This window comes from Bombus affinis, chromosome 2, assembly GCF_024516045.1.
Source record: "Bombus affinis isolate iyBomAffi1 chromosome 2, iyBomAffi1.2, whole genome shotgun sequence".
NCBI lineage: Eukaryota > Metazoa > Arthropoda > Insecta > Hymenoptera > Apidae > Bombus > Bombus affinis.
Genome location: NC_066345.1, coordinates 8,217,817 through 8,361,995, shown reverse-complemented (window position 1 = coordinate 8,361,995; position 144,179 = coordinate 8,217,817). Strand labels below are relative to the sequence as shown.

Here is a 144,179-nt window from a genome sequence, read left to right as displayed (position 1 = left end):
TTCATGCAATGCAGGATATAACAATTCAGTAATACATGAAATTATTAAATATGTAAGTTCTTGCAATCCTTTGTACATTTATTTCGCGTGTAGTACAATCTGTGTTAGTAAATCTAAGTTGAGCTTGGGTTTAATTATATAAATTAAATTTATATTAATTAATTATATAAATGAAATATACTTTTGGAAATCAAAGTCTAAAGGTAACGTTCTACGAACATCTGAAAACATACTACGAACGTCTTGCAAACTAGGACGAGGTTATTCTACAACAAACTTTTCCAACTACACGTACTCTGACATACTTACCTATTTTGTTAAACCAGAAAAATAAATATATCCTAATAACATAATTATTGCACCAAGAATTATTCATAAAAAATCTTTAGGTCGAAATTCATAACATCGTTCACCATAACATTTACCAGGCTTTTCTAAGATATCCAGATCGGGTCACATGATATTCGAACTCAAAATGAACATATAATAAAATATCTTTAACACGCCATATGCTTTTTAAAAATAGGATCATACAATATTCCATTTATGAAAGTGTACTCTACACCTATCACGAGTACACCACATTCATCTCCATAAGAATAAAGCCCATTTTATGCAAAGAGATCCACCCTAAGAATTCAAAAAACCGTGCCGTGAAGGTTTCATGGATAAAATTCACTCGAGTCACAGCGAAGCTCGACTACGAGAGTCTCGCGTAATAATGCTCGATACATCCTCTTTAATATCCTGCGTCAACCTCAAACATCGATATTTTCCATGGAAAATCTAATCCTTCCTCCTGTACGATTCGCTTTCCCAGTCGAATCTCGTCGAATACGAAACGTTCAGGATGAAATCCGCTTTGACGAGGGGCGAAGGAAGGTCAGAGTTCTTTTCAATGGAACACCAAACTGGCTGTGTGTCGTTGGCGATACTATCCGTCCACGGAAGTCGTCTATCGGCCATTCCGTGGGTCGCCTAGCTCGTAAGGATTTCCGTCTCGGTTACGGGATCGATCGATCGGACATACTGCGAGGAGAACGTACGGTCAACGGGCATCGTCTGCACTTTCACTCGCGGGTCAACCAAGGGTTAAGGAGGAAAACTGTATCGTGCCATGATGCGCCGTGCTGCATTAGCATAGAGGCCGATCCTATCCGGTAGAAAGTCACGGGATCGTCACGCTCTCGGTTCTGCTGTGTGACAAACGTTCCTGGTAATCCGCTGGTACGTTCGAACATAATCGAAGGGAAGGTGAAATTGAGAGCATGGGTCGAGAGAAATACGAATTTTTGGAAGATCTTTAATTTACTAGTGTCTGAAATAAAGAGATAATATAGGTATTTAATAGTCAGCATTCTTTTAGAATATATTTGAAATAGTAATTTCATAAATTATGATGAACAGATATAGCGATCCAATAATGACTATTCTTTCTCGATATGTAACGATTCTATGTATATTCTGCGAATTAATAAATTTATCGTAGCGTACATCGACACATTCTTCCTCCAAAATCACCTAAGACCAATTACCCCAAACAACATTAAATAATTCAAATCGTCCCATACCAGCAACAATACTCAATAATACGTTCATCGATAAAACAAGCACGCTTAGATAACAGCGTACAATACTCCCAAAACAATATCTTATTCCCATTGTCCCAAGAGCAGCCATCCTACCATAGAACACCCATTCCATTCACCTGTTCATACTGGGGTATACTCACTAGCAAACATGAATTATATAACGTATTATATGTTGTAAATTATTCTGAATGATTTCACTTATACATGTAGCTGTCCTTCGACTTTGATCTCCTTCCGAGATACACGGAAAGGTACTTTTGAAGGGCTTAGGTTGGTGTCATATAGCAGGCTTGGTTAGGTAATAAATAAAAAGAAAAATTACAATTTATGTGGAATCTCGTGAGAAAAATTTCGATATACAATGTATCAAATATAGGGACTTCTGATATTTTGGAAACTAAAACCGCGTAGTGGTTATATAAATGAATTTAAAGGGACTGAAGTACGAAGATAAATAAATGAAATCGATGATGTCTTTCTCTGTATAATTACGAAACTTTGGCGTAAGAAAGACATTTTTCACGAACACCATTCATAGACTGGGATCGTACGAGCATCGAAATGACGTCCGTTGCATGACGTCCGGTGTAGAAATATACCGACGTATATCGGAGCCTATACGTTAGAGACGTGCGTCACTCCAATATAATACGACGATATATTTCTACAACGGACGTCGCTGCAACGCCCATGTGACTGCAGCCTTACACGTCGATTCCTGTTCTCGAGGATCGACATCGTGACCAGGAAGATTCCATCGTGAGAAGCCAGATCGACAGTCACGGTTCCAGACATCAAAAGATCGCGGCTGATCAAATTCTCGCGCGCCTTACGATCGCGCGTATGCTGCATACCAATGAGCCGGTCTCGCGACACGTGGCGAATGGCCCTGGCAACGCGTCTGGTGTCCTGCACGGTCCGATCGCGTACCGGGATACCTGAAACGTGTCGGCAGATGCGGAGAGAGAACACAGGGACGATCGGCCCTCTCCGTGGCTCGTAAGAGAACGTTGACGTTTCTCAGTGCATGCACTGTAGCATCGAGTCGCAGGCGGAGCTTTCGTGCTGGAAAGACCGCCTGCAGACCGCCCCTGTGTGCTTCGTTTCATCGCCGTCAATGTTGCGTGCACTGGGCTACACGCGAATAAACGCGTGCCTTCTGGATACCACACGACGACTCGTCCGCCGTTGTCTAATCGCCAGGAATCGGTCCAACGCGAGTCTCTGGAGCTGGCACAGGTGGGAGATTGTAGTCTGTTCGGCGGAATGAGATTGGAAAGGTTCGTGCAGCTTGCTTGAAGTAATAGTAACTTCTTTGGGATAATTATGCAGATAGGATGTAGGAATTTTTGTTATTGATTGAGAATATCGTACGTATAAAAATTGGAGCATATATCGTTGCCTAGTAAGAAGAATGAAAGATAATCGAGATTAATAAGGGCAAGACATTGTTGAAACAAATTTAATAATTTAGCAATATGTATTTATAGAGTACAGCAAGACTCTAGTAGGGTTTCTCGCAGTGAATTTTCGTTTTTTAGATACGTGTGTTTAAAGTATTACGCGCGTAATGGTACGTAGAATAAACCGATAACGACAGACACGATGAACTTGAAAGCGTCGAGATGTATCCGTAAAATAATTTAAAGAATAAATAACGGAACAAATGAAAATAAATGGTTTGGTGCTAGTACACTGGTAATAATAAAATGAAGTAGTGAAATAGTAATAGACGAAGAAAATAAAGTTCGAAAGGAATGAACACACGTGCCTCGTAACGTAAAATATCAAATACCGTGAAATTTGTTAGAATTCTTCAATAAATACAACGGGTAAATGTTTTAATATGTGACTTCTATGTTACGTGGTATTATAAGTGGTCAGTATAAAATAAAAGTATATCTCCAAAACTGTAAAAGTATGAAACACGTCGATTTGCCAGCTCTGACATAATACCAAGGACCGTGGATTTTGAAGAAATTCTAAATTCCTGAACGAATCGAGTGTCGAAAATTCCAAAGGATGTCGTCGAAATATTTTCGAATCGCTTGCCTCTAAATTGGCCGGGCATCGTGAGAACTTGTTGGAACAGCCTCGTCTGTTACATCGACGTTTTCGCTAACGAGCCAGTATTTATTCGACACGGATCGTTTCACCAGGTCGAACTTAGGGTTCCACCAGGCCGCTCCTAAAAGTCTACCAGGAACCAAACACGAGAATCGAGAATATTTCTCGGCAGGACAAATATTTAGGCTACCAGATGAACCAGAAAGAGAGGGAGAAGATTCGATCGTTGGGATGTTATTTAGGTGCAGGTTCGACAGAACTTGTACATGGGTAAGGTAGCGTCTAATTCGCGTGGAAAGCCATGAATTTCCCTAGCAGCGAGCCGATCGAATTCCCGGCGTCGTTCATGGATCACGCGAAGCCCGGGATATCCGGGGAGTTTCGGTGTAATTTCGTGAATACTTGGGACGCCCGGAGGTAAATATCTATCGGCTATTCCGAAGCTATTCGACACAGAAGTTCGTCCGGCAACGAGCGAACTCGATCGACTTCGACTTCGTAACGTAACTTGCCAAGGTTTATCGAAGACGTATACCCTAAACGCTCACTGAGCGTTCCCTAAACTCTTCTCTTCGATGTTCAACCAAGAATCTACGTACAGTTGCTTATGAAGTCATTCGAGCAGTTGTACAAGCTTTTTGTGAAAATATTCTGAAATTTCATTGCCACAGTAACGAGATTTCGCTATCATGATCGCATTGGCACGATTTAAAACAGGCCTGAAAATGTACATAGAAGCTACGAGATATTTAGTACAGGTATATATTTCACGGAAATCATTACAGTATTTGAGCAATCGGTTATTCGTTGTACCAATAAACCTCGATATTTTTAGTGACGTTATCTTTAAGCATTTATGCGTTTAAAACAGCTATTCATGTTGTGCACTAATTTCTTACTAAAGTATGTTTGCAGTAAATATCCTGTAACTTCTCCGTATATTCTCAGATTGGGTGTAATTTTTACCAATATAATTACCACAATCGTGTCTCGTTGTAGCGGAACTTGAAAATGTTTTATACAACCGACACAATATATGTGTATATACAGATTTTCTATGGTAACTGTTCAAATACATTCACGAGCTGAATATAAACTTTTGTTAACATGACTGAAACGTATCGCATCTTCCATAACCTTCTCGAACTTTATACAGCTTTCTGAAGGTTTGTCGAACGAATAAAACGTGCATATCTGTCTGGTGTATTGAGGAGATCGGCCATTTTACGGTTACGTGGCTTTGAACGAGGAAATCGAAGGAAACAGGCGTCAGGGAGAGGCGTTTTCTTGGCGAGAATTTCGGTGGACCCTTTTCGACAATGAGTCGCCTTAAATCTCTCTCTCACTCTCTCTCTCTCTCTTTCTCTCTCTCTTTCTATTTCTCTCTTCGCCAATATACATTTGTAGGTACACGCGCGTGGATTTACATTGGATCGTTCCCGACGGGGTGTAGCACGAAGGGATCGGTGTCCACGAATCAAAACGGAGGCCGATATTTCCGGGGGCGCACAGACATTGTTGCACCCCGTCGAGATACCATTAATCCGACACTCGGCGAATCCTCGCAATCTGCAATGTCAACGGGAATGTTATACTACTGATTCGTATCTTTGGAGAAGATTCTTTAGAGGAGATTCAGTCAGTGACGAGAACGGTAAGATAAAAGAATATCTAGAGATGGTTTATAGGAGAAGTTATCGTTGAAGATAACGTTTTGAAACAAACGGGGGTCCAGTCACGTGAATAATGGATGATAAAGTAAATGGAGAGAAATATGAAGTCTTTATTGCACTGATAACGTATCGATCCTTGTGCTTGGCAGTCGCGTTTGTTGAATTTTTATTATGAAAATTTCCATTTCTGCGGTGCATACACATATATAGATATACGTCAGCAGCAACGAATTCGTCAATGCTTTACGTACATCCACTTTCGAATCTCTAACGGCAATTAAATTAATTGTATCGCGTCGGATAAAACGCGATCTCACTGTTATTTCATAAACACATATTTGTATCAAAGGTTTCCGCATTAAACGCGCAGCTCGCTTAAAATAATTAAACTTGCGTTTCACAGAGTTTATCGCGAGGTTATTTTCGATCGGGTAACAAACACTATCGGAAAACGTATACTGGGAATCGCGATAACTACCGGGCGAGACGTCGATGAAATTCATTAGAACGACTCTCCCGGTAATCTACTCACCGACTGGACATTGTGTAATGAACGATAAAACAGCTCTGAACGCGGTTACATCGATAATGCGACGTAATATTTCCTAGTGGTTTATCTGAACCACTCCCAGTACGTAATAAAGTAGATTCATCGTTATACGGGCACGATGCACGTGTTTCCAACAGCTAAACTACGCGATACCATCGCTAATTACTTCATCATCGTGAAATTGTTTCCGATCTTTCGTGGGAAAAAATGCAACAACGAGGGAGAAAGCGACCACAAATTTTTAAGTACCGTTTACAACTACGTAAAGCCATATACGTGACGCCTTGCCTATATTTTTTCGCGCTTGATTAATTCTTTTAATAAGAATCCAAAGTTTACTCATTTTTGAACATACATTTTCTACGTTTGATCTTGCTACGTTCTTTCAATTTTGTTTTATTCAATTCAAGCGTGCTTTTATTATTGAAAAAATTTTCTTGTGTTTGACGTTTCTCATTTCAATTTTATTATCCTTTTAACTACAATAATAGTGTGAGGATTTTAAAATATCCTTCAAAAATTTCTTTTAACACATAAATAGCCAAAACAAGGGTTTAAATCCTAAAAAAAATTTCTGACATTTAATAACTTTCCATAATATTTTTCTCCGTTAAAACAATACTTACGTTCACGCGACGTTTCACCTTAAACCGAAACGAATTGCATGACCCCTGACCTTAAATACGGCAAGCTAATTAATCCTTCTACGCATTCAAAAAGTTTGCACCCGCGTTCGTTTCGATCGAACAAAATAACGCGACCTTTAAACATCGAAAAACACGATCCTCGTCGAAACTTGCTTCTCGGAGCAAATTATGTAAGTACACCCCCGTTTATAAGTATTTGGACTCATGTGAAACGATTAGATAAAAGTAAAACATTATTAAAAAATTATCGAAACCTTCTACGTATGATTTTTTTTCGAAATCATAGATTACAAAGAACTCGTGGTTAATTACCAAAATTATTCAAGTAGTAAAATTATCTTTATATTTAGTTTCGCAGCTAAACATGTATTTTCTCATCCCCTTCAAAATTGCCATTACGACACTGAAGATATTAAAATATTCTCAGCCTTAATAATTACATGCATCTTCGTATTCGATAAAATTTCGTCGATTAATCAACTATTTTTAAAAGACTTATACCTTCGTCCCTAATAGGATACCTTCGTTCTTAATTGCGTCATATTAAAATTCTCCTGATTAATCATAAAGTGACATTGGAATCAGCAGATCAGCAAAAATGTAGCTATCACGTTTTCCTCCTGTGATCGTCGCTTATGAACAACATCGTAATGCATCTGCATAAAGTGGAACGAAGTGCACGAACCTTTTTCTCCCTCCCGAGTTTTTACATTGATCGATCGACTCGACATAGAGACTCGATAAGGATCGAAGAAGTCCCAGAGATCGTTCGCGTTTTTTCGTTATTCGCATAAATCCAATCCATCACGCGGCGCGAAATGCGACTCGAGGCCTGAAAGTTCTTTTGGATGGCGGTACAGGACAGTTTTAAAGTGTTTCCAAGTGTTTCGATTGAAAGAGCCGCGGGACGTCGATGTACCGCTGCGAGCTACACGACATCCCGCGGTTCTTTAAGGCGAAACTCACTGACAACAGCGCCGGGGAACGTGTCAAAGTAGTTATAGAACAAGCCCCGTGCCTTTCGTCCTTATAGGCAACCCTGACAAGAGGCTTAGGCCCACCCTGCCGTCCCCTTTCCAACCCAACTACCTGGGAGAAACGCTATTTTATCCGCGGATGCGTGTCAACCAGATACCCAAACGATTTATGCGACGTATCAATGATTCCTTTAAGCCTCAAGGGTTGTTTGAGACCATATTTAACGCGCCTTTTAACTGTTCTCTTGCAGTCTCCAACGCTGGATATGACACGGATATTGTCTTTTTCTGTGAAAGTTAATTTTGTCGATGAAATATTTTATAATAATTTTTATGAATTGGAAATACGTTTAAAAGATTATTAGGTTATAATTAGATAGTGAATATTTTTGCAATTGGAGAAATTTAAAGGTGCAAACATCAGCAAGATAAACATAATGTCTAGACAGTATCATAAAATATTCAGGTCGATAATCTTTGATGCGATGGAAACAAAAAAGGTTCGACCTCGTTATATTTATTATTAACAAATAATAATTCCCTTACGAATCTCACTGAGAATAGATCTGATCACGAAATATTCAGTGCAATAATTAATTCCGATAGAATGTCTAGGTTCTACATAGAGAAAACGAACTCCATTGCTTTTGTATAAAAGTAACGTGACTTAATCCACTTTTCCCACACAATGGCGTTCCTTTTATCATTTGGCAATTCCATATTCGTGGATAATTTCAAATCAAAAAAGTTATTTTTGACGAGCATTTTTTATTTGTCGTTTTTCATTATATCAATTTGTCTCTGTTTTCCATTCTATCCATTTCCGCGTACGATCTACAATGAAAAGAATTATCCTCAACAATAACGAACTTGGCTAATAAAAAATAGCACAAAACATTTGAAAACTAAAATATACTACTCATCGGAGAGCTACATTTTATCAACTAATAGTAACAAACAACATCCACTCACTGCGTGCTTCACGAAAGAGAGCCAAAAATCCGGCTTCGTGTATCCATCTGTATAGCAAACAACGTAACAAACCATCATGTTCCTATCCATTAAGGGGTTAAAACGCAACAAGGGCTCCGCTTTCAACTTGATTCCCGGCCAGGCAATCGAACGCCTCCAATCTGACGTGCACACGTGAACTTTGAGGGCACGTGCACGCGAGTGTTCAAGTTTCTCGAAATTGCATATGCCGAAGGTTGCACGCCGAACAGAGAGCAAAAAAGGAAACAAGAAAAAGGGGGAAGAAAGAAGCGATCCACCAGTCACGAGAGTAACACAGTCTACATGTAACGCATGATCATGTATAGGCACTATATCTTCGCTATAAGTATAATTCGTTTCGTCTAAAATTTGACATAAATGAAAAGCAGTTTTAACATGCAGCGGCTCATCAAAGTATTTGAAGATTTCCACGGACGGATGAAAGAAAGTTTATAGCGTAAGAAATATAGAAAGACTCCATAATTTTACAAAATGAATTTATATTTAATAGAATAGATGATTATTAATATTATGTTACAAAAATGTTTGGTGCAAGAATTACTAAAATTCATACTGTATCCATTTTATATTTTCTTCTATCTGCTATTACATCATAAAACATTTTTATAAATATATTTTATAAATATTATACAAATATTTTATAAATATTATACAAATATAACATAAATAACAAAAAATAAAAAAGTAATGATAATAATATCAATATAGTTCTTGGGAAGGATGCTACTAATTTTCTACTATTTATATTTAACAATAAAAAACGATACTCCAAGCATGAAATGTTGCTTGCCGCGCAAAATAGTTCCTTCTATTTCAAATCATGCGCGGACATGGAATTATCAAAAGATAAAAAAGAATTATTAGAACGAAGAACGGTGCCCCGAGTACGAAAATTCGATCATCATTGTGATCCCATATAGATCCGCAACGCCCGTGAAAGAGCTTAACGAGTACGATTATGAGATCGATTTAATTCACGATTGAATATTGAATATGATAGAATGCATCAGTCAAAATCGACCAGTCCATCGGTTTTACCCGTGGCAGCTAACAATAATGATAATGATGAAGATGACTATGGCAGTTGCGATGATTAACGACCGACGCCTGACGCTCGATTCGCTTCGATTTGTCTTCGTATCGATCTCGGGTAAACTATCCTTTAATCGCTTCGCCACTTTCGATCGCGATAATGAATTTACCATGGCAATCGGAAAGAGTTTTTCGAAGAGAATCGCCTCTAACTGGATCCTGATAGATGATATCCCACCTTATAAAGACGTCAACCAGGAAAAATCGATCAGCCTGAAAAATATGTATATGGAATTTGATTCTATTGTATTTTTTATAACAATAATTTTTCGGAATTATAATTTTCATTGTGGAGAATATCCATTTTAGGGCATCGTTACGCTAAAAAATACTTATACCAGACATTAAAACTTTGTTCTTCTTATTCTTTCCAATACAACCTATCAATTACAATTAAAGCGTTTCGCAAAGAGCTATTGGATTTCATTATACTTCTTAAAATACTAGTTCGTCGAAGCAGCGATTCTCTCGTCGTTCTAGTTGATCGATAAATGAAATATTCTAAGCTTCGTGAAACTTCACCTCTTTCCTTTTTATTTCCAACTCAGTCACTATTTTTAATTTTTTCCTTTTTCCCGTATAACCACGAAATAAATCATTTCTTTCTTAAAGTTTATCATAGGCAACAGTATTTCAACCATAAGAAAACGACTATAAAATATTTCAAATCCATGTAATTTTCCATCGAACTACAGCCGATAGCGTCGAAGAACGTTAAAAAATGGTCCTCGTCCTGGCATCGGTTGTAAACCGCGTTTACATTGACCGCGCAAGATGATATCGATCATTTCGAACTAGCAGCCAGTTTCTATTGTGAGTATCAATCAGTCACCGCGCGGACGTTTATTGTAACATTAAGACGCAACGACCGCTGAGGAAAAAAAGCAGCGTAATTTATTTTACAAGTGCCGTGTCCTCCATTGCGGCCATTAAATTTGATGGGACAGAGTTCCGGAATGCCGTCCATGCTAGATCCCAGTAGAGAAACCTTTGAAAGAACTATTCGTGTACAGCTATATACCCATGGTTAAAATATTCCAAATAGAAGAAAAGAACTTGTACCGATTATGCAACCGACAGTTCCACGTGTCACGCTGTGCGAACAATTTTTATTTAAGCGAAGGATTCTGCGGCTGAACGTGAGATATTTGCAGTAACAATGACGACGAAATTTGTATGTATATTGACATCGATGTGTGGGTATTTCGCTGTGAATATTTCATGTTCTCCTGGATCTGTTGGATCAAGTATTCATCTATCGGAAATTTTTCGCGGCGTGGCGAAGAAAACGCGGTAAAATCCACTGTTGGAAAAATGTTAAAAATTCCAAGTCTTAGACATGGCGCGAAGTATCGAAGAAAGTTGCAACTTTACAGAGATCGCTTGTAATTTTCCAGGTTTATATCTCTAGGTTTCGGTGCAAACAAGCAATGTAATATTGTTGCAATTTTGTAGCGTAGACCCTGCACAGTTCGATCTTCTGACGGCGACTTTTATCTGTACATTTTGAAATATCGAGTTCGCACGCTCGTACATATTGTATTATTAAAAATATAATCCTGTAGAATTACGTAACGTTATCGCTGAGAAATCACTCGTCTGCATCGGCCCCATTAATAATACAATATATACGAAATATGTAAAAGATGAAAAGACACAACTCTAAATCGAGCTTTAATAAAATTTTGTCACGTCGCGTCCATACCAACCAACGTAAAATCCACTACATTAATTATATTATAATTTATCATGGCCAGAATTTATCACCACAAAATATTCATTGTCATTACAAATATTTTCCGATAACGTATAAAATCGCTAAATTAAACGTTTGAAGACAGATCTTTCATTTTACATAATACCCTCATTCAACCATTATTCTTCCCAATAAATTCGAAGCTCGTAACATCGCAATGACCGAAAACGCTGCGAAAGTGCTTGAAATGAAATTACATTGTAACCATTTTTCGCTGCTCGATAAAATGGCCAAACAACCTCTCTCTCTCTCCATCGTGTTACAACGATTAACTAAAGGGCGTATTTCCAGTTATTAAAATATAACCAAACGACGACACGAGAGCCGTATTGGAACAACACTTGTCAGTCGCTTTCAATATATTATATATGATAAAATAAACATTTGCAATTTTTAAAACCGGACGCGTGTCACCGTATATGAGGTGGAAAAACGCGCGATGAACTCTCTGACAAATTTTAGTCACGCGACACTGCATGGGGTGGGTAAATGGCACTAATGCAACGACAAAGAAGGCACAAGAGTGCATATGGCGGTTTCGATGTTTATTCACGGTGGTGATAGCACGCTAGACAAAAAGGATGAAGGAGGAACAAGTGAGGAAGAGGAGCAGGGAGGAGAGACTGACGAAACGATCCACACTGAGTGTGCCGTTAATAATAACCAGTACACGGTACAATGGCCACCATGTGGCAGGTTGTTTCGCGGTAGACTGAATGAGGCTGATTAAATTGAAGGGCCAGGGGGAGAAAAGGGACAGCAGACTAGGGCGTGCTTCATCGTGAAGGGTTGTTACTTGTTTAACATTTGTGAACGCTGCTTGAGATGCAGCAGCATAACGCGTTGTGCTTCAACCATTAGGGACAATTATCTGCTGATGCTGCCAGATAAAAGTCTCCTACATAAGCAACCTATGAGACCGTTTTATACTCCTGAGAACGATTGATCTCGTTTGTTACGGCACAATATTTGTAATGTATAAACTTCTACAATTTTTTCCTTCAGAGACACGTAATAAATATCTTATTACGCAGAATGTAAAGCCCAGATCTATTTTCGTAAGCGTAGAAAAGTATGTAGAACGTGTGATAAAGAATTGCGCTGAAAATGTTTGATAATGGCTAACAAGAATGAAAGATAAACGGTATAGGTAAGTATGTGGGTCATCGATGAGTCAGACGGCCTGTAACTGAAACGTAGTAAAAAACAATCGAGAAAGTGGTACCACGATGCACGTAATATTTAATAAATATTGTATTGTCTCATAATAAACATTTGTTTCGTCAATGATCTCAATATAATACCGCAAATTTTACATCATAAATTTAATTTTTAATATTTCTTTTCCATGAAATGTTGCGAAAGTGTTCGTTTTTTGTATCTGATATCAGAAATGCAAAAAATCTTGACGAAAAAGGAACAACCATTTGCTGAATCCTATTTTGAATTCTGCCTATTCTTCTTATCGTTTATTTTATGCTATGAATCTTCGTTATTCGACGTGGATCACGAACTTTAAATTGAATACGTTCTTTAGTAAAATTGATAATACACTTTACATGTCATTTAACTGTGCCCAGTCTTCAACTATCCTAAAACTTTCGAACAAGGATATACGTAATGGAAAATTTGGAAGACTCAGCCGACGATTTGGACGACTATTTTAAAGTAGGGACTAGAAAGTAGCGCAGGAAGGATCCTTAGTTCATTGTTAATTTAAAAAGTACACAGTACGAACGAGTTGGAAGAAATGCCTGAACGCTGACTGGAGTCCAGTTAATGTTTGCTTTGACTCCGGGAATTCTCGTGCATTTCATTAAGCTCGATCGTGTTCACCAATTGAACTCGTTACTAACGTTTCAAGGCAGAAGAAAAATACCGAAGAAAGGATGGCGTTATTCGTGGGACAACAAACGTTTCGTAACGGCACATTCTTCACCGGCTATTTAACCACGCGATTCCCACGTGTGTTCCTATGGAACACTCGAAACCTCATTTCTATACATTCGTTCCAGAACGGAAGGGGATGGAAGTTATGCTAAGCTAGGGTTATTTGAGTTTGTTTGTGCAATGTTTCAACATCTAAAAATTCAATCCTGAACTTTGCTTTGCTTTTGCGATAATCAAATTTGTTATATGTTACGATACGTCATTAATATGTAACGTGATAACGAAAGACCGCGAAATATCGTGATACTTAATAAATTAATGCATACACGCCATTGAATTATGCTAATTGGAACTGAGAATATCAACAATGAAGAAACATATTTTCTCTTGATAAGCAGGAATTATATCTTCGTGGAAAACTATCATCGTCGCTGTACACGACATATTTAGATGTCTATCATATATATCACGTTGCTAACCACAAACTAAATAGACTATTCTCAAATATAGATCGCTTTCCCAAAAATTCATTAAACGATATTTGTAGAATTAAAAAGAAGATGATATACCTAGCGTGATTCAAATATCCTTCTGACTCAAATAATCTTACCTTGCCTCGCACAGGGACAGTGAGGAAATGGGTTTGAAATGGGTTAAAATATTACCAGCGACAATGAGGCTCATCGAGCCAAAAGACGCTCCCCCTCCACTATTTGTTTCTTTCCTCTCTTTCTCTTTCTCTCATCTCATTTTTCTGTGAAGTGTAGCTTTGGCACACGATGTGATGGATGCGAGAATATTTCTTTGGTAAACGTCGCGTTCGTACAGCATGGTGGCGTATTCCGCGGCACCGTGGTACCCTTTTGTTCGTCAAGGGATACGTATGAAGCGTGACAAAACGCGCGGACTTAAGAAAGTCTCCGCGTTTTGTCACGCGGCAACATTTGGACGACATTCGTGGCAAACGAGTCGTGACGACGACGCCGGGGCCAATTCCCGCCTGAAAAGAATATTCACAATGCCCATTCCGCGGCTCATCCTTTATTTTTAAGGTGTCTTCTCTATGCGCTGTGCCCGTGGATATCCCCCTTCGCTCTACTTACAGCGGCGACAAGCGATAATGAATAACCGTGCGACGAACAAACGCGAGCTAACGGTCGACCAAGACGATCGCGCTTTCGTCACCTGGAACCACGATGCTGCATACAAGACGTTTTGGATTTGTATGGCGACCAGCCATGGATCTGTAATCGTTCGCCTTTGTACGGTGCTTGAAATTGGAGAATGAATATCGTCCAGGGTTTTTGTTGCTATTGTGCTGCGGTGAAATATTTGTCGCGTGGAATTCTTTTTGGTTGGGACCGTGTATTGGGTTGGTTATTGTGTAACAAAGGTGGTTTTCGTAGTGAAAGTTCGGATAAATAAGTAATAAGTGGGATAAGAGTAAAGCTAATAATAATGGTATTGTGATGCGATGAGATATTTGTCGTGTGGAATTCCTTCTTGGTGAAATCATGCAGTAGGTTGCTGTATCATAAACCAAAAGTACAGGTTCGGACCTTAGACCTTGGACAGACGTAAATATTCTTCTGTGTTTCAGAAAATTATTTTCGATATGGTAGGAAAGTCCTTCTTTTGGAATATTTGTACAGGTATCAGAAAAATATATCTGTCTGATGAAATCAAGCCGAACACTAATATTTATAATATTCTAATATTTTCAGTGTAAAAGTGAAGATTCTTAAAACAATGTCCGAAGATGTAAGAGAAATCCAAATTCCACGCTCTCGCAGCAGAAGCAAGCGCAACATACATATTTTGATACAGCTACCATATAACTGGCAACGGTAAGCATTGATCGGAAAAATTCCAAAGAATCGGTTCGAATTCGCAAACTTGCACAAGAATGAGGTTAAAAAAGGTGGCGCACGTGCCACGAGCGGCGTGCAGATTGTCTCATAACGTTCGTGCGGAATATCGTCTTCTAGTGTGCAAGCGGACGTTCCCGAAATCCGATGCGAAGCAAAGAGAGGGCGCATGGAATTCCGGAATGCGGACGATGGGTCGTCTACGGCCCTGATCTTGGATGCAGCCAGCTCGTGATCGAGAGGCGTTTAAGGGATGGCAACAGCGGCGGATGGCAAAAAGTATGGCAGATGGGGTGGCAATCGGTTCGATCGGCCGTATGTCAGATGTTCATGCAAATGAGACCCTACGAGGCCGCGTATAATACGGCTAATACTCGCAGCAAATAGCGTGAATCGTTTAGGGAAACCGCTTACCGCTGGGGACAGTCCATTATTGGCATAAAGAGGTTTCACTCGCGAAAGGGGAAAAAGGGCGTAAAGAGTAATATTAATCCATTAAGAATCAAAATCTTGCCATTACACTGCCGGTGTTTATGCACTTGTTGAAAATTGAAAGCTGCAGAACTGCACAGAGTATACGTAATATACAGAAATACATAGAACGTTCAAAATATAATCATTCTATTTCTTCAGTTGTATTTACGAAAATTTGACTTTGCATTAATATTCACGATCTAGTAGTCATAATATTCAAACACCTCTATTTCTTTAGATTGTAGAATCCAGGTGGAAAAAACAGCGATAAGAAAGAAAGTAATATGAAAAGAATTCTTGATATTCCCTTTTATACACACAATGTCGATGAATAAAAATCGATAGCAATAAATTAACTGAAAAAAATTGCAAATGAAATATTGCGTTAATGCAACTTTAATGCTTAATGGGTTAATAAGTATAAATGTAAAGTACGCACGATACTTTGGGAATGTGATGGCTTTCAAAGCCAATTAGTCGCCTCCTGGCTCATTAATAGTCCGCGAGGAACGTCCGCGTCGCGTGCGGTGTATTAATTGTAATTAAAGCTCTTCTCCCAAAATGAATCGCGATGAACGCCTGATGGTCACTTTAACGACGTACTTATTGCACCCGTGCATCGAATGTTTGATGATGCACGATTTTATTTCAGGAACGGGTTCGTCTTTGACTTCGCTCGTGAGGCTTCAAGTGGCGAAGAAAAAAATGAAACTTGTACTTTTAAAAGCTTCGGAAAGTTATTGGTACAGGAATTTATCTGACGTTTTTGTAAATTGCGCGTTGAAAAGACTTAAGAATTAAGATTTCATCGAAGGACGACCTGAATCTTCCTTTAATTTTCACTTTTAATTATATAACATTTGTTTAATTCAACATTGGATTAGCGCGTTTAATTTGTATTATTTTTTCAATCAATTCCGCGATTTAACACTGAGGGTATGAAAAATAGATCCTACGATCTTACGAAGTTTAAAGAAATTGAAAAATCCACAGCTATAGCATAAGCAATCTTTTTAAATGGTGAAAATTTTCTTTATGCCCCTGTCTTCTTCACCGTTATAGTCAAATGTTATTTTAATGCAGTACTTTAAGAAAACAATATATTCGTATCTTTCCTTGAAAAAACATTATATTTATCTTTTGTATCTTGACAAAATCAATACACGTATTTTACATCACATTCAACCCACTTAATAGATTAAGAAAAATAAAGATAAATTCGGTAAACATCTAGCTACCAACTTTCTTCATAGAAGCACCAATAACAAGGGAAAGATGGTCGTTTATGGTAATTGATATTTGTTGTAACGTGTTGTGTACGCAAGAAACGTCAACAGTAGCCAGTGTACGCTCGGTTTCGCGTCTACCTTTCGCAAAACTGTTCCAACCGCGTCGCGGTTATGGCCGGCAGTTTGCGGTCTGCCGGGGGACGTTCGTAAACGATGAACGATAAGGCGATTTCTATGGAGTCCCTTTTTACCGTCGTTCCCGTCTTTTTGAATTCCTAGGAGACGATGGAACGGCCGTCAGAGAAAAAACGAACGCGATAACGTCTTATTGCCCGCGGCTGCGACTTTTCCCATTTGCCGACAACGAAAATTAATTATTGCACATTCTTCTTTGAATATCATCGTCGTTTATCTTCCCTCTCGCAGTTTCTATGCACAGTTTCCTGTAAATGTGCGGTAGTCGTTTACTCCTAAATTGTTTAGTTGAGTGTAATACAAGAAGTCTGTAGTTAATGCGCTTTTATATTTTTGTAGAGCTTCATGGAAAAAAGACCGACACGAAAAAACGACGAATCGAATCTTTCTTCTTTTTATTAGAAAGTATGTTTGAATTTATGATTAAACAATCTCAGTTTGTCGTTTGTATATAAATTTTTTATTTACAACAATGTTATCTTGAGGATATGCTATAATAATATGCTATATAATAAAGTAAGTTGTAACTTAAACTGTAATAATATGTTGCAACAACTGTATTTATAATCTTTTATGAGTTATAAATATCAAGTTCAACGAAGCTCGGTATTATAACTCGGTTAAAAATAATTTAGCAGAATAGATTCGTTTTTTAGAAAGTTCGACAATTTTTATTTCCCCTTTTTCAAATTACCTCCCACGTTATATTACCCTCGACATTTATTAATCCATTCGAGGCTTTTGTTCTTAACTATAAATTTGTTACGTCTTTTCATCCTATCTTCCTGTATAATAACGTCAATTATAACCCTCGTAACATCGATAGTACCTCTTCGTAAGGAGATGACAGTCATTCTATCGCTGTCAGTCATTCTGTCGCTGTCAGTACGCGTAGTCAGTATATTGAAAATTATTGGAACGTTGCACAAATGTAACAAACCATTAACGTGAGTATACACGTAACGTGCTCTTGCTCCATCAAGTGTATTAGAAACAATGGGCACCGTATGAACGACTGAATATGATGCGCGTATCTGAGCTACTGGGCCACGGTGTAAGTTTGATCGATTATTTAAAACAGAGAACAACAGCAAATCTATCGCAGTTGCACGTGTAACATATCGAAATTTAATAAATTTCAATCGACGAAGAATGGTAGTGGCAATTTTTCCACGAAATTCGAGCCCCGATTCTGTTGGTTTCATTTCGATTGGTTGTCTCTGTCTTTTTTTTTCGTTTGAAATCTTCTTTTATTTCATTATAGTGGTCCGATATTGAAACAGACCCGGCAAGACACGAGCCATTGCGAAACGTCCGAAATAAAATTAGCTCAACAGCTTTTTCCCCGAATCGCGATCGACAGCACGCTAAACCGAATTTCGCGAACGTGCTTTGACGCGAGCGCGTGTATCGAGTTTCCTGTGTGAAAAGAGAAGCGAAATACCAGGTAGAAGCGAGTATTTAAAAGCGGGGAAAACGGAAGTGCTTCGCGCGCCATTTATCTTCTTCGCACGATTCACCATGGTCCAACGTGGTTTCTCCTCGTTACTTCGACAATGACCCTTCTTTCGAAAGCGCAAATCCCTCGCTTGAGGCGACGTCTCAAGCTCAAAGATCTCGGCGTCTTCGACTTCTCTGTAGATCCACGTGGATTTTGGCATCTCGTGTCGATCGTTTTTCGGGACAAAAGGTCTCACACATCCACGAAAGAGAACGAATAAACTATGTTTCAAAGTTCAATAGTATCCGGACGTTCGCTTATTTCTGACAAGATTTATTTTACGCTAAAATCACCAGAGCATAATTCATATTTATATGTAATTCGCTTAAATTCATCTTGAATTTAACAATTTTATAGGTTTTGCACGATGCATTTTTGGTGACGATTTTGTAAATTCTTCATTTTGATATCGATCAACTCGGCAAATTAAAAAGTACAGAACGACGATGTTAAAAACATTGTTTTTCAAATCCACTTTAAAATCCACCATTATCTACGTCATCCTCTCGTGTCATCAATTCACGAACATATCAGGTCATTTGTGTTCTTTAATCCACAACGATGAGATTCGGAGATTAATAAAAAATAATCGATTCAGCTTCTACGAGCTCGATTCATCAAACTCGAGCACTATCGTTATATACAAATCAATCAAAATATCCAGAGATACTTACGAGCGATAGCGTTGCAGCGCGTGGCTATATGAATCCATGAAATAGGAAGAAGAGGAAGATTCTCTAACTTTCGCACACGATCGCGCGTTTCTACGTAGACCGTCGTAAATAGGGTGGGGAAGAAGTCTTTCAGAAAATCGTGGGGTGGCTTTAGAAAAAGTCAGCTTGGGGCATGAGGCTATGCACAAAGGCTCACACGATCCGATCGACGCCAATATTTTGACAATGCACCGGCCATCGACACTAGGGGTGGAGAGAAGAACGCGTCTAACCGTGGAATTCCCTCGTGGGGTGGCGATGGCGATGGCGATGGCGCCCCTATAGAAAGCAGCGGCGTGTCGCTACTTGAATGAAACCGCTTGGCGAAGGGTAGGTGACTAAGGCGACGACGACACCACGGTGTCGTTGTTGCACGGTGGTTGTGGTTGTGAGGTGTGGTGTTTTTATTGTACGAAATCCACAAAGTATCGAGCTCAATACCGGCAAATGTCTGCCTGGCCAACTGCACCTTCACCAGCTACCTCTGCAACTCTCTATCTACCTACCATCCCGCCACAATGCCTTGTTGCCGTTGTTTATGTAATCCTATTATTCCATACTGCGCCTTTTAAGAAACTTCAGCGATGCTCATCTTGCTGAAATCAAGCAACAGGAGTTTTTCGGAGATTTACAGCATTTTAGAGTAAACATAGGTACACGATTGTTCACTTTTGAATTTTTAGTTGAGCACGGTATTGTTGAGTAGAGTGAATGGTTTGTTCTCTCTTCTCGAATAAAACGACTTTCGTCTGAATCCTAGGTGGGGAAAAATTATTGATCATTCTTTTAGAATAATAAATATCATGTATATCTTTAACAAGAAATAAAACTATAAGAACACCTGTTTCAACATTAATATCATTACTTCGAGCGTTAACAATGTTGCGAAGTGAATAATTTTTCTTTTTTTCGTAGTTTAGCAAGAAAAATCACGGATGAAAAAGTTTTACTCGATGTTTTCTTATATATCTCGTTATATTATATTATATATATATGTTATGTATCTTTTTTTTAATTATATCTTGATGTTTTCTATGCTTGCAGTTATTTTTCGTTTGTTAAATATACTGTTATTGGAATTCCAATGTTGAAATTGCTTGTATATTCTAGTTAGAGCCAGTAAGAAAACTAGACGGTAATTCTGTGCTTTGGTCTCTTAATATTAATATAACTTTAATTAGGTGAAAACCTTTAGAGAAAGCTAAACTCGAACTAAAGTTTAAAGGGAAAATGCAATTAATTAATCAGGCGAGCTTCTTCGAGTTTTGCAGCTTTACCTGATAATTTAAACACCTGGTTTACTTAGCTCTCAGCCAAGTAAGACATAATTTGTTTTAATCCTACGAATATTACATTATTAGCACCTAAACGAACAGTGTTAATATTTTAAAAGGTCGCACTATTACTTCCATAAGTTTTATATACGAGACTACACTTATCGATGTAAACAGAAGGTAACTGTAAATACAGAAAACGTCAAGACTCATCCATGTAACGCTGTATTTAACAAACAACAGATATCTATAAATACGGAAAACACGAACATCCACGCAACACTTATCTATCAATAATTTTTCCATTCAAGCATATAATTACATCTCGAGGAACGTCCCTGATGGTGTTAACGACAATCCATGCTTGTCTCGGTATTAAATTATAGATTTCTGTCACGGTCGAGCGATCAGGAAAGCTTGAGAAACTCTGGCCACACGGGGTCAGGTATGTCAGGGAAATATATAAATAGGGTTCCCACAAAAACGCACAAGTCCATCGGTTGACTGGCAACAGGGTGAGCATCGGTTCGTTCTTGCCTCATTGTTGCCGATTCCTTCTCCTTTATGCGCCCGTATCTCTCACTATCTCTCCTCCAAGGTCTTCGAATATCACGAAGAAAGAAAAGGATAGAAAATGACTCCTGAGAATGGAAAGACGTCGAATTTAGTTCTCATTGTGAGCAACTGAACACCCCCACTGCGATGGAAATTCTCTCGACGTAAATAACAAATAAAAAAGAGAATAGAAGAAGGAGAAAAAGGGGGAGAAGAAGCGACACGGAAGGCAAGGATCGAGATAAAGGGGAGAAAAAAAGAGTTGTATCAAGAGTTGTATCCCTTCCGTTCGTTGAAACGACGTATCTCGAAAGGGAGCATCGTGGCTGAGACGAATCGTTCGCCTCGACATCCCCGATGTTCTACAGATGAAACGGTTATGTCTACTATTAGACGACCACGTGTACCGGCATCACCTACTGTGACACCAAGAACACAGTGATGATGAGTGCTCTGGAGGAGCCACGTACGAAAGTCAACCCTTAATCGCCGGCAGATTGCAGGATAACGAAAGAAGGAGCTTCTTTGGTGATAGAGAAAAACTAAGGAACTGTAGGTAGTCCTTTTGTGAACAGCTTTGAAGTGAGATTAGACTCGTAGAAGATAATCTTCTCTCGAGCGGATGTTCTTAGAATGAAGAGGATGAGTTGGGTTAAAAATGATCTCTTCAATGATGGGACTATACTTTAATATTGGAATTATCAATTTTTAGTTTTCTAGCTGGTAGAGAAAGAATGAAGAATTGAAGCTAGTCCTTTTGCGAATGGCTTTGCGGTCAGAGTAGACGAGTGGAAGATAATATTCTCTTGATTGAATGAAATTTCTTGAGTGAAAAAAATACATTTCGGTAATGACAGTATACTTTATTATTAGAATTGTCAATTTTTAACTTGTATTTAATTGTGCTAGATATAAAGTAATTAAAGCTGTTAGCTCGTAAAGTGACACATAAGTGACATAAAGTGACAGATTGAAATGATCAATTTCCTGTCGATATTTTCTCAAAGATCGTTTCGAAGAATATTCACATTCGAATAAATACTCTCGCTTTAACTTTCACAGTATATTTTACGGAGGATATGCAGTTGCCGTGTAGCATTACGACGTTTTTCCAGAGTAGTCGGCGCCTCGCGACATCGTGATACTTTCATGAAAGAGAATTTCGGAAGAACGCGGGGAAAAAGGGAATACCGAAACGCGTTCGACATCATGCCGCTGTATCTTGGCCCGTTTGTCTGTGAATTTGAGTAAGTGTCTATCGTTCAATATTTCAACCTTTCAAGACCACCGTAGAACGTTTCTAAGGTAGTATTGAGTGTCAGTGTCATCCTAGAACCTGGCATAGCTAGCTACCTGCAATGTTGGCTCGAACCTCGACAAGAAAGGGCATTGTTTACACTTGGAAGCTTTAAAATTCATAGATACGATAAAATATTAAAAGAATCCATTATAATCACCGCCTTTCTTTTACTGAAAAAAAAAGTTTATTTTCTTGGGCTTGGAAGAATGGAAATTTTAATTCTTTTCCTTTGAAGTAATTTCAAACGTTTACATTATATTGTTTGAACAAGAATATGTAAGATATTTCTTATAAATGCATCGTTGAGTTTCTCCATTAATTATTATCTGTAGCATCGCAGCAAGTTAATTGCCTATTCTTAATGACATCGGGGAAAAGCATCTACATTAGTCACTGTATTTCTGAGAATAAACAATCAACTTGTTATCTTGAAATACGGATTACGTTATAAGGATGCTAATAGAATAGTTGGAACACAAAATGTTTCCTCTACTTTCAAGTAGAAACATTGCATTGAAGTACAATTACACAAGATTTCGAAGAAGAATCACACAAAATTCAAGTTCGATTATTTCAAATCATCCCATTCCTAATTTCCAATCCTGTTCCAATTTTACAAGCAATTTTTCTACGTTAATGTCAAGCTTTCCTTTTGGACGAAGCAACGCGAACGTTTCCGCACCGGAAGTATTGTCCCTTAGGACCGTTTAAGATCGTTTCGCGATCCCACGAGGCCACAAAGCGAGTCTCGTCCCTTGAACAGTTTTACAGCATCGATCCCGACCGGCGGAAATATTTATTCGCCGTTAGAAAATCTTGGGGACAGTTTGTGGCGAGGTCTGTTGGTACACAACCATGGAGTTTGTTGTGACGTACAATATTCCCTTTTCCTTTCTTCTCTTCACGCATCTGTGGGCCCACCCAAGGGATCCGGAGCGCCTATAGAGCACCTATACACCATGGACGCAAAGTCGTTCCTGTGACATAGGTTCTATGGTTACCGAAAAAGCTTGTTACTTAAGCCGGTAGCAAAGTGCTAAGAAAAAACTACCTAGCTGTTCCAGTGAACTTCGTGTTACGGTATACTATGGCGTTGAGTAATCTGTTTAATAAAGAGATTTAAATTTCTTGATCTTGTAGATAGTGAGGATTTTGAAATTGATAAATTTGGTATTAAGTTTCCTTACTTTAACCTATCAATTTTCATTGAGATCTACAGATTAGTATAATACAACTGTGTATACAACAGTTACAATACAACCTATTACATAAACAATTTGCTTATGTAATAGGTTTGTAACGCACTCTCTATCTAACGACTGGTTTAATGAAAGCAACGTCTGAAGAATATAATAAGTAATATTTTGAGATTTTTATGGAAGAGCAATTTTAAAATTTAATATGTCTTTAATTTTTAATGCTACGTCGAAACTATCTTTCCATTTAATATTAGCAGTTAATATTACAAAACGCATTATCTAGCATGACTCGAATGTCCTTCTGACCTTCGACTAACTCTACCTTAATTCACGATGATATGATAAAGACCTTAATATAGCATCAGTAATTTGAATAAGAGGAGGAAACATTTTCCACCGAGGAAAAGATTCACCGTGAAATTTATCTCAGTTAGCCACCATAATGTACAATTCTAGGAATAACCGTGCAGAGATTTCTCGACGCGTTTCGCTTCATCAAGCAAGAATCAGGACCGGAAATAAATACGAGAAGCTCTTACTCTACAATTGCTTAGCTTAATTGCAATATTCGTTACTCACGCGTACATAGTCATTACCGCGCGTTCTCACTTTTTAATGCCCGATTATCGAATACAATATCAGCCGGATAAATCATACAATAAACCGTGGCTTCGCATTAATACGAATACACCGTATCGAAAGTACTGTATTCATGTTTGATTTTCGCGTTGCTTTCCAAACAATATTTGGATTACACGCAATAATAACAAAAACAAATCCACGTGTATTATTTCACGAATATTGTTAATATATCTTTTCTATTTATATTTTTTATTTATTTTGAATATAGTACAAAGAAATATGTTTAAAAAAGTTTGTCAAAGAAGTAAACTATTTACTTTCACAATTTTATTAATTGTAAGAAGATAACATAGATAAGCGTAAATTGTAGTTCTCTATATTTTTCCATATTACGTATACTTCGTTACATTTAAATATTTCCTAAATGCATAAAAATCCGCAGTCTAATAGCGACACACATAAACCTTTAAAATTGATTTTTGCGGGTATTTCAAGATGCGTCAGTCTTTTAGCAAGCTCACGATACAAAAACGATACGTGTTTTTATTTCTCCCGTCACAAATCCACGAATCAACGGGATATCCAAAGTTGCGCGTGCAAGAAATCATCGCGAAGACCGAGCCAGTTCAACGAAAGCCACCCACGGCTTTATTGAAGTGGAGGAAGCGAAAAAGAGGTCCGATACGAATCGTATCAGGCATGGAGAAGACGGAAACAGTTAATTATCCGACAGGTACGCGTCAAAGTTGAAAACCTGTCGGCCACACGTCCTCTCCAAATCAATCGTGCGAAAAGCATCACGGAAACGAATGAACAGTTAAGCAAAAAAAAAAAAAAAGAGAGAAGAGGAGGACACAGCTCGATAAAAACCGGTTTCCGGCGCAAATCAAACTATTCAGCGTGTTTCCATGGCGGAGGGCCATGGCGAAATGACTGGCCAACGGGTTGGTTGATCACCAGAAACCGACGCACCATCGTCGAACGATGGCGTTTTATCTCGGTGCCGATCTGACGCGTTTCCAAACCTGTTTACGACATTGGTGTTTCTTTCTTTTTCTTCTTTTTTGGTACCCACCTTCCGGCGACCATAAATATTCCGTTTCCTCAAACGAAAGGTTATCGCGGGCTTGTTAGATTTCAAAAGTCTAATTTATTCACGGAATCAGCACGATCGGTGTCGCACAAAATGGTCATGATCAGTGATGAATACGACGACGCGTAGGGTTCTGGAACGATTGTCTAATCGGGAAAAAAAGAAATGGAATTTTGATCGTTTCCGATCATTGAATTTTTGGTGTCATTATATTTACAACAGTTGTGTAATACGATGGATATGTTGTTAAAAAAAACGTTGAAATTCATTGAACGCGATTTAAAGATTGTAGCGTAATGTTTTGTTTCCATGGGAAAAGGCAAACATGGACAAGGCTCATTTTGATCATGAGCCTTTCAATCTCTTCAGTTACGGATTCTCGTAAAACGACGTCTGCATTAGAAAATTGTACAAATAAAACGGAAAGTGTCTTTAATACTACTGTGAAGTTATTGGCATTTAAATTATCATCAAGCAAATCTTTAACACCATCGTCAATTTTCGTTTCGTTCACACGATCCTGTTATCTTGATAATTTTATCTCTATAGATAGATTTAGTTCTTTCATAAGAAGATCGTGTCATATCCTTGTTGGCAGTAACGAAAAAAGATGGTATTCGTAACGAGTAATCGATATTTTTGTTATCACGAATGATTTATTTTTGGAAATTCTTGGAACCTCGTCGACATCATTTGGTATTTGGAAAATAAACGTGAATGGTTTTACGAAACGAGATTATGCACGTTAATTAGGAAAAATATAAAATATGGAATATAATATTTTATTGGTTCGTTTTACCGAATTAGAATCATAAAATATCCAGATGAAGAGTTCGGCCCGATTCCCATCGAGCTAATGACATCGTGTAACCAAAGGGATTATAGAAATTCCAATAGCTCTTCCGTTACTTTATAATCAGATTATCGCGTCCTTATCCCTGTCATCGTGGCTCAAAACCGTACGAACGAACGATCTCATATACTTGGTATCCAATTTACGCTGAAACTTCGTAAGCCGACGAGATGAAAACGAGCAGGAAAAAGAAGCTATCAACGTCGTGGTTCAATAAAAGAATTTCTCGTAATATTTTACACGATACAATCCTATCCTGCTCACCTCATTTTCCATTTTCAACAAATTATCGAATTCTTGCATAATAAATATTGTTGATTATTTTTAAATCTTCAAACGCTTCATTTATTCTTTAATTGAAACAAATTACCCATTTATAAACCTGTTATTTATTCTTTAATACCATTTATCCTATAACTAAATTGGTATCTTTTTCGTTCATAAAGAAATGCGTTATAAATATTGCATATTTGCATACTATGCTTTAAAATAAAATATAGGTTCTTCAGTTTAAATCGCTTTAAGGATATCATTAAACCATAAGAGAGAACAGTGGGTTGAATGTTTCTGAAAAACAATTATCGAATGTTCGATGATTTCAAATTGATTGGAACATTTCCACCCTCTTTGGGAAGCGTCTTATTCCGCGCGAACCTAACATTTATGAATCGAAATAAAATCAAATAATTCCCTCTCGGTTCACAATCCAGCCAACCGCATTGCCTCACGCATTTACATTTAATATTCGCGAGATTCGAATGAAGTTCGCCAAGGTATGCGTAGACGAAGAAGAAAAGCTATTCAGATCTTTAGAAGTCGACCATCCGCGCTCGTAAAAACGTTCAGACGCAAAGAATTCGGGATAAATTTCTCGAACATGTAGCCAAATAATCGGGTAAACACTTAGTGGTCCGGTTTGGATTTGATATTTATGCGCATAACCCGTGCATTTTTGTGGTAATTTATTCGGTGCACGTTAAGCAAGTAACACACGAACTCATTTTCTCTCTCTCGCGATCTCATGCTCTCTCTTTCTCTTTCGATAAACAAAAATCGTTGAATAAACGTTGAAATCTGAAACAAACGGCTCCCTCGGCGCAGAGAATTTACCTCTCCATCCCTTTTCGTTCCTCTGAACGATTCAGCGCGTCGCGGTTTTGCCCCGGAACCATGCAAAAATAATGCGCAAAGATTCGAGGCTCGTTTTCACGATATAATTAAATACGACGAGTCAGCGTTCTTCTCTTTCAACACTGTTTCCATTATAATTTTCGCCGCGTATTTGTCCTACTTTGTTTAACGTGGTGACGTTCAACTACGAGGAAACGCTTATTCCTATTGAGTCATCTTCTCCGATGTGCCGGTTTCTTATCATATATCCTGTGTAATTAATCGTTTTCGAAAATGAAGATTCGCCTAGGCTGACGTTCCTCTTGTTATTATTTTAATAAGGATATAGACGCGAAATGGCATTTTTATAAACAACGCTGAAGAGATAGAAATATCATTTGTGTATTAAAAATTGACACGAGTACTCCACTTTGTCGACATACATTTTATGATCTGTACATTACAAATTTTGTCTAAATATATGAAGATTACCAGCTTATTTATAATATATGTTCGTACGAAAAATTAGACAAACCTGAAGAGTCCTTGAAAAATGATCACAACCGTTAAGAATTTTTATGGAACCGTACGTTTCAAAAATTGATATATTTAATGTCGTAATAATAATCTCATCGGTTTGATTATAATCCCATTATCTACAATAGGATTGATTTCCTTTCGTATCGATAACAGTCGCGAGTTTCGATTACTCTTCTGAATTAATTAATATTCGCGAAAACATATTATTAATTATTCATATTATTGTTCTTGTGCGAATGTTCATGAACGATAATATATATATTAAAATTCAGATTTTGTTTGGCAGAAAAGTTACGGAATGCGTAGATTTCGTGTGGATCGAAAGCTGTTTGTATTCGGTCTATTCGATTTCGGATCACGTACTTTTAGTACAAGACTTTGTCGGAGGCCCCGCTATTGAATGATTCATCTGTAGTAAGATTCAACGAATCTTCGCTTATCCTTTCGCGAATCTTAGTTTATCCTTTGCTCAAAAGAAATAGGATTTGTTCAAAACAAACCACGGAGCCTTGTTCAAATTCCACGGGGGCCACTTTATGATATAATTTTTTGCATCTCGAGTAACAAAATCCTGAGCACCTCGTTTGTAAGATATTCCAACGCTGGTCTCCGCTTCCTTTTTTTTTTCTATTTTCTCTCCTAATTAAGGAAGATAAATCGCGCGAGACATGAAACAGGGGCAACAAAAATACTGTACAGAGTCTGCTCGGCAGAGAACCAGAAATGGAAATGTACTTTTTCAATGAGGATACTTCTAACTGCAATTCTCCACAAGTTATTTAAGAAATATGTCCGACCTGACGTTTGTTCAGTTTGGTATAAAATACGGAAACCAAGAAACCACTATCTTTACATTTTATTTATTTCAATCGATATTTGTGTTCGATTCGTCTACCTATAACAATAAGCGACCATTTTATCTTCGTCCTCATCACTCTCAGCATTCTTAAGTTGCCTTCGACCATTTATTTTATTTCCGCGTAAAGCAAACAATTTTTTACCAAACAGTTTCGAAAGAATAGTTTCTGTTTTTCAAGAAGAAAATGAAAATCGAGTACATCAATTACGAGACACATGTATATTTAATACATAAAGTGTGATATTTTAATATATAAGCTCGAGTTCATAATAAAAAATGAAATCATATTAAAAGAAACTATAGACGAAAAACTATACAATTATTAATCATAATGAAAACCACTAACGCTTGATTTTTCCCGGTACATTATGAATCGTATAAATATCGAACATCGCATTTGAAAAGAAAAAAAGGCAGAAATATAAAAACTCTCATAAATCTAAACGTCAACACCGAGAGACACCATCCATCGCAGTGCCCCTTTTTTTCTTTTTTTTATCCCAGAATAATCCATTGCGCTCCGATCTCTCGATCGCGTCATCGTTGAATAATCAAAAGTGCATTACTCTGTAAGCGAACGTATGTAGGAAAGATTCATTTCCGTCGGCTCTTCGTGCCATTATATCGCGTAGGAAGAGTTTCAACCCTCTCTGTTCTATCTCTCTCACCACCCCCGGCCAACCTCGCCGTCCCTCTCTGCAAAGCGATTCCGAGCACTGGGATTGCGGGTCAGCTGTCATTTCCCAGGCAGAACAAACACCCGTGGCGGCCGTCATGACCTCCCCTAAACCCATTCACCGATGGTTAATTTCGGGCCCCTGGAATATTTACTTGGTTACTATTTGCTGATTTATTTGCGATCGTTTCCCGTGCCTGCCAGTTGGCCCTGTCGTCATCGGTAAATCGTTAATCGGTGCCGATCGACGCATCCCAGAATCGTATTGGACACCGTTCACCTGCGATCGACCATCCTCTTAACTGAGGCTGATTGGTATTTTCTCTACCGGCGGACGTGTTGTCGCGAAACGATGGGCGGTTCTCTTTTCAATATGCAAATTAAAGGGAACGGTGCTTCCGGTTTTGATGGACACGCTTCGAAATACAGGCTGGACTCGAGAATCGAAAGAATCAGGGGCGCGTGACGTCAGAGAAGAAAAGAACAGAATGGTCAGTTACTATAGGTGGACAAATTAGGGACAAAAATTGATTGAAGTACGATATAAAAGCAAAGATATTCCGGTTTTTGTATATTACATTGAAATGACGTAAGATCGAAGATGTTTAAATCGATGTTTAGAAATTGTACAATTTCTTCAACGAGATAAAAAATGTTTTAGTTTATTGGTAGAAAAAGATCTGAAATGATCAAATTCATAAATTCCTTAGTAGTCTGTATAGCATCGTGCGTATTGTAGAGGATTTTCTGTTAATGATTAATCAAAAAGCTTCAAATTCATAGAAAGCTTAATAAACGTAAAAGTATTATATCGTATAATAAACTTGCATTCGAAATCTGTAATATAAATGTATTGCACAAAGCTTCAAGTAAATTATTAAAAATCATTAAAACACAGCAATTTACTTCCAGATAATCTGATATTTCTCCAAGAAATTCTTCGTTGAAAAACATCGTGTAAGAAAACCACCAGTATGTTGTTAAGAAAACACTGAAGAAAACTTAGGAAAAGAAGTACCTACATCACACGATATCAATACACAGTCTCCTCTGTGAACGTTATCTGAAGCATGGCTGTCCCATTTTTCAATCGATTAACCCTCTAATGAAAAGCTGCGATTAACGATCATTAATTCATGACGCAGCTATACAGACGACGCTTGAGTAGACACGATCGATGAAGGAAGAAAGAGGAGCAATTACAAAGCTGATTACTCGGAACAATCGGGAGAACAATTTAATCGCCTAAAGTATACCTTTTTCATCTCGAAAAGAACTCTCCTTTCGTACCTTCGATACCATCTCGCCAACAAGAAATCCACCTCACCGCCCTCCTCGCTAAGTAATCAGCTACTACGAATCGTTTCGCATTCCGGACAAATTCTTTCGAAAACGATGCACTTCGGTACGACTCTCGATTTAGTTACATAAGAACATTTCGTGATAGCTTCATCGGTCGCGTGTACATATTCCGAGTCGCCGTGTCTCCAGTATATTCGTTGCATGTACATAATAGTCGTCCAAATGCACGCGCCACCGCAAGACCACTTTAGAGAATATACGGATTTCACGAAGGAATTCTTACATGTCTAACTGAGACTGGCTCTTCGAGCTTCGTTTCTTCATCATCCTATTGGATATTTGCTCGAGTTAACTTACTCGTCGCATGACTAAGTAGATGTAAATGAACGTTCGGTAATGGCGATTGGAAACTTAGGCACGTTACAACATGATAATGTTACATTGGATCGTAAGCGATCTGATGATGACGTTACAGTTACGGTATTCAGAAATTATAATCATCTTCTCTCTACTGCAACAATGTTCTACAAGATCGCGAATTAGTATACACCGTACTTTAGAATTTCAGCGACACAATGATATAAACCACACCGTACTTAATTACACTGGATCATTCTTAATGATTGCATTAACCTTGCGCAACGTTGTAAACCAAAACACACCACGATGTAAGAAACTCGTAAACATCGCCAATTGCCTCTTGCGTATTCAACAAAATTGCAAGTGATTAATGTACCATATTTTACATTTCCATGCTATAAGAATGCACGATAGCCTCCACAATAACTTTGCATAAATTGTTACACACGGTTACACGCAGTTCTATCTCGGAATCATCCAACGATGCGAAATATCAACCACATTGTCACAAAGCTTTCGGCAACAATGTTGGACAAAATCGGTAACCATTGAATGTAATCCGGCATACCTAATTGCTATTCAACAGATATATCGCGAGTCGTAACTTCCCTAACTATTATCAAGACGTTCATTCATCCTCGATAATACATCTCCGACAATAACCGCTGTTACCTTTAACTAACTCGTTCCACGCAAAGGGAAGTAACAAAATTTCACCCTAAACCACCCCTTTCTCCGTTTTAACGATGTAGATTGTTGACCTTCCTGCATGAAGTCCCCCTTAAAACGGAAACGAGACGCTGTTGGTACTTTTCAACGACAAACAGGAGCGATTATGGAAATTCGTGGAACGTTTGAAATATTCGACGAGAGGGTGGTTTAAGGCAGGGTGAGAGAGATCCAATTAAACACAGCGTGCCGTGGCGAACGTATTTACCGCCGCATAAATCTCGACAGTTGTAATATTTCAGTTGTTTTTTTCTCCTTTTTTTTCGGTATGTTCTCGTCTGTATTATGCAGCGTGTGTTCCGTGACTTCCCCTTCTCGGTGTGTTTCCTTTTTTCCCGCCACCACCCACATCTCCTTCCATCGCCACTCTTCTTTCCACTGAAACGATGCGCCACATATTGCACATAAATTTTGCACGCACCGCCATAAAAACTCCCAGCCGTCTCTGTATATTATATCGCTATAATAGTGACCAGGAAGGCGTGGCGGTTCTCCCCCGTGGCTCCGCTATTAGACGGAAAATAAGATTCGTTTTTGCATAATGCCACCGTGACGACGCGCCAAATGGACTTTATCCGAGCCACGTAGCCGGCCAACGAGCGCCTTAGAATTTTTAACAGGCTCGTCACGCGGAATCGCCACTTGCTTGTGTTTCGAACGTGTTCATTAATTTCATACTTTTTCTAAAAATCCCTCATGTAATGTACAGTCGATCAAAAAAGTTCACTCATAGCGAATTGAATTTCATGTAGCTATAACTAGCGTATCTACGCTTTTGTGGTAGTACAATTCCCGGCTTGCTGCTTTTTCTTCCTAATAAAAATATAATGGGATGTATCCGATATTGAATATATGCCTTAGTTTAATTAATAGAAAATTCGATACAGCTGGAAAATTGCTGGAACCAAGACTTTTGTGACTGACTGTAAGCCTCACTGATATCAATCGATTATTACAACATATAATTACATACTAAATTACAGACCAACAACGGTAGCTATAGAAACTCTTTTCATTTCGCGTTTGATACGAAGAGGATAAAGCTACTTAGTATGAAATTGATAGCTATCTAAATTCCAGAAACCAAAATCAATCGTAACCCCTTCGTATTGTGTTAAATTGACGTAAGATGAGAGAAATAAAATCTTGAACAATATTATAGTATCCACTTATAAACTTCTTTGATCAAAACAGAGACTCATTCTTTAAATTAAACTAAAATCTCATCTTCTCATTAACGAAAACACTAGATAGAGCTACCAATTAAAGATCAAACAAAGGAAACCGAACGATACATCCACGAGAAGAATAACCAAGCTATAAAGCTCCTAATCGCGTAACTCTCTAGATGCATCTGCTTTCCCACACAAAAGGGACCGGGTTCTCTTGTTTTCTATTTCCTCTGGCCACCTTATCAGGCCGCGATCGTTGAAATCCAGCAAGCATCTGTTCCAACACGCTAAGAAGAGGAGCCAGAACGGTGAAAGGAAGCGAAGGAAGATCCTAGTGGGAGAGGGAATAGTCCATGGGATCTCGAGGCACGCACGCTTCCTCTGAGTGTAATCTTGCGGTCCAATCGCGGCCACAGCTTTTTCCAAGCGTGTGTGTCAGAAGAAACGGTGTATCAAGGTGTTCCGGTTGAATCGAGGAAATTCGGCGAAGAAACAGACGCGTTATCGTCGTACAAATCGCTCGAATCCGCTGGCAATCGATCTGGCCGATCGTGGATTTCAGGCGTAGCCGATACTCGAGCCAAGCTGGGGATAAAAGACGCTGTGGTCGGATATTCGTTGATAAAAAAATGTATTAAGGATTAACCGTTCTCCAGCCTCATCTTCTCATCTTCTTCTAACAGCCGTTGATCGAAGGTTTTGTCGAATAGTAAATTAAGAATTCGACAAATGAAGAGATTCATAAAGAAAGAAAAAACATCGTAGCATTGAAGATAAGAAAATGTATCGCGATTGAACTCCTCGCTTTCTTCCAGTTACGATATTCGAAAGTTTCGTGAAGTAGTAAATTGAGAATTCAACGAACGAATAGCGATGGCTATGATGAATTTTACGTTAGGCTGAGGAACCGACGTTCTTTTATCGTCTCGTCGTCCGTATGAATTTATATCCGTGGCGTGCACTCTTCGCCGGTAGATCTCCTGCAGAGAGAGAAACGGCAAGGAAACCGGGATAGGAATAGCCGTAAGCGCGGTTCTGGCTGGAACTTTGCCGCATTATCTGGCTCGGGACGCTTGTACGGTAAATGGAATGGTAATTCCGGAAGGGGAATCTTCCTGGATGGAGATTAAAATATATTCTTTTAACGTAATGCCCGCTTTCGAGCAAACTTGGACACCGTTCGGATAATTTGAAATAAATATTTGTAGAAGACACGAGTTATCCCGGTGAAGTTCCTTTGAGACTTTCATTACACTATTCGTTTGCATATTGTACATATAACAACCTCTTTCTTTTTTTCTTTTTTATGATAAACGCTTTATAAATTCGAATAATATTTCATATAAAATCGTATTGTTTTATTCAAACGATACTCTCAATAATAAGAGAAGCGAGAAATGTTATTTAGATACCATTTTGAGCGATATTCAACGTGTTATTGATACGATATTACGATGCATATATTTTTCGACAGGCCTTTCAAAAAAATGAGTGATTGAAAGAGTTTCACGAACGATTAATACTAATCCCGTGAATTATATAAATATAAAATTCTAAGAACAATAGAAGATATAGGTAACATATGACGCAACATTTCAATATAATCGCGTGGTATGTTTCGATAACGTATAAATATTTATCCGTCCTTCTAGGCTATACAAATAAATTTTTATTCAATTGAAAAGCTATAGGTGAACGGCCGACGAGAGTCAATCAGAGTTTTTGATATTCGAGAGCGGCTATACGTGAAAACCGCGTTTAATAATCGACTCGCGGTGGACAAATCTCGATAGCGAGAAATTTGATATGATTTCATTTCTAACCGTGAAACCGATGGGACAGACAGGAGAAGAATTTAATTTATTTACCAGCCAGCTTATTTCACGCTCCGAGATGTCTCTTCGAGTTCACTTAATTTGAAGAATCTCTTTCACACAACCCCAAGTACCGGGATCTGCATGACCTGCATTTATATTTAATCATGATTTAAGGGGGACGCTGTGGAAACCCTATATGAGACGATTATTTATTAAGTAACCGAGCTTTGAGGTTGGTTTACACATGAAAACATAAATATCGTAGAAATACGAGGGATCTCTGTTTTTGATTAAAAGGAAATGCAATGTTTATCTCGTTTCGTACCCGACCGGACTGCTAAAATTCCTAGATCCTTTCAACTTTGAACCGTTGAAAACATCATAGTAAATTTTCATTGCATCTTCATCGAAATATGCTCCTGCCTTGCACAATCATCTTGTGCTATTGGACTAATATATTTCATTTATGACTTGAAAATTGTAGAAACGATTCAACACAAACATACAACCTACAACCCGTAATTTTCTAATACTGGTCGGTAAATGATTACACAAAAAGATTGAAAAGTATATAAGCATCGATAACAAAGCACCCGAACATTCCCAAAAACCCGATTCCCATTTCTTCTGAAAACTGCCCATTCTCAAGCCCACCGAACCATCTCATTCTACCAAAATCACCCTGCTGTACCCACCGCCAATTATCATCCCCTTCTCACAAATATCCACTATCGAGCACCATCTACGAGCAAGATTACTCCGATTCACCAATAAATAATGCACCGTTCGATTGGTCTTCGTACCCGGAAGAGAACCGGGAATAGTCGCGGAATCGTAGGGGGTAGTTGGTCCCGCTGTGGCATGTATCATCGCATAGCGTCGGTGGTCGAGCGTGAAAACGCGTTCTTATCTACGTCAGACTGCTCGGAGGGTGAACTTGGCGTATCGTGGCGCGCGTATTACAAATAAATGACGTTCTCAGCAACGGCTGGCTCTCCTCCACGAAGAGAATCGCGGGGGTGAAGAGTCGTTTTCGCGTGTGACTCACTATGCCGCGGTCACGCCACCCTCGAAAACATCGCACCACTTTGATGCCCGATATTCCGAGTCTCTCTCTCCCTTCTCATAGGCATGATCTCACCCCCTTTGGTGTTTCGCTATCTGGCAAAGCGTACAGGGGGGTTGGAAATACCCTCGCTCGTACGGCATGCATTATAGATCCTTTCGGTTCGGGCTGAGATTAGAGAAGGCGGAGTGGGCGTACGCCGCACCGGTGCAAAAATAGTCGTCGCTCGGAAAGGCAATACCTTTAACACCGCGGATCCGATGAATATGTGTGTCGTGACTGTGTCTACGGTTATAAGCGTGTATTTTAAGCGGACGCGTCGTCTATGGACGACGGCCACTCCTCCGGACGGGCCTCCACGAATTTTAATGCGTGCGTCAAGAAAAAGTTGCCGGAGCCCCTCTGATCCCTGCGCGACAACAATCGACGATAAATAAGCCTATACGACCATGGAGGGAGATAGTGATGCGGCTTGCAATTATTCGAAGGTGTGTGAGAGGGTTGAAGAGTAAGTGTAAGAGTTTTCTGGTGCGAGAAATATGGTGTGCTGTGTAAAAATCTTTGGGCAATCCATGACAGCGATCTTGTTACGACAATCAGTACTTATTTTTAGAAAATATTTTTCACAAAAATGAATCTTTGATCCTTCTCTTTGTGGTGTTATTTGTTTGCAACTTCTCTCCTGATTTGTGCATCTTTTTGAAAATAGTTCAGTAAATGCAGTGTTGGATTAAACGATGTAAAATGTATACGGAATGGATCATGAGAAGAAAGAAAGTTAGAAACGTTGATAAATTGTTTGAGATACTAGAAACGGAATGTCAGATAGTATCAAAAATTATTTGGCAAAAAAAAGAAGGGCGTCAAAAAAGCAAAACAAATACATTGAAACTGACAAATTTATGATCACATTTCGTATTCATTCATAAAAACATAACGCATAACACGTAGATTTTTGGACAATATCGTATATCAAATAATTGAACTGTATTAGAATGGATATACTTTATAAAAGATTGTGAACATTGTTGTTAAGATTGTTAGGATGAACAAAAGAAATAAGGATAGTTTTAAGTTTTCAAAGTTAAAAGCATGAATCAGATGACCTAGTTTTACAATCCTTTCAACCGAAATGGTGGATACTCATGACACAGTTTGTAGTACATACTGCAGACTATCGGTATTTTATGATATAAATTTTGAATAGAATAATATATATGTATGTTTGATACATGCAAGCTTTTTCTGTTCCTATTCTTTTCTCCGTATTCAACGCGTGTCTAGCGTATATGTAAAATGTGTGAAAATCCCAGGATTTTACATACGAAACGAAGAAAAAGTATCCACTTTACATATGTCCGTAAATATATTTCGTCACAGTAATATACGGCAACGTTGATCAAACATTTGTGCAACCAAGAACAGGTACGCTTCGATCGCGCGTCTTAAAATAAAACACGTTCTACGGAAAAAATATAGTCATAAGAATAATCCATGCCGTAATTAACATAAAATTGATAACAAAGTATTATATAACAATTTCAACTTCTAACATTAAAAGGTTCAAGTTTAATATTAACATTCTGCTAATGAAGTTCTTGTTGTATTTTAGTGCACATGACGTATTTAAGCTGTTATCGCATATGCCATTATGTTCGTCACGATTCACATTTCTTTTATCTAAAATAGTAGCTATTTGATTCGGTTTTGTTCAAGATATTCTAAAGATAAAACATAAAAATGGAAAAAACTAACACAAATACAATATTGCAAAAATTGGATTAGTTACAAAGAATTATAGTAAATTTCTTTTACTAATTTCGCTACGACTTTTACGCATGATATTTCACCGCATGATCCTCGATGGAATGAAACCTACCCTTTTTGCGTATTAAAACTGAAAACTGACAACGAACTATTGTCTCTCATGATGACGATATTATTCCCTGTCTTCGGGATCGTTTACAATAATCTAAACGACAATAGTAAATAGCATCATTTGCAATTACAATGGACCACTTAGCGCGCTATAAATTACAAAGTGACGCTCGACCGAATTACGGGAATCATTCTTTCCGCGGAAGTCGGGATAAGAAAACTTTCTTTTCTCATCTCCGTCCAATTCTGGACGGCCGTATCCCGGAAGTTGCCGCAAAGGGGACAGCCAGAATTGGTGGCTATTTAATTAGCGTCTCCTCGAAAGGCGACGAGTTTCCGCTATTCCTCTCCCCTCTCCATCCTCTACTTCTTACTCTTTCTTTTATACCACCAACGAAGAAACTGTAATGCGAATTGCGATTCCTTGTCGGGACGAATAATAACACGAGACGAGCTCGATAATTAGTTCTCGATGATAAGAGCCAATAGAGATACCGGGTGGTCTGTTAGAAACAGAACATAAAGATACGAAGAAACGTTTCAGGGACGAGTTTAATGATCCTAAAAATTGAATGAAATACGGGAATCATGTTTCTTGTTTATGAATTTGATCGATTCCAGGAAGTGGAAGTATAGTGAAAGTCTTCTTTGTTTTAGTCTTAACGAGGATTCTCTTGAATTAAAATGATATTATTCATTACATTTTATAAGTTGCAGATTATTCTAATAAATACATTCTAATAAATTGTTTCGAATAATATTAATAAATTTAATAATAAAGCTAGTAACGTCGTAATATTGTTTGCCAAATTTTGAAAGAACCAAATTACAAGTATCAAAAGTAAATGTAGGAGTATCAAGTCTCAGTACTAAAATATACTTTTGCATGACAAGTGAGACAACAGAACTACAGAATTAAACCTCTTGATTGTTTCATTTGGCGTTAAAAAGCTTACTCAAGTTGAATAAAAAATACCATTCCCAATATGCAACGCGTAAAAGTCGTTCTGCATAACTGGATAACGTCACAGAAATGCGAGAAACTCAATTTCGTTCAGAAATACGAAATTTATTCTGTTTCAAAATTTGTTATAGCCTGTTGTCACGTTTAGAATTCTAGCAATTTATCTGTACTACTTGAAGATAGAAAAAGTAAATAACCAATAAAATTTGATTAATCTCTAAATAATAATCTTAAATTGTCGCAAAAATTATTAGTCTTTCAAATATAGTAAAAATTTTTCAAGTAGATTTTCATAACCTACAAAATAATATTCATCATATGATAAAAATAATATTGATGAAATCTATAATTTATAGAATCACAAAATTTACGCATTACAGAATTGAAGAATTCTTACCACTTTTTTTCTTCTTCTCTAAGATTCACAAATATCAGATTATCAAATTATCGTGCTAATCTCTAACCAAACACAGACATGCATTAACCAGAAGCTATTAACGACCTATACGATGCTTTCGACAGATTACTATACAAAGTTGCCCTGAAAAAGGGCATCTGAAATTCAGAATTGAAACTCCGCCGGTCAGCCGTTTATTTCTTAAATTAATCCCGGCTTAAATCCGGATTTTCTTCGCGATATCGATCGTCCTTTGCAATCGTGTCACTCGTCGCACGTCGCACGGTTCGCCGAATAAATCGTTCTTCGTTCACGTTGCTGATAAATATGTATCGTAAATCCATGCACAGAGAAAGTGAGAAAGAGAACGAACGAAGAAAGACAAAGAAAAAAATGTTCTATATGGTACACCGGGCTAGTCGGCTTTTCGTCGTATGAGGCCACGCTGTTTTATAAAGTATAATTTCACTGCATATACATCGAGAGAGCGCCCTCCCTGTACACAATGTACACCGTGATGTCACACACGCGACCGTTTTAACTTTCAAACGCGATCCTAATATCAGATATCGGGGAAATCGATAACCATCCTGCCGCTTTCGACTCCATTAATTGCTCGTAAATGTTGGAAATTGATTTTTTAAAACTCTGCCTCTCATACGTATATATGTATGTACATGAATGTATGGTAGCCTATCTACATACACGTATGAAAATATGTGGTATATGTATATGTATAGTAATATAGACGAATAGGAACTTTAATAAAGGCTCAACCGTAAAACTTTTTACAATTATGAGAAAACACGGGAATGCGACCAGTTATGAGTGGAATTCCGGTTACGAACGCATTTTAAGAAGCCTCGCGAGCATAGAATGCCTGGGGTCGAAAAATAAGGGGAGAAAGCGCGTAAAATACTTTTCGCTTCGATAAATCGATATGGATATGCGTCACGTGATTGCTTTTGGTGTAGACATTTTGAAATGTGACTCTCCAAAACGTCCGTGTACCGTGAATTATTGTGAATCCGTCATACTAATAGCAAACTACATCGAACCTTCAAAAAGCGTTTTCAAACGATATTTTTTCTTCTAATTAATAATCTTAGTCGATAATAACGCGTTGTCAAAGCATACTTCGTAATGTATAACGTGAAAGTGTTAATAGACTCACCGGTTTCGTCGCAGTACGTTCATGATGTTTCCAACTTTGACTTAAATGTACGCTGGATGTTCGAAGTCGCTAGTTTTCTGTTTGGACTAGTAAAACTTTCCGTTTATCTTCGATCTGGCACAGTTTAAAGTATTGTCACAGGCCACGGACTTTTCGTTTGTCGCGCTTAATCGAAACGCGGGATTTTGCGTGTTGGACGGCACTAAACGAAACTAAGATGGTGCTGCCATCTGTAGGAGAACTGATGAAGTTCTTGGCGGGAACGAAGCGGGACACCGACACCATTTTAAAAAGGTAACTACACATATACGCGCATATAGTGACTTACAAAAGTATTTCAACACTTACCGCAGAAAGCTTTTACAAATATCTGTAGTATTAATTATATACATACATATATTTGAAACCAATATTCATGTTGTATACTTCTATTTCTGACTGAATATATGATTATAGCAAATATTCTGCAACTTCTATATACATTTTCAGATTCGTTTCAAATTTTACTGATACGATAATAACAGTCAAGTCTTACCATGGCGCTACTAACATTTCAAAATGTCTTGCACATCACATAATATATTCATAAGAAGTTCCTACAAGAATGCTTTCATATACTACTTTATGTACATAAGTTAATTATTTAAATTAATTAGAATATTAATGACAAATATAATTGAATAAAAAAGAATAATTACAAGTTTATCTTGTGCTACATGAACTAGATATTGCCAAGTTTCCACAAAATTAGATTTTATTACTTCCTTTTTCTTTACAAGAACACGAGTCTTTATTACGTATCTGTAATATGTATAAAAATTAATTTACATGCTCGTTAGAATGAAACAATGAGAAAGAGGATATTAAGCTCGAGTTATACTTTATTCCACCGGTAATAGGAATCGCGGAGAACTTTCTTTGCGTAAGCGTTGTTATAACTTCGAAATAACAACAAAGACAAGAGAAAGAGAGAGAAAAAGGGCGAGAGGGAGGGAGGGAGGGAGAGAGAGGAAGATAAAAGATATTCATATTACAAAAATTAACAATCATATAGCTTTTACCGCTGAAAACTTTCCGCTTGAAAAGTTCAACGTTTTCGCGCTTCTCGCGTACGAGAATAACTAGAATCGTGCAGCTAATCCTGACAGAATAACATATAGCACCTGAACTTCGAAAACCACCGTAGCCGCAAAATTTCGTGATTTCAAAATCTCTCTGAACGAACCTAGATACATAATTACTGAAATGGAATGTCGTATATCCTTATGGTGTCCTAGAGACAAACGAAATACAGTAGAACCTCGTTTATACGAACAAGTTAATACTCAGCTTTAGATATACGAACTTATATCTAAGCTTCTATTATTCGAATTAATACGAGGTCGAGCTTACTTATGCTCAACTTAGCTCTAATTATATGGACCCGTATTCTTATAGCGAATATATGCAATCATTTGTTTGTATTTAGAAAAAAGTCTCTATATCAAAAATGGAACATAGCTTTCACATTAACTTTAGTTTTCTGAACGTCAGATCCTCTTGCACAATTGAGGAGGTTAAAAAAGAGCTCTGCTCCTATATATTTTATTATTCGTGCTTATTTTATACTTTATTATTTCGAATTTATGGAAAGTTGAAGGCAGTAGCTAATAAACTATTATCAAAAATACTCGATTATCCCAACTGTCTTACAACTTATTTTTACCCCGACTTATCCAGATAAAAAGCTTCCACTGTAATTATTCCGCTTCGTGTAACAATTTTGCGGTTATGGTCGTTCGCAACAAGGAAAAAAGGAATGCTTTATATATACCATCGTTAGAATACGAAGAACGTAGAAGACTTGAGAACAAAGCATGCGCTTTCTTGAAAACGAACCATTCCTCGCCAATTTTATTTTCATAGATCCTTCATCTCGATCGATAATTTTGCTCGTTTTTATCGACCGATCGAAAGATCAGCGGATTGTGTGCATAATCCATATACACATAAGCACCTCGCGTAACAAAGTCTCGTTCCATTCTGTCCAAATACCTCGAACGCGTAAAAACGAAACGCGATTCTCGACATTGAGTTAAAGCAGACCGAGATAATTGGGATTAATGCTTCGAGTCGAGGCGAGAAAGTTTGATTAATGCGGTCGGAGCGCGATGGTCGATCTCCAGAGCTGGTTAACTTATAATTGCCAACTTTCTCGCTGAAACACGGACGACATGATGGTCGCCGTGCAAAAGAACAGGCGAATTTTAAATAAGGACCCTATTAGACACAACTTATCCTTCGACTAAAATTATTAAACTGCGGATTTTTATGCGTTTGTGGAACATTTTAACATGCAAAAATGTATAGAATGCGCGTAATATGCAAAAATGTATCAAATATCGAAAGTACAATACTCGTTATAATGTTTAATAGGTGAAACGAATTTCTCCTAAGTTCTCATGTCTTACAATCGTGTTTATAAAAACATGAACATTGCATAAATATCCACAATCTAATGATTATATCCTCAAACACATCTCAAATAAGATAATAATCGTTATTACAAACTACGAAGAACGTGGAGGTAGCGCGTCAGATCGGAATCGTTCTCGCAATCGGTGACATTTTTCAAAGTTCCTCGTGCCAAAGTTTCAAGAACCAGTTGTTCGAAAACCACCTTCCCCCTTTGTTTTCTTGGCTATCATCGTGAAAATCATCTTGCATAATCGTCACCTTGATCAACTCTTTAGTTGACCCTTTAATCAATAGTTTACTGGCAAGTAAAGGCTAATCTCGTAGATTAGTTCTTACACGTCACTCGAAGTTCCTCAAATTCGTAGTTAAGAAGGAATGTATCCGTAAAAATAAAGGAAATAGAGAAGAACACGATGATAAAAGAACTTGCAGCACCTTTAGTCTAGTCTCATCACATGTACCAATTTATACACGCGATGTATTTCTTCGTATCCATGTATCGAATCGATCCAGCGAAATCGTTATATTGTATATATACTATATGCATAAAAATACGAAATCGTAGTTAACGTTGCTAGTTCCTCTTGCTGGAATTAATCAGATACTTGCAGCAATGCGTGAGCAGGTGCTTTTCACCGGTGATGTCGTGGGGAACATTCGTAGGACTCGTTGATTCCCTGGTGTAAATATCCAAACCGTACTGACCCTCCTCGGGAAAGCTGATCGAGAAAGTCACCACGTCGTCGTCAGCGATCGAGTGCGTTACGTATTTGGAGAGTCGTTTTTCCTCGATTCCGTTTTTGTGCAACGTCGCCATGAAGTCGGTCAGCGGTCGCGACATTCGGAATTGGATCTCCAACTCGCGACCAGCGAACACTAAGGCCTCCTGGTTATAAAAACAGTGGTTATAAAAACATGGTTTTTATTAGAGCGATATATATCTTGTAGAAGCGACTTAAATCTTGAGATTGGCAATTCCAAATTGACATGATAAAACTCTCAATGAAACTGGAATTCTTCCGTGAAAGTGTCTCGAGTTATATTTTTCAACCTTGGAAGCTTGTGACTGGATAAAATTTAATTATTGTTAGTTAAAAATGCCTTATTTGTGTACCTGATGAGTTATTGGTATGAGACCAAACAGTCTCGTGGCTTTGGTTGGACCCCATTCGCCACTCGCGCAGTCTGGCAATGGTACCATCACTGTTTGCAATTCCTCGCATGCAATTTTGAATTTGCACACGCTCTTGAACTTCATCGGCTCTCCGGTTAAGTATTCCTTGGGTGTCACCGCGTTGGCAAAAATATCCAGGAGAAAAGCTCCTGAACAGGGCGCGTGCACACGAAACGCAACGATATTCCCAACGACAGACTACGAACACAAATTTCAAACACGAATAAAATCTTAATATGTAATATCCTAACGGTAAAAATTCTTCGAAAAATTGTACAGTTAATTTTAAAGCTTGTGTTATCCATACATAACACTATACAAACGTAAATAGTACCCTGATATGTAGTGTCGTTAAAATTTGACTAATTATGTGGACTGTCCAAACAGCTCGTTAAGGCCACATTGAAAATCAATATTGGAAAACGCTAATATCGTCATAAACATGGGAAATGTCGATGTTTAAACAGTCCTGAACCGACCTAACTACGAGCCTTTTGCGAATTTCTGTCGGCCAATTAATTTCACTTGGCGAGCAATTTACTAGCAAACGATTCTTAAACTCCTATTAAGGGTCTCTTCCTTTAATGACACTTCTTTAATTAGTTTATACGAATGCGGCTAGCGGATAATTAGCCCGTAAACCGTTTCGCGACAAAGTATCTCGAGTTACCTGCATGACGAAACGTTTCAATGACACGCCGTCATATCCGTCGCCATCATTGTCGTAGAACTTGAGATTATAATGAAAGATGAGGGACGACTGCATGTGAGCCGGCATCGCTATCCTGACGGTCGCGGCGCCCGTAGAATCCGTGTACATAACGGCATTCGTGTTCGTATCCGGAAAGTAGAGGCCGTACCTGCCGAATTTACATAAAACGTGAGTAAATTCTTTTTTCCTTGTACACAGTCGGCCATAAGTATTATATAGGACACCTACTCGTTACATTTATTGAAGATTCTAACAAATTTTAATTTCTTTATTATAAGTCTCTTCTAAGTTCGTTAATTTATTAGCGTCAAAACATAATGCGAATGAATTGATAGATTTATTCATTACAAAAAATTAGAAAATAAAAGCAACAAATAGCACTCGATTCGTACTAAATATCCGCAAGTGTCCAAATACTTAAGATCGATAGTGTATGCTATGAATAGTTTTAATGAAATGGTTGGGTACGCAACTTTGTTAAGCGAGAAAGTTAAGGAATTTAGTTTTTTAACGAGTATTTGGCGAAGGAGTTGCATTACCTGAAGAACAACGAACGCACGAAAGGCAGCTCTTCGAAATCTTTGAGCGAAATCGGTTGTTTGAGCAATTGCCACTCCTCTTGAAGGGGGAAGAACTCGTAAATGAATTCTCGCGGGTCTGTCAGGAAGTAATGATCGTCGTATTCGTATCTGCGAAGAACGAAGAGTTGAACAGGTTGAATAATTGAAAAAAAAAACTGTGTCATGTCAAATGTTCGAAATAGAAGGTAGGTTTCAGGGAAATACCTCAAACTATCGTTCTTAGCTTTTGGTTGACCAGGACGAGGAACTTCTTTGGCATTGACCAGATGTCGTGCCCCCCAATTGCATTGAACGAATCTCCACGCACCAGCGACGTAAACTGCGTTCCAGCTATTCCGGAATCGGTTGTCCTCGAAGCAAACGCCTGGCTGATAACCAGCCGACTTGCTGTAACCCTTTATAACCACACAGTGCAATCCAGCGTAACTGTAAGAATATGATACGCAAAGTGAGTCACGAAAAACAGAACACCAAATCTAAAATATACGATTGATCAAAATAATGGAGATCGTAATTGTATCTAATACGTTCGATCAATGTGTGAAACTTCTGATCCGTTTGAAACGCTAGTCTATCATTATTGTTTCCATTCATATAATTTTGAAACATGGAACCAGTCTTACGGGTGAATTATTATTTTGGGCGTGTCGTGAGAAAGATCATTGAGGTGTTAAATTAGTTGCGTTTACCTGCATAGTCGTTTGAACAGAACGTGGTAACTTTCAGTTCCGTGCTTTATACCTCTCAGCAAGCCCATAGGCGTGTCCCCGCGCAGATTCTCGTCGAACTGCATGGTGTTTAGATTCTTCACGGTGATCCATCGGAATATCGTCCTAGCTTTTTCTATATCTGATCCGCATCTGCTCACCAACTGTCGTACCAGATCTGTGAATGTTTTCTGATCTTCTTGGGCTACCTGATTTATTAAAAGAACAAAAAAAAAGAACATAAAATAAGAACGATGGATTCAGCAATGTTAAGACACATAAAATCATGTTAAATTAAATTATTTCTATTATTAATTCCAAATAACGATTTCTATTATTTTAATAAACTTTTGCCTAAATAGTTTCCTAATGTAACAGAATTTTAATAAAACCGCGAACAAAATTAAGTTCCGAAAGTTAAGTTCGCGAACAAAGTTAAGAAAGCTATTTTCGAGACTGTGATTCCTTTTCAGTTCTATCCATAAAAATACAAATTCATAGAAACACTCACACTCTACTCATCACCCAATTTCTACCGACTCCGTATAACTTAAACATTCACGAGAACTAGCACAATACCTCTTTCACCCTTCCATTCCACTAATGGTACCGTACTGTTCAATGGTATCATAACGAATAGCCCCGACACGACACCGTTGTCATAGGCGATCAACCGTTTCCTCGCTATCCTTCGAATGAAAGAAAGGTCGTAAATCGATTACGCGAGGTCTTCGTGTATAGACGGAGACCGGATAAAAGCGAGGCCGTCTCGAATATATGAAAATATCGGTCCGCACCGATTCCAAGCCGCCCGTTTAAAATTCCACGGGTGTAACACACCCCCTTTCGACTCTTCCTCGACGTTACATTTACAAGGGGATGACGGTGTTAAAGGGGGTTGGCACTACGACGGGGGCTTACCGAAATAGCTATCTGATCCATGTCAGCAAACTCCAGAGGATCATTGTAGATGTGATACTTTGCGAGGGCAGGGGGTTGTGGAGGTGGAGCACGAGATGGATAAGGCAAAGGCGGCGCTTCCTGGGCATAACCGTCCCCTTCGTCGAGATACAGGCTCTCCTGCCGCATATACTCGCTTCTTGCCTCATTGATCAGCTCCAACATCTCCGAGCTCTGTTTTTCCACCAATGCTGCGGTCGCCGCCCTGAAAATTGATCTGGAGTTACAAGAATTCGCGGTTCATCAGCGAACCCACTCCCAAATGCTAATACAAACGCTGGAACTACATTCTGATTTTAATATCTTCAGATCCAAATTTAGTTGATACGCGTATCTGGCGAAGATGTAGATTTGTTATATGGTTAAAAGAACGTTTCGTCTTCTGATCTGTCTTTTTCTTTTTTTCTTTTTTTTTCTTTTTTGCTGTTTGATATTTCTCGATGGGGAATATTTTCTTGCTAAAATCTCTGTATTTTATGATTCCTGCGTAGGATGCGCTTGATCCCCGGCTCATGAATATGTATCTATTTTTTTGTACAACTCAAGAAAAGTTTATTAAACTCACGGATGTTTTTTTTAATATGTGCATACGTAGACGAGATGTCTTACATAGTAATTCATACGACGTTTCAGGCGAGTGTCTCGCATATTTCTCCATTAAAATACGAGATACCTTGCCTACGAATTCGAATGGAAATCACTTTCTGTACTTTTAAAAATAAATTTTCTTTTATACGAAACATTTAACTGCGCCTATCGAATGTTAACTTTTTTTTCCAAATGAATTACATAGAACTTAACTGAATTTTTAGATTAATTGAGTGAAACTTAATCATCGATAGATACAATACACCAGGAAGAAATTTGTTAATTAGCAAGTAGAACGACCGTACTTCATTCGTGAAATACTGAGAAAGAGAAAGGAGAAGTTCTTGTAAAATTGTTCAATGTTTAGTGAACTCGACTGCTGCTGTCTAAACAAAAAGCAACATTTTCTTAGAAGAAATGCAAAATTATATAGAACGTGGATATAACAATGTAGTACTAACGAAGAAAAATCTCACTCGATTTTCTTTCTAACGCTCTAATCCACTTTCTACAATGTAAATCCCATTGTGTAAAAAATACTTGCTACGCTACCAGGAAAGACTTTGTTGTTTTAGTCTCTGACACTAAGTTTCGTAGGTGAAAATGGGTAGTTTTCCCGCGGGAAAATTAACAATCATCAAATCAAAGGGTTAATCGTGGGTCAGCTAGCCCAAGAGTGTTGCTTGCCTTTCTTGCATTTCATAATGAACGTAATCAGAGCAGCGTGCAATAGAATCAGCTTAATTAGGTAATAAGTACCGTTCGTGCTCCAACATTTTGCGCGTGAGACTTTCCTTTTTCTTGTCCCTACGAAGAGTCATGTTCTTCTCCAAGTCCTCCTTCTCTTGTTGAAATTGCTGGGCTCGGGCTCTTCCACCTTTTTCGCGTTCCCATCTGGCCGATAGTTCCTCCAGTTCCTTCTCCCATTCGTCCTATTCAATTAAGAAACACGATCTTTTAATCACAGAGCTTGCTCGATATTGATCCAAATATTCCCAAAACGATTTTCTTCTCGAGGTACTTGAAATTTAAATTGGAATATATTAATTAACTCTGTTGCAAACTTTTCCTGCATTAAATTTAATTTCAACCCAAGAAGGGGCTCTCAATTTTTTCTCAAGACTTCAAGATCATCTGTATTCTTTCAAACGAATTATTCTATTTTTTCTTTTTTTTTTCATACAACAATCGGTGCGTCTTTTTTTATTTTTCAGACAAAAATATTAAGATACCTGAGTCTGAAAATGATCAGTTCAAGAGATACTTTCACTTTAATTTTATGAAAGAAATATTTAGGTGACCTATTTAACTGTAACATCCTGTATAATGTTCTCACGTTTTTCTAATACCAACTACTAACTCCGTTTTTATTCATATCCATGATTCCACCATCTAATTCACAAATACAGTATTAACAAAACTATATATATGTATATATGTGTAATATGAAATATGCAATATGAAAGAAGCACGTACCCTAAATTCCTCTCGAATTCGTCTGTCTTCCTCCTCACGATGGTGAGCGAATTTCCGATAGAGGTCATCCTCCTCCTTGCGATGTTTCATCTCGAGTCGCGTCTGCTCATCTCGATCCTGATAATTGCAACAAAAAAAAAGGGTCATCAAGGGCCTTTCTCTTAATTATGAAAGAAAAAGAAGGCTGGAATTTTTTGCATATCCTCCTCGTCTGCCGCGCGGGAAATTTAAAGGAACTCGTTGGATCGGTTTCGGGAATCGCGTTCAGCAGAAACTCGAACGAGTTTCACCGGGGATGGGTCGCAATTAAACCGAGGTATCTTCTTCTATCAAAAAGCGGAGGCCGCACCTAAACGTCCCAGCGACGGTCGTCCAGTTTTTGTCGGCTTTACTTTCACGCCGTGTTTCTGCTTTCCTTTTGGCTGGAAACAAGATGCGCGCTCCAGAATCGTTCGACAAATCGAAGCGTTCGTAGGGAAAGAGAAACGAGTACCGATGGAGCGTCAATGGATTCGTTCTCCGTTTACAAAGTAATCGATGGAACACAGATAGACACTCAGTTTGAAAAAGGGTTTCTTTAGATTTGGTATAGCGTTACGCAAGCAATTTCCTGCGCAAGTCGGTCGCGCGTACAAACTCAGATGCCCACGCTACAGTTACGTCATAGCAGCGCACGTTATTGCGTGAAATAACCGCAAATAAGGACAATGTTAGAGAGCACTGACATTTCGAAGCTGTTTCTTTTTTACGCCTAGAGTTTTTAAGAGTTGTATGAAACGATTCGACGGAGATATTTGAAAATTTATAGATGCGTCATGTATTGAAACATGAAAAGTATTAAGACATACCGAGAAGAAACTAGAACAGGCTGTGAGGATCACGTAAAATTAATTCGAACAAAAATTGAAAAGATTGAAACGTAAATAACACAAGCAAGATAAAATCTTGTTGAATATTTATAGCGAATTAACAGCAAATTATTTGCATAAAAAACCTCAGAGATACAAAATACAACCGTAAGATTCTATCTCTATGGTCGAATCGCTCTGTGCAGTAAGGAATGTTGCGGTTGTGCTTGCTGAAATTGCTTAGACGAGCCTCAGCCTCTCGCAGCGACAGATGCAATTAGGCTTTTTCTAGAAAAAAAAGAGACAACAATTTCTTGTAACGACCGAGAGGTTGCTATTTTCAAATCAATGGTCATAGTATGTTACTTGTTTTGTTAATCTTGTCGTTTGCGCTCGAGTGGATCGGTAAAAATTATCGACGAAACGATGAGAAAGCGCGCTAATAGAATTAATTCGGACCATCTGTTTACTCGCGTCATTGAAGAAGCACTTTCCTGTGACTACTTTACTACAACTGACTGGTTAACCAGCATTCCATACCATGAAGTTCTCTGTTTTCTGTTTGGAGAAACACTTCTTGTAATAGCCAAGAACCGTCTTCGTCGTTTGCTATCGTTTCATATTCTACGTTCGATAGAATCTTTCATTTTGAAGTTCGTGGATGTTGAACTATATCGCGATTTTCATTCTATTTAGTGTGCTAACTAAAAGGTTTAATAGAGACCTTATTCTCTTTGGATGTAATAAAATAGAATAAAATAAGAAATCTCATTAATAGGATTAGTTCGATCGATCTGCGTGCCAGCGCCGTTAAAGAAATATAATTCTTTTTGATGCCTGTTTTCGTGACTGGTTCGTGACCAAGATTCCGTCACGAACCTTCCAACTGCTGTTTACTTTTCCCTCGAACGGATAGACGTGTTTGATCCGCGAATACGTTTTTGCTAAAGTCGATTTTACTAAAAATTGTCACGTTCAATAAGACTCTGGTTCTTCGCGCGTATCGATAAAAAGCGATACAGATAAAAAGCGTATGCTGTCTATTCAATTCCATCTTGCTAATCCCGTCGTTCGTAAACAGAAGATTTGTATCAGTCTGTGATTAAATTCAAACAGAGTTCCGCAAGATTGTCAGCTTCGTGTAGTTCGGATACTCTACCTAATTAATTTTTCCGTGAATGAAAAAATTCGTATAAAATTTATTACAGAATTCTCAGATCATTCGAATATTTTGAACACCGATAGACAATTCTCCTAAAATTTTTCAAACACCAACAAAGACAAATATTTAATCTCAAAGTCAAACAACAGCACGATCTTGGTAGTACAATTTTAGGATCTCATTCTTATGGTTATCACATGTATATAACAGAAACATTCTTTAAGAACATCTACAAAAATGTCTACCAAAGTAGAAAACTAAATTAATAGCAAAACGTTATGAATAATTCAATTCCATCGTTACACAATAATCGTACGTCAATGTCCGAGACGCAAGATCAGTCCATTCGCGCCAATCTGTCGTTCAATCTGCCAGTCTGGCCGAAAAAGGAGCGAGAAGAAAGTAAGAATAAAACCGATAGACTGTGGCACACAGCATTGACCGCAACAGCGATTCCAATTAACATCCGTGGGTCGTTTGTTGGCGAAGGCGCGTGAGAGGTGAACCACAATCGCTCTTTAAAACAGGATACGCACACGGTGGCCCTCTCCGCCCCTCATTTGCTCTTTCTTCTCCTGTACACGGCTTCTTCCGCGACCGCGGAACGATTCTCTAATTAACTGTCAGCCGTGGTACCCGAGTACCGCAAGCGGAAGCGATTCTGGGTCCGTGCGCGAGCTTTCCTTCGCGTGTGTACGCTGTCATGAAAAGAAGACACAGGGGAAACGCGTTCTTCCGTGGCAACAGTTCGGTTAATGTTCACGAGGACGTTCGTCGTTATTGTTCTCGGATGTCACGGAAGCAGGTGAAGAAAGTTGAATCGCCGCGTCGCGTGGAACCTTGACTGAGGGACGCGTTTATAGGAGATAAAACAATAGCACGATAGTTCCACTCTTAATTTGCATCGCACGCGTATCGTATCGTAAAACTACTATTGACTTTGATTCAAGATATTATAATGAATATGTTAATTAGTCCCGCTTTATTCGATTTATTCTAGACTCGGAAGTTGTATAATTTAGTATATTTCAAAATATTCCAATTGTTCACTGAATTACCACATTCATATTTGATTCAAGTATCGTGTTATTCAAGATGTTATAATAAATGTATTAATTGATCCCATTTAATTCAATTTATTCCGAGCTTAGAATTTAGTATGTTTTAAAATATAAAGCATGTATTACATTTTTTTATTGAATTGCCACATACATATTTCATTCTAGTACCGTCTTATCCAAGTTATCATAACAAATATATTAATTGAGCTAGAATTGTTTAGCTTGATTTATTACAGGTTTACAAGTTGTACAATTTGATACGCTTTGGAGTATTACAATTTTTCACTGAATTACCACACTCGTATTTGATTGAAGCATCGTACTATTCAAGGACCACTCGCAGTAGCCATACGTGAAAATTCATTCCGCTCTGATAAATCCATAAAATCCAACTGTTCTTTTTTTTTTATTTCAATATCGATATCAGGCTGGAGATCGCGTGAATCTCTTCTAACAGTTCGATACACAGAACGATCTCTATTTTATTGCAACCGATAATAACCAGCAGCGCGTTCGACGGGACCGTTAGCTAAAACGAATCATACTTTCTACGTTCGAGAGGATGACGGGCACGCCCGAGATCGGTTTGCCCACGCGGCTTCCCAATTATCGACCTCTCGTAAACTTTCCACGATCGTTCTCTTTACCCAACCTATAGACAATAAGACGGAAACCCATGTTGGGTTTCTACGATTCGCAGAACCATGATCATCGCCAGATCACCAGTGTTTGACGATTCACGAGGCGTTCGAACGGACAATTTCGAAGTTGATCGTCCGATCGTAAGAAACCGCTACCATTGCAACAAGCGTGAAGCGTAAACGACCGAAAAGATCAGGCGATGAAAGAAACTCTGGAGACAGTTTCGTCCCATTTCTATAATTTTCTAATATTTTTCTAGATACTGACAATTGTAATTATTGCGGTATGATGAAAATGGCTAATAATAATATGTATACAGAGTGTTTCTGTGATCCTGATATAAGCAAGAAGATGGCAGTTCTTTATGCAAAATTATGAAGTATAGAATAAAACCTTCGCCTAAAAGACTTCATTTTTAAGGACACATCTTTGAAGATTCGCCAATATTCGATTAACTATAAGTTTCAAAAGTCACGAGACTTTGTACGAAAGTTTCTATGAAAGAGATTCGCGAAGCTATCGATGCAAAAATGTTATGGAAATATAATAAGAATAAGTCATTGGACAAAATGGTGCAGATGTTACTCTACAAAACACTAGTTCTACGAAAATAAATAGCCCTTAAATTTGTTAATTTTCTCACAAGCTTCCTAAATGAACCAATAAATCGATAATTAATATACATTTAATAAAATTAATAAAAAGAATTCTCCGACCAACGAACTTAATAACTACGTCGAAGGACGTTCATATCTTACGATTTCTCGTCAACGGGACGCAGAAGGAAACGAAGCGTAGACACGGTGCACGACCCTGCTCGTTGCCCACGCTACTTTCGTTTCGTAAGAGCGTGCACGCAGGTAGGCTGACATTCACGAAATACTATAAATAACAGCCATAGCCGGCGGGAGGCGTTTTGCTGAATGTACACGCGAAAGCGGATTGAGAGAAAACGCGCCGATAGTGGAGCGACTAGCGGCTCGGCCTTCTTCTTCTACGCCGACACCGATGGGAAAAGCAAGCCGGCAATCTCATTTTCATGTAGGGTCCGTCTTCGCGGCGGTACACATTCCTCGCTTGTCAAGCGATTCGCGCATGAAAGTCACGGCTGCTGGCACGGAATCCCGGTACCCGGCCCGCATTCCATCGCGATCGGAAATTCGGGCTTCCGACCATTTTCCATTAAAACGCCTTCTGTCTACCTTCTGTCAACGCGTATTTCTCGCTCCAACTAATCAACGAACTTGGTTATCGTATATATTCCACTCTTCCTAGTATCTTCACGCGCCACTGGGCACAGGCGAAATACCAGATTTTGTTCTGCAGCGTCCTATGGATCTCGAAAACCGGATATCGCGCCATGTTGCTCGGTGAGCGATTGATTGATGTTTAAAATACGTACGTTTATAATTTCTACAATGAGTGGAAAAAGCTTTGGCACGTTATTTCTCAGAGGTTTGCTAAGTGATTAACAAGACAGTTCAATCTGGCAGATGTAAAAGTCGTTATTTATTACTATCGACTCGACTGGCGAAAAGTAATTCTGCCTAAATATCCAGAAAAGCGTGAAATTCAAATCTGATTTTCCATACTTCAACGCGAACTCTCGTAATCAGGTCATCGTTAAGAAGTTATATTAATCAAGAAACGTAATTAACGCAGTCCTGAAGCAACTTGCTCCAGATATTTTTGAAATAAATATCCCAACTATCCTTGTCTTTAGTTTAACGTACTCTTTGTTTATTACGATCTATCATATAATATATATTTAACAAAGACTATTACGAGTGCTGCAGAAAAAAATAAAGATACCTTATACCGTCGATCATAAGCATTAGCACACACACATTAGTCTACTTACCGATTACACTTATTCAACGATTGTAACAGATTTTACTTTATTTAATATTTTGCGTTACAAAGAGCGTATGATACAACTTAAATAGCAGGTTTATAATAAAATAAGTAGAAACTAAAGTCAGAGAGAACCATCCAATTTACATTAAATACCAGCAAATATCTTGATATTGACTTTTTTGGACCAAAATGCAAATACAAAGTGCAAATGCAAAATCCCAACACGATTGTTCATCCCGAAAAGCCAATATCAAAACATCTTATCATCTTGAAAGTTCAAAACCCAAAAACCAACAGCTATTTGAATACTTATGGTAGACGGTATATATAGCTTCTATATCAAATAAGCAAAACGCGAGTAACCAAGATTCGGATTAATCAAACCGCGGATAATCGGAGCTCAATTAATCGAGGGCTCCGCTGTAATAATATTTTGATAAAACGATGGTCCGCGTAGTGGTAATTAAGCTCGATACCTCGCGTAATTACGCGGCAGATCGGTGTTGGAATAGAGGTAACCCGCTCCTAATATGGCGGTGACCGTGACGAATGATTTCACCGGACTATGCGAATGACTCACCAGATAATAATCGATGGGCTTCTCGCGTGCCTTGCTGTAGCCCTTCTGAAGCTCCGTCTGCTTAAGGGCATGGGCGATGTGAAGCGCGCTCGCGTCGAATCTCCCGTACTGGTAGCTCCCGTCGCCGGAATAATTGTGGTTGTACGGCGAGGACGTTCCTCCGCCGGCGTTCCCATGAAGATCACGCTGGGACGAATTCGTGGCCGGCGGTGAACCATGTCCGTTTAGGTGCCTGGCACAATTAGGCGAGTCTACATTATCGTAACTGCAACAAAATTATGCAACGGGTCTTCAGGGGGACTAGGGATCGTCGTCATCGTCGTTGCCTCCTATAGAATGTCAACTTTCTTTCAAAAAATCAAAATGTACGATGGATAGAAAATTTAATTAGGTAATGTTATTATACGATGTGATTTTCTTTCGAATAAATCAAATAGCACCATAAGTAGCAACGTAGCAAAAGCGAGCGATATCGCCTTTTTCACTCGATATTTTTTAGTGAAATTCAAATGGACAATAATAAAAAACTGTGACAAGCGTGTGCCAGTCGTATCATTTTCCAAAGCAGTTTTCCCTCACATGGTCAAAATAAAAATACTAGGAAAATATGATGAACGTAAAATTTGATCATTCGAAGCGAAAAATAATTCGACCGTATCGCTTGTCGGTGTGATTTCCCTTCGTGTGATCGAGACAAAAAAGACTAAGCCAAATCGCTACATCGACTCGATTCGAGCTTCGTTTAACGACAAGAGAACGGAGAGAAAAGAAATTCCTGGTAACCGTGATCCTGACTCGTGCAACATTTGCCGCAGCTTCCGGCATTTAGCATGCAAATTCAATGATTCCGCGCATCGAAGAACTAGGTCAGCCTTTTTAACGGGGCCTTCGAAACGTTTCCCTACGTGCAAGTCTGCTTCGCGCGGAGCTCATCAACGATTCAGCCGCGTTCCAACGAGCATCCTAGAACTAATTACCACACGGGCTTGAGCCGACGAGCCTGATTCATTGGCTCGACTTAGGAAAAATCCTGACAACAGCCGTCTCGCGCACGAGCACCGCATCGCTTATGAGAAACCAGAAAGTCTCTGGTTAAATGAATGTGTTACACCTTCTCTCGCTCGTTCTCTCCTCCGGGGTTCATTCACTTGCGGCTGAAGCCGCTGCTTCTTCTTCTTCTCCTTCTTTTTCTCTCTCTGTATTCAGACATTCTGTCTTTGTCGCGTACACGCGCGCGCTCCTTATGTCAGCCGGAGGCAGAGAACTCGCGAAACGCAGCTACAAGAAATTCTTCCACTGCACACGCGTTAACCCGTGTGTGTACGCATACTTCTCGCGGGTTTGTTCAATGGTGAAAACGATATACATCGGATCACGAAAGCATTTGACTGGCTTACCATAAGACTTTTGTGCTCATATTATTCATTATCGTATGTTACAATACAAAATTTTGAAATTTCATTAACGTCGTAATGAGACACGATTGTCGTGATTATATTCGTCAAATATAAAACCAATCTGAGAACGTACATACAGATTACAAGATATTCATTGTAAACATATATTTAATAAAAAGATTACCGTACAGCATGAATAGCCATCTTAAATGTATAATAAGAGTTAAATACTTTCATAAGCTTTAGAAGATTATCCATATGTATTAGAACACTTGCAGATATTTATAGAAATCTCAACAAAATATTTAGAGTGCATGTCATATGCAAACAGACATAAAATATCGCAAGTGGAATACTTGTCACGTCTAACTAATAAAACCAGGGGACACTTTCAATTTGCATCGAATATCACATTTTCTCCAGGCGCAGTAAATATCCTGTATGAATTGACGGCTTTAGAATTTTCAGGAAACAGATGTATTCGATACTCGAGAAGTCCAAATGATTAAATTCAGACATTCTCACGACCCATCGACCTTTACGTAACGTTTCTATACGAGTACGTTTAGTGGTGGTTGCACTGGTTCTTTTGGAACCTTGAGGTACTTCCTGAACGTTGCAACAGGTCTTTCTCTAATCGATTTTATAGCCTGCAGGGTGTAATTGGGAAAAAGAATTAGTCCAAGCAAACTTTCGTTTAATTTAGGCACAACACGCTCCTTCTTCTTGTAATTAAGCCAAATCGAATAGATTTTACCATTTTATACTTATTTGTGAGGTACATCATGTACTATGCAGTAAAATCTTGCTGATTCTGATCTAGCTAATGAGAACTATATTTCACTTCCAATTACTACAATTTCTTGATTAACATAGATTAAAATCGACTGGCTGGACATTTTAGCGTTTAACTTAATGCTTCAATTTGGTATTGTACTATATCACGAAGACTGTTACACGAAAGTTTTGTTGCAGTACACGTGTATAATTATTCGGTCTAATTATCGAAAGCAATTTCACTTATATTTTAACGCGCAACGAGATATTTCACTTGTTTTCCGGATCGATCGAAAAATGAACGCAGGATCGTCTGGCCGATCGCGTCCGCATGAATCTCTCGGAGGCGAGCTCGTTATTTCAAGGAAATCGGGTCAGCCATTGACATTCCGGCCGGAGAGCAAGTGTGCTTCTCGCGCGCACAATCGCGGTTTCACACTTTGTTCAAGACCTGGTCGGGATTAAGGCCAATGTGGCGATGCGTTATGTAACGAAGATGAACCAGATGCCTCGGCTAACACGTATGCATATAGGCCCCGGGAATGACTGCCAACCAAACTTTCTGTGGCAAATTTCTGTAGCAAATAATTATAGGTAAAAAAATTCAGGACTCGACAGACTTGTAGAGATGTGTCCATGTTACGTGACCGATCTGCGCGTCGCATGAAAAATTTCATGAGATCGCCAGAAGAATGAATATCTTCGGTTGTAACGTATATTTTTGGAGAAATCGAATTTATGTTAATTTTCCAAGAGATACTAACAAAAAATATTCGTCTCGCTCGTAATTTGTCAAGATGGAAAAACTAAATTTCCTCTTCTCAAATGTTTCGGCTGTACTAAATTTGATCATGTAAGACCATTCGTCTCAGTCGTTTGTTATTCTCTGTTCGGAAAATGCATCACGAAGAGTACAACTGCGGCACGAATTTACTGAACGAACTAATAGTTATAAAAAGCAAATGTTCTCTTCTTCTTTGAAACATCTAGTGTCCTTTATAAATTGATAAAAAACTCGATTTTACGGGGATGAAATCGAAACCAGTAAAAGATGAATCGAATCGGCAATAAAGCATTAATCGTGCGTCGTCAAGGTTAAGGAACACGGTTAACAAACCGTTAACAGGGTCGTTTGAGCACAAAAGGCCGCGCGACCATTTATACTCCACTTAAACGGCGATCTCGATTTAACACCGAAGGGAAAGTGGTGAAACCGAACGTGAAGCGAGTCGATCGACTTTCCGGCGGATCGTACAAGAGCCATTAAAACACAGGAAACGTAAAGGAGAGCCGTGCACGTTAATTTTCTGTCGGGGCTGTTGTACAGCAATTTGCGTTTAACGGCTATGTCGTATACGATTCTATTACTAAAAAGAAAACCAGAATGAATAATCCAAACTGTGACAGACAACGATGGAATTTTAACGAGGTTTAACGCGACTTTATCGTGACGAATCTCCCTCACCCAGCCATGATTTTCTCTTTCTCATTAAGGAATTTTAAATGCACCGTACGCAGAAATTCGCGATTTTCTGCGACGCTCTCAATCTCTTGGAAATAGCATTTTTTTAAACAATTGGTAAAATATTATAAAAGTACGAATCGTAATATAATTTAGATTTTTAAAAAAGAAAATAGATCGAGTGTCATTTTTTAAATGGGATATAATCTAGTAGAGTAGAATTCCATTTATATGAGTTATATTTTAGTTCATACAGGATTAAATCGGCTTTTCAAAAGCCACGTCGATAAACTTCGTTTTCTACGATGTTTTCAATTTCAAAAATCAAGTACGTGTATTCAATTGAATCAGATTGAAGTTAGGTATTTAATATCTTAAAAAGCGAGAGACTTCTTATACTCGTGAATTTATTACGAATTTTTTAACATCTATAGGTCAGTGGATCTTCGTCAAAATTTTTGAAATATGTATTGCTCCGTTTGTACTTTAGGCTTCCACAAAATTTCCTAATTTATCAGCTACTTTTAAAAGACCATTTTTGAACCTGACAGATCATCTTCAGTTTGAATTCACTTTCATAATAAAATTCTCCTGTTCGATCATTACACGAGTTTAAGAACAGAAAATCAAGGAAAATATTCTACTTGTCGCATTTTTCTCTTATAATCTACATTTGTAGAAGATATTTTATCTGTCATCTCGCGAATCGCGAAAATATTAAGCTCGGAAAAATTCAGAGAGATAAGAAGAAAAAAGGAAAGACAGGAAAGAGAGAAATGCTCAAGTTAATTCAACGATCGCTTTCAACGTATCATTACTAGCATTGCTAGTAAAACGTTCCCAGCGTAATTCAACCCGTAACCTTTGGAATAGCAATACCGGTTACGTACGATCAGGCCACGTCCTTGGAATCGGCAAGCGCGACTTAAGAAGCCGCGGCTTAATTACGCGCGTGTGTCACGTCCCTCCCACATTTAGACTTGAAAATTATATGTTACCGCGACGTTCCACACGACACGACACTTTTCCTGAATCGATGACACCTCATGCTACCGCACGGTATGTCAGCCGTTTCCGGTAACACGGCCACGAACCAACAACACGAACAGGATAACAAGTCAATGCGAATAACCGGACTCTCGTTTCAATTGCAACTAAATAGTTGCCACACGTATTACACGTAATTAATTTCCTTATTATGATTACTGTTATTTAATCAAGGTCTCTTCGATCATGGGAAGATTGCGTCCAATGTATTCTAGTAACTAAGTTACGTTGTGAATTCCAATCAGTATCTCTTAGATTCTTTTTATGTTCCCTCGTAGAATTGCTGCGATGTTGTAGATACATATAACAGTACCGAAGCATCGTCGTGTTGTACTGATATTCCGATAAACGTAACAGAGAATAAGAAAAGGGATGCATTGATTAGATCAATCGCCTTTCAATTTGTTTCTCGCGTTTTCTAACTTGGGTGCAGCGATGTAAGATTGCATGAAGAAAGTAACTGTGATTCTCCTTTTCTATACAAATTTATTTTAACAAAGAAACGAACCACAAATTGGTTGTTTGAAATTTCATAGAAACTAGAAATTTAAAAAGAATCGAATCTGAATAAGTTTGTTTTAAAAAGAAAATTTCGACTAAACGAAAATCCTATGACCAGTTCTAAGACGAATCAAACCAAACGACTTTCAACCTAGTCGATACACCTATCCTGGTGCTAATTGATTCACCGAGGCTCGACCAATTTCTCAGTGGACCAAATTAACACACTCTACTACCTCCTGCTTAGCAAGTCTACAGCACACATTCCTTCCACAAATCTACCGCAAAGTTCTATATCCCGAAGACATGAAATCATTATCAGCTTCCATTCAATCTATTCAAACCAGAGGATCGCTGATAGATCTATACGAAGCTTAACATTATTAACAAATCGCGACGCTATTTAGCCTTTTGAAAATCAATTATTCGAGACCACTTCTCTATGGAATAAGAAACATTGAACTGTCGCGAAACGTGGGCGAATTACAACAGAAGATTCCGTTTTCAATGACCACGAGCAACAATTTATTTTACACAGACTCTATCAATTATGTTAGAAATCTTCGAAATCTTACTACAGAAGTACAACCATAAATACAGAATAAACTAGCGAAACTCGGACAGCAATCAGTAAAATTGAACAATGGGAAACTCTGCTTTCATCGAGCCTCGGCAAACAATCTATAGTACCACAGACGCTATAGTAACAAGTAGACTACAGATTTCTATACATTTGTAGGCAATTTAAAAGCGTAAAATTACACAGAATGCCTATAATATGAAAGAATATAAAAAATACCCAAAGTATAATTTATAGTACTTGTTAAGTAAAACAATTTTATACCAAGTTTCCACCTTTTTAATTATATTCTGGAAAATATAAACTTGCATAAAAGTCCGCAGTCTAGCGTTAAGGTACGATGGTGAGTGCCTTACCAAGGTGGATAAACTCCCCGCGGCGACGCGCCACCAGCTCTGATCTGTTCATTGACGTAACCGCTTCTCGGTACGTTCAGCGCGGACCTAATGCCTACACTAGATCCGTCCAAGGTTCCTGGACCTGGCTTAGGAACGTGGCTGCTACAGTACACCTCCTTGTCGTTGATCGTATGCTGGTTGTTGTAGTAGGTCTTCAGGGTCAGTTTAGTACCGCAAATCGCGCACTTGAAACATCCCGCGTGAAAGAACGTGAAGTCCTTCAGTGGACCGACTCTGTCCACTTGGTAGACGGTCTGAGCGCATCTCAAACACGTGCTCTCGTAAAAATTCGGCCGATACATCGTCTTCCTCGATCAGGATCCCGTTGTTTAGGCTTCCGTTTCCTGGTTGATTCTTTTGTGTCCTCAGTCAGCGCTGCACCTCGCTGTGGAACATACCGCGTACGACCTTAAATGTGAAAATTATCGTATTAGTCGAAACATTAGGTGAAATTGAACGACGAAGGGAATTAAATTGAATGTTTTATAATATGATAATTTTGGTAAAGACTTGGGCGAAGGTTAAAGTGAAGATTAAAATCGGGATCAAAACAAGGCTCGATTTCATGCGATTTCACAGTCGATTTGCAAAAAGAATAAAATTTATTTGTGTTAGATGATGAGCCATCTATGTATGTATGTAAGTATACCGTTGTTTTTGCAATAGAGAATGCATCTTCCTTTTATTTCCACGACAAAATGCAGAAAGGTGTAAAATATGTTTCATAAGCTGAAAACGTGTGCCTTAATTGGCGGTAATTACCTCGATGCAAAACGCGTGCAAACGAATCAGACCGCGTCTATTTCTTAACTCTCAATAATTACTTCTGCAGGATGCTTAAAAAAGAGAAAGAAAAAACAGAAATATACAAGATAGGAAGAAACGAAAGAGCTAACAGAAAACTTAAGCCGATAGCATCTCGATCGTGAGCGATTAAAAAGTATAAACCTATAAACGCATTAGCGCTATTAAGAATGACCAATACCGCCGACACTTTCCTGTCGACTTTTGCAACGATTCGTTGCCAATACTTTTCATAGTGGGCGACCAGCAAACGGATAATTGCAACAGATTTCGCGAGCTCACGGCACACAAGTCTGACATATAACGTCATATCGGGATTTTCACACGTACGTCCTCGTTAACGCTTCGTTCGAAAGATAACAGATTTCGTGTTACAATCACATCGTGGAAATCGCATTTTTTCATTCCACTCTGTTTGTTCATCGTTTTCTACGTTCATGTCCATCTTTACGATTGCTTCAGAAGGCTCGAGGAAATTATTACGCTTTTATAGATAGAAGTAATAATTTTATATTATCACGCGTTTTCTAGATAGAATTAACGAATTCTTACTGAGCCACTTGCGACTCTATCAAATTTTGTTCGTTTGCATATGTTTCTAGATACGATACTCGAGGAAATTATTTACTGTGGAAAAAAGATTCTGTGCTTTTTATAGACAGAAATAATGAATTCTCGTTGAGAAACTTACGATTCCATCGAATTTCGTTCGTTTGCATACGAAATTCGTGATTTTCCACGATTTCGTTGATTCTACCTTGCGATAATTGCTTTCTGGCATATATTACGATGTTTGAACAAGCTTCGCTCGAATTTCGATAGATTCTTTCCATTGTATTCTGAATTTGTATTTCCACGAGCAGAAATCATATTCTGTTGACGAGATTTCTATAGAATGAGGTCTTTAACGCGTTTCTAATGACGAGTTTAGATTTTCAATTAACGCTATGATTGCGATATAACTGAGAAAATGATCGTGAAGGCAAAACTGCGTGTTTGACGCTGTATCCTCTTTGAGTCACGTTATGAGCTCAATAATGAGTCTTATTTTTAACGACGATATAAAAAGTGATATTAGAGATTAATCAAAAGAGCCAACGGTGCCAAAAAAAGTCTCAATGGCTGTGACGACAAGAACTACTGAGCCAAAATAACCAGAAACGAGCATAAAACCAACTGACCATGCTCGAAAGTATTCTATTCACAAAATCACAAAATATAATGCTAAAAACACACAATCTTCTTCTACATTAATGCATGATTGCGTCACGAAATTACACGAACGTAAAGAAACATATTATGTATCTTCTTTCGAACGAAGTCACGCATCATACTGGAAACTTTCTAAATGAACCGTGGAGCGTGTTTCCCAAATTACTACCTCGGTTTCACCGGTGTAATCGCGTTACGATACGACGATCGAGGTTTCCCTTTTCTTTCCACGATTCCTCCTGTATACAGACCGAATTCTCCCGTTGCGCAGCGAGCGACCACAATGGCGATTACGTCATACCGTTAGCGACCATGCACAACAATACCGTAATAAACGCAGGATAGCTCGTCTCACGCATCACCGAATCGCGGCTTTCCGCTCGCCACGACACGCACTGATTCTTTTTTTCAGCCGCTGCGAGTCTCTCCTTGATGAGCGTAGGACAAAAATTCGCGGACGAAGATGGACACGCTGGAAAGTTCTCCTTCCGGAGAGCGGGCATATGTAGGACAGTCGGTGGTCGGGGAAAGCATTTTATTTCGCGAATATCCTGTCGATATTAAACACGTTCTAAGCTTATCAACGTCTATCCTAGCGTGCAACGACGATTCTTTGTGCCACTCGGCCGTGAACACTTTGAAAATATCTGATTGATACGTCGACTGAACAATGGAGGCTAGCTTGTTGGAAACTTTATCGATGGAACGTGGATTCGTAAAAATAGTTGAAACGTTGTCAACGTTATCTTCGAACACGTTTTAAATCGGTGTAGGATGTATATCTAGGGAAACTTTGAAATTAATTTGCATATGGTATAGGTCAAACGTTTGAGATCATTTTTTCAATTGTTATACCGAATCTACTATTAATCATTAACTGCAGAGGCACGAATTTTTGCTATTAATTCTCACATGTAACTTATTCGCAATCTTTACGCATAAAATATCTAGAATAGTCCTCGTTTATGTGGAATTTACTGATTTAACGAGGTAACGAGCTCGGTCGATTTGCGTCCCATGACGTCCCGGTAGTCGTGAATGTTTAAGGACGCTCGTAAATCGCACCTGCATCCAGCGTTTCATTTTTTCCACATTGCTCGTCTTTTCCGGATTTACCTTGCCTTTTGGTTTTTCACAATCGTTAATTCGCAACGTCCCCGTCGCGCCCGAACAGATCGCCGACTTCGCGTGCATTTCAATCGCGTTACGCAACGTCGAAAGAGGAAATCGTAACGAGTCCCCGTAAAACGCGACACTTCCAATTACGGTCTCTCGTCGGTTTTCATTCATCGTGTTAAGCGTGTGTGACCAATGAACGCGCAATTTTGTAAAACGAAATATCGACGTATATACGTATTTATGCATTTGGTCGTAGATATCATACGAAAAATGTGCATTTCCCTCGATTAAAATAAATGTAATTTTATAAGACAGCAAAGTCAGTTTATTAACACACTGTGTATCAAAGCTACACATTTTTCAAATTTATAGCATTCTTAGATATTTCTTGTACAAATTCTTTCTTACATATTTGTTGTTTCGTTCATCTATTTTCATGGCTACAGTATCGGCTGGAAAAAAGTTTAGGAACCAAGGACGACTAGAATGTTCATTGGCAATGGTGTCTTAAAAACCTATATTTAAAAGAGAAGAATTTCGTGTGTATTCACTGTATCATTCTAAAAGAAATACTGAAAAACTTCCAACACTACTTTAGATGAAAGATACACAAAACAAAAGAGATGAGATGATCATACGAAATCATCGCAAACGAACAATATACTTCTTGACGTAATCTAAGTAAAGAATCTAAAGCCTTCAAACGGACATTTTATATGTTACAATCTTATCTATACACTTTTATGCATTAATCAGTAGATGCTTAACACGTAATTTACGTGTTTATAAAGTAATGTTGGCACTTATTAACCATTTATTATTATATTAGGTACATTTTCAAGATCTAATCTCAACCTATTTTAGCAAAAACTATAATTCAAACTTTCAAATATCCAGAGATTTATGAATATGCTCCAAAATTAAACCTCCTACCTAATCAAACGAGAAAAGCGATTTCCCGAGCATGTGACATCGGGATTCGTTGAAAATTGGTACCGTCCAGCATGTGAAAATTATTTATTGCATTCCACGCATCGTTTATCACTCGATAATGCCCGCTTGAATACCAGTGTCCCCATTCTGGCCCACCTTCTCCTAGGTATTTACGCTCAGCGCGCGCACATACGTACGTATACATGCAATGACACACGCGTGCCCTCACGTACGCACACAAACCCACGAACGCACATACACACAGCTACGTAGAGCGCGTGTATGCGCCACGTAACTCCATGTATCGCGTTAAGGAAATCGAGAAACCTTATATCGAGGTAGATCGAAGAATATGAAGACCGCGAGTCTGAATTCGAAGCCTGCTCGATGTTTGGAGACAACAGGTTAACGGAAAAGGTGTGTTCCCGTGTTTGCGACAGTTTGTCTGGTTACTTAACGCGCGAAAGTACCGGTGAATAGCGGGCATTCCATTGAACAGGCACATCGAAGGGGCCTGGTACACGTTGCACGCCTCTTTCTCCGTCACTCTCCGTCCCTTTCCATCCCAGAGATTTGAATGATTTCACCGTGCACCGTGGAGAAGGCGAGAATCGCGAGAATCCCCCGAGGCGCATCAGATTTGTCAAACACGTGTATCACGCGAATACAAGAACCACGTAATAAATCGTGCGCCTATGAAACCGATAATCAAAGCATCAGCGAGAATATCTCGGAGAAGAATATTCGCTGAAGCGAGTATCAAACGAGGCACATGATTCGACCGGTCGTTCTAGCGGCAAGACAATTGGAGCAGCGAGCAGGAATGAAAAAAAAGCTGAATATAACCAGCAAGGCCGGTGTTCCCTCTTTCCCCGTGGTCGACACCAGAACGATATCTGCGTGGATACTCACGTTCTCATGCTTTCATGTCCACTAGCTTGGTCCACAAGAATCCTCGATGATCGTCCTGGTCCACCTCGAACATCTCTTCACAAACTTTCCGTTCCTTCCTCTATACGTCCCGTCTTTTAATAAGTTTCTTCTTATTGACGATTCGACGACAAAGTCTCGCGATCGACGATCGATTATATTCCACGATTTACTTTCTATTGACTTTATCGTACTCCGTCTATGAGAAACCAAGACACTGCGAAAAAATCGCGCACGATATCACGAGCTTCTCTCTCGTTGCTGCTGCACCGTGCATTGAAATCACCAGGTCCCGATGATCACCGCAGGGCCAATATCAGAGGACCTCGTGTTCGCGCGCGCACCGTCTTCCATCGAACGAACGAAGAATTGAACAAAGAAGAACAATTCCAGGAACAAGTCCACCTGGCAGGTAGGATATCCCGACTTCACGGATCCCTAACAGAGTGGAAACTGTGATCAAGTCGCTCCGACGCTGTTCGGAACGACGTTCCGGTTTTGGCTGTTCGATCTCGATTATCGAGTACACCACAGAGGACCGGGCTGATAGTCTCGACCTTCACGTCGACGCGTACGAACGTTTTCTGGCACGGTTTTCGTGTGTCCGTCACCTGGAATTGAGGTCCCGCCACCAAGCGAGGCGGCCACGCGAGAGGTCGAACCTGAATATCGCCACCTGCTTCCTTCGACGTTCCAGGAAGATCTGAGGTGAGAGGGACGGCCATTTTGAGGGACCGTGCTGGCTCTCAGGTGGCGCTATAGTTGGAGAACTGTGGCTACACCGGTGTGGGTATTACACTTCTTTACGTGCGCTCACCTGGCGAGGTTCTGTCTTCGTCACCTGTGATGATACACGTTTATCGTCGTCGTTCAACCATTCGTTAGAATAAAATCTTCGTACTTCTGTCCATCTTCTTTTCTCTATTTCTCCTTTGGCACATTGGTAGTGTTTAAATATAGCAAAAGTGCAATTATTTTGATGAAATCAACTGCTACTAATTGAATAGTTTTATCTGAACGTAAACTCCTACTTTACGAACGAAAAATAATAGTTACGGGAGAAATTGGTGAACTCTATTATACAAACTATTTGTCTGCCAAAAAGTTCGTATAAACGGAGTTCTACTTTAGCGTAAAAGCAGATTGAGGAATATGATGGATAGCACTGTGCTTACACACGTGCCGTAATGATAAAGTGACAAAGTACATTCATTCTTTCGTTGTTATTACCGCATTACATCGGCACAAACGCGTAGAATCAGCATGCTGTTTATTATGCTTGATCTTGTCTAACAACTTACTCGATAAGTAGCAGATAAACGTGCAACAGAGTTTCTTTCGTGCTGTTATAGGTTCACAGTTGAAAATTCATAGTCTTATAATTTCAAAACTAGCAATATTTAGATCCATATTTTTTTTAGAAGCTTCTTCATTGTTTCGATGAGTAGTACGTACTCCTGAAGTTTGACTGCAGCGTATAAAATACTCTTCATATACGAATCTTTTGGTTAGATCTAATAAGTTTATTTTTACACGGTCGATGTTTGATGATGTACGAGATTCCTGGACGATTTCCCGAAGAATTCGATGGTTTCTCGAGCTGGCTGGAACGTAGTCTCGGTTCACTACTTTCATTTGAGCAACTGATCGATACGTGATGGGAAAAAAGAAAGCGGAGAACGAGTCACAATTTTGTTTACCGAGACTGGTGGCTACCGTTTTAGGATATGCTCGGCTGTGATCACATTTAGATGCTCGTACGCTAATTGCGAGTTGAAACAGGTATAGTCTGCAATTCGATTTATTGCGAGTTTACTGTTTAATTACAGGTGATGCGAAATCGGGATTCCTTCGAGTTGTTCGCGCGTCATTTTTTTGCCTACTTCTTTATGGCCAACTTTCACTGACGCATTGGGAACACGGTTCGTTGGAATGTTAAACCCGATTGGAGTTACGATTGTTAATGTTCTGACGACAATGGGCGGGCTTTAAACTGTCGGCTGGTGTGTCACGAATCGAACAATTCGAGTACACTTAGGAAATAAATTAAATTTGTTATTATACGTTCTAAAATAGCTTGCAAAACAATTCTTCTCAAGTATGATAGGTAAATTCAAGACGGGAATAATCGATAATTTATTGTGAGATATTATCTAACTATATCGTTAGTTTACTTAACAGACATCTTTACTATAGCGTTATACTTTTATATTTTCACAAGTCGTCAACTTCCTTTTCTGAGAGTAGCGATCTTGGACAAAAAAAACACTACGAAATACCAATTAAACGTCAATTAAACTCGAATATGATTATGCTTTTATATTGCAAATCAACTTAAATGTAAAATTAACTCCATAAACTGTTCACGAATGCGTGCATTCATCTATAACAGCTAAAATCGGTGAAATAGTTGATTAATTTCCCTTCCGTGTAAAGTGGAAAATCGTGAATAAAAAAGGGACCCCCGCTTAATGAATCTGTTACAGGCACAAGAACGAAGCATTAAATCTCCATCAACCTGCTTATGGTTGTTTTCACCTGGGATACCGAGATACCGTGCTTCGATATCTCCAATGAGATCATTTGCTTGGTGGAGTGTACAGGCGAATGTTTTTTCGTTTGAATGAAAAGCAGGTTGAGCACGCGGTTAACGGCGGAATCGATAAATTATTTAAATGAATTGTTAAGACTCTAAGGCGAGATCTCTCTTTCTTGGTAACCGACGTTCCAGACTGACGTGGCGTGCGAGCAGTTCCCGATTTAGTAAATTGCTCGTAGACCTGTTTCTTACGATTCAAGATTAAAACGACGGAGGGAGAGAAAAAAATGGAGAAGACGAAGGCGAAGGAAAGGGAGGTGTAAAGAATCAAAAGTTTTTCGCCGTCGAACGAAACGTTTCGATACCCACGCGAGTATTTACAAATGTCTCGCCACACGTGGGAAGCAAAGTTGTTATGCGGTGATGCAACCGTGGATATAATACAGATGCAAATTTGAGTCGACAACAGTTAGCATATAATTACACCTTACTGTATTTAGTTTTACGACTGTTCAACTTCAATCGAATACTTCACCTTTCTATCGTTCCTTACACTTGTTTTTCCTCGTTCTAGGTGTTCAAAGAATCGCCATACTTGGAATCGCAATAAGGATTTTTACTTTTATTGAGGCTTTTCACATTCTTATGTGAAAGATGGTTTATCTAAGTTGCATATAAAGTGAAAGTACTATTTCCAAGGTATTATTTGTTCTATATCAACATGTTTGGAATATCTTACAAAAATTCTTATTTTTATTGAGGATGTTCTGTATATTTCTATGTGAAGAATGATTTATCCGAGTTGCATATGAAATGAAAATACTACTTCGAAGATATTGTTTATTTCATATCATGTTCGATACGATACTGATACTGGATGGTCATTAAAATTCGAACATGTTTCGCTTCTTCTGTAATTATATCATTGTTTCGAGTACGATTGCATTACGGATTGTTAGAGAAACAATGCCCGAGATTTATTCATAAAATTTATTGTTGCAAATGAATAGAAGGAGAGAGAGAGAGTTGTCTTTCATTGGTTCATTACGAATTGCTTATAAGTTGTAATGAAGTAACGGAATTAATTTGCATTTATGTTCTCTTCAAGATAATCCCACTTAATGCTCAATATCTACAAGCACTGGAATTCAATCGATAAACCGCGTTTCAAAATAAATCCATTTATTGGGAGAATAAATTTTTCATTAATTTATTGCGTGTCGTTAAAATTCCTCTAAATGTAAATTCGTTCACTTTTATAGAATATTTTTCGATCGCCAATGCGTATTACGCTTATATTTGATTTTTATTAACTGTTGCAAATAAGATATACGTGCAACATGTATGGAAGATTCTTATTTACCAAACTCGAAAAGTAGAAAAGTCTGTTAAATTCAAAATATTAGGTTGTCTCAAAAATTTCTTTCGTTTTATAAGGAAATAATAAATGCACAACATTTCCTGTTTCATATTATTTTATTGAATTACGTATGATCCATTCTCTAGTAATAGATCAAAATGGATAAACAAATGGAAAGGAACTTTTGGAACAACCTAATATCTTAAAATAGATGACAAGCCTACAAAATTTTAGAAAAAAAGCTAATGTTACGACAATTCATATTCTTAGAACCATCAAGATAGCCAAAATGTATATTTAGTTTCAAAAATAAATCGAAGCACAGTCCCGATATAATTGAAGGTTGGTTGATCTATTGAATTTTAAAATCGCCCTTTAAAAAACGAAAAATGTCACTTATCAGATTTGTCTTCTCTAAGCGTGCATTTACATAACTATATCTCTTAATTGGTCTCATCGCAGGTTAATACTCCTTTTTGTATTTTCATATATCTCATATCTTTATATCTTTTATTTATCTTCACATTGCATTAGATAATCGATAACAATGTGTCAAACAGATATCTAAAACCAAGTTTTCCAGAAACAAGGCCTCGTATAAAAAATTCTTACTCCACATGTTCGACTCATATTGTCCCATAGAACCACCCTTTTCCCAGTTGCACCGTTAGTTACCCTCGTGTGTATATTTCCTCCATTCCACCCTACAAAATCTTCGACGAACGTCCCACACGAATTGTCCCAATTTTCCCATCGCGATTCCCGATGGAATTCGCGGTCGCGCAAAAAAGCTCAGATCCCTCTATATAGCGTGTCTCTAAAGAATGTACAAAGACACCATTGGGTTTTGTCGAGCGAGTGCCAGCTCTAACGCTTCTAAACGCGTGTGGCGTCGCGATATATTTACGCGAACGGGGAGACTTTGGTAAAACGGTGGCATCGGTCCAGCGAGCCAACGTTACGGAAATAGATTTCGGCTGGTGGCGATGCAACAGCTTCTTGTAGACGACGAGCAGTGCTGAACGGTCGGAAGCAGCCAGTACCGTGACGACCAGTTCCCGAGGAAAACCGGAGAAATCGCCTCCGCGAGGTCCCACATGAATGTGAGTGTCGATCTTCCTTTCACGAGTGCCATTATCCGCCGCGTATCGGTGCCCGTGCGTGACGTTCCCTGATCCCGGGCCCATAGTGCGTCCTTTGTTTTCTACGTGCTCGCCGATAACACGGTGCATCAATCTGGAAACGCTCCACCGCGTACAACTTCCACCATCTTACCCTATTCTACTCTCTTCTTCGTCGACGCCTTGAAATTCTCCCAAATTCTCTCTCTCTCTCTCACACACACACACTCTCTCTCTCTCTCTCTCTCTCTCTCTCTCTCTCTCTCTCTCTCTCTCTCTCTCTCTCTCTCTCTCTCTCTCTCTCTCTCTTTCTCTCACTCTCCCTTTCTCGCGGAACGATGTATTTTTGAGGAAATAAAAACTTTATATAGAGAGCTATAAGCTTTATCTTGTTCAAAATGTGTGGAAAAGTGTCGATGCAATGGAGCAAAAACGCACTGTACCGATGCGGACAATGGAAAAGATTCATCGTTACGTTTTTGTAATTATTGCGATGAAACTCCAAGGAGTTTTAGGTCTCCCCCCCCCCCCGCATAAAATAGCGGCATCCAAGTTGCATAAAGTAGTGACGATGTAAGAATGCGAAAATACGAAAATTTGTTACACCTATGGCAACAATCGAAGAGATTTATGTCATGTTACATTTCTGTGATTATTTTAAAGAAGCTTGAGAAGATAGGAGTTTGTGGAAAGCATTAGGCCTTCCGTCGTCGAACTTGCATAGTAACGTGATGTAAGAATGTTAGAACACAAAAATACAGCACAGATAATCGAACAAACTTAAATTTTCTCAATTGTTCCAAAAGGATGTAAACCTAAAGCGATCGAGAGACGAAGCAGCGCGATGAGAGGCAGGCAGAATCGATGAGAATAAACCAGCGAATTTCACCGGTTTTACTTTCGCGAGGTGAAACGGAAGTGCATCGTAAGACGCACAATCGATGCGAATCTTCGTGTGTATGTACCGCGGAGGACACGAGAGGATATACGCTCGTGTCGGAAGTTTCCGTGGGTTTCACGTGCAGTTCCACGTTTTTTCTTCCGGTGCAGACCAGAAACCGGGGATTGAAAAGCAGATTGTTTATGAAGACACGCGATGCTAGCTACGCTTTTACAGGCGTGCAGCTCGGTGACACTATCGCGGCGAAAGCATCTGAATATTCCGCTTCGTGTGAAACCACCAAGAGGAATGGATATATATAGCGTTCTAATTTAGTTGGATCGGACTTGGAGACGCAGTTTTATGTACTTATGGCTGGTTTCCGGGGTCTGCGTGATTTGTGACACGTGTCAGTGTGGAATAATCAGTTTCTTTCCGTACGATTCTTTCTATAATTGGTCTTGAAATTTCTCGAAGTGATGGATGACGATCACGATGAATATTTCACTACAAAATCGAAACTGATGCTTACTCGTTAGATGGAAGATAATAAGGCTCGCGAAGGGATATTATTACGTAGTTAGAAAAATGTTTGGAGAAGAAACTCGAGTGGGTAGGGAGGAGCTAGAAGTTGGAACGTGACCAACTCTTGTAGACTTTTGCAATTTTGTCGGGAAATAGAGTTTCGTGTAGCACGTTCGCTTTTTATCGAGGCAATTCTCACCTTAAAATTAACTAACATGTCGGATGAAATTCGCATGTTTGTCGGAATTTTTATCTCTACTTTTGTCTGAAACAGAATATTCTTATGATGATCGTGGCAGAATCTAAATTTACAATTCTTGGGAATTAGGTGCTTTGTTGCTCTCGTAGTAGAACAAAAGAGTGTGGACAGTCGAGAAGAACAGAAGGGGTAAACGTTCTAAAGATATAGGGCTCTAATTCGAGGGACTAATTCATGCATGTGGAACTCATGCCGCCGCGAAGGCTGGAACCGCGAAATTACTCTTCTTTAGTAAAAAAAAAATTGTTATTCTTTAAGAATTTTTAATGCAATTCGAAAATAAGAAAGTAATACTTTTCCTTTCATTCACAAACGAATAAAATATATCTCTTGCGTAAAAAGTTTAAAAGAGTATAAAGCTAAACGTAAACCTCGATGTTTTTAATGCAATTCGAAATTACGAAACCATGAATTGATGAACCATAAAAAACCTCTTTCTTTAATCCATAAATTCATTAACGAACGAAATATATTTGCCGCGTAAACGGTTGTAAAAACGAAAAATGTAACTGCAAATAATTGAAATAAATTCGGAAAGGTCTGGATTAAATATCGAGGAAAGGTTGAATGAATTTGTGTGGATCACGGTGCGATATTTATGTATTTTACGTATACATGTCAACGCGAAGAGATATAGCGTCGCGTGGCTCGATTTTATTTCGAGACACGGAACACGATTTTTCCTCGTAAAAATAGATTCGATTTTGGCCTCTTCCGGCGAAGAATCAACCGTGTGACGTCACGCTTTCTCGAGGATCCACTCGAAAAATCTCGTCTAGCGAAGTCACTCTACTCAGACACCCAGTCCAAGGTGCGATGACATGAATTCACGTACAGCTTGGCAGCTGAACACGAGTTACTAGATGCTGCCAGCTTGTCATCCCAATTCGAGACTGAAAGAATGCATCGCACCTATACAAACAATTAAAGAGATTCATTGTGCAGGCGACTGTATTTATCAATTTCATTTTTTCTGCTCTTAACTACTTCCACGGGGTCCTGGTGCAATCCATATATTATATAAATTTTCATTAATTTTACTTTTAAGTAATATATAACATTAAGTAACTGAATAAATGATAACTGTCAATTAGATTGAGCTTTATACATATATCATTACACGCGGGCCTCAAAACTTCAACAGAAAGTTAATGTACTTTCATCTGACAAGGATAAAAATCATTGGAGAAGCGTAACAACAACTGTGATTAGGAAAACTTCATTCATAACCGTTAACGTAAAAATGTATATACTTCCTAAGATATAGATAAATCTAATAAATATTATGTTAGAATTCAAATGAAAATTCTTCGAGGTTCTTTCAATAATTATTAAATACCTATTTTACAGAACCCGGGAGCTGAAAAATGGCGCCCGATGGCCATCTCGAACCCATCGACCCGGTTGCGCATGGCAAGGTCCATGCCCCACTGGGTACTGGTGCGTAACTCTCCCGTCAATCTCTCTTCTTTCTCTTTCAATCAATCTTAAATACGCAATTTTTCATCCTTAAAAGGCGCAACAGCAGAAGGATGCGGAGCAGAAGCAGCAACGCCAACCACCGACCCCACCGAAAGTCCCACCGCCATCGCTCTCCGGAGACTGTGGTGACCCAGACTACGAGATCATCGAATTTCCGACCCGACCGCAAGCACAGAAGTCCTCGACACCGGGAATGACGTACAAGTGCGCCCTATGTGGCACCGAGAACGTCTTCGCCCGTTGCGATATTTGCAATGGGAATTATTGCGAAGCCTGCGATGACATGAACCACAAGCACCCAAAAAGAAAAAACCACGTACGAAGAAGAATCTTGACCGATCTAGCGACTAAAACGCGACCACCTCTACCTCCGAAAGGAGAAAATGTATCATCTCCGCCGCCAATCCCACCGCCAAGAAGAAATCGCAAGAGCGCTCAGGTAGGATGCAACCTGGCCTGAAGCTTTCATCCCTTTCCGCGAATTTTCTTTCAGGCTGACGACGTCTTGCTGATCTTAGGTACCTTTGAGCTTCAGATCCAGAATCTATTCGGACGATTGTTAGTGGATTGTATCGGGATCAACGGAAACCAAGTTGCGAAGATCACGAATCTTCAAACACAACGAGCAAAGAGCTCGTAACACAAAGAGCAATTGCAACTTTGTCTCCTGTGACCTCGAGTCGTTTATCGATGAATGTTGTTTTGTTGAATAGATGTTGCTTCTTACTCGTTGTTAGCTGTACCACGCTTCGAGCGGCGCCAGTTTCGCTGATTTCTGCGAAAGAACACGTCACACCGAGGCACCGTGAAGATTGTTAATCGAACATCGTCAATCACATCGAGCTTTAAATAGTCATCTAAGAGTTGTTCCACAGATACATCGACAGATTTTATAGAGATCTTTATTATTGTATATCGACGTTGTTTCTTCTTAATACACCACGTTACCGCAAAAATACTACTGCCGTATTCACTGATACCTGTTCACTCTTTCAACTCTGTCGATAATAACGTAACGGCGGGAAAAGATACGTGCTGACACAATTTACGGAAGCACTATGCAAATTTTGTATGCTCGTGCTTTTGTCTTCGTGCGACTGACACGACGGTGAATATGGCAGAACACGGTGAACACGGTGATTCGATTTAACCGTCATACACCGTTTCGTATTTCCCGTACCGTTACTAAAACATCGTTTTATTATATGCATATATTTTATTCACTAAAAATACACGTTGTTACACAGATTAGATAATTATTTTCAGCTTACAGCAATGACACTGATCATCGCCATTTCTTTGTCGCTAACGTAGAATTAAGAATCGATTTATTCGAAGTCTAATTTGTTACATTCACGTTATTTAAGTTGCAAGCATTCTCGATTCGTCGAGGACATCGTTTAATTTATTTTCTTTTCTACTAACGCTTTGTTTATCATCGATTTAGCCTCGCACGTCGCCGCAATTTAATTTTAGCGCTGCTGCCTTCAACCGCGAACACCCGCCATCTTCTTCTTTCGAATACCTTTTTCCATCGTCGTCTATCCACGAAAAACAGAAACACAGAAAACGTTTTCAACAATCATGATGGAAAAAACGACAACGTTTCCAAACGATAGCCATGTAATAAAGTTCAGGTTTCGCGCTTAGGCTAAATCGACGCAAAACCAGGGATCTACGAATCTCTCCTTGATCGAAAGAGTCGACAGCTTGAAGCGAGCTCTTCCAAACACCACCAGGCCACTGTCAGCCACCCTTGACACGAAAACAGTGTCGAAATCCATGCAGTCTGTAAATACTATCACCAACGATGGAACCGGATCAGGATCAGGGACTGACAAAATGTCTACACTGCAGGTAAACTATTTTGTCAACTATTCTTGTCGTAACATTAAATTGGTGCGTATAAAATGTTATTTGTTCAAATAATAGATTTCTATACACATATACTTAATCCAAGCAATTACAATATGCAATTCGACACAATATACTTTTTCAATGATCAACTAGTTCCATTATTCCAGGTTTACATATAAAAGTTATTGGTTCTAGAATTTAAAAATTCTTAGAATACTGTAGCTGTTACAGCTTCTTTTAAAACAATTTGTATATCAAAAGATCTTTGGTGGAATAGGGGATGTCATTGATCTTTCCAAGTGAAACAGTCGATGTGATTAATAATTGACGGTAGAACAAAATTTAACGAGTCGTATTTATTCGTCAAATTCAAATTTCATAGGAACGACATTCCATATGCACCAATTTAATAGAAAACTTTAATGAACATTTTACACGTTCCTCTATTATTCAATAGTAGTACTTGACGTTTAATGAATGCAACCTATTATTCATCGAATACCATTTACTATTACGTACACCGCAACATTATTCGGTAATTCAGTAGGCTTCTACTATTCATCGAGTATTATAAAATAACTAATCAATATTTGAAACATTCACACATTATACAGTACTTGGTCTATTAAGTGCTGTTTAGCAGTGCGCCTCCGTATTAAATAATAATACGAGATATGTATTTAACAAACGTGTAAAATGGCTGATAAAGGTAGAAACGTGAATTGTTTAACACACATACGAATATTCAGGAAAGGTATAGGAAATATCAGGAAGCAATGAGAGCGCAGGATGTTAACAGAAGGAGGCATCCTCCCTCTGATATCTCGAGAGATACATTGAATACAAGGCCACTGAGCGTAGGCAGCCCGAAACTTACGCCTTCGGTACCACCGCCGCCGCCGCCTAGATCTATGATGCAATCGGCCAGTGTTTGCGATTTATCGTCGCCACACATGTGGAGTCCAGGAATGCATCAGGTAATTTTATTAAACTAAACATCACAAATGAATGTCGTCCCATTAGTTGACGTGGTCTCTATTTTGGAACTATACAAAGAAATTTTTGTATGAATTTGTTTTTTTAATTGATCGTATGCAAATTTAGATTTATTTTTAAATGAAAACATATATATGTTATGTATCGAGATAAATGTATGAATATATTTGTATTAAATCTATCGAAAACAAATTAAGATTATAATAAAATTATAGAAAAAAAATTCCGATACCTTCCAAATTTGTATTTTTACAATACAATAGCTCTAATAAACGATGATCGAACGCGTTATTAGCAACAAACAAGAGCTTTATCGGCCGTAAAAATTATAAATATTTATATTCTCGAGTTAATAATGTAATAAAAATTTATTTTAATCCATAAAATTTATCAGTGATTGAACATTTATCGTTTCATATTAAATTAAATTTACTATTGAATTTTATTGTAGGCTCAATCAATGGCGCATCTAGGTCCTGGAGGTATTCCAATAATGTGGTACCCGCCGAATCCACCATGGGACATGACCATGGGTGGTTCCACGATGAGTCTAAATCACCCAACAATGTGGGGTTATCCCATGGGATTCCCTCCGTCACAAATGCTTCCACCACACTATCCGGGTTCTATATCAAGATCACATAGCCCAGCGAGGAGCGTGAAATCCAGCAGAAGATCGAGAGCAGTCTCGCCATCACCAAGTCTGAAATCTAGGAAATCATTAGCCAGCAGATCACGATCGAGAAGATGGCAAGGATCACCGTCTGACGCTAGTTCTGAAGACTCTGGTGAATCAGATTTCGACGACAGGCTCTCTAAAAGTTCTAGAGGCACCAGACGTGGAAGTGTGTCTAGGAGTACAAGGCAAAGAAGCTACCACGAAGATGATGGGTCTAGAAATTTGTTAAATAGAAATCGTCGCGAGTAAGTTAGAAATTTGATTAATAATTTGAAATTCATATTAGTAAACTGCGGATGTTTATGGGTTTGTGAAAAATTCAGAGGTGGAAAAATGCACGCAGTATACGTGATATGCAAAAATATGTAAAATTATCATTCCAATATATTTAAAGCAAAATTTGTTTTTCATTTAATCGAGTTAATTACGATCATACAAACGAAAATTTCGTCAGTTGTAAAATATAGAGATGGAAATTTATTAAAATTGAAATGTTCATTAAATTATTTTATAAGTTTAATGGCTCGTGTAGAACCGTATCATAGAAAAAGAAATCCAGATTCCATCTTTTTAGATATCTCCACAAAAATATGAAATTGCATAAATATCCACAATCTAAATGTCGCAGATTCTATGAAAAAGATTCTAGAATATTTTAAATATAATAATTCGATATTTTACAGACGGCTAATGTCAGAAGAAAGAATGACCAGTACAGAGGATCAATGGTCCGAGAATCACTCTATCAAACGATATCCAACATCACCAAAGAACCATGATGAATTTCAAAAGAATACTCTAAATTCACGACGACGATACGACCAAGACGAACGCAGGCTGTCCAGGCTGGATTCGCGATTAGATCGCGTTCAAAACGGCAGTTATCGTCGTAGACGAAGCACCGACGATGACTCTTCAGACCGAAAGTCCACGCTACAAACACGCTCTAGAGTAACCAGTTCCTCTGACGATCACTTCGACAGATCAGAGATGGTTCCTCGACGAAGGGACGACGAGATGATTCCAAGAAGAGCTTCCTCTGTGAGAAGAGAAGTAAGTTTGGACGATCTCGAAAGAACCTCTCGTAGAGACTCTCAAAGGTCCTCTATAGACAGTGACACACAAATTACCAGAAGAACTCCTTCCAGAGAAGCCTCTAGAAGAATCCAAGAAGTAGAAAGAATTGATAATTCACGATCTATTAGGGATGAAGACGATGTACCACGTGCTACGAAGAATCTACGAAGTCGTGAAGCTTCGCGTGATAGAGAAAGTGTCTCAAGAAGAGAGTCTTCGTTGAGAAAAGAAATGGAAGAAGCAGAGAGAATTTCTGTTAGAAGAATGTCGTCCCATGATTCTGATAGTCAAAGCATTAGAAAAACTCCATCTCGTGAATCAGTTTCTAGGAAGATACGTGAAAATGAGGATCGAGACGTGACGCGATCTGTGAATAAGAATCAAGAAGAAGTTCGGCGATATATCGAGACAGAAGATCGAGAAGTTAGACAATTTATTGAAGAAGAGAAAAGAAGGGAAGAAACTTTAGTAAAGAAGATGGAAAATGAAAGAAGTAAACATTTAGAAAGATCACCATCGGTAAGCAAAGAAGAGAAGCATGGATCAACGAGTGTGGATCAACGTAACAAGTCGCCCAAAAACGTGAAACTGAGAGAGGAAACGAGTACCACGATGGAAATCCCTAAAGAAGAATGGGCATGCGAGCATTGTACTTTCATTAACGATTTAAAGGATCGTGTCTGCGTAGTTTGTTGCAAAACGAGGAGCAGCGCGTTGCCACCAAGTAGCGAAGAAAATCAAGAAGATGTTCAAAGTGGTTTGAGTGAGATTTCTAAAAATGAATTAGCGACTGCATCCAGCAACATTAGCAACCCTAGTCCTGATCTGGAAAAGAGAACCAGCCTGTTAAAGATTTCAAACAGCGAAGAGAGCGGGGATAGTGGTTCCACAAAGAACAAAGGTAGAGCAAGGCGTAAAATCAGCTTTTCATTTGGTACCAAGTCGAATCAGTGATTAGAATTATTGTACCTGTTCTCTTCTTGAGTGTTTCTCCCTTTTTCCCTCGGTCCATGCACTCTGTTTGTCCTACCTCCTTTTTTTTACAAAAATTAAAGAAATAGCTGAATAAAAGATGCGATTGTCCTCTGTCGATGTATATCCTTGGATGAATAATAAAGAGACATGAAAAGTGTTTCTTACACGATCAGTGGATACCAAATGCATAGTCGTATTTGAAATGAAGCCACTCTCTCATTCATTTTCATTTCTCTTCTTTTTTTTTTAAGATCATGTCTGATGCAATTATTATTCATTCAAGAGGAGCTAGTTTCAAGCATGAACGTGCATTTGGCTGATGTTCTTTCCACCCGGAATTCGTTGTCGAATTATTTCTCATTGTAAATCCTGAAGATCATAACATTCTCTGGTCTTGAAGCTGAATATCATTAACAGAAAAAAAATGTTTAATTTCTTCATATCTGCAAAAAAAATTTTTTCTTTTTAAATATACAAATCCTTAGAGAGTAACAAAAATAATATGTATATCCTGCCTGTTTGTATTTTCGATGATTCTAATGCCCCTTTTCTTGTACTGTGAAGATTTATACGTAATAGTTTTACGAAGGTAACAGTCTGCATCAAAATGACGTTTTTCATTAATTCAAGTCTAAGATTCCAAATATTCGTAAAAAAGAAACTACGGATGCTTATGTATTTATACAAAAATGGAAATGCAAGAAAGCACAGAATACCTACGATACAGTTATATACAAATATGCAAAATATCCAAAAGAATATTTGATGAAGGAAACAAATATTTGCCTGGTTTCGAATTTTTATCTCTAAAAATATAAATTTGCATAAACATCCGCAACGTTACCCACGGTATTACCAAATTAACATTTAAAACATGACCTGATTACTTAAATTTACAGGTTCCGCCACGCACGAAGATTCTCCTGCGATAGTTCCAGAGAAATCAATCGTTGAATCCTCGTCAGTGATAAGAAACGAGCCTACATTAATAGCAAACGATATATCAGTGACAACCAAGAGCACCGATGCTCCAAGCAATATCGTTTCTTCGAAAATAAATGAGGAAGAACCAATGAAACGACCAATGCTCGAGAAAATTCCAAAAAGTCATTCAGTTTCCACCGGAACCTCTCCTCCTCCTCAGAACATTTCCACTCAAGTAAGGGAAGATAGGACATCTTTTTTTTATCGCAAAATAGGTCATTGGTAAAAGGTTAAAGAAGCACGAACGGGATATGAAATATACTTTTCAGACGTACGACTATCCTCCAGCAAGAAGTAGCGCTGGATTCGTAAGAGCTGCATCCACCTCAAAGGGATTATTATATTATGAAGACAGCGACGCGGAGGTAATACGAAAGATTAATACGTAGATATTAAAGTTCTTTTATCGAAACAAAAGTCTCGTAGTTCAAATATTTCAGATTATTTAAAACGAGTTACAATAGTCTTATCTTTGGCTTTTGAAAGTTATCAAGCTCATTGGAAAGGATGTTTGATTGATAATTTTGGAAGATGAGTAACAAATGCGCTCTTCGATTTTTGACACTGGATACCAATAATATTTTTGATACCAATAATATATTCTTAAATGTCAGAAGTAGATTATTCGAATTAACTGAAAAACATTCCCAAAATGGGTTCTTAAATTAATACCAATGAATTTTCGTTTGAAATATTTTTTATAAACTATCAAAAGTAACTCAAACGTTACAATGATCGATTCCTGTCTCATAATATGGATGGCCATAATTAAAAATAAATAGCAACTTCGATAAAAGTTAGCCGCAATTTTTTCAGAGACAAGTACATACTTTTTAATAATTGCAAAAACAATAGAACTCGAGAAAACCTCGTCGTTTTTAGAAACATGGTAATTTTAGCATTAACGCAAAGCATTTAAAGTACATTCATCCAAAGACCTAGCAACCTCATGAAACGACTTACAATTAATAAAAAGGATGCCGAGCGTCTGTTTCAGGAACAAACTAGATTCGCCAATAGTCCAGATCTGTATCCGCGAACGATTCAGGAGCAGTATCTTCAGCAGTTGATCAGCGGTCCCAGCAGAGATCGTACACGAAGAAATTCCATCGACTCCACCCACCTTTATTACCGTTCCAGGGTAAACTTGACAGCTATCCCTCGAGAGCTATTGGTTTCTAATCCGATCTAATCTCCAATACAATTTAACACACGATTTCGATTGTGCCAGTTTCGTAGCCTCGGTGTGAACGTAGGCAGGAATTACAATTTACAACCTTTTACAGCGCCACTTCTACCTATCATTCCAACCGGAACTTCTAAGAAAATATTCTCTGCATTCAAATTTTTCTACAACTGTGTGACTATTAATCTAATAAACAACAAATTTTTGTTACGTGCTATAGATTGTTCTAGACTAGCCTTAATATAGTCTTAAGCCTGTAGGATTGTTCATTTCTCGTTGTTACTCTGCAGAAAGTGCATCTTACGACGATGAGACCTTCCTACAACTGTTTTTGACGTGTGCATCCTTCATAAGTCTATTTTAATTATCGTCAATCGAATTATTCTTCGTGTTTCAGGAATCGAGCCAACCAAGATTCTTCGAAGCTGGCCCAAGTTCACAGGGAATTTCAACGTTGACACGACAAGGTTTGGAGATCGTGGAGCTTCTAAGGGAAGCCGAGAAACACGGCTATTCCACGGACGATGTTCAGGTGGCCTTGTCACAGGGTGCAAGTAACCCGATCGACTGGCTGAAGACGCAGTGGCCCCATTTGGTGGAAACTGTACAAGTTTTAGTTACTACTCAAGGAAAAGAACTGAAGGAGAACAATATCGGGATGCTTTCCGCCATCGAGGCGAAAGAAGCCTTGAGAGCTACAAAGGGAGACGTTTGGAACGCTGTCGCCATGGCTGTTCAACGTAGACAGCTAAAAGTAAGAATTTTAGCTGTATTTTTCGTTAGAATCTTTCGAATTGAAGGACTGCAACAAAGAGACAGCTCCAATATTTAGATTGTATCTGTAATTATCAGAAGCTAAAGAAAGCTCGTATTAACATGAATATTAGTTGACTATGAACTTGTAGCACGTCAGTTGAGTTTTGTTGATTTAGTGAAATTAAGGAAAGTGGTACCGTTTTTTTCTTTTTTTTTGCAACAGTTTCTTTAATTTTCGAATGTTATGTTGAACTTTATTATGAGAAAAATGAAACGGAAATTTGACAGTGCGAGGAAATTATGAAGAAAGGCAACTTCGCAATGGCGGAAGTGGTGAAATCATTGGAAAATAATTCTGGTGCCGAGGACGCGGCTTTGTTCGAGCTGCAAAAGAATCAGCTCAAGCCGTTCTTGATGAGAATCTGGGGTCCTCCGGTTGGGGTGGAAAACGATGAGGCTGCACCGCGGGAAGGTCAGTAAATATTACGTATCAATTATCTGATCATATCAAATAAAAAACAGATTGAATAATTTTTAAGTATAGCCTGTATAATAAAATCGCAGATGTATTGTACTATTTCATAATTAAAAAGTAATTTTGAATTTATTAATAATCCTCTTAAAATTAATCCTTATCATATTATTTGTTTGATTGGTATAATGAAATCATGCATAATAGGAATCCTTTGATTATTTTGCCTAGTATCATAGAAATATATCCTCGAACTTTTCATTATACAAATCTTTATATTTGATAAATATTCGTTTTACCAAAGATATAGTTTCGTTCTTAACTTTTCATTCACGATGATCGAGTTGAAATAATTTCAGATACAGCAGGTGCGGTCGGTGGTGGAACGGATGGTTCCGAACAGGTTACCAACGTGTCGGACGCTGAAGCCAGGAAGCAGGTAATGTCACCAATCGTAGAAAATTTCGTCGCGTTGCAGGCCGACTTTCAAAAGCAACTGGCAGCCCTCAGACAACTGACCGATAACTGGCAACATGACAAAGACCCCCTGAATACGTTCGGTAATAAGCCTGATAATCTGTATCAAGTTAACACTGACGATCGAATCGTTCTAATCGATAAAAATCTGGTCCCAAGGGCCGTACAAGACCTCGATGTAGCCAGCACTCTTAAAACACTGGAGAACGAGGAACCAAAACGAACCAATCAAGACGATACTAAATTAATAAGAATTAATAAGACCGATACGTCCATTATAACTGAAAAACAAGACCAAAATAACAATTCCACTGTAAAGGTAATTAAAGAACAAGTTCAGAATCTATCAGAAAATTTATTAAACCAGAATCAGATCAACGTTGAAAAGAAATTAACGATAGAAAATATTTCACATACGAAAGAAAATGAAAAAATTCGATGGGACGAGTTGCAAAAAGAAAATATCGATGTAACTAAACCCACATTACCTGAGGATATTGATCCAGCTGCTGTACCTAAGGACAACGACCCAAACATCAGTATTTCGATAAATTTAATTGAGAAAGACATGCCTAATCAATCAGAAAATTTGTTAAAGGAGAGTCCGAGCGAACAAAAGATAAAAGAGATCTCAGTTCCTGATACAAAAGAGGGTAGAAGTGTAGATGAAGAAGTTAGTGTCTCGTCTTCCAGTGTAGTAGAAGAATCATTGTATAAAGCAGAAGCCAAAACGAACGATGTAACCGGGTCGAAAAAGAATGTAAAGCAAACGGTGGGGATGAGTTTAAAAGTAACTGAGGTAAAGGGCGAGGAAGGTGGTTCACGCGTAAAAGAAAGCGAAACGACGTCTCAAAAGATTTCAGATGCCGGTCAAAGCAGCCAAGGAATAGATAAAGCTTCTTCGTCGCGTTCGGAGAAAAACGAATCGCCATCCCAAAAGCCTTCTGATCCTCATCAAAGAGCTGTGCAAGTAGATAAAGGCTCTCCTTCAGTGGAGAATGTCCCTTTGCGATCTAACGTATCGGATCACGGTTTACCCGAAAGTGTATCGAAGACGTCCGAATCGGCTCGAGGTTCTTCGCAAACTGGAATCGAACGAGCCGACTTAATAAACCAAATGTTGGAACAAGGCGAAGAGTTCCTTCAAAAGGCAACAACTTCTACAGAATTAATTAAGAGTCTTAAAAATTCCGGCGAAAACGGAGATGCGGGGATTTCAGGGAATATCGACGTAACGAGTAAAGAAACGACGGGATCATTGGATAAATTAAGGCCTATAAAGGAAGATACGAAAGTAGAATCGGGCAACGTTATCGAACAAGCGCAATCACCGATAATTACGGCTGAGAATGGCTCGACAGATCAAAGTTCTGAAAACGTCTCGCCGGAAGCTCGTCCAGAAGGCAACGAGACGCAAGTAGCCACCGTGGAGGCACTGTTATCTGCCGTGAAATCGCTGCCAGAGCAATTACTGGGCCCTTTCATATCGGCAATGCAAATGTTGTCGTCGAAGAAATCGAGCAACGAGACCGATCGAGCGAACGTTCTCGAAGTTGCAACAGAAGATCAGAATTCCACGTCTTTTCAAGCTTCCGGCGAAACTGAGTTTGGCAAGAATGAAAATGTACCTCTGGGAAGCGTCGAAAATGCAGAGGAGCTTGTATCGGATGTAGCCGAAACTGTAACAACCGAAACGACCGCGACTGACATCGAAAAGCTACATGATCTCGAAACGGTACGTAAAAACGAAAAAAGCGATAATATTTCGCATACTAGCGCAGGAGGAGCGACAATGGAGGTGAAATTTAACGGGAATCGGGTCCCAGGAGACACGATAACACTGTTGCAGAGTGGAGAGAAACCCGAAACAACGATAACTAAAGTAAGTTCGCCAGAAGCCGCGAATAATATTAACAGCGATGAAAAGCTAGACAAGGTACCTAATTCTGAGCAGTTATCACATCCAGTACACGAAATCACCACTGATAGTTCAAAGATATCTTTGGTAGAAGTCGATTCATCTCATCGTTATCATCTCGACGCGAATCCGGAAATTCATACGTTGAACGATCCACCTATTCATGAACGATCATCGTTAAAGGAAGCTAGCAACTCTTCCGTGGCCGGCATCAAAGACCCTCGACCTAACAATGCATCTTTGAACAGGGAATCACTCACAAGCGATAGCTCGATGAGACACAACGGGACCATTGGCGCACAATCATTATCGGACAAGATATCATCCTCGGTCGTATGTGACTCGAGAACGTGTGAATCATCCGACATGCAAACGTCTATCATCGAGACTCGACCTAGCGATAATAACCGTGCGAAATTAATTGATGGCAGTTTGATGACTGACAATAGAAGATCTGAGGATGTTATGTCTGATCGTATATCGCATGATAATAATCATACTAATTCGGTCGTGACCCAGGTAGCAGCATCTTCTCAGTTAGTTGACTTTGAAAATAATTCTGTAGATTACAAAGTTCCCGAAAATTCTAAAATTGAATCGCAGAAAATTTCTGAGGATAATCTTGTTAGAAATTCTGAGTGTAAAATTTTGGAAGATTCGAAAATTGCTGGAGATGAATTTTCTAAGGAAAGTGGAGTTGCTATTCAAGATTCTTCAAAAGATTCTAGAACAGCTCAGGAAATTTCTGCAGATCCTAAGAGTGTTGTAACTTCCAAAGATTCCAAGATCGATGAAATTCCTAGTGATCCTAAATCCTCTGAAATTTCGATGGATTCTGGTATCGTTACACGTGATGTATCGGAAAATAGAACCTTTACTCAAGAAATTTTCGAAAATTCTAAAAACATTATACCTAATACTCCGAAAAATCCTGCATCTATAATCTTTGAAGTTTTAAAGGGTTTTATATCTACTTCAAATGAAGTATCTAATGATCCCAAAATTCTTATTCAAGAAACTTCTTCGGACTCGAAAACTGATCTTCACGTAGCTTCTTCAGACTCCAAAGTTATTATCCATGAAGCTTCAGAAGATCCTAAAGCTAGTTCGAAAAAAATACCTAATGATTCCAAAATTACCATTCACGAAGTTCCAAAAAATCCTAAATCTAGTTCAGATGAAACATCCATTGAATCCAAAATTCTTATTCAAGAATCTTCGAAAGACCTGAAAATTGTTGACGAAACCTCTTCAAGTTCTAATATTATTGTCGATGAAGTTTTAGAAGATTCTAAACTTAGTTCATATGAAATATCTACTGATTCCAAGATACCTACCCAAAAAGCTTCGATAGATATGAAAGCTGTTATTGAAGAAGCATTTTCAGATCCCAAAATTGCAAACCATGAAATTTCAGAAGATTCCAAATCTAGTTCAAAGGAAATATCCAATAATTCCAAAATACTTAGTCAAGAAGCTTCGAAAGATTTGAAAACAATTGTTGAGAAAGCATGCGCAGATCCCAACATTGCTAACCATGAAGTTTCAGAAGACTCTAAATCTAATTCAGAAGAAATATCCAATAACTCCAAAACACTTAGCCAAAAAGTTTCGAAAGATACGAAAGCTGTTATCGAAGAAGCATCTTCAGATCCCAAAATCGCTAACCATGAATTTTCAGAAGATTCTAAATCTAATTCAAAAGAAATTTCTAATGATGCCAACATTTCTATTGAGGAAACGTTGAAAGATTTAAAAACTGTTGACGAGATTTCTCAAAATTTTAATGATGGTATCCACGAAATTTCGGAGGATTTCGAAGCTATTCCACGCGATGTTCCCAAACGGCCATACACTAATACTGCCAAATCAACCCAAGACTCCAAGGTTCAAGAAATTCCTAACAAACCAACAACAATCGTACACGAAACTTCGAAAGCAGTTTTGCATGTGTCTGAAAAAGTAGAGCAGTCTATCGCTGTCGCATGTCACATTCCCCAGAGCAACGACAAAATCGATACTTCGCCAATAACTTCAGCAAGTAAGTCTGTCGACTCTAAAGAAACTCGCGAGCAAATTAATATTCATTTAAAACCTGTCAAAGACGATCACCCTCTATCGGTATCTCCTACAAAAAATAACGATGTAACAAAAGACTCTTTGATAGAGATAAAAAACGATTCTTCGACGATCGTGGAACGAAATAATTCAAACAAATCGATGGAAACAATCGATGCGAATAACGCGTCAGAAATAGAAAAGAATGATCAAGAGATATTTTCTGGCTCTATTTCGAACAAGGTCGAGGCAAATACAGCTTGCGAAGCAATAGCGAATATCGAACCGGCAATAGTAACTATCTCGAGTGACCCTCGTATTTCCGGTTCCTCGTTGACCTCGCATTCTTTGGACACCGAATCTGCCGTTAACAAGCTAAATTTTACGGATACTAACAACATTCCTAAGAACCTCGTTGTTCCTAATAACGATATGTCGTATAATGCATCGAACTCGAACGAAGAAAGTCAAGTTGTCGAGCTAAATCTGACCGATACGAATCTCGAAACTTACATCGTTCCTAACGTGCTTGGAAACATTAACGAATTTTCCAGTTCGATTCCCTGCAACGATGAAAGTATCACGAAGGATTCGAACAATAACGCGTCCCATTTATATCCTCCAAGCTCAAGTGAAATCGAAGGGAATGAAAGGGAAGAAGATAAGAAAGCAGATGCTGCATTATTTATTAAAGATTCTGTAAATATATTAAAATTCGAATTAAGCGTTAATTCCAATAATAAAAATCCAGAGACTGAGTGTTCGATCATCGATAATATTAACGATGTTCCTCCAGGAGTACCTGAAACTATAGAGATTAAAATCATGGAATCTCCCATGTTAGCGGTGAACGATTGTGCGCCAATAAAGGTTCTAGAAAGTCCATCAGAGAACGAAGTAAAACCGATTGAGACGGCGAAATTGCAAACAGAAAGCGCGACCGAAGCACGCAAGATCGTGACGATTTCGGGAGAAAGCGCGGTAGACGTTGAAAATAATGAAGTAGATGCAAATGAAGTTGATAAGACGGTTACCTCGAGAGTTGCAGTCAAGGAGAGATCCAAATCTCCTGCCAAAAAGGTCGGCAGAAGGAGGTCTCCCGTGAAAGTCGTTAAAAAATCTACCGGCATACCGAGAAGGAATTTTGGAAAAGTTAGCCCGAGAGGCGCAACGATTGCAAAGGTGAAAGATGTCGCGGCTGAAATAACTCGAAGATCGACTTCGTCGAACCAAAGGAGAAGTCCAGGAAAAACAATCGCGAAAGTCGTAAAGATCGTTCCATCGAACAGTTCGATAAATAAAACAAAATTAGCAACTAATGCTAAACAGAAGCAAGTTTCAAAAGGTTCCAAATCGACGGAGAAAAAAGTGATTCCGGAAAGGAAGTCGACAATCTTGAGTACGTTGTCCAAAGGTTGTGAACAAATTAAAAAGTCAATTATGAATGCACAGACTGACGATAAAAATAGTGGAATGACGGCTAAAAAATCTTCGAAAGGGAACGGCACGTTAAAACGTTCTTTCTTTTCGAGGATTCCCGTATTCACAGCGAGACGTCGATTTCCACAAGTGCAAGAGACTCCAAAAAGTTCTCAGCAATCTTTGAAAGCGGCATCCGGTGACGAGTTAACTAGCACCTCGGCGAAACCATCGATTACCCAACAAACAGCAAGGAAAAGTAGTTCGTCCGGAAGTGCTTCGAAGATCAGAGCAGAACGAAAAATTGAGCCGGATAAAGTCGGAAATTTAAATGACAAAAAGACGGTAATCGTAAAAACTGCAATCACTCGGACGAAGACTTGCGAAAGGAGCGAAAAAACGAAGTCAGCGATGGCATCGGAGAAAAATGACGAGGAAATAGACGTGACTGGGTCCAACGAAGATCAAACAATATCTAAGAAATTGGATTTAAATGATACCACTTCCAGCGAAGAATACGAGCTGGAGGAAGTTTCTGATAATGACTCTTCCACTTCCGACTTCGAGAGCGCAACGGAATCTGAAATATCAGAAACGGGAAAGCAGCTTTCCGATCGCACGTCGGACAGCATCGAAGAACTAACCGATGCTGAAATCATGCTACAGGAAACAATCAACGCGATAAAAGCAAAAATATCCGACTCTGAATTCGAAGATTCTGAAAATGAATACGTAACTGATAATGACAGCCAAGAAGATTCTAATTCCAGTGAAACTCACGTGAACGTGAAGGACTCTTCTTTCGAAGAAGAAGAAGAAGAAGAAGAAGAAGAGGAAGAAATAGAAGAAGTGGAACAAATAGATAATAAAGAAGTAAACTATATTTCATCTGAGGAGGACGAAACTTTGAGAGCTGATAGCATTGACGTAAAGGACCATCGAAAGCAAATGACAAATACAGACAACAATACCAAAGAGACATTAAAAAATACCACTTCTAAAACTCATTCCACTAAAAAACCAAAAGAACAGTTAATACCACTAAAGAACAGCACAGACGCAATTAAAGATAAGTCTGGTAAACTAAAGGGAAAACTTGAGATGAACAATAACTCTGGTAAAAGCGGGCAGAATAAGACAGATCCTAAGACTGAGGTAGCGAAAGCGAGACGTACGAACGACAAGCGAGTGAAAGCGAGTCGTAGAGCGAGCACAGGCTGTGATAGAGGGGTAGATCAGGGAGAAACATCGAAGAAACGATTCTCCTTGGTGGCCAGTTGTATCCGTCGGTTCGAGGGCGAAGAAAATACAGAACGGGAATACGTGGAAAGTAGAAGCGGCAACTTGAAGACAGGGGGATCTCCCAAAACGGAGAGGGAGGTCAGTAGACGTCAGTTGTCAGAATCAATTGTCGACTTTGTCAGTACTTGCCGCTGACAGACCAATGTCTACAAACAGCTCGATCAAAAGTGTTGAAACAGCGGATGAGACTTAAAAAAAAATCGCACGAAAAAAAAGAGAAAAAAATACCCGACAGAGTCCCGTTAAAATTTTAACCCTGTTTTACTGTAGCTTTTAAGCACACTCTTTTTTCCCACCCAACTAGCGTACAGTTGGCTCCTTCTCTGTTTGCGCGAGGTAAGTACTCCTCTTGTTTCTCCCCGTGACTAATATTGCCGTTGTATAGCATGTCGCTTTGTTTCGCGTTGCTTCGCTGTGTGTTTAAATTAAAAAGTAACAGAACAGTGGTATACACGCGAAAACGTACTCGAGGTTTGTATGCACTCCGCGAAGAAAGCACACCGAGAGTTTAATTTAATATCGTGGAACACGACTTTTCCATCACCCAATTTGTCGGATGCTTTCGGGGATTTTATAGTAATTTAAACGCACGCGAATAACACGCTCTCCTCCGGCACGATCGTTTCGTTCCAGGGAATAAAACAATATCTCTTGACGTGCTTCAAAGAACACAAGCATTAAGCAATTTTTTAATTGTTTACGATCATTGTGTATTCCGTGTTCGTCATTCTGTATTCTTTACGATCGTTCATTTACGTATTAATGTTCCATAATGTCACTTTCAGTAGTTTATCCGTGACAAATAAACACGATATTAATATTTTATTCACGGACTGGACGACGTTACCTTAAAAATATGCAGAGCTCGTTTCTAGACGTTGGTGTAGTATCTTTTTGTCGTACTTTTGCATGTCCATTGTCCTTGTGTACTATTTTGTGCGTCAATCTTTATTCTAAGTCTCAAAAATTCCATAATTTATCTCATAATTTCGGTATTATTTTTAATCGTATTTTCATATTAAATGGATGTGATATACGTGTAATTATCATATCAGGTCCGTATTGTTTGATCGACACAAAATTGACCGACATTGTTTTCGCTGACACCAAACTTGGTCAACACTAAACTTTATCAGGAACAACTTTAACCGACAACATCGATAATCGACACAAAATTCGACAAACTGTTCACAGTGAACTCGGGCAAAGTACTAACTTGTTTTCTGGTATTGTATCTCGCTTGAACAAATCTAGTCCAGAGCAAATTGAAGCAAATTTAAAAAAATATGTTTTGACCAAAAATCGGATACCCCCGCCCTCTCCCACGAATTGATATTGGTTTGGTTTAGACTTGTTCGTGCGAGCGAGTAACGTGACGTTCTACCACTCGCTCCTATCCAACACAACATAAAACACTTGTCAATCAACGATTCACTGATTGATAGTTGTCGACTAATTCTTGTACGCGGTAGAAATCAACGACACAAATGTAAATATCGTCGACGAAACTCGGTGACGATGAAAACATTGTCGGTGAAATGATTGCCGGTAATCTAAATATGTCGATGACTAAATATCGTGGTCACGATTCGGTGTCACTGAAATCGTGTCGATGACATGATTATTCATGAAATGATTCTCTGTAAGGTAAATGTTGTGAGAATTTCCTCTGCATTTACAGAGAATTGCTCGACGCCTCTTAGCTGAAGGAAAAGCGTCGAACTACGACGAGGCGGAAGTGGCCGCCAGTTTGCTGGCCTTGAAGTTTGGAGACGTCGAGGCTCTTCATGCGGCTAAAGAGTGTTCCAGCGTAGAATCGGCATTGGCTTTCTTGCAACAAGAATGCGAACTTTGTACAGGTCGCTTTGCGATGAGTCAGGTACTCGAAGCAATACAATACCCATTATCTCATCTTAGAATACAAAACTTGTCTTTTATTTGGACTGATCATGAGTAGACTGCGAATGTTCATGCATGTATAAAAGATTGAAGCCTATAAAGATATGTGGAATACAGACAGACTGTAACACGTAAGAGTATAAGAAATATGCTAAGTAAAGTACTATTTATAACATTGAAAAGATTAGAATATTCAAATGAAACCCTCGTTTGAGTTCTAGTTCTTTGACAATGTACACAGAAATTGAAATATCCATGAATATTCGCAGTATAATTGAATTTTAATTGAATTGAAACACATTTTTAATCCCAGATAGTGTCCATGCTGAAATGCGTGCATCGTTGCTGCAACGAGTGCGCGAAGAACTACTTCACCATCCAAATCAGCGACAGAAATATCACGGACGCAGTTTGTCCATTTTGTAAGGAGCCAAACCTAAAAGACGCCAACGAAGATGAAGTGTTAGAATATTTCAGTAACCTGGACATACAACTAAAAACACTTCTAGATCCTCCGATTCATGAACTCTTCCAAAGAAAGCTGAGAGACAGAACATTAATGCAAGATCCGAACTTTAAGTGGTGCATTCAGGTGTTTCTTCTATATAAACCGTACAATCCTCTTTAGTCGACGATTGGAGAAACGTCATGTGTGTTGTTTTCAGTGTTCGAGCGGATTTTACGCGGATCCGGATCAGAAGAGATTAATATGTCCCGATTGTCGATCAGTCACGTGTGCGCTGTGTCGAAGACCGGTACGTGCTGACGTTGATAATTATGCGAAAATTAAATGGAAGTTACGTAAGCGCGGACAAACATCCTCTCTGACGGTGGTTTCACTTTCAGTGGGAGAAACAGCACGAAGGAATTACGTGCGAGCAATTTGCTGCTTGGAAAGACGAGAATGACCCGGATAATCAAGCCGCTGGCTTAGCCAAGCACCTCGCGGATAATGGGATAGATTGTCCTAAATGCAAATTTCGCTACTCCTTGTCTAGGGGAGGTAAAGTATTTCCACTGGCTCTCAAGCTTTAATTACTTGGATTGCAATGAATTTTTCTTAAAATGCTGCTAACTTTAAACAAAGAATAGAGCTTTTATAGGCGGCGCATTCAATTAAGTATAAAGTATTCAAATAATTGCTAAATGAATTTTCCCTGAAATTTTGAAATACATTGCTATCATTAGACTGCGAACATTTTTAAAAGAATAAAAAGAAATAGAAGCTAAATATAGATTTAATTCGCCTACTGAAAATTGTAACGAATACTCTACATACTTTGGATATTTTATATATTCGCAGTCTATTATAATCCAGAAATAAATTTAAATAACTTTTACCTAAATTAACCGATGCAGGATTTCATGTTCGTGTAACTTCTCTATGTATTTCAAATAGCTTTATCATTCGAGTAGCCAATTAATTTTGGATAAAAGATATTTCTTAATTTAAATACTAATTTCTGATTAATGTTAACGGTAAATACCGAAAATGATACTTTTTCGTAGGTTGTATGCATTTCACATGTAGCCAGTGCAAGTACGAATTCTGCTGCGGTTGTGGAAAGGCATTCATGATGGGAGCAAAATGCTCGGTCAGTCAGTATTGCGCGAAACTGGGCCTTCACGCGCACCATCCACGGAACTGTCTGTTCTATCTTCGAGATAAGGAGCCCATGCAGTTGCAACAGCTGTTAAGAGATAATGGAATCGAGTACGACACAGAGGGTCCGGCTGGCGAGCGCAAGTGCAAAGTGCAATTGCAGAAAGAAACTCCCACCGGTGTTGTAGATGCGGTATGCAATTCAGATGTCGTTGTGGGACACGCTGGCTTGTGCAGGTAATTTGTTTGTTCCCCCGTAACTCTGCATGCGTTCGCCGTTATTACGACCACCACTTTTATAATTGAATACCTTTCTCGATGAAACCAAGATACCGTTGCAATTATGCGAAAAAAAAGCTCGTACAAATTATCATATTAGAAGGCTAAAAAGAATAAAATAAATTAAAAAAGGAAAAAAGAACGATATAACTTGCGAATAAAATAGAAAATAATACTTTTGAGGTCTTCGTGGTTATCGATCTCCTTTCTAATACTTACTAGTTACTATATTAAACAAAAAGAAAAACAAATCTATTTAAAGAGGTAGGAAACATATAATAAAAATGTTTACTTATTTAAACTTTGAGCCAACACTGGTCTATAAAAAATAATGCAAATGTTAAAGAAATAGCGTCCTTTTATCATAACGAAATATTCAAATATTTAGGATCCACTATATCGAATACCTAGTTCGAAAGATCCGGGAGATCCAACTGGAACCGCTTCCCTTGTTAAACGTAGACGATCTCGAGACTTGCGTGAAACGTGCGGGGATCAAATTGCCCCCGAATTGGTACGGTCGTGATCCGGAACATTACAAGAGGGACTTGATCGAGGTAAATGAAAAGGCATCGTGCATTGCACGACTAAATTCTGGGTACTTTTCCCCGCAGGCAGCACTACATTGAGTACTTGGCGGGCCTGGTACTGAAGGGCAAGCTGGATCCCGTGGCGATCTTTGACTTGAACGATGCCAAGCAAGAGCTGCGCCGTCGGGGAAAAGTTCCCCCTGCGAAGGACCAGGAAATGTCCGAGCGGGATTATCTCGAGGCGTGCATTCAGGTGACTAACAACTCCTCTCCTGTACTCCTGCCCCGACACACTGACCGAATTAACAAGAAATGCACGAAAGTAGACCTTCACGCATGACTTTCGCAACCGAAAAGTGCGACGTGGTGACGCGCACGCGCCTGCACGTTGTCAAAAAAAAGAGATCTGCAATTGTGGATTAGAATTTGATTTTATCCTCGTACATTCTGTTTATTTTAATCTTGAAACGAATAGTAATTTTTCGTATCATTAGAAGTATCTTATTCGTGACATCTAATGTATGGATATTTTATAGGTTGTACGGAAGGAGATTCCGCTGGAGTAATAAATGGGTAATAATTAATGAACGATATTATGTGAGTTGCGCTTCTGATACATCATGTATAGTGTATTTATTTTATCATATGGACAGTGATGTAGAGAACAATTATTGACGATTAAAGTAAACAAAGATTGAAAATTGTTTAGTATTTAATGTACAAAAGTAATCAGTCTTTTAGTATAGAACTTGAAAACTAAAATATCAATTTTTTTATTCTTCTCGCTGTCTTCTTTTTTTGCTTTATGTATAAAAGGGTGACAGATGTTTTTTATGTAATAAACGTGAATTTGTGTTTATAGAAAATTTTATAAAACACTTTAAAAATAAACTAATTTTCAACAAAGCTCTGTTAAAAAACTATGTAAACTCTTCCTTTTTGGAGGTGTTGCACCTTGATTTATTATGTTTTTTAATCGATCTATATTAATGGTTTTTATTTTCTGAGTTGGTGTAATAAAATTTGCAGTGCTTCCAACTCTTTTTATGTTGGTTTTTTTCAATTCCTCGGTTTGAACATTTTTCTCATTCAAATTTGAAATTCCAGAAACATTTAAGCCAGCTGTTCTATCCTTGGTCCTCTTCTTTTTCCGTTTTTTTGATCTTTCAATACTTTCTGTCCTAATCTTTTGTACTTTCTCCCTTTGTGGTTTATTAAAAGATATTCTTGTACTTTTTGAACAAACTGAGCATTTAAGTACCAACTTGTTCATTTTATTTTTTAAACATTTTTCTGCTAAACTTCTTCTAACTTCAGGTACTCTTTTCTTACCATTATTCATAGAGTGTACAATTTTTTTTATGGATTTAGATAATGGTTTACCTTGTGATAATCTAATGCTATGATCTATAGTATTCCAAAGTGATCCACAATATGGGCACATCACAGAAGGACCAAAATTTTGAGATGATAGTTGTATTCCACGACTAAATTGCCTACATCTTTCTCTAAAATACAATAACATTAAATATTTAGTAATTTTTTATTTACTCAAAAATATATATAAATATTCAAATAAATAAAATACAACTTACATGTAAAACGTTTGCAAATTTCTACTTTGTGAACAATTTAATTTTGTAATAAATTGATTCACGTTCCATAAATGTGTTAATTTTTCCATATGTGTTTGTTTACACACACGCACGCACGAAAAAGAAATGATTCATAGAGTATTGTTATGGAGTGTTAGGTTAGAGCTATTTACACTACATACACATAATATGTATATCTTCAATGATAAAATACAAACTTCCGCTTAAACAGTACGTGATACCATTTAGCTTTTAAAAAGTCATTAAATACGAAAAGTATACTGACGAGCGGAACTGATCGAACTGTGTTAAAGTGTGCTACTATACGAACGAAAGAAGTGGTAATATGACTCCTAAACAGATTACGCTAATGCTTCAAAAAGTTCTGGACTTTTATAATATTATTTCCAATTAATAACGCTCTTTGTTTTCGTTAGAAAAGTAGATAAAAAAGGAAAAAATAACCTCCAAATACGATTACATTGGAGACGTCACAATTATTGAATAACAGGGTAGCCAACCTGTGAAAATGTTACAATGTCTGTAGGATTCCTAAACCAATCCATTAAAGATCCGTAATGTTGAAACCAATGTATATCTCGTTTCGGTGAATAGTTTCTGTTCTATGAACAGACAGAACCACGCAGGGTGTTAGAAAAATTTTTATTTTGTCATCCTTGTCATCGAAGCACCGGGAGTGCTGTCAAACAATACTTGAAATAAATTGTTGTCATTAAGGGGTAAATTAATAGATCGACATGGGAGACGGGAAGAAGGGCGAACGACAACCGTTGTTAAAAAATGAAAATGTCACTTATAGTTCACACGGCAGCGATTTCGTTGGTAAATAATATTCGATTTTGATCACGGAAGAATTAAGTTTGTTTAATCCGATTGCTTATGGTTACCTCTACTACATTTTACTTTAGATGAAGTGGAATCGACTGTTAGTACAGTATCTGCAATAGGTCCTGATGAAGTGCCACCTCCATACGAATCAAGTAGTCAATGTGGCAAGCCTATGGTCACTTGTAGGGTTTGTCAAGCTATGATAGATATTTCTGGTAAAAGAGATCAACATGTTGTCAAATGCTGTCAATGTAATGAAGCTACAGTATGTTATCAAAGTAATTTAATTCATTGGAATCCATTCTCATATCAGAAATAAAAGCCATAAATCACTTTTTTAGCCCATACGAAATGCACCTCCTGGAAAGAAATATGTCCGTTGCCCATGTAATTGTTTATTAATATGTAAGAGTTCTTCACAACGTATTGCTTGTCCAAGGCCAAACTGTAAACGTATTATTAATCTTGCTCCAAGCCCAATTACACCACCTGTTTTATCTATGCCTGGAATGTGTAGGGTATGCTGTGGTCATTGTCATGACACATTTTTGGTAAGGATTTACATAAGGAACATTTTATTTGATTGAAATATCTTAGTAATTAATATATGTGTTATTACATTCTTTAGTTTAATACCTTAAATAATGCTTTGGCTCGATGTCCACATTGCCGAAAAATATCTTCTGTTGGTCCAGATTTTGCTAGAGGTCGAGGTATTGCATTCACTATCGTTGGATTAATAGCCTTAGTAATTGCAATAGCTGTGACTGTAAGTATTTTTATAACATCTGATATATTAAAAAAATTACATAATGAAAATTTATGGTAATTTAGATATATTTTAAAACAGATTATAATTGATACCACTTTATTTTCAGGTTGGAACACATGCATATGCAAAAACTAGTGGTGGAATTTATGTAGCTTATGTTGGTGAGTATGATAAAATTTGTTCAAATTGAATTATTAATTGAATATATAAACTTCTTGCATATAAACATTTATTTACATTTACATATTACTCAAGTAATAAGTTGTCTTTTTTACTAGGTTTGTTTTCAAAATTTTATTTTCAGGTGCATTTCTCTTGGCACTTTTGTGCTTTGGACGCAGCATTTATTATTGTACAATGAAAATTAGTATGATAGAAGGTCCAATGTAATACCATAAATGACAATCAGTTGCTAATATTTTAAAACCAATTCCTCTAACATCTATGTCGTATAATAATATATTTAGATCAAATGTTTATAGTAATAAAATGACATACAAGTCCTTCTAGGACAATTGGTACATTTTTTACACATGCATATGTAAGTTTATATTGCTAGTAATGAGCAATATTCTTACATATACATATGCAAATGTACATGTTACGGATGAAGAGGATGTGTAACTGTAATGTATGACACTTTCTCACATAAGGTAATATATCAAAAAGTACTAGAAGTTGGGGTATCCATTTAAAAAACAAAGGATTGTTCCTCTGCACTTTTATATTGTCGAGCACAGGACCAAGACAACAACCCCATTATATTGTTTTCATATTTGAATGAGAATATACTAATGAAAATATGCTTTCTACATCTACAGTAAATATACAAAATGCACATATATACATACATAGATATATATGCAAATAAAACATTCTTGCATGAATATTCCAATTGTAAGCAGCTATACATACAGCTATATATATATTGTGTTTGCAATTACGAACTTGCATTGTCAGATAACGAAAGAATAAAAATATCTTTTTAAGAAAAAATTATAAATCGATATCGTTTGACAGACGTTTTTGGGTTTATGTATTATTTGACATGCAAGTAAAATTATATAAAATACATATGTTGAACTTTACTATTTTATTACCATTGCTGCAACTTAAATTATTAAATTATAACGATATTTTTTAGGAATGTAATTCTATTCAAGTGTTGGGTAACAAATAGTTGCAAACATTTAAATTTGTCGCATTTTTCAGACATAACATATTAGATAAAAGAGATTAAAATTAGAAACTTTGATATTATAAATGTTTCAGTAACATTTTTATTGCACAAGATATTATTTTAAAAGATATAAGTATATGAAATATGTAATATTACTAAATTGATTGATTCATTACTAAACAGCAAAGCTATTTATTACTTCTGTTTTGTAATGGCATTCCAATCCAGAAAATTATTTATGTAATACTACATACATCATAAAATATTTGCAATCTAAAACCATTATTTAAAATTTAAACCTAATTATCTGACAATAAATAGTGATTGTTACAAATTGTAGTTATATTTGTTTCATTTTTTAGTGTAAACTCGACCTAAGCTTATACTTCATGTTCTAGTAACTTTACTCATATTTAGTTATGGATATATGTATATCTCAGATATATATGTGTGTAAACACCGCTTACCGCCAAAACTCAGTATGATCGTACCAATAAAAAAGTATTACTTATTACTTAAGTTTCAAAAATATTGATGATTTTTATATTTGTCACAAATAAAAAGTGCTTTTTTGCTATTTTTTAGAGATGGTGAATGTGAGGAATGGGCAATTGTTGAGTTACAAGGTGATTTAAAATTTAATTCCGTGAATATTACAAATGTATATATCGGAGATTTACACTTTACAAAATCTGGTACACCTATACTTATAATCGGCATTCATGTATTACAAGGAAAAGAAATGGCGCTTCAAAAACCATTTGCAGTTTTAGTTAAAAAAAAGAATGAAGAAACTAATACAGTTAATACTTCCGAAGTAAAAACGGCATACATTATTAAAGCAATTGTAAAGAAGAAATTAGTTTTTAAGTCTAGACCAAAACCTATTGTAACAAATGTCCCAAAATGTCATTAAACATATGTATAAATATTGTACCTTATTGGTGTAATTTTATGGTATACTGTGCTATTGAAATAAACTATTGTGATATAAATATGAATGTATTGTTGCTGATAAATAAATTTACATAGGTTTAAAAAACAATTTGCTTTATTATTAATTTTTAGTCTTGTGTAATCTTACTTAATCTTACTTAAAAATAAAAAGTATTATCCTAAATTGATTTATAAACATTATGGGAACTAGTCCTTCATTTCTCCTTCCTCATCTTCTTCTTCCACACCTCTTATATACATTACATTATTACATCTGATTAAGACTTCACCAAGGTTGCCAGTACAATTTCCTTCTATATGTTCCTCTGTATTAGCTAATTGTAAATTCATATATCCATCGACGGAGACAAGATAACCTTTATATTCATGGCCCCATTTTAATTTTACCATAACTGGTTTTCCAGTTAAACCATTTAGAAATGGTTTTGGATTTATTGGCATTGTTGCAGCCATTGTGTAGTATTTTTCCTTAATTTCTGCAAAATATATTACACAGTGCATATGTTGTTATAAATATTTAAAACAACAATTTCAATAAATATAAATAGATATAACACCTAAAATATATATGCAAATATAATACATAACAATGAATAGCAAAAATTAAATTAAATGAGATACTGTTTGACAATTATATTAAATGTTGAGGTTAACTTTATATATATAAATATTGGCAATATATTAAAAACTTATGTATCGTATAATTGTAAAATTATTGTTATTTTTGATGAAAATTTTGTACTTACATATTTAAAAAATGATAAAATAGAAAACTCTCCGAATTTTTTACAAGTCCTGTAAAAACAAGACGCTCGAATTTGAAGCAGCGTGCAATTGTGTTGTTAGAATCAGAAATGGCGCACGCACTTAGAACACATAACCTAAACTTATCAAAACTTGTAGTAATTTGTGATTTCTATCAAAATACACGATAATTATCTCCATACATTTATATACATTTAACACGATTTATTAAAAGGATCTATTAATAAAATTAAAAACAAATAGAATTATAAGGATATTTAATTTTAATTTGTTTTCAATAAAGAATTTGTGTCTTTCATTAAAAGTAATTACACTTTAAAAATGAACATTTTACCAAAGAAAAGGTATAATTAAAATTAATTCGTATATAATGAATATTTTCTTTAGGTACATTAAAATAATTATAAAAATTATTCTTTTTAGGTGGCATGTACGTACTAAGGAAAACATTGCTCGTGTACGGCGTGATGAAGCAAAAGCTGCAGAAGAAGAAAGACTTAAACAAGAACGAATTCAAAAAGCAGTATGTATGAATAAGAATAAAACAGAAACTAATTGTTCATTGCTTATGTAATCAATGGAATTTGAAATACTTTTCTAGGAAACTGAAGCTAGAATTAATCTTTTGAGAGAAAAAGCCAGATCAAAATACGATGGACGAACAGAAGCATTGAAAAGTGATACAGATGCCTCATCTTCAAAATGGGATCATGTTAATTTTTTTGCTGAACTTGAACAAGGAAAACTTGATTATAATAAACCTAATGTAGAACATGAAAAAGAAAAAAAGGAAGAAAAAGAAAAGTATGAGAAACAGATTGGCTATCTTACATATCTTGGACAAGATACCAATGAAGCAACGGGTAGGAAAAATTGGTATGAAGAATTACCTGAGAGATTGAGAGACACAGGAAAGGATGTAGAAGTACAAGTTGAAAAGAAGACATTACATGATCCCATTCATGATATAAAGAAATATTTAAATATAATGGGGTCTGGCTCTATAGAAAAATGTACAAAAATTAGAACAGGAACTATTAAAAGGAAAAGAGATGATTCAGATAAAAGTGATGATTCAGATCACGAAAAATTTTCGAAGAAACACAAACACAAAAAATCTAAAAAACATAAGAAGCATAAAAATAAAGAAAGACAAAATGTAGAAAAACCGAGTATAGATGTAGAGAAGTTAAGAGCAGAGAGATTGTTAAGAGAACAAACTGAGAAATTAAGAACAGAAGCTTTATTGGCTAAATTGAGAGGAGATCCAGTTCCAATAGTAGCACCAAAGACTCCTCCCAAAGCCATTATCAAACAAAAATATAATTCACAGTTCTTCCCTGAAATTGCTAGACAAAATGCTGAAAGAACTCCTAGTGTACATCCAATGAGAGAACAGTAAAATGTAAGTTGCTTTTTATTTTATAATTACATGTATTTCTTTTATTGTGCTAATATTCATTATTACTACAATTATGTAAACATCTATGTACACATATAGATATTTGTATAAAATTTCATAACATCTATGCTTAGTATCTAATACATTAAGTCATTTGTAAAATATAAAATATAACACAATATGAAATACATATATATATTTCTTAAATAGTACTATTTTATAAAGCGCAATAAAATACAAATAAAAAAGAAAAAAAAATGAATTTTAAATTATTTCCAAATGAAATATCAGATATCCCTCATTTTACTAGATTGTGCTAAATTTCGCGGTATGACGTGATGCAAGATGGTGGAATATCACGGATCTCATGGATAATGTATTAAAATTTGACGTTTATGTCATTTTTTCAGTATTCTTGTTCATCACTTGACTTAAATAATTTACTCGTAAGTAATATTCTCTCCTTGTATATATATTAAATATTTCCGCTCAAAATTTTGAAGCCCCATTTTGAAATCTCGAACCAGACGCATAGAACGCGCGAGTTACTTTCGCGTAACATGATTTTCGAATTTGAACAGTTATGAATATACTTAATTACGGTGAAATGATAATTTGTGAAAGCTTTTATTTTACGTCGTTAAAATATAACAGCTTAACTTCAATTATTGTTAGAAAAATTACATTTTTAAGTCATGTTACGAATCGACCTTAAGATAACCTCTTCACTAATTTATACAAATATCGGCATTTCAAAATGTAATTATAAATAATTCATTTATTTTGTATACTTTGAATATAGTGATGCGTACGTTTAGTGTAGTTTATAAAATTTTATATTAAACAGGTAATGTATAATTCAAGTAAATAATTATTGAATATTGTGTTATTGAATAGACTGTGCTATATATATGTACTCTTAAAATTTCCGTGCGAGAATATTAGTATATTATTGGTTATATATTCTAGTTCCTATGTCTAACAATGCTTTGTTAGTTATGTTTAAAATCCTTGTATAATAGGTAGAAATAAATATTTACTATACTTGTATTACAGACAAGATGTTACTATTAATTTAAACGTCAAGAATTTTATAACGGTATGATTTAATTAAATATCATCACCATGAATGAGGAAAGAAGTGTTGAAGATTCTTCATATTTAAGTTATGAAATAAATGGCACTAGATATATTTTACAAACTGTATCAGATCCAGCTATAGATATATCAAAAGCTGTATCAATCACTCAAGAACAAAACACAATTAATCTTATAAATGAACCACAGGTAGAAAAAGATGATGAATCAATTTCTTTAATTTGCTTAGATGGTCAGGTTTATGCGTTTCAAAATGGAGAATTACAAGAATTAGATTTTAGTCAAGTAATAGACGAAAATGAATCACAAGAAAAAACAGTGTTGCTACCTAAAGAAGATGATAATTGTGAATCACAGTACATTACCAACGAAGGATTAGTAATTGGAAATATTGATGAACATTCTCAAGAACAATATGAAATTATTACTGGTCAAAATGAAAAAAATTTTATAATGGAGAAGCATAATGTAAATGCTAATGATTTTGTGGAAGTCGTAACGGCATTTAAATGTAAGATATGTACTTATACCACTCAAGACAAAACACAATTATTACAGCATTTTCAGAAAACGCATGTAAATCCTAAAGTGGATATAGAGGTAAGCTACAATATTAATTATTTCTTCCCAAATACTTACGGTATTGTACGATATTGATACGATATTGTATCTTTCAGATAAAAGAAGAATCTAAGATTACAGATGAAGTAAAATTGTTATATATGTGTGGAGAATGTTCTAATTGCTTTCCTTCTATTGAAGATTGTAAAGAACACATGATAAACGTAATTATTTAAAATTTATCTGGTCTGTTATAAAAGAAAGTAAATATAAAGATATCATGTTAATGCTTTTTATTTTAGGATCATCAATTAACAGACACAGGAGCCAATAGAGGTGGAAAAGAAAATATAACAGACGATTCAAAAGATTCTGGGTTATTAGAGTGTATAGGACAGAGTGTTGAAAGTAATGATATAAAACGTCAAGTTAAAATTCAAAAACCTTTAAATTCTGAATATATGCTCAATAAAAAAATGATTGAATTAATGGAAAGAAACATAAAGTATATATATTATTCTTATGTTATATCAATCATGTATATCAATCTTTTAAATCTATTATCTATTTTACTTACTCATTAAACTGTATATTTTGCTAGGTGTTCATATAGAGGATGTCCCTACAAATTTTGTACAGAGGAAACAATGCAGCAACATGCACTTTGTCATACGGAATCACAAAATGGAACAGCATTTAAATGTAGCGTTTGCCGTGATATGAAATTTACCAAATGGAGACAGTGTAGCTTACATTTATGGAAAAAGCATCAAATTGGTAAGTATGTAGTATCTATATTTAAACAATAAAATATTAAAACGTGTTTTTTACTATGTATATTTTCTTAGACATAGGATTATTTACTTGTAAAATATGTAAGGCATATAAAAGTGCAACAATGGTCAAACTTTTAACTCATATGCGTGTGCATAGTGAGACACGCGAGTATGAATGTTCAGAATGTGGTAAATGTTTTAAACAAGCCAGTCAATTGCGTAATCATAGAGTTATGCATTTGGATCGCAAAACATTGGAAGTAACGCGGTGGTATACTTCAAAAAAATGTGATATGTGTGGAAAAACTTATGCTAATTCCAAATGTTTGAAGAGTCATATTCAAGCAGTGCACTCAAAATTGCGACCATATGTTTGTAATGTTTGTGGACATTCTAGCGCTAGAAAAGCAATGTTGCAAATGCATTTACGACAACACACTGGTGACAAACCCTTTAGTTGTGAACTTTGCGAATATAAAACAGGTGATCACAATACGTTACGACGTCATATTATGCAACACACAGGTATGCATGATAATAAAGATGTGAAATGATGAAAAAGATGTGTATAGTACAAGGATGTATTTAAAAATTACAAGTATAAATAATATTTTCAGGTTTTAGACCTTATAAATGCCCTCATTGTTCTTATACAGCAATACAAAGTAGTAGTTATAAAAATCATTTGAAATCTAGACATCCTTTACTGTCTGGTTTATTTACATGTGACTTATGTCCTTTCAAAACTGTTAAAAATCAAAGTTATATACAACATGTAAGAGACCATGAAAAAGGATTAATCAAAGCGAATATGCAAAAAAAAGGTATGTTTCAATTTTTTATATAAAAGAATTAATGAATATACAAAAAAAAATAAAATTATATACTTTTTCAGATAGTGAAAATGTCGAAGTTTTTCCTGGTAATATCGCGGCGGCACAATTGATTTATAGTTGCTTAGGTGCCTTTTCAAAAGTGGGCGATACTTTAGAAGCAAATTTAATGTCTTCCTCAACGTCTGCAGACGGTACATCACAAACGATTACGATACAGATACCATCGAAACATCTTGAAGGTTCACTGCCAACAAGAGAATGTAGAACTAAAAGTAACTCAGCAATTGAACAAGAAGATGAAGAAACAATGCATTGTTTTTTAAAAATTCCAAGGGAAGAGGAAGAAAGTATAGACACAGGTGGTATAACTATACCTGCAGAACCTGAGGAATCAGGCGCAACAACTATTAATGTTGATACATGAAATACGGAATATTAATTTGCTAATTAAAATATTTCTGTATATTTAAAAACACCTAGAAATTTATGCTTCAAAGTAAATGAAGAAATGCTAGTCACACGTTACTTAGAAGGTATGAATCAATTTGTTTTGTTTTGATGAAAAATTAGAATTAATATTTTAATTTTTTAAAATTCTAAATCTGATACTATGTTTGGAATTGTACATTATATCAGCAAACACAAACTTAACAATTTAAGTATTTTTATTTTAAAAAAATTTTAATTTTATACATTATTTTAAAGAAATGAGAACATGCACATTCAATCAGTTAATTGCATTCACGGTTTCTATGTTCATATTTGTTCAAAAAAATTGTTATTTCGTCCTGAAACGAGATTTTACAGTTAAAAGAATGTAATTTTGAGATATTTTATTTTAAATTTTACTAAGAATGTAATTTACTATATATTTAAACACATTTTTAAGATTTTGAATGTATTTATTGATAATTGATAAGAAATTAGTAGAAGTGTACATAAAAATTGTAAAATAATAATCTGAGAACCATTGTAAAATGTAAATTACAATGTCTCGTATGGTTTACAATACGAGTAAAATAATATTTTAGATGATGGACTAAAGAGAAACACTCTGATATTTTTGACTTAATTGTTCATCAGGTAAAAATAATACTTATTGCTATGGAAGATTGAATTTAAAATCTTTTTAAGATTTCGCATATTAATTATTGGATTTCACAAATATGTCCCCATAAATTGGAATTACGGTATCAATTTGCTTAAGTGCGAGATTTGTGAAAATGGTAACTGGTGGACATATGTAAACATATTATTTTTAAAAAATCCAATAGGAAAGTTTTAAAATATATTTAACTATATATATAAAGTAAAAAATATATAAATTATAGCATATAATACAGTTGCCTTTTTATATGTATTTTGTAAAAAAAAAACGTGAAGTGAAATAAAAAATACTGTTTTTAAGGACATCCTAAGCAAATTGATACAGGTTATTATTTACAGCTAATTATTCATAAAACGTGAGAAGCTCCTTTTTCTTAAGCAACTGATGTGGATCTTCCCGGAAATTACACCTCGTATCACAACTAACAGTCTCTGGGCAGTTCGCCATAATAAGCTGTTAAAGCTATTAACTTTCTGTCAAGAAAGTTTTGTTCCACTTCTACACCACCACCTACTGCGGCTAACATGGCAAGCTGTAAATTTGTATATATATAAATAAAAGCAATTGATGTATAGTGCATTATAAAGTAAAGTAACATAGAATATCGAAATTTTTCGAATCTTGAATTATAAAAATTTACCTGCATTGTATCTACATTTTTAGGTAGAAAGTAGGCCACATGATCTGTGATTTTTCTTGCTATATTAAATAAATTTACACCACCAATGGGAAGCATAATATTATTGAGATCAAATGTTTCATTCTTGGCATATTCAGGTCCTCCCCAAGGAGGACTTAGAAACACAACATCTGCGCTTAACTTTGATGCGAGTTTAATAAAATCTCCAACAATGAATTCTATTCTGTCTTCAACGCCATAAACTCGAGCATTATTTCGAGCAATTTCGATTTTAGCTGGATCTATATCTATTGCGAAAACTGTAAAAATAAAGATATTGAGTTTCTATGCTAATTACCCACACGCAACGAACGCACCTCTTTCACATGTAAAAGCAAATTGAATAGCGTTCCCTCCTGCTCCACAGAATGCATCGATTACGGTATCGCATTTGCATCTTTGAGCTATGTGCTCCGCAATTTTTTCTGGTGTTACAGAATACCAGCTCTCTATAAAGAAAAGAATAGAAAAAAGTATTTTATTATAAAAATTTAAAAGTTCGTAAGCATGTTATCGAATGATTTATAGAATATTTCACTGTTAGTCTTTTGAAGATAATAAATCTTCATTATTATACATATAAATAATATCATAGAACATACCACGATCCATTTTAATGCCTTGATCAAATTTGCTAAATAGGCGGTATCTTTTGAACCAATATTTCATTAAAGTTTTATCATTGTCTATTTCTAGTGGCAGGCTTACATTTCTTTTGGGTGGCTTCCTTCGTTTTTTCTTTTGCGTCTTCTTTACGCTATCTTCATCTGATAATTTCATACTTTGTATTTCGTTGTTACTATAGTTTTCATCTATATCCATATTGACATTTAATACATCAAAGTTCTCTTGTTCGAAAATTTGATTTTCTGGTACACATTTTGTGGAATTGCTTGTTTCATCCTGATCAAAGTATATATTATCATCTTTGATACTTTGGAAAACATTGCTCTGTTTATCAAATACGTTTAAGGTATCGTGAACATCATCAAATTGTTTTCTATCTGCTCCTGAATCTATTGAACTTGTGCTTGGTTTACTAAATACAAATCGTTTTGTTTGTAACTTTGACTTAAGGCTATGATCACATTCATCATCAGAACTTGACGTTAATTGTGCTGTGTAGGAACCTTTTTCAGAGGATTGTAATTCTGTTTTTACTGGTGGCAAAACAGGACAGTATGATAAATAATGCTTCACCTGTAAAACGAAACGCTAAAGATAAAATACTTTTATATCCACGTTTTTATTTTTAAAAAAATTATTTACTTTGTCTATAGTGTTAGTAATTTCCACTCCGTTATCATCAAAGTATATATGTTTATTTATTGGCTTGGGTTTATATTTCATTTTTAATTGTCTATTTTGTAACCTAATATTTTTTTTTCTATATACTACTTCTCCTTGGAAATTAGATTGTTCGTAATTTTCGTTGAAAGTATATCCCATCAATGAAAATGCTTTTTTTACTGATTCCAGGCCTTCTTCCGTGTCATCATAATCAGCCTCATGACTAAAATGAAAGATATATAGATAAATATTACTTATTTTAACAGATTATAAACATATATAATGATACTGCACCTCCGTTTTAATGTTATAGGTTTATCTTCATTGGGCTCATCTCCATCTCCTTCATTAGAATATTTACGTTGAATACTATTGTTACCACTAGCATCATTGGAATTAATTGCACCATTTTCATTTTCTGTAGTTGAAGTTTGATCATGTTCAACTTCTTGTGAACATTCCATTTCATTAATTTTTTCATTTTTATGTACATCAGTTTCATTATCTTTTGCTTCTACTGTTAAATTTTGAATGAGCATTCCCACTGATTCCATAATTAATCGTTTCTTTTTTGTCTTATCTTTCTTAGAATAAGAAAAATTTTTACTAGGTGCACTTTTACTTTCAGAAATATTAATCTCATTAGATGTGTCTATTTCCCTTTGTGTAAAATCTTGGTCTATACTTTCATCACTTCCTTCCTCTTTCATATCTATATCATTATATTCCTGGCTATATCTTTGATTGCTAATTTCAGGTTGCTCCCTTTTATATTTTTCTATAAATAGTTTATAATGATTTTGGTACTCTATTTGGAAATTTTCTTTCCATAAATGTTGCCAGTACTTATCAGTATCTTCTGGTGTATATTCCTGATCATTATCTTGATCAGAACTTGTGTTTGTTATATTGCTTTCAATGGAACTAGTTACAGAACTGATGAGACTAGATGAATTTGTAGAAATAGAGTCACAACTAGAACTAGTAAGGGTCATCTTTGTGACGTTTGTCATAGAATCTGATGTTGCATTTGTTTTTGCTATTGACTCGTTAATAGAATCACACCTTGTTAAAAGTCTTTCGTCTTCCGCATTAGATTGTTGGTTGTAACTTTCTTCCATACTAAAAGGACTTAATGGATTCCAACCATCTCCAGTTTCCAGTGATGCTTCATTTGTCAATTTCTTTCTATTATCTTCCGCATCTTTGTCACTTATCTCTTGCTTGCTTATGTCATCAAATGAAAAATTAATACTACACGTGTCTTTTGCTTTTATTTCATTATTACCAGCATTATTACTTTTGCTAAATATTCCCTCAAAATTTGAGCGATCAAGTTCACAATTTCTGTGCGCTTGACTAGGAAAACATGTATTTTGCTCTGAAAATTTTTCAATAGTATCTTTCACTTCTAACTTTTCGTTACTTATTAAATGAGCATTTTGTTGCAAATATTCTGGATTTATATAATCTGCATATTTCCTAATCCAAGTTGTCCAAATTATACGTTCACCATTTTTAGACCAATATTTCTCCCATGCCATATCTATTATACTCTTAGTTTTAGAATACATAGAATAGTATGGATAGTCACACGAGCTAAGGTCACAGTTGTACTTGAGTTGGACATCTTCCTTATAAGTTTGTGTATCATTCAAAGAAACATTTTTAAATATATTATGTATCTCAAAATCTTTGTCTTCTAAAATACATGATGGATTTTCTATGTGAAGTTCCTTTTCATTACAAATGGATGGATCATAACTTAAAATTTCAATGTTATCTGCAAGATGATCTGATGAGTGAATGTTTGTTATTTTACATTCAAATTCTACATCTTTATCTTCTTGGTGCTGTGCAATTACATTCACTTTGTCAAATTCATCTTCCAGTTCAGTCTCTGTATTTTGAAAAGTTTTCCCATAAGATGCCAATAGATTTTGTATGCTTTTAGCCTCATGTTGATCATGATATTCTGATAGGTCTGCACCTGAATCTGACTGGTGCAGGCCCAATTTTTGCGTGAGGGAATGTGCAGTAGGACGATGAGCCGAATCACGAACAGAGTCATGTTCATCTGTGGAATAATTGTTGTCTGTGTGTGATGCACTGCAGTAACAGCTCACTGGTTCTTCCTAATTTTAAGGAAGAAAAAAATGTTTTTGTTCAAATGCTATATCGAAACCTAATACAGATACCAATGTTACCAAATTAACTGAAAATAACTAATAAAAAACAAAATAAACGTTCTTACATCATGTTTCTCTATGGATTGTGTTTCTATAATAGACCTTTTATGGAGGTCTAACATTTCTCCAACACAATCGCTCTCAATATCTTCATCTTTATTAGCATCTTCTAGAGCAAGGGCAGTATAAACTTCTGGGTGTCTAAAAGTAAACAAAAATTCACTTCACGTAAGTTCAAAGCAACATATATGTTATTATATTATTCTTTAATTATATTTATCTTATAAAAAATGATGAAAATCAATTTACATAGTTTTTATTATATAAATAAGATGTTCAATATGATACAATATCTCAGTGCTTAATAAGTAGAAAGTAATTCCCACGTGGTATACGAATTGTTTATTTTCGATATTTCGCAGAATCAAACAGAAAAACAAAAAAAATACTTTCAATGACTGTTAGCTTCTATACAACTCTATTTTTTAAGAAAACAACATTATCTCGTTTCTATTATGTATAGTTGAACAAAGGAAAATAATTATTAAGTTTTCAAAAAATACATTGTGACCTAGCTCATTCGAGTGGGTGTCAAGGTTAGGTCATGTGTCACACCACTGATCGATAAAATGGTACTATTTTTAATTTTTGAAGAATTGAATAAACGTGGTATGGGGTACAGGATATAAAAATGAAACTGTGATGTTCAATAGTATAAACGAATCATACTGTTGCAGCTGCATTTACCGAATAAATACTCTGCTGCAAAGACAATAAATGTAATGATCAGGGTCAGTAGACTCAGCTTGTTTTGCGATGTACACTTCGGCTAAAGGTTCCCAAAAGCGGTCACTCATGCCGATAGAAGTGTTTAATTGACTATTTGCTCGTGAATCGTCACAACACCCACATGTCTCACGCTCAAATTTTTACAACTTCCTCGAGTAAAAACAATCCGCCATTTCTTAGACAGCACACCATCGTGAAGTTGCTCCTGATTACCATCATGTTCTAATAATCAATCGATAACTGCTATTTTTGGTTAAGTTTCATTTGATTTTGAAAAACATGTGTACATTAAATATGATGGTATATTACAATTTAAAGATACATCATAATTATACACACTACTTTGTATTATTTAAAAAAATGTTAAATATATTTTCTAAATAATTTTTATTCCACTTGAACAAAGTATGTAAATTATATTATATGTAGAAATTTATGAAGAACAAGCATTTTGTAAAAATTGTCTTTAGGCTACGTTAGATACATTAAAAATAATGTCACAGATGAGATGGATAAATCTTATGCCTTTCTTTTTCTTATGGGATTTCGGAAGTAACTTTACTTCCTTACCATTTTCGTGTCACATGTAACATTATCGATTCAGTATTGAAATAAACTACAGCGCCAAAGAAGCGGAAGAATGTGGGACTAGACAATGTTGCAACCGACCTAATGATCGACAAACGATAGGAGTACTCTTAATCACTGTTGACAATCGTTGGTAATTGACAAGAGGTACAGAATAAAGATGACATTCAATACTTCTTCGTTTTCACGTTTTGGGGATCACCTGACTCCTATACAGTTTTCTTATCGCATGCGACATTGCCGATTTGGTATAATAGTGGTTCGAATTGAAACTAAATTGTTTTATGAAATTATAAATAAGGTATAGAAAATCCTGTAGGTAGGTAGGTAGGTAAGGTATAGAAGAAGAAGTTTGGGAGTCGTACGAGGGTCGTAAATTCCTGTTACGATTTGACTAATCGACGCCGCGAATCGTTCGATCCCTTAATTCGATTCAGATAATAAGGGTAGTTGAATGAATATAACGCTGATATTAACAAGTTAATATATATTTTCAACTATCCAACAACTTTAATGTGATACAAGGTTACGTATGTGGAATAACAAACTACGAATGAGTACGACCTGAGACTCGTTTCATGTTGGCAACTGTGATGATGTATCATCTTCGACTTGGCGATTTTGTTTGACTTCTGACTCCTACTGTTCCTTGAACTGAGTTTTAACTCGAGTTGGTTAACTGACTGATGAGATTTGACTGTTACTTGAATGTTATTGTGGAACAACTCTACAGAGCAAGTATAGAGATGAAGTGACTGCTCTGTAGTTATGAGAGCAAGTGAAGTTCGTTCTTGTGTGTTTACGGAGGAAAGCTTGGAGTGGGTGTCTTTGTTGTATGAAGAAAGCGGATTTGTTGCTCACACTTTCCATTAGGAAAGTAAGGGTAACGATCCGCGATGCCCATTGGTTATGACCAACGTTAGAAATGAAGATAGGAGGAAGAAACCTGCTACCAACGTGGCTCATGGGCGATATTGTTCATGGGAAAAACCTGTTTTTTCGTTAGACCAATATCCACTTTCTCCGTAATTTGTAAGAGCGTGCAATAAACCTAAGGACTGTTCTAAGGACCAGCCATAAACCGAAAATACCTGCAGATTTAAAGGTTCCTGCAAGCTAATAAGATTCAGTTTATGGTGGGACCTTAGGTTTATTAAGGCTTTGTATAATGGTGCTTGGACCATGACGGTCAGACAATGAAGGTCGTCGCACGGATCATCTCACGAGACATAACGGTATTACATATAATACAATTATTGGAATGATGATTTCGTGCAGAACCTACAACCTATATTCTTAATGTTTTCTCATTTTTATGCGTTCCGACTGCTGATATTTCCTGACATTTTTGAAACAATTAATTTAATAATACTATTTTCTTCTACTCATTTTCACGGAATTTTAAGCTTCTTAAGCAATTTTTTAAATTCAAAAGATTATTTCTATTATTTGAGTATTAGAAATCAATTTTTAATTTGTACCCAATTTTCTAACGAAAACATTTTTGTAAATTAAAGAAGATATTGTATTGTTTGAAATTAATTTTATGATTTATCATTTTTTCGCATACAATTTACTTGAAACTTAGTACTAGAATTATCTACATATCAATGTATTAAATCTTATGCTATGCATTAATTCATTTCGCAATATTTTAATAAACATTATGAATGATACATGTGATTGGTCACAGCGTCACGATTGTCTTGATTTTTTATATGAATCAACTACAATGCGATAATATTTTCTAAACGAAATCCATAAAAATTCAATATATAAATAAATCAACTGTAATTTAAATTTAAATGATTTTTCGCGAGTTGTACGAACCCGCTGTCGCAGATCGCTACCCTCTGGAAATCGTTGTGCTGCCCAAGATAACTGAAGACATTCGCATTGTCGCGTCTGTCACAGAGAAAATAGAATTGCTCCAGATGACCCCTACATCAGAAATCCACACGGTATCGTCTTCTCCCATTCCGTGGAAACTATTGTCGTTCAATGCACGCTAGAGTCTCTCGAGGATTTTTGCATAGACGATTCAGCATACAATATAAATTTTAGGTGATGCTAAGCCATGGTTGGCGCCTAGTATTAGGCAATTACCGGTGTGCTCGAGCTAAAAGATCGGCGTACAGGCGTCCTGCCGGATAATCGACTAAATGTATGATTAGTGCCTTCTGTAGTCAAGAGATTGCAAACTTGTAATATCCGTGAGGAAATCGGCGCGAGATAATTCTGCGCCGATTCAACCGCGGGACGTAACAGCAGACAAAACTATTTGCCCTATCTATGTCAAAAGTTACGAGGCACGAACGAAATATACATACATACTTAGCGATGCAGGATCTATCACCACAGATAAGATGGACCTATCGTAACAGATTATAAACTAACATAAACGATGTACAAGCATAGGTGAATCTTGTACACTCGTCTGTGCTACCACTGACGAGGTGCCTATCATCAGAAGTATTATTTACTAAGGACATCTCGTCCTTACAGCAAACTCCTTTTATGTTCTCGTCTATATAACACTCTAGTTCTAGCAATAATTCATAAATGATGCATGTCGATATTGGATTGTAATAATTGGCGTACATGTGGCCCATTTTGCCATTTTCCAAGACTCCTAATATGAGGATAAACTTTCTTGTATTGTCCACCGCAGAGTGTTGCTATAAGGTAGTCAAAACAAAATTTTTCTTTTCCAATTCACTTCAAAAGTTTTATTGCAAAAGTACATCGGAACTGTTGGTAGCTAGTACCAAAAATATGTTTCGTGTACAAAGATTAACAATGAAACTTAACAATAATAATAATAAAAACAAAAACAAAAATCGAGCATTACCGAGCATCGAGCATGCAGAAAAAGGTGCGGAAAGAAGATGTGAGAAAATGAGTGATTGTGGTGTGAAAAAAGTCGTGTAACGGTGACTTAAATCGCTTTGAGTTCTTGTCCAAAAGTAAAATTCTATTTCTAGCAACAGCTCACAGATGGCGGATGTATCGTTCATGATATTTTTTTTATTTATTTATTAGAATATTTACAATCAATTCTCGTTGAGAATTTTCAGTAACTTAGTTTGGCGTGATACAATGACATGGATTATAATAGTTTTATATTGTTGATTTTAGTAGGACTAATGGTTTAATCTAGTGGGTATTTTCTTTTTAGTCTGCGGATCTGGTCCGTCGTGTCCAGTAGTTGGGTGACTAGTGGGTTGTGGTGGTTGTTGACTCTTGTGCTATATCTGCTTCTGAACTTGTGTATTTCATCTTTGACTGTAGGTATCTTGAGGTCTCGGTGGATTGTTTCGTTCGTAACATACCAGGGTGCATTTAATAGGGATCTTAGCGTTTTCGATTGGAAGCGTTGGAGTATTTCAATGTTGGAGTTACTTGCTGTTCCCCATAGTTGGATTCCGTAGGTCCAGACAGGTTTTATTACGGCCTTGTAGAGGGTTATTTTGTTCTGTATGTTTAGTTTGGAGCGTCGGCCCGTGAGCCAATAGAATTTTCTTAGTTTTTCCTTTAGTTGCTTTGTTTTTTCGGAGATATGTTTTTCCCAAGTTAGCCTCCTGTCCAGGGTCATGCCCAGGTATCTTACGGAGTCCTTGCTTGGGATTATTGTGTTGTTAATGGTGACCTGGGGACAGGTTTGTTTTCGGAGCGTGAAGGTTACATGGGAGGATTTTTTTTCGTTTATTTTAAAACCCCATTTTTGGAACCACTTTTCCATGGAGTCGAGACTTCGCTGGAGAGTGGATGAGGCAATTGCTGGGTCTGCGTGGGTAGCTAATAGTGCTGTGTCGTCGGCAAATGTTGCTATTGTTACCTCGTTTGATATGGGTAAGTCGGCAGTGTAGATGGAGAATAGTAGGGGTCCGAGGACACTACCTTGCGGTATGCCGGATTTTATTGGGAATGTTGCGGAAGTGGCGCCTAGACATTTAACTATGAATTGTCTGTTGGTTAGGTAGGATTTTAAGATGGAGTAGTATGGGTGGGGTAGGATTTTTTTAAGCTTGTAGAGTAGCCCTTCATGCCATACTTTATCGAATGCCTGTTGGATGTCTAGGAATACGGCTGAGCAGTATTTTTTCTTTTCAAGGGTTTGGCTGATTATGTGGGTTATGCGGTGGATTTGCTCTACTGTTGAGTGTTGTTTTCGGAAGCCGAATTGGTGATCTGGGAGAGTCTTCAATTCTTCTAAGAGTGGAAGGAGACGATTCGTGAGCATCCTCTCGAATAGTTTAGACAGGGTAGGTAAGAGACTGATTGGGCGATAGGAGCTGGTTTCATATATTGGTTTACCGGGTTTGGGGATGAGGGTGATTAGTGAGATTTTCCACGCCTTAGGAAAGTGTTCAAGGCGGAGGATGGCGTTAAAGATTGATGCGATGAGTGCAATCCCTTTTATGGGAAGTTCCTTGATTGCTTTATTTCCTATTTGGTCGTGACCTGCTGCTTTCTTGGGGTTTAGGCGACTGATTGCTTCTATGATCTCTGCAGAAGTGAAAGGTTGAATAGGAGGGGACATTTGGAAGGGAGTGTGCAGGTATTCGGTGACGTCCGCTGCGGCTATGGAGGAATGGGGTTGGAATACTTCAGTCAAATGTTTGGCAAATAGGTTGGCTTTTTCTATAGGGCTACGCGCCCATCCACCCTGCGGGCGGCGGATTGGAGGTATTATTTGTGGGGGGCGCGTGAGTTTCCTGGAGGCTCTCCATAGTGAGTAGTTTGAGTCGGCTGTGGGGGACAAGCTGGCGAGATATTTGTGAAAACGGTCATTATTGTAGTTCTTTATGGTTTTGGATAGTTTTCTAGTTGCGTTGTTTAGTTTGCGTTTGTCCTCCGGTGTTCTATGGGTCTGCCATATCCTTCTTAGTCTACGTTTTTCTGCTATTTTTTTTAGTATGTACTGGGGGTATTCGTGGTTGCTGGTGGACGTTTTTGCCGGTGTGGAGACGCGGATAGCGTTTATTATGCTCGCATTTAGGTATTCCGTGGCTGCTTCGATTTCATCATTGGTTTTTAGTGAGGTTGAGGCTGAAGTCGTGTGGGTAAAGACTTCTCTAAAGAGCTGCCAGTTGGTGTGTTGGTTATGAATGGAGCCATTAGGTGTATTCTCGATGATAGTTGAACTGACTGTTACTATCACGGGGGAATGATCAGAGGAGAGATCAGCCGAGGAATTGATTTGGACGTGTCTTGACGAGATATTTTTAGTTATGAAGAAATCAAGGAGATCGGGTATTTTGTTTGTGTCGGTGGGCCAGTGTGTGGGTTCGTACGTGGTAAGGTAGTTGAGGTTGTTGGTTAATATGCTGTTGAGGAGGTTTTTGCCTCTTACTGTAACCAGTCTGCTGCCCCATTGGGTGTGTTTAGCGTTGTAGTCTCCTCCGGCTATGAATTTGCTGCCCAGGGTGTCCAGGAAGTGGTCAAAGTCTTCTTTGGCGATGGAGTGTCTGGGAGGGCAGTATACAGCTGAGGTGGTGATTGTACCATGACAGTCTTCTATTGCTACGTTTGTTGCTTGGAGGTAGTCTTTCTGTAATGGTTGAAGTTCGTAGTGCTTGATGTTTGACTTGATTATGATTCCGGTGCCGCCGTGAGCCTTTCCGCTGGGGTGTTGGGTGTGGTAGAAGTTGTAGCCGTGTGTTTTGAGGTAGTTTTTGTCGGTGAAGTGGGTTTCGGATATGAGCATCACATCGATTTGCTGTTGTTTTAAGAATAGTTCTAGTTCGGCTTTGTGCTGAGCTAGACCGTTGGCGTTCCACAGAGCTATTCGCATTGGTTTTATTTTGCTTCTGTGCTTATGAATTTGTCCATGAAGCGTGTGAGTAGTGACAGCAAGTTGTTAATTTGCTCAGTTTGCTTCTCGATAAGTTTTTCGAGTCTGGTAAAGTTGTCAGTGCTTGGTGGGGTGGGAATTCTATTTTCTGTGTGTACACTGTGTGTTTTCGAGTTGTATGCGTTTCCTTGCGTTGCCTGCGCATAGGATACTGTTGGTGTGGTGAGTTTTTGGGGTTTAGGTTCTTGTATGTTTATGTCCTTGGGTCTCAGTTTTGGATACTTTATATTATGTAGCGATTTGTAGGCTGAGCATCCTTTGTAGTTCGCAGGATGCTCTCCTTGACAGTGGATACACTTGGCGGGGGTTTCCGGGGATTTAGTGCATTGGTCAGTGGGGTGATTACCTGCACATTTTACGCACCGGAAGTTGTGATTGCAGTATTTCTGCGTGTGGCCGTACCTTTGGCACCTCTTGCATTGTATTATTTCTTTCTTTACAAGAGGTGGCTCGAACTTAACTATGGAGTTCATCAGCCGATTGATATTGTAGATTTCTTTATTGTTTGTTTTTTGTTTTAGGTCTATAAAAAATAAGGATAGTGGGTTTTTTGTGATTCTATGCCTAATGTTACTGATGTTAGTTACTTCGTGGCCGTGATTTGACAGTTCGCATTTTAGTTCGTCTAGATCGACTGAGTGATGGATATTGCGTAGCACCACTCGAAATGGTCTTTCTTGTTTGAGCTGGTATGTGTGGAATTTGGCGTTTAACGTTTTTAATAGCTTGGTTAACTTTCTATAGGCGTCTGGGTGGGACGGCAGTATTTTCACTTGGTTGTTGTTAATCTTTAGCTTGTAGTCTTCTTTGCTGATGTCTTTTTCGATAGTTTTAATCATTGACTGTATGTCGATTACGTCGTTAATGAATATCGGTGGGGGAGGGGGAATTCTTTGAGTATGGAGATTATTTACCTCTTCGGTTGTAATCATGGAGTCTTCCGTGGACTCCAGAATTGAGAATCTATTGTAGGTAGTCACTTGGCTGGCTGATGGTTTGGTTTGAATCTTGTTTACATTTGTCTTGGTCGGTTCGAGCTTTCGTTTTTTCGTGTGGTGGTCATTTACCAGGATAGTTGCGTTGCCCTCTTGCCACGGGGGAGGAAACATGGCGGTGTTATAATTTTGCTCCGGGGAGCCTGTTGGAAATGATAGAGCCATCATCGAGCTAGTTAGTTCAGTGTGAAAGAACTAGTCGAGAGGCTGTTAACCCCTGGCTAGGTTAGTTGGATTTGCTTTCGTCAGCTGGGCGTCACGTGGAGTTTTGTGAACTTCACAGGGCACTGGACACACGTCTGCACGTCTCGGCACTCAGCAGCAACTGGATGGTACTTGCTATTTTGTGGACTTTGCCGGGCACGTCTGCACGCCTCGGCGCTCACGAACGAACTGTCGTTCATGATATGGGAACGATGTTCTGCTCTTCTTACAGCAGGGAATAACACTTTACTTCCATATAATATTAAACTTACAATTGGTCTTTATTCAAGATTATCACCAGTTGTTTTCTCATACGTCTGCTCGGTATCAATGTTAAGCGCCAATTCGCACATTTTGTCTTATGCGCTTGCCGCATATCTCTCTGCACATACGCGTTGTTAAGCTTGCTGTGTCTGTTATATAGGCTTCGTCCCCCACAGTGATGTAGTTATCATTCATGTTACAACGTTGCCATTTTCTAAGTTATCGTGCGCGCGGGTTCCGAGTTATGTTTTTATAGCATAATTTTTCTCACAAATCGAAGTCGAAAATTGGAAATATCATTCAAATAATATTTTATATCATTTTTCCATTTGATATCATTATTATGCACATTCTAGCAATTGCATGTATCTTCAGGATTTTAACAACTTTACTGACAATAATTAGGTACAAGTTATTCATTAACTCACAATTTGTTAATGTTGCGTGTAAATGTAGCGTTACCAAGTATGGGGGTTTCCTCAGTTTAAGTAAGGAATTTTGATTTGTTAGGAGTTGGAAGTATTTTCAAATATTTATAAAAAGTAATATAATTTATTAGAGCTCTCAAATTGTATTCCATTTGCAACCTGTAACAAATGAAATATGAATGTTAAACTTAAGTGTTTAAGATAGTATCATATGTATAACAAGAGAGATGTCTGTAGATTATGTTTATGATACGTTTATTATAAGCATAGTCTATCGACTAATATGTTTATTTTATTTGTTATTTGCTTTGTATCTTTATCTTAAATAATATTACTTAAATAACAATGTATTCGGAAAATATTATTTTAATATTTATTATTTTATTTTATAGATATTCGTTACTTGGTTTCAATAGGAAAACATTTAGCTTGATTTGATGGAATGTTTTGATATTCAATTGTTTCTAAGACGAATATGTCATGCAAATAAATATATTTTCCTTTTTATATACGTATATATCATTTTTTTAAATATTTGTTTTCAATGTTACAATTAACTTGCTTCGAGAGATCTTTTGAATTATGTTTTATTGAACTTCAATGTTCTGTGTTTTAATTGTTATTAATGAAAAAGTAAAAATGGTCAATCGTTATAAAAATTATGAATATTTATTCTCTTATATTTCTGAAACAAAATCTAGATAATAATTTTATTTTTATATTAGAATTCTAGTTGTATCATTTATTATTTAATCTTTATTATTATTCATATTTTAAGTTCTTACTATTTTAATTGTTTTCAATACTGTGTTTTTAATAATAAATTATGATATTTAATTCTTTGTTAAACATTTTTCGCAGTCTTGATGCCTTCTACGGGCTATGATAATTATCTTTGCGGTGACTTCCTTTGAGCTATTGTAGAGCATTGATTGTAACGTTCTCCGCATCACAGTTCTAATAATCTCAACTGCGTTGAATATAAATCTGGCAACGGTGAGAGTCCGGCCTTAATGTAAACATAACCTAATCTGTATGACTTCCCGCGATTTTATGAAATATTTATTTGTAGTAATGTTAGTAATATATATATATATATATATATATTATCATAGAAAATAGCAATAAACAATAATATAATGAAACAATTATAATACAGTGCAACAGAATGTGCAATAGTGTGTGTAACACACTGCAGGTTTGTTTCCTATTTATGTCAGTTGGTTGATGTTTATTACTGTTCTTTTTTATAACATTATTTTGTCCAATTTAAAGTCAAAATTGTCCAATAGTTATTCGACATATTTTATTTTAATTCTTTTGCTGTAGTATTCTGCAATGAATTTCTCTACTGTTGGATTGTACAAAGTTCTCAAAACTTTACATAATGAGATTTACTATTAACCATAAAAGTTTTTCTATATTCTATAGAAAGATTATTCTTATCAAAATAAAATACTACAAAATTTCACTGGAGAATAATGTGAATGACAGGATGACTAAGAACTATTTTATTATTGTTTTATACGTTAAAAATGAATATATTATTATACAATACCATATATATTTTACTAAAATAAAAGTAGTTCTTTTATAAAGTATATGATAATTTTTGTAGATGACTGTATATCACCACTTGCAAGTACATCATACATGAATTTGTTTATCTTGAAGTTTATCTTTGAAGTACATATGAACTAAATACTCACATAGGATTAAATGACTCATTGCCTATATATTTTATAATCTTTTCTTTATATTAATATATGTATTGAAAACTAAGCTTGGAAACTAAAAAAAGTAGGAGGTACTTTTTAAAATTCTTTATAAGTTTTCTTATAAAATCTTAGTAAAATATTTTCAAATACGCCATTGAAAAGTATAACTTTCTCATATCTTTGAATCTTATTTTCTTAATTTTAACCAGTGGAATTTCTTAATTTTTTGAGAAATAACAATTATACATCATAATTATTTCAATTTGAAATGCTATAGTGGTTTCCCTTAGAACTAGAGCAATATCATGGTATTATTAATTTATAAGATTTTAATATGAAAAAGCTACGTAATACCATTACTCATGTTTATTAATTACTAATATAATGTAACATAATATACTTTAGTGTTATAATTGATTTCAAAAGTCTTCTGATTGTTATCATTGTTTTATATTGAGTTATATTTACTCATTTTTATTCATGTATTCATTAAACTTTTGTGTTTATAATTAGTATTAGTAATGTTGTTCTTTTTATGTTCTTACCACTTGATGTGCTTCTTTATCCATTTTTTATACCTGTAGTTATATCATTACTGTAATTTAACATTATAAGAGTAGTCTAAATTTGTTTTATACTTATATTTACTCAGAATCAATATACATAAATAATTTAAATACAAGCGTCGCAACATCGAATCTTCCTAAAAACCACAAAAATATATGAATACAATATTCACAAAAACTAAAATGCTTATATATATATTACTTTTACGTGCTGTGTTTATAGTATTTGTGTGTGTATTATTTATATATGATTATTTAAAAAATATTGTGTATATTTAGTTGAAGTTTTTCAGAAAAACGTTAATTACACAATCTGTCAATAAACTGCACTATAAGACTTCTAAGCATTGAGAGTTGAACTATCGATGCTTGCAAGAGGCGGTGTTGCCACGTTCACCGCAGCCAGTGCCGCGTCTCAAGTAGAGACTTGCCTCGCCGCATGTAGCGTGTGTAGTGATGTATCAGGTTGCATGACATATCGTTGAGGCAATCGCTATGAGTCTGCCGCGGACGGGAGACGGGAATTTACCTCGAGACAGATCTCAGCTTCTATACGAGAGTAGCACGGAAGTAAGGTCGCGACGCCGTTGTTAAAACTTAAAACATCTGTAACTTCTAGTAGCAACCTCTGTAAGAAGATATGAGTGCAATAGAAAATCACACATTCTGGACAGAATTTATTGCATTATATAAGAGTCTTCCTTGTTTGTGGGATATAAGGTCAAAATCATATGTGGACAGAAATTTAAGAAATGATGCAATAGATGTTTTGATCGAAAAATGTAAAGAAATAAATCCTTTGTCAGATAAAGATTTCGTTAATAAAAAAATACACAATTTGCGGTGCAGTTTTAGAAGAGAATTGAAAAAAGTCAAACAGTCGAGATCAACAAAAAATGTATATATACCAAGTCTCTGGTACTTCGATATTTTAAGTTTTATAACAGACTGTGATCCAGGGAGAGATACAGAAAACCTTAGTGATGTTAGTATTAATTTGAAAACTGAATGCAGTGATAATATGGTAAGTAATTATTTTTTAGTATCTTTTAAATAAAAGTTAATTATTATTTGCTCAGTTATTTTATTTATATATTTATACACAATATTTAATTAATCTAATCCGTATAAACATTCTCTTTTTCAAATTTACAGCTTCGTCATTATTAAACTCATTTTTGAAATTTTCTCGACTTCCCGCGAAGAAAAATTTAAAATTCATGCTGTTCGTTGTAAGAGTATCGACACTTTTATAATTTTTTCTATTCCTCTGAATGTGTATTTACGTTATCTTCATATAAGGGAGAACATATATATACACATACATTACTGTTCGAATGCATCTGAACGCATGTTTGCTTTTGACAGGATGCAATTTAATAAAATTATAGTTAGATGGGTTTGCAATGATTTAATTTTTTTTATGATTGATACAGTTATGTACAATAAAATATTATTATGTCATAAAATTAAAATATGAATAGTTTAGATAAAGAAGGTTTTTCTGATCTGATAAAACTATAGACATTACAGTGATATCTAAGATATGATACTTAATGCGAGTAGACAAACTTATGCGAATAATATTATATTTTAATAATTTAATTATATTTTAATTTGATTATAATATAATTTAATTATATTGCAGTATTTAATTATAATATGCTACTGATAACACGTTCATTGTGGATCTAATTTTTATTTCGTACGATGCTGTATGCTAACAAAAAATTTCCATACAACACTTCATATATGTGTTTAATATGAATTATTATGAAATATTTCTTCGTAATTTCGAGATTTTTAGTTCATTTGACACATTTAAGTCGATAGCGTACATAATCTAAAAGTATGTGCTCATCCGATTCAAATGTGCGTGTCGTGCATAATGAACGTATTCAATTCGGTAAAAGGTGTATACTACTACTGCAAATCGACTAGTTTGTCCAGATATTAATGAGTTATTATAAATAAGATATTTATTTTATGCATGCCGCTTAAAAAATTGTTTAATAAGCGGTAGCTTATTAATTATTACAGTGATATTCACATGTTAAATGTCAGTACATATAATAATGAACAAAAGTATTTGCACAGATCAGCTTTTCCTACAAAATTTCCTGTAAATTTATGTATAAAATATACATAATTTTTTTGTAAAATATACATATAACTTTTGACTTTAAAATTAAAATATCATATGAAACATATGATATTAATTATTAAAAAATCGATGCAAAAATCGACTTCATAACTGCTTTGGGACTGATTATTAGAACTAAAGAAATTAATCTAGGAGCGACATAGAAACCATAAGCGAAACAATAATTTGTTTCTCATAGCAGTTATTCAAAATAAATGTTATACATGATAGTTCTAAGAATTGGGATTGATATCATAACAATTTTAAATCCTAGAAAGTTATATTTTACAAAAAAATTAAACAGAGTCACGTTTTTTTAGAAGCTGTGAATGGGTTTCACAAGAAAAGCTAATTTGTGTCAATACCTTTGTTTCTATGTATTAGAGGATTAAAAATATCAAACACTGAAGCCATCAAATGCGTTTCCATTACAGTGAGCCCTACTAATTCTAAGCTCATAATTAAATATTTTGTGTCGTCTTGTTAAAATTTGCCTTCTCCTTTACTCGTGAAGGAGCTTGATCATCCACAAATGTACATGATATGATAAAATTTCTTTCTTTGGGTATTGTAAGATTGGATAAATTTAATTTTGTTAGCGAACTTTTGATACAATTTTGTCTTCTGTAAAATTCTTCCGCCTTTATCTACATGAATCGTTACAAGTTCATACATTGCATTGATGGTTTCTGGTACAATAATAATAACTGTTCCCTTATAATTGTTGTGATATGATATGAACTACTAGCTAATTTTACTATGTACATATGTTTATTATATATCAATTGCTATAACACATTCATTAGTTTATTATAAGGATTGAGAATCGATCAAGGCTAGATTAATGTTTTTGAGGCCTAAGTATATCGATTTCTTTAATAGAAAAATACGGCGGAGGGGACTTAAAGTGAAATAAATTTACGTAAGCGTGATATAAAATTTATATTGTAATCAATTATATCTAAATTTCTTAGTGTACAATTTTATGACATAGTTGTTAGTTTTAAAATTTTTCTTAACATAATTCGCCCGTTATACTCAGAGTAAAATGCATTTTTCTCGAATAGCGAAGCCCCTGAGGAGACAAGGCCCGGGGCTATAGTCTCGCCCTCTTCAATCTGTGCCTGGAATCGATTGTCATTTCTGCTCCAATCGTAAGCCTAAAAAATGAAGAAATGTATGTATGCACATATCCTTATCTATTTCAGGAACAAGACGATGTCGATACAGGAGGAAATATGTTATCTTCATCTCCGGAAGTATCAACTAGATTAAGTTCTTCTTTATCAACGACTCCTTCAATGACAAGAAATGTATTCAAACGAAAAAGGAAGTGCAAAGATAAGAAAAGTCAACCGGTTGAACTTGCTCATAAAATTTCAAAGGATGCAATATCTAATACACACGTTCGAGAAGATATTTTTGATATTACTGGAAAAAAGATTGCCTGTGACCTTAGAGAATTAAACGAGCAACAAAGAATAATAGCAGAGAAACTTATCAATGATATTATATATTATGCAAAATTAGGTAAATTGAATGAAAATTGTTTAGTATGTCCTACGCACATGCGACCTACATAGCAAATTTTTCTGAGTATGACCTGTCATTTTAAAAATCGGAGTAATCTCTATCACGTATTTTATAATTTTACAATCAAAGCTGAACTAAGAGATATTTGTTTCAATAGAATTTAAATCCCATAATTAAAGAAATTTGGTAAAACGTGTAAATAAAAAATTCTTTAAGAAATCATTAATAATATAGTTTTCTTTTAAAAATTTGTATTATTCACCAGGTTTCTGGAAATATTTGATATAAGAACTATAACGATATAGTGCAGGAAAATTTGTGAGCTTCGTAACTTTATTCGGTAACTAAATATTTAAGCGTAGTTATCAGACGTCCTTCTGCAGATATAGTTTCTCGTGTTACAGTGTTCTTTTTCTCGATATAAGAAAATGAAATAAAAATTTTTTGTACATTGTGTGTGGATAATTTTTAAAAATATTTTGATCTTATTTATCAAATACTTCTGTAATAGTCATATGTAAGAATTTCTTTTGCTTTTCATCTCAATACTTTCTTTTTAATTTTCTCCTATTACATAGAAAGATATTGGAATGCCATTTACTTATCTTAAAATTGAGATTAAGTGTAAGTAGGTAACATGGTACATATTGAGACTGCCTCATCTGGTTTCGAGTCATGTGGCGAGGCCGAGACTTTCACTATGTCTAGAGTACTTTACCGTGAGTCGTCTATATATTTTCGGTCACTTAATTACGTTGTATATTAGAAAATTCGAATTGTTACATATACGTAACACTATCGCACACACACACATACGCGCGCGCGCGCATTATTTTTTCTATATTGGTTAAATTATTTTGTACACCACCGCTTTTGGATATTAATAGTATGAAATTGCTAACTAACATAATATTAGTAATTAATATATAACATAAACCTAACATATAATGTTGATAATTCGATTATTCGCGATCGAAAATGGAATACGAAAGAAAATTAAAGAGTTATTCAATTTTCGTTGAAAAATTGTCAATCTTCCTACTATTGTAACTTCCTCCTTCAGTAAGTTCATCTTTCTCGAAGATGCTTTCAGAAGGTTGCGTAGTCCGACTTGTTCTTCCTGTATGTATATTTAGTGTGTGGGTATACATGTATACATATACATACACTAAATGTATATATATATATATATATGCACACGAACATACGCACTAAATTTATATGTATATATGTACATATATTATCGCATAGAAGTACGCGAACACTTTGATAAATTTGTTTTAATAATAATTAATTCAGTAGGCTATAAATATTTAAATCTGTTCGGGAATGTAATTTTTATTTTGTTATTCAGCAAGTTTCTTTGCAATAAGCCTACATTCGGCACTTAGTGAAAAGTCGTTTGTTAGAGACCGGTCATTGTTCGGTTCCATGCTAGCGAAGTATCATACAGTCGCATCCCAAAGGATCTTCTGGAATCCAGATGCTCGGTTCCGAGTCTAACGGTTCTCGGTACTTCGTAGTGTCGAGTCTTGACCTAGCGGGATCATCCTGTTGCCAAGCCGCTGCGCTGTTTACCAGCGGTCAGCTCCTTCACCCCTGCTCCAAGGACATATCTTGCCACGATTGCACTGCAACGAGAGGACTAAGGGTTGGCCGCTTTTAGGTATAAGTTAGTCGCTTTTCGAACATCACTAGTTTTTTTCGTCTATCACTGGCTGTCATTTCTTTAATTAGTTAGTCTTTGTAGTTAATCACATCTTTAATTAGTTAGTAGTTCTAATTTGTTTGTTGAAAATACATAGATTTCAGTCTTCGATATCAAGTGATTCGTTGAGAAGGTTTTTTATTAAACTGCACACCACGCGCAAATTTCAACAAACTTCGAATCATAATTCTCAACGAGAATTGATTGTAAATATTCTAATTAATAAATAAAAAAAAAAAAAAAAAAACTTCGAATCATCCGTTTCTATCAACCACCGGGAAGAAATAAAGAGAATTATAAAGAATAAAGAAAATTATATGTATGTTAAAATAATCAACAATGGCATGAAAATTTATTTTTACAATTAAATACGCGATTTATTAATAAGTCGGTCGATTATTTATACAATTGTTTGAAATAATGTTACTAATCGTACGAGCTATCGTACTAGCTCTTGTATGATGTATTGTGTATCGTAGAATGAAATTTGTATATCTTTGTTGTAGAATTATATTCATGTTCCATTTTTGTGTAGGCATTGTCTTCTCTTGCTTTTATTTCTATAATCTTTATAACCATATATTAAATTGTATAATTTTGTAACTAAATTAAGTTTTATCAATTCGTCGCTTTAGTTCTTAACTCTTCTGTTTTCACTAACTCCTAAACTGAGAAGACTGAGTTTGAAATTCATGAAGATTAATATTATTGTTTGAAGGTAGAATTTGAAAGAACTGAATGTTGCTTTCTATCTAAGGTGTTGCGTTTTAAGTTGAATTTTCATCGTATTATCGTGAATTTGTATTTTTTATGCGTATAAGACATACGTGGATTCTTTAATTACATTTTTCGAAAAATCAAGTTAAAACAGTTATGAACTAGGGTAACAATTTGTTTACATTTCGTTTAAAAATAAAAAATAGTATTAAATTAATAATTAAATGATACTAACTACATGTAGTCTCACTTTTCGTACAATTTTGCAAGATAAATATGTAAACGGAAAATGCAGCAACGCTTGAAAAAATAAAAAACGTCTGCCGTCGGTAACATTTGAAAAACACAAGATGTCGATTAACCTCTTTCGACGTCAATATATTAAATTAATGTTATGTTATTATGAATATGGAGAAATTTAATAAAAGGTATTTAATGAAGGACATTTCTAGTACATGATCGACTAAATCCAAATTGAATCGTATTATCTGCCCCATTGTATTCAACATAATTTTATTTCATCTCATTCATCCTTCGAAACTTCCGACTTACGTATAATTTATTCGATTCGGATTTAGTCGATCGTCTATTTGGTAATTATGCACTGACGTATATATCGTTATCGACGTTCAAGCTCAAGTGACAATTAACTACGTTAACAACTTTTCTCACTTTCCTATAAATTTAAAAATACACAGATCATAATTAATCCTCTGTTATAGTACATATCATTCACGATGAATCTTTTCCGAAATTGTATAAAAGAAGAAGTTAAAAAGTTTTGTGGCGGCACACGAGCACGGAACTTTCCAACAGTTTCGCGACACAAAGCGCTATATCTTCAAAGTGTAACGCCGACGTGCCTAATGTGCCATCGATATCCCTATGGTTCTTCCGCCGAATGTTTGGAAGAATGCACGCGCGGCAACCGCCGTGGTACATCTAATAAACGCGTGTGTAGTAAGGATATCGAAGGGCAACTAAGAAAAGAATCCGTTTGGTTTCGAACAAAGAGTCGTTCTGCCTCAAGCCGCGAAGTGCGAAAGGTTCAGTATCATAGCGAAATAAACACAAGCCGAGATACGCGATTGTAAACTCTCGATGGTTAATCATAAGTGTGAATCGTATAAATTGTTGACTCGTTGATTGTTAATAGTAATAAACTTGTTGTTGAACATCGGAGTATTCCTTCCACACCTATCACGACATACCACCTCAGTTTCTTATCTATTCATTTGCCTCCAATATTACATTTTACGGGGAAATGTTTTTTATTTTAAGAGTATATATGATCAATATATAGGATATGTATGATTAAATGAAGTTAGTTTATAATTACATATTTTCCATTATCAATATATTGTCAAGATAGAGCCACAATCGAACTCGACGACAGTTGACCAATCAGGATATAAAATCTCCAGTGATTGTATTGCAATTGACATGAATCCTAAGAACGCAATATAATTTACATATTTCTCTAAAAATAAACAGATGTAAAATAAAAATTTTACATCCGTTGAGTTTGTCGATTTCGCTAATTAGATTAAATACGTATATGTACATAATTCCTATGTAATAATATTTATATACATCCAAATATACTATGTAGATACTTTAAAAGATAGAGGGCATGACAGAACGTCTGATGCTTTGCACAATCGGTATTTCAGAATATGAGATTCGAAAACTTATAAGGTGGCAGATCTGTCTTGTACTTTTTCTGCGGTGATATATAAATTCTGCATCTCGTTCGTGTTGGAGTAAAAGGAAATCAAATAGCATCAATAATACTGTTAATGTATATCTTGATAGCTTATAAAATATTCTAATTTTCAATTAGTTTATTTTAATTTAGTTACAACTTCTAATTTATTTATATTTGTAAATATAATTATATTTAATATTTGAACCAAGAAGCGCGAGTAATTAAAGAGGAGGCAAATTGTATTTTGAAATACTTTAATTTAAAAGTTACTTCATAATATTGTTGTAATACAATATAAACGTGAAAAATTAAAATAACTTAAAATCTTGCAAGATGGAAGTATAAAATTATGTATGCTTAGATATAATGAAATAGCTATTGTTATATATAATGAGCATGTAAGAAAATTTTAGTTGCAATTTATGATATTTATTTTTCTTTTTAAGTACTGTATCAGTATATACTACAAATTTGTGATTTTTTATCATCGAAGCATTAGCCTTGTAAAGATTTCTTCTAAACATTAAAAAATTAAGATAATACAAAAATGGCAATAATAGCAAAACAATTATAAATGATATTTGGATCAATATTAATAATTTCACTATCTAAGGATACGTAAAGATATGTATATATTCATCAGTTGAATTCAAGGTTATAACGTCATAACACCACGATCATTCACTATGAGAGACTCGTAAAAAGTATACCTGGTGCGTTAATATAGTAACAAAAAGTTCTTTAAAGTATTTTTTATACTTCAGTAACATCTCTGTATTTAATTATTAATAGTAGAATTAGAAAAACAAAAATAAAGAATATTTAAATAATAGTTGATTCATTCCAATTTTGCTTAAAATCCATTTTATCTTCAATTACTGTATAAAAATGTTATTTCTCAAAAACATAAGATAATTTCTCTGGTTAATTGACTTATTACTATGTATTATTATATATTATATATTATTGATATAATTGATATATTCATACGTATGAAGATAATTTTTTATCATCCAGAAACGGTCATCCTTTTCAAGTAATAGGATTTTAATACAGTTCCGGAATCTACAAGAATAGCAATAGATAGTGACGTATCGGGAAAATGATTATATCCTAGACTGAAATAAAAGCTTTCTTGACAAGTTCTATTTTGAAGACTGTATGAAATATTTCTTGAATAATAACTTAATAATAATTATTCTTTCATGAATAATAACAATATGTGTTTACAAATAAAACAGTGCCAAAAGAATTGAAGACAATTTAGAACAGAGACAATTATACGTAATATATCTATAGAATGAATATTTATGTCCATAAATCTTCCTATAATTATTTCAATAATTATAAAATAAGTACAATCAAAAACAATAATTATAAAATTTTTACACTGTTAATCATTTTTTCTTACCTAATGATTTGTAATTAACAGAACTTGAGTTTTTAAAAGTTGAAACTACTATATATAAAATAATATCTATAATAGTGTTAAAGTGATAATTTTTATTTTATCGATTGCATTCTTAAATAATTACGAATGAGGCAACTCTTGTAGGCAATAGGTACGTAAAATTCAACATATTATATAAATTAAACCCATTTAACACATAATACGTACTTTCATATTTTTCATATGACGAGTAAACACTACACATGAATAAACATTAGAAGCAAAACATCTATGACAGATACTTGAACAAAGATATAACGATATCGAAAGGAAATTTCTACGGTATAGTTTAGCTTTTGATGACTTATTTAGAGGGAATTTTGAAGCAATGTCCAAAAAGGTGTTAATAATAATTTGTGTGTTATTTAAATAACGAATTAAAAATAATTTACTCTAGAAGGTTGTTATGTTTTACATAATCATCGACACATATTGTTTAAAGTAATTACCAACGAATTTCATACACGCTTAAAAATTCCAGGTTTTTCCTACGAATTTCTTTACATTCATTGTTTCGAGTCATCTAATAAAGGACGTGACTCAGGTATCCAGAGCGTTTTGTTTTTCTTGAAAATTCTAAGTATTGAATTCAGAATTTCTTTTCTCGTATTCCAAGAATAAGTATCGTTTTGTATTTCTTTTTTTTTGTAAAATTTGATTGTTTTTTATTTCTTGTTTAATTTAATACAATAGCTTTAAATATACATATTGATACAATTTCATGTTTATTAAATATATCCACTGATAATTTCTCTTAATTTATACTTATAAGTGTAAATCAAAAGGGGTACAAAAATTCGTATTTAAAACAAACATTTACAGTATATACGCATTTCGTCAATATATTTCGATCCTAAAGTTTTAGACCTTGCTTGCAATTTGTCTTTATTCAAATATTTATTATTTATTAATTACAATTTAATTAAAGTTGTATTAAAAAGTACTTATCATTATTTTTTAAAATTTCCTAAAAAAAGATTACCAATCGTATGTATGGAATTTTTGAAATATAAGAAACTCTTTCTTTCTTGAACTAAACATATCGTGTAATTATTAATGAAAATTTAATCGCGTGACCTATGACGCTTGTGAAATTTCCATTCCGTTATATTCGTTCAAAAGTTATAAATTCTGAAAGTATCACGAAACAAGTTATAGGAATGAGACAAATATACAACGAGAGAACAAGAACACAAACTACAATCTTCGTCACACAGTTGAAAAATGTGTAGCTAAATATTATTACTGCTCAGAATCGTAGAAGCTTGTCAGTTTGAAATATCAATAAAACTCTAAGCAGGCTACGCAAATGTATTTGCGTTATAGTCTAAATTCATCGATGACAACTAAATTATAAATGTGCTAGCTTAAAATTTGTAGCAGTTTGTTTACTGAGCTGTCAGGAATATTGATACAGTAATTTTGAAACCCACGTTCGAAACCTTCTTATTTCATTTTCCTCGACTATTAGGAACATATATTTAAAGAGCGTGTTAATAAAATACTTAACGATGTATAAGAGGAAATATTTTACTAATAACAGCTTTATGTAACGCGATTATTTACATCATATTTTAACACTGAATTATTTCCAATAAAATACACTTATTTCATGCTTATGCGGTATGCAATAGCGTAGGTAATTGTTTTAAGTGATTCGTTCTGCTGGCGGACGTCATCCGATGTGGCTATATTACCGGTAATTTAGAAAATCCCCGACCGTGGGTGAAACGACTAATTTACTAGTTGTCTCTCTAATTGCATATCGGTATATGCCGCGCATATTATGCTGTACATTGCATATCAGTGTCAGTGAACAAACTAGTAAACTTTGTATCAGATTCAGCTTCCAAGAATTTTGTTTCCATATAGGAAAACAATTAGTATCTTACCAGTAGCACATTTGGTAGAATTAACACGGGAAATGGATATATCGTATAATGCGTACAATTGTCTTTTTTAATCATTACCAATCGTATGTTACCTTTCCTGGGAAGGGAATATGAGTTTTGATATGAATCTCTGATTAAAATAAATAAAATTCATGTATAATATATAAAAATATATGTATATTGATTTTGTTGCTGAAATAATTATTATAGCACTTGTGGGCATTCATAAGCTTAATGTTAATGGAGCTATGAATCAGAAAACGAAGAGTAACAAGAAACTGTTTCTTGTAAATTATAATATTATACCTTTATACGAATTAAAATACATTGTTTAAATTTTCGTTATCGCCGTATCGTGAAAAGTGACGATTTAAGAATTTCGTTATCTTTTTGCAGATGGAGTCAATAAATTAAAAGTGTAAATTAATTAAAAAGGATAAACTAAAATTATACTGTTAATTATTCGTTCGTTTACTTCGTAAATTTACTTTTAGGACATTTTTAGTTGAAAAATTCATTGAACTTTTAAATATATAACTTTAACTTCCATCCTTCCTTTTTATTTATACGTACGTGGGAAAAATCTTTTAGCCGTTATTACACGCGCAGGTGATTACGACAGTGGCCTAAGTAATATGCATGTATTTTTTGCTCCGAGACATTTACAGTTTTGCATTTGACGTATCAACTGAATTTTGTTTAACGACGTAACAAACAACATCAACCAATGATCCAGTTTTTTTTACTTTGCAAAAATAGTTTCAGATCATTGTGACGTCGATAAACGCGACGTAAAATAGACGATGAAATCGTCTTTTTTAGATTCTTGACATAGGTCACTTTCACAATTATCGGCATATATCTAATTGCCTGACTATTTACTATTTACTAAGACTTAACACTATTTAAGTATGCATGTTTATTCCTAAGAAATAAAAATAATTAATTGATTAATAATTAATAATGCTGTAGCTTCCTACACGCAACCATTCATCATTCAGTCGTGCATTCTTGTACTTGAATGAATATATAAATGCAAAAAGTGGAATTGACCAGTCACGATGCACATCGGAAAATGATTTATGAGATTGTGGAAAAGTACGAACGCTGAGTATAAATACGAATTAAACGGTCCGATCGCGTGAATCACAATTATAGTTAGGGGCAATCAGATTTTTTCTACGGTTGTAGCTTAACGAAACAACGATTTATTATTATTTTTACTCAAGTAGCATTTTAAAGCTGCGATAAATCTCTTAGAAAGGTATTTCATCAAAGAATAAATTTACGCATATTAAAAATAAAAACATTACATGAACCGTCACAGATGCAAAATTGTGCCATAAATAATAAAACATTTAATAAATAAAAATTAATAAAACATTTAAATATATAAAAATTATTGAAAGGTTTTTAGTTACTTTCCAGAAGCTTTTACCCCTTTCAATCTTTATTGAGAAATGTGTTCATCGAATTCTTTACTATTCATAGATATCTCTATAGGCCAAGGTTATGAAAGATTAAGATTCTAAAACAATCAACAGGAAGAACATGATGCGATTACTTGGCTGATAGCTTTTAAACTTCTACGATTCGTACGAATCACATGAAACTGTGATCTCACCATTTTGCTTAAGAATCTCCATAAATTATCAATCAGGTAGACACGAATCAAAAAGAACCGCAGCTGTAGATGTACAATTTACAGTTTTCCTAGTATCTTATTTGACTATCTCTGTATATCATCAAAATGAACACAAATTACGTTGTTGATAGTTCATAGAAGGGGAAAAGTTCGTTCCTGTGAATTAAGAAGTTGCGCAAGTATTTTCTTTGTATTGTATTATTATTGCATCATTGTGTTATTTTTATTTCCTTTATTTATTTGGTATTATTCTGTATTCCGTTCCTTAAATGTATTAGAACTTTTATTTTTTTTAATATAAAATATTCTACCTTTGAAATCTGGCTAATCGTGATTCTTAAAACTAAATAAAATTGTTTACTATATTATTCTGCATTTAGGTTCCAATTTACATTTACCGGAAGCACATTTCGCCGAATTGAATTTTAAAAATAGTAACGTGTAAATCATCAAATATTTTCTTAGTTAACAATTCCGAAATCGATTTATTTCCTGCGAATTATAATTTTGTGAAAATACGCTCTTAACACGAAAAAAATAAATTGTGACACAAACAGTTATAAAAACGATCATGATACTGTAGAAAGTATATTTATTGCATTCATGTAGCACATTTATGTGAATCATACGCTTATTTAGTATTCTGTTCTTCTCGAGGTCCTCCGTACCGTTTACTCATTTTAATATCTATTTCTACATGAGAATGTTTATCTACTTGTTTATGCTTCTCTATATGCGTTTTTCTTTAAAAATAACATCGTAACTTGCGTATTTGAAGCACATAAAATTAATAGCAAGCGTTTATCGAACAATTCAGATAACAAATACTGAAACAAAGCCGTTGTAACTTCTAATGATCGTTACTACGAGTCATTGGATTGAATCGATTTGAACCTTCACACATAATTATGACGAATTTATCATCAAGATTGGAATTACAATTGGATCCACTGTAACATTTTTTAATAACATTAAGGGATCATAAATTGATATAATGATAAATACAATGTACGACAAATTCGAGATATAGGAAGCAAGAATCGGTAAAACTAACGTAAGTACTAGATCTAGATCCAGATCTACATAATCGTTAGATTACCTTTTCCACTGATCTATGAATATGTATATATGTATAGGTAATGCATAGGTAATCATTAATTACGATCGAATAAATTATAACATCTACTACGATGTTTCGAAAGTGTGTAACTATTAAATTTATATACCTTAATTCAATTATTATCATTATCTTCTAACATTCTTTTTATCATTACTTACAACAATTATTTGCAAAAAACATCATTATTTGCGACATATTTATTTTATCGTTATTTTAAAAAATATCGTTTATTTGAAAACAGTGATCGTTTGCTATTGCATCCAACATCTTGCGAGATAACGATACTCAATTCGACCTTGAGTATTAGAATAAAATGCAATCCTTATTAATTAAAAGAAAAAAAAAGGAGTTGTTAACAACTATTGTCAATATATGCATATACGAAGTAAGTCTCTACATCGTAATTTTACATTTTTTCTTAGAAAGGATTATATGAACTTTAAAGACCTATACGAACGTGGATACTAGTTTTCAATCATTTCTGCTCACTTCACAGATATTTTAATTCGAACTTATTATGCAATCGAAATAATGGCAAACTCAAGAGTTTTAAATGGAAAACAAAAGACAATTTTTGTACGTTTTATTTAAAGAATAATATATATCAAGATAGGAGAAATGACTAAATCTTTGTCAACATCACAAGAGAACGTTAGAAGAATTGTCGTCTGTTTCTATGACAGAAAGTTATTTGACAAGTAAAAAGATTCAACTTGACGTATATTATCAGCACGCTCTTTTATTACGGAACGTTATATTTTTAGGAGATGTTATTTTTTAACGTCCTTTCTTGATATCTTGACGTAAAAAGTTTATGCTACATTTTATCAAGCATAATACGTTCATTAGGGTCAAACATAGTCTAACTGCTGATGTTATTTAACGCGTTCGAAGAATCGATAGAATAGTTACTTTTGATTTCACTAATCTGTTTGGCATAACAAGAAGGTTATGTTATCGAGATAGTTCACGCGATGCTTTCAGAAATTCGATATATGCACGTGAACAAACACATTTCACAGGATAGTTTTTAAGATTCGATTATTGGCGTGTATTGTTTCCTGACTTGACACTAATTACATTTCTTTCAGTATCACCTAATTAACTCACGACCGATTTTGTGATAATTGATAAAGCGATAAACGAGTACACTGAATTCACTTGAAAACAACATTACAGTGCGCATGAACGCGTGAAACTGGAATTCCCACGGAAAAACCAAAAATATGAAGTTGTAATGGTAGTAGGTAAATGGAAAAAGGATGGGGAGGAGGCTCATCGCATTACTCGTAATGTTATATAATTGCTTTGAAGTAGTGCGTGTATAAAGATCGATGGCTATAAAAGCAGTAAGATGAAAGATCCGATGCACAGTGTGATCTGAGAGTTTCGAGCTCTCCACAATGGATCACGAAACAACTAGGAGTTTTAGGAGCTTGCTCCTACTTCTCCTTATTACAGTCGTATCGGCTGCACCAGCTACAGGTGAGAAAATATATATTGCATGTTCATATATGCAAAATTTTTAGAGAACCTAACAATAATTTTTTTAAGAAGCTTAACTTTCTATTTTATCCGCATTGCATTGTAAAGTCAGTGGAAGCGATATAAACGAGGTTGTTATATCGGTCAAACGTTAAAGTTTACATGTTTGAAGATCTAAGTTAAGTTACTTTAGGGAAGATGAAGTGTTCCAGCCTTATCCAGGATTGTACAACGTTAACTCAGAACTATTTCTTTCTTTCAAATAGATAGGTCGACAATAATGAATCTTTGACAGTTGTTGTCTCGGGACATGTACAACATACGGCTGTCAGTGCGGTTAAATCAATCGGTGTGTCTGTTTAACCATTTAACGTTTTAATTTACGACCTCACTGTATCGCTTCTACCGGCTGTACGTTGCCTGTATTCTTTTGTTTAATACAAGGTGTAGAATAATCTGTAGTATTTCAGACGTTTTACATAATCAATTTAATTCTATATAACGTCATGTTATAAAAATTCTGTTTAAGATGAGAAGATGAGAAGTGTTTTATTGTATCATTTTTATCACGTATATGGTTGAAATGAGGGTACATAATAATCGCTTTTTTATAACAAACCTTTAGAAGAATTATCGACTGCAGTAATACCTACCAATGAGGAGGATACTACTTTATCGACCGAACTTAAGCCTCCTCCTTACCCGCAAAAAGAAGAACACCAGTATATGGTTTTCGTTGTAAATATTTTTGGATTGAAAAATGCTAGTGGTGAAACTTCTGAAGAAATGTTTGGAAATGAAGTCATCCAACATATTCCAGAGCTAACAGGTAACTAAAAACGAATTACACTTTACATGAAATATAAAAAAGATTAACTTAAAGTTTCGTGCATAGCTAACGAAATAGCTTACAAAATGATAAAACTGTCAAACGCATGTATTGCATTTGATATTGTATGATACATTATATTAACATTATAATGATACGTGATATTAACATTTTATAACATTTAAATTAAATATTAAATATATATATTATCAATTAAACATATAAAATATGTATGTATATTCAATTTTGGAAGTGTAGAAGTTAATATTAAGAAATTTTGAATCTAATCACGTTTCTCAATTCTTACAAGCATCAATCTTTCAGTTTCATAGTTACCTAAATTATAATCTTACTCTCTGCCATGATATGTCTTAATGATTAATAGAATACTATTCCACGTAAAACAATAATGAACCGATTTACATCTATGATTTATGATTCTTTGACAGCTATGCACGGTAGAAACAATTGAGATATCATATATATTATGAAGAAAATAATCACTATGAACTAATTATAATTCAATTAAAATAGATCCATTGGCAACTGTACTACTAATCTTCGAGGTAGACGAAAATGAGGAAGACACTGGTGTACCAGTCGATCTAGATGAAGTTGCAGATGAATTAAGAGATAAAGAGGGTTTGAACGTCGAAAAAATGAATAATTCCGGTGAAGCCAAACTTATTAAAGTGAAGCTTTATAAAAATGATGTAGGAAACTTATATCCACTCAAAACAAAATTAAATGAATTAAGCAAAAGTCGTAAGAGGAGAACATTGTGCGTCAAATGTGGAGGAGGCGGATATCCTGGTGGTGGACTTGGAGGCGGATTCGGAGGTGGTGGCGGATTTGGAGGTGGCGGAGGATTCGGAGGTGGCGGTGGATTAGGTGGTGGTGGTGGAGGATATCCTGGAGGAGGATACAACAAAGGTGGCTGTGGGTCTGGAGGATGTGGAGGTGGAGGCTATCCTGGTGGAGGTGGAGGATATCCTGGCGGAGGAGGAGGTGGATATCCTGGTGGAGGTGGAGGTGGATATCCTGGTGGAGGTGGAGGTGGGTATCCTGGTGGAGGAGGAGGTGGGTATCCTGGTGGTGGAGGAGGATACCCTGGAGGAGGAGGACATAGCGGAGGAGGTTACGGAGGTCATCCCAACAGCGGAGGAGGTAAGATACAATTTAATGTTATTTTATTTTTTTAAACAGTGATTATCTGTGAATTATATAGATTACATTGATTTAAAATTTCGCTTAACACGTTCGGTACTACTTACACTACTTATTTTATAAATTATTCAGTAATAAATATTAGCTGTATTATCTGTTACTACAAATATCGATGTTGGTGCAAAGTTATTGAATTAACAGAGCCCTTTAATAAGAATAGACAAAATGATCTCACGATTTGAACTATATTTCAATGTGTTGGAATTGAAACAATAACAAAAAATAACAAATTACCATTAATCGTAAGAATTAACAATATAGTATAGTAGGCTTCAGCTACTTAGTATTTGAAATTTAACAGGTTCATAATTTGGCAACTTATTAAATAAGCGTTTATTGCAATTGCGTTACTGATGCTTCAGATTTTTATGCATGCGATTTATAACATATTAACAACATTCTGAGCATACGCGCAATTATATTATGCTATGGTACAATGGAACACAATGATAAATTATTAACGAAAGCATATGGCATATCATATGTACCATATATTTTATATTGTTCTGAAACTATTACGAAAAGATACAATACATTTAATGAAGCTATATAACAAAGTAATAACGCATCGCTTCCGCTTCTAACGCTGGGTGATTTTTATAGGATATCAAAAAATAGACACTATACCCGTTATTGTTATACCGGTTGCAGGCGGTGGATATCCATCTGGCGGCGGTGGTTGCAGCACATGGTACGGTATTAAATTATCTCTTAAAATATTATAGTATCTAAGAGTATCAACAAATAAGAAACAGAGAAGGAGAAATTTCACAATAAGTATTTACCAAATATCCCTGTAACTCATTGAATTTTTCGTTATACTATTATTTTTCCTTATCTCATTCGTATTGTTGTTAACTGCCATCGACTGCTCATTTGATACTGCTACCTTTTTTTATTGGTAAAAACAATCTTATACCGAAGTTATTGAAATAGGCTTTCCAAATTATACTTTAGATTAGGCTTTTATATAGGATGTTTCAGGGTTTAAGTGCCAAACTTTATCACAGTATTTTATGGATATAACATAACAAAAATACATAAGTCATTTACAGCCTTATTAAAAGGTTGCAATAGCGATACGAAAGGGAATAATAATAATACGTTACATTTACTATGCTATAAATAAGAATAGGTTTACAATCAACATGATCATTGACTGTTAACATAGCATTTCAAAATATTCACTGTTCCTATCGATACAAACTGACAGCATCAACTTGAATTTATTACTTAATTTAGCTTATCTTGATTTTATTTCTTCTCAATGAACCGTTCACCACACGCATCAAGATTTGTTTGTTTTATTATTCTTGTGTAAAGTTATGCAAGTTACATAAAAATCCAATTATTTTTCTTATATTTTGTATTTTTACTATAATTTTTTGAAGAAGCTTTAAATGATTTATGTTTACATAACATTTTCTGTTCGATTATTAAATTTTGGAACAATATGTATATTTTAAATAAATCAGAAAATAATAGAACATTAAAGAGCAACGAAGAACAATAAAAATTGTAGTGCAGAGAACATTCGACCAGAGAAAATACATCTGAAGATTAATATTTTACGCAAGGTACACCATTATCATTAGTATATACAAATGAAAGAGGAATATTTCTGCACTGAATAATAAAAAGAAAAAAATGCTAACATAAAACTTTGACAAATAAGTTTTGGAAAAAAATGACTTTATTGGGTATGCATACGTTTAATTAGAAACTTCATTTTATAATTTTCTGCGAACTATTTCTACTTGAGTTCACATCTGTATACATCGATAAAAGTTTTCAAGGCATGAAGGAGGAGGCTGTTTCAATATTTGAAAAGCTACAAACACGATATCCGGTATAGACACTGCGTAAATCTCTTAACTGTCCTTCTTTCTTTGACTTGACAGGAACGTAACGTTGTTTCTACTTTTGTTCTAATTGATGGTAAACCAAGATAACTATTTTATAACTTGTGTTCAATTATATTAAGCAAATAGTCAAACTTTTCTACGAAAATTCTGACATAATGTCTATAGTATTTTCTATTTTCTATACTTAGAACTCTTTTAAGAGAGCACTAAATATAACAAAATGATATCTTTCAACAATCCTACTTTGCAAAGTTGACTTTTCATTTTTAATATATTGTTCTTTAGAACTTTTAACTTTTTCAAGAAGTTTAAATTCAACTTGACTGAACTGAACAAGGCTCCATTTAAACTAAATTATTTTTGTCTGAAAAGTAACAAATATGAATCAAAAGATCATATTACCCATTCTAATGAAAGTTGTGATTTTATATTATTGTAGTGGCGGTGGTGGAAATTCATATGCTTCAGCTTCAGCGAAGGCAGGTTCCAGCTGGTATGTATTAAACTTCCATTACTTATTTAATACTATATATTGTGTTAATTATTTACTGTTGGTTATAACACAATTCTCTATTTTCAGGGGGAAATAAACCAAATAGAATATAACAACGAAGATGTTTTAAGTTATATGCTGCCCAAAATATTCGAAAAAAATTCAACGACTTTTATAACATATACGTGGAATCATATTCAATTAGTTTGCTACAACGTAACGTTCGTCATCTTAATCGCCGATTTATGTAACATGTATCAAGTACCGAATAAATGAAAAAATAGTAAACAGGTTTGCTTTTAATAAAATCTCAGGATTTCCAGGAAATAATCGCAGGTTCTATTCCTGATTGATGTTCATCGTTAAAAGGGGAGAGCGTAACGCGTTAACGAGCATCATTTTACATGCTGTGTGCATTGCACGTTACCTTTAATGCGTGTTGGTCTATTAATTTCTACGATCTACGAGGTACCTGTATTTATGATAATCAGATAATCGATCATCGGTACTGCGAAATCTTTAACTCGACCCTGCGCTGACCTTGAAAGGCTGTTGCCATTCTCGAGGAAAATCTAGTTAGACAAAGAAAAACAGAATTGTTTTTGTTGCTCTGTTAAAACCATAAAGTAGTAGATACCACGTCACGTCACAATAATTAACCCAACAATGATCAAAGAACGAAGTATAATTATTCTGAACAGCTGCAACTTGAGGCAAGATATTGAACCGAGTAGTGATTACTATTACTAATATAATCCGTGATAAAGTGGAAGACCGGTTTAATTACGTCTCCGATACCACGACTCTATATTGAATCTGCGCGAAGACTGGATGAAAATACCTGCTCATTTATGAAACTTCATTTACACGCGAACTATTCGTTTTCGTTTGCTCGAAATGCGGGCGCCATGTACGTCCTTACGTACTTGTACTTATTTGTTTTTTTACATATGTTGCATTAAAGAAAATTATGAATGAGACGGTGAGAAAATTACATCTTCGCTAGTTTACTTTGATAGATTTAATATAAATGCGATAGATTATTTAAAAATTTTACCAATATAAAAGAAAAAAAGATAACTTGCTACTTCTTCTTCTTCGTCCGGCTCCTGTACGACTTTTATACCGACTCTTGTACCGTGTTACAAATTTTTACGTCTCTTAAATGATAACATACTTCTATGAAGAAACGATATTTTGAAAAATTGCATCTTTATATTACTCAATAATTAATAAACACAATTATTAATAAACACTTGGTTAATAGTTCACAATTTGTTGCAATTGATGATATAATATATTCGATAATCAAGACATTAGCGACACGCTATAGTTTCTAAAGGAGTGACATTAACATCTAGATAGCTATTTCAGTACTAAGCATGCAATATACATTTGCACGGTGATAATTAATGTCACATGCAAGGTAAAACAGAGATGAATAATTACACGCGTCGAACGTTGATAGATAGGCACGATTCAATTTCATGTAATTACTAAAAGAAACGAGTGTGCTGTTACTGTGGCATGGTCTAAACTGTGCGCACTATATCGTTGGCTATGGTTGTATACATCTTGCAAGTAGCAAGTCCATGCTGTAATTATGGCGCGAGTTGGGTGAACATAACGGTAAGGTTTCGATTCTTTTCTCTATTTTTCCAAGACTGTCAGGAAGGAATGAGCACGCGCGCGCGTGCGGAACGAAATCCGCGCCGAAACGGAGTCAAATCTCCGAGACTAGGTGATAGGTTCCGTGCTGCTGCGAATACGTGATCCGTATCCGTACTTTCAAGTTGTGATCACACGCTGTTAAATTCTTTCTCATCATTTGCCTCGTCGAACATTAGTATAAAAATAAACAAAAATTTATTTGATCTATACGTCCAGAAACGTCGAACGTGTTTCGATAGTACAAAAATAGAAACAAAAATGTACCATGTTAACTGTTCATGAAATTTTAAGTCTGCTTTCGTTTTCAACGTGCATTGTATTATTTCCATAAACTAATTTAGAAAATGTAAGTATTGCGAGCAAGAAGAAAGAACAGAATAAGTAACGCGTTCAAAAATTACAGCAGCATTAAATATAACAATTACGTGGTAATATAAGGAAACAATTAACGTATAAATGAAATGAAAGTTTGGTAAGTTTGGTAGAACAGA

General features: G+C 36.1%; 11 protein-coding genes and 2 long non-coding RNA genes across 26 annotated transcripts; 8 read left to right on the top strand and 5 right to left on the bottom strand.

The window, feature by feature from the left end:
* The first annotated feature begins 14,420 nt into the window (after positions 1 to 14,420).
* Positions 14,421 to 16,827, top strand: LOC126913953 (uncharacterized). The gene is made up of 4 exons (XR_007709515.1): positions 14,421 to 14,910; positions 14,983 to 15,105; positions 15,247 to 15,405; positions 16,253 to 16,827. It is a non-coding gene; the product is annotated as an uncharacterized LOC126913953 (long non-coding RNA).
* Positions 16,828 to 40,874: 24,047 nt separating this feature from the next.
* On the bottom strand, positions 40,875 to 66,819 carry LOC126913883 (hillarin). Of its 5 annotated transcripts, none has more exons than XM_050717138.1 (12): positions 66,086 to 66,819; positions 61,064 to 61,513; positions 54,944 to 55,208; positions 48,794 to 48,910; positions 48,077 to 48,249; positions 46,691 to 46,934; positions 45,752 to 45,978; positions 45,267 to 45,488; positions 45,021 to 45,170; positions 44,440 to 44,629; positions 43,710 to 43,967; positions 40,875 to 43,481 (listed from the first exon to the last, which is right to left on the bottom strand). In XM_050717138.1, exons 2-12 carry the CDS (start codon positions 61,405 to 61,407, stop codon positions 43,170 to 43,172), a joined length of 2,502 nt encoding a protein of 833 aa, XP_050573095.1. In that variant the 5' UTR covers positions 61,408 to 61,513; positions 66,086 to 66,819; the 3' UTR covers positions 40,875 to 43,169. The 5 variants fall into 5 exon arrangements, with proteins under 5 accessions (XP_050573095.1, XP_050573097.1, XP_050573096.1 ...); XM_050717140.1 differs by having other exon boundaries at positions 54,944 to 55,175; XM_050717139.1 differs by lacking the exon at positions 66,086 to 66,819 and adding an exon at positions 63,291 to 63,428.
* A 4,131-nt stretch (positions 66,820 to 70,950) lies between these two features.
* LOC126923326 (E3 ubiquitin-protein ligase lubel) lies at positions 70,951 to 95,642 on the top strand. The gene is made up of 22 exons (XM_050736689.1): positions 70,951 to 71,105; positions 74,138 to 74,227; positions 74,304 to 74,708; positions 75,920 to 76,126; positions 76,876 to 77,103; positions 77,574 to 78,046; positions 78,485 to 79,779; positions 80,753 to 81,012; positions 81,107 to 81,202; positions 81,814 to 81,978; positions 82,421 to 82,777; positions 83,068 to 83,251; positions 83,611 to 87,210; positions 87,493 to 90,503; positions 92,107 to 92,304; positions 92,638 to 92,916; positions 92,990 to 93,079; positions 93,171 to 93,327; positions 93,834 to 94,164; positions 94,595 to 94,720; positions 94,821 to 94,989; positions 95,273 to 95,642. The coding sequence occupies exons 1-22, from the start codon at positions 71,100 to 71,102 to the stop codon at positions 95,300 to 95,302; spliced, it is 11,757 nt and encodes a 3,918-aa protein (XP_050592646.1). The 5' UTR covers positions 70,951 to 71,099; the 3' UTR covers positions 95,303 to 95,642.
* LOC126923293 (uncharacterized) lies at positions 95,330 to 96,829 on the bottom strand. Its single transcript, XM_050736613.1, has 2 exons — positions 96,332 to 96,829; positions 95,330 to 96,244 (listed from the first exon to the last, which is right to left on the bottom strand). The coding sequence occupies exons 1-2, from the start codon at positions 96,418 to 96,420 to the stop codon at positions 95,635 to 95,637; spliced, it is 699 nt and encodes a 232-aa protein (XP_050592570.1). The 5' UTR covers positions 96,421 to 96,829; the 3' UTR covers positions 95,330 to 95,634.
* A 4-nt stretch (positions 96,830 to 96,833) lies between these two features.
* LOC126923283 (type 1 phosphatidylinositol 4,5-bisphosphate 4-phosphatase) lies at positions 96,834 to 99,026 on the top strand. The gene is made up of 6 exons (XM_050736602.1): positions 96,834 to 97,174; positions 97,261 to 97,445; positions 97,522 to 97,731; positions 97,809 to 97,949; positions 98,059 to 98,113; positions 98,257 to 99,026. The coding sequence occupies exons 1-6, from the start codon at positions 97,090 to 97,092 to the stop codon at positions 98,340 to 98,342; spliced, it is 762 nt and encodes a 253-aa protein (XP_050592559.1). The 5' UTR covers positions 96,834 to 97,089; the 3' UTR covers positions 98,343 to 99,026.
* A 153-nt stretch (positions 99,027 to 99,179) lies between these two features.
* LOC126923313 (chromosome transmission fidelity protein 8 homolog) lies at positions 99,180 to 100,177 on the top strand. The gene is made up of 2 exons (XM_050736651.1): positions 99,180 to 99,633; positions 99,718 to 100,177. The coding sequence occupies exons 1-2, from the start codon at positions 99,560 to 99,562 to the stop codon at positions 100,046 to 100,048; spliced, it is 405 nt and encodes a 134-aa protein (XP_050592608.1). The 5' UTR covers positions 99,180 to 99,559; the 3' UTR covers positions 100,049 to 100,177.
* LOC126923319 (small nuclear ribonucleoprotein F) lies at positions 100,166 to 100,981 on the bottom strand. Its single transcript, XM_050736680.1, has 2 exons — positions 100,836 to 100,981; positions 100,166 to 100,565 (listed from the first exon to the last, which is right to left on the bottom strand). The coding sequence occupies exon 2, from the start codon at positions 100,540 to 100,542 to the stop codon at positions 100,276 to 100,278; it is 267 nt and encodes an 88-aa protein (XP_050592637.1). The 5' UTR covers positions 100,543 to 100,565; positions 100,836 to 100,981; the 3' UTR covers positions 100,166 to 100,275.
* Positions 100,982 to 101,023: 42 nt separating this feature from the next.
* Positions 101,024 to 102,702, top strand: LOC126923219 (leukocyte receptor cluster member 1 homolog). 2 transcript variants are annotated; one of them, XM_050736490.1, is made up of 4 exons: positions 101,024 to 101,198; positions 101,278 to 101,377; positions 101,456 to 102,259; positions 102,567 to 102,702. In XM_050736490.1, exons 1-3 carry the CDS (start codon positions 101,176 to 101,178, stop codon positions 102,254 to 102,256), a joined length of 924 nt encoding a protein of 307 aa, XP_050592447.1. In that variant the 5' UTR covers positions 101,024 to 101,175; the 3' UTR covers positions 102,257 to 102,259; positions 102,567 to 102,702. The 2 variants fall into 2 exon arrangements, with proteins under 2 accessions (XP_050592447.1, XP_050592438.1); XM_050736481.1 differs by lacking the exon at positions 102,567 to 102,702 and having other exon boundaries at positions 101,456 to 102,514.
* On the top strand, positions 102,573 to 107,361 carry LOC126923112 (zinc finger protein 836-like). 3 transcript variants are annotated; one of them, XM_050736233.1, is made up of 9 exons: positions 102,573 to 102,702; positions 103,313 to 103,954; positions 104,032 to 104,139; positions 104,218 to 104,420; positions 104,517 to 104,692; positions 104,764 to 105,216; positions 105,309 to 105,515; positions 105,587 to 106,060; positions 107,014 to 107,361. In XM_050736233.1, the coding sequence occupies exons 2-8, from the start codon at positions 103,382 to 103,384 to the stop codon at positions 105,949 to 105,951; spliced, it is 2,085 nt and encodes a 694-aa protein (XP_050592190.1). In that variant the 5' UTR covers positions 102,573 to 102,702; positions 103,313 to 103,381; the 3' UTR covers positions 105,952 to 106,060; positions 107,014 to 107,361. The 3 variants fall into 3 exon arrangements, with proteins under 3 accessions (XP_050592190.1, XP_050592208.1, XP_050592199.1); XM_050736251.1 differs by lacking the exon at positions 102,573 to 102,702 and adding an exon at positions 102,762 to 103,015; XM_050736242.1 differs by lacking the exon at positions 102,573 to 102,702 and adding an exon at positions 102,762 to 103,103.
* On the bottom strand, positions 106,409 to 111,822 carry LOC126923063 (trimethylguanosine synthase). Its single transcript, XM_050736087.1, has 8 exons — positions 111,541 to 111,822; positions 110,859 to 110,994; positions 108,899 to 110,739; positions 108,584 to 108,827; positions 107,917 to 108,514; positions 107,632 to 107,763; positions 107,276 to 107,574; positions 106,409 to 107,167 (listed from the first exon to the last, which is right to left on the bottom strand). The coding sequence occupies exons 1-8, from the start codon at positions 111,648 to 111,650 to the stop codon at positions 107,057 to 107,059; spliced, it is 3,471 nt and encodes a 1,156-aa protein (XP_050592044.1). The 5' UTR covers positions 111,651 to 111,822; the 3' UTR covers positions 106,409 to 107,056.
* Positions 111,823 to 120,892: 9,070 nt separating this feature from the next.
* Positions 120,893 to 127,765, top strand: LOC126923247 (uncharacterized). Of its 4 annotated transcripts, none has more exons than XM_050736559.1 (4): positions 120,893 to 121,116; positions 122,496 to 123,226; positions 125,554 to 125,875; positions 127,402 to 127,765. In XM_050736559.1, the coding sequence occupies exons 2-4, from the start codon at positions 122,843 to 122,845 to the stop codon at positions 127,542 to 127,544; spliced, it is 849 nt and encodes a 282-aa protein (XP_050592516.1). In that variant the 5' UTR covers positions 120,893 to 121,116; positions 122,496 to 122,842; the 3' UTR covers positions 127,545 to 127,765. The 4 variants fall into 4 exon arrangements, with proteins under 4 accessions (XP_050592516.1, XP_050592507.1, XP_050592530.1 ...); XM_050736550.1 differs by having other exon boundaries at positions 122,482 to 123,226; XM_050736573.1 differs by lacking the exons at positions 120,893 to 121,116; positions 127,402 to 127,765 and adding an exon at positions 126,144 to 126,332 and having other exon boundaries at positions 122,333 to 123,226.
* On the bottom strand, positions 122,071 to 122,540 carry LOC126923381 (uncharacterized). The gene is made up of 2 exons (XR_007713141.1): positions 122,405 to 122,540; positions 122,071 to 122,339 (listed from the first exon to the last, which is right to left on the bottom strand). It is a non-coding gene; the product is annotated as an uncharacterized LOC126923381 (long non-coding RNA).
* A 9,670-nt stretch (positions 127,766 to 137,435) lies between the features above and the next one.
* LOC126923181 (ATP-dependent RNA helicase A-like) lies at positions 137,436 to 142,305 on the top strand. 4 transcript variants are annotated; one of them, XM_050736420.1, is made up of 7 exons: positions 137,436 to 137,603; positions 138,229 to 138,432; positions 138,967 to 139,440; positions 139,489 to 139,599; positions 140,311 to 140,350; positions 141,964 to 142,017; positions 142,105 to 142,305. In XM_050736420.1, exons 1-7 carry the CDS (start codon positions 137,522 to 137,524, stop codon positions 142,112 to 142,114), a joined length of 975 nt encoding a protein of 324 aa, XP_050592377.1. In that variant the 5' UTR covers positions 137,436 to 137,521; the 3' UTR covers positions 142,115 to 142,305. The 4 variants fall into 4 exon arrangements, with proteins under 4 accessions (XP_050592377.1, XP_050592367.1, XP_050592357.1 ...); XM_050736410.1 differs by having other exon boundaries at positions 140,263 to 140,350; XM_050736400.1 differs by having other exon boundaries at positions 138,967 to 139,599.
* Positions 142,306 to 144,179: the final 1,874 nt, after the last annotated feature.

What these genes read in the sequence shown, in the direction of transcription:
- LOC126913883 (XM_050717138.1), bottom strand. Translation starts at nt 61,407, where the DNA reads ATGTATCGGCCGAATTTTTACGAGAGCACGTGTTTGAGATGCGCTCAG. An exon ending in GAATTCGAGAGGAATTTAGG is followed by an intron (nt 48,250 to 48,793) that starts GTACGTGCTTCT and finishes TTAATTGAATAG; the next exon opens with GACGAATGGGAGAAGGAACT. An exon ending in AAAATGTTGGAGCACGAACG is followed by an intron (nt 46,935 to 48,076) that starts GTACTTATTACC and finishes ATCAATTTTCAG; the next exon opens with GGCGGCGACCGCAGCATTGG.
- LOC126923326 (XM_050736689.1), top strand. An exon ending in GAAATCGCAAGAGCGCTCAG is followed by an intron (nt 74,709 to 75,919) that starts GTAGGATGCAAC and finishes TTTCGCGCTTAG; the next exon opens with GCTAAATCGACGCAAAACCA. An exon ending in GTCGCTTTGCGATGAGTCAG is followed by an intron (nt 92,305 to 92,637) that starts GTACTCGAAGCA and finishes TTTTAATCCCAG; the next exon opens with ATAGTGTCCATGCTGAAATG.
- LOC126923293 (XM_050736613.1), bottom strand. Translation starts at nt 96,420, where the DNA reads ATGGAAAAATTAACACATTTATGGAACGTGAATCAATTTATTACAAAA. An exon ending in AATTTGCAAACGTTTTACAT is followed by an intron (nt 96,245 to 96,331) that starts GTAAGTTGTATT and finishes ATTGTATTTTAG; the next exon opens with AGAAAGATGTAGGCAATTTA.
- LOC126923283 (XM_050736602.1), top strand. Translation starts at nt 97,090, where the DNA reads ATGGGAGACGGGAAGAAGGGCGAACGACAACCGTTGTTAAAAAATGAA. An exon ending in GTCAATGTAATGAAGCTACA is followed by an intron (nt 97,446 to 97,521) that starts GTATGTTATCAA and finishes TCACTTTTTTAG; the next exon opens with CCCATACGAAATGCACCTCC. An exon ending in AATTTATGTAGCTTATGTTG is followed by an intron (nt 98,114 to 98,256) that starts GTGAGTATGATA and finishes TTTTATTTTCAG; the next exon opens with GTGCATTTCTCTTGGCACTT.
- LOC126923313 (XM_050736651.1), top strand. Translation starts at nt 99,560, where the DNA reads ATGTATATCTCAGATATATATGTGTGTAAACACCGCTTACCGCCAAAA. An exon ending in ATGATCGTACCAATAAAAAA is followed by an intron (nt 99,634 to 99,717) that starts GTATTACTTATT and finishes GCTATTTTTTAG; the next exon opens with AGATGGTGAATGTGAGGAAT.
- LOC126923319 (XM_050736680.1), bottom strand. Translation starts at nt 100,542, where the DNA reads ATGGCTGCAACAATGCCAATAAATCCAAAACCATTTCTAAATGGTTTA.
- LOC126923219 (XM_050736490.1), top strand. Translation starts at nt 101,176, where the DNA reads ATGAACATTTTACCAAAGAAAAG. An exon ending in AACATTTTACCAAAGAAAAG is followed by an intron (nt 101,199 to 101,277) that starts GTATAATTAAAA and finishes TATTCTTTTTAG; the next exon opens with GTGGCATGTACGTACTAAGG. An exon ending in AAGAACGAATTCAAAAAGCA is followed by an intron (nt 101,378 to 101,455) that starts GTATGTATGAAT and finishes ATACTTTTCTAG; the next exon opens with GAAACTGAAGCTAGAATTAA.
- LOC126923112 (XM_050736233.1), top strand. Translation starts at nt 103,382, where the DNA reads ATGAATGAGGAAAGAAGTGTTGAAGATTCTTCATATTTAAGTTATGAA. An exon ending in TTAATGGAAAGAAACATAAA is followed by an intron (nt 104,421 to 104,516) that starts GTATATATATTA and finishes ATATTTTGCTAG; the next exon opens with GTGTTCATATAGAGGATGTC. An exon ending in AGCGAATATGCAAAAAAAAG is followed by an intron (nt 105,516 to 105,586) that starts GTATGTTTCAAT and finishes ATACTTTTTCAG; the next exon opens with ATAGTGAAAATGTCGAAGTT.
- LOC126923063 (XM_050736087.1), bottom strand. Translation starts at nt 111,650, where the DNA reads ATGAGTGACCGCTTTTGGGAACCTTTAGCCGAAGTGTACATCGCAAAA. An exon ending in AATCCATAGAGAAACATGAT is followed by an intron (nt 110,740 to 110,858) that starts GTAAGAACGTTT and finishes CCTTAAAATTAG; the next exon opens with GAAGAACCAGTGAGCTGTTA. An exon ending in AAAATGTAGATACAATGCAG is followed by an intron (nt 107,168 to 107,275) that starts GTAAATTTTTAT and finishes ACAAATTTACAG; the next exon opens with CTTGCCATGTTAGCCGCAGT.
- LOC126923247 (XM_050736559.1), top strand. Translation starts at nt 122,843, where the DNA reads ATGAGTGCAATAGAAAATCACACATTCTGGACAGAATTTATTGCATTA. An exon ending in CTGAATGCAGTGATAATATG is followed by an intron (nt 123,227 to 125,553) that starts GTAAGTAATTAT and finishes TATCTATTTCAG; the next exon opens with GAACAAGACGATGTCGATAC. An exon ending in TATATATTATGCAAAATTAG is followed by an intron (nt 125,876 to 127,401) that starts GTAAATTGAATG and finishes GGTACTTCGTAG; the next exon opens with TGTCGAGTCTTGACCTAGCG.
- LOC126923181 (XM_050736390.1), top strand. Translation starts at nt 137,522, where the DNA reads ATGGATCACGAAACAACTAGGAGTTTTAGGAGCTTGCTCCTACTTCTC. An exon ending in ATCGGCTGCACCAGCTACAG is followed by an intron (nt 137,604 to 138,228) that starts GTGAGAAAATAT and finishes ACAAACCTTTAG; the next exon opens with AAGAATTATCGACTGCAGTA. An exon ending in TCATCCCAACAGCGGAGGAG is followed by an intron (nt 139,600 to 140,262) that starts GTAAGATACAAT and finishes TGATTTTTATAG; the next exon opens with GATATCAAAAAATAGACACT.